General features: G+C 41.7%; 2 protein-coding genes across 2 annotated transcripts; one reads left to right on the top strand and one right to left on the bottom strand.

Annotated features, from left to right (window-relative positions):
- Positions 1 to 73,526: 73,526 nt before the first annotated feature.
- On the top strand, positions 73,527 to 97,475 carry adcyap1r1b (adenylate cyclase activating polypeptide 1b (pituitary) receptor type I). The gene is made up of 14 exons (XM_041934580.1): positions 73,527 to 73,778; positions 85,180 to 85,308; positions 91,048 to 91,150; positions 92,645 to 92,758; positions 92,959 to 93,062; positions 93,150 to 93,247; positions 93,720 to 93,852; positions 93,997 to 94,150; positions 94,239 to 94,299; positions 94,387 to 94,456; positions 94,547 to 94,638; positions 96,119 to 96,248; positions 96,874 to 96,915; positions 97,230 to 97,475. Exons 2-14 carry the CDS (start codon positions 85,252 to 85,254, stop codon positions 97,416 to 97,418), a joined length of 1,347 nt encoding a protein of 448 aa, XP_041790514.1. The 5' UTR covers positions 73,527 to 73,778; positions 85,180 to 85,251; the 3' UTR covers positions 97,419 to 97,475.
- Positions 97,476 to 107,862: 10,387 nt separating this feature from the next.
- On the bottom strand, positions 107,863 to 142,105 carry ghrhrb (growth hormone releasing hormone receptor b). Its single transcript, XM_041935288.1, has 13 exons — positions 142,004 to 142,105; positions 135,905 to 136,013; positions 122,375 to 122,482; positions 116,671 to 116,771; positions 115,666 to 115,763; positions 115,187 to 115,319; positions 112,557 to 112,710; positions 112,393 to 112,453; positions 110,598 to 110,667; positions 109,384 to 109,475; positions 109,170 to 109,299; positions 108,947 to 108,988; positions 107,863 to 108,057 (listed from the first exon to the last, which is right to left on the bottom strand). The coding sequence occupies exons 1-13, from the start codon at positions 142,103 to 142,105 to the stop codon at positions 107,863 to 107,865; spliced, it is 1,395 nt and encodes a 464-aa protein (XP_041791222.1).
- Positions 142,106 to 144,179: the final 2,074 nt, after the last annotated feature.

Here is a 144,179-nt window from a genome sequence, read left to right as displayed (position 1 = left end):
CAGTATTCCTTGGGCAAATATACACATCGGTGACCGTATTCCAAAGCTTGCAGGTATATTAACATTAACAACAAGAAGTACAATGATTACTCACAAAACAATGACAATAGATCAAGTCTGTACACAAAAAAGAAATCATAAAAATAAATGATACAAATCATAAAATGATGAGAGAAAATAAAACTACAAAAGAAAAACAAAACAGAAAGTTTTGACACCTCTCTCAAGTGAGCAAAGAAAAGCTTCCAACAACTGTATCAGGAAAAGTTAGAAAGCTGCTTTGGGAAGATGAGCACAAGAGAGACCTTCTTCCAAGGCCTGCAGGTGTCTTGACAATCACAGGATCAAAAATAATGATGATTCAAAAAAACAAAATTGACAGCAAACAGTAAAAAAGAAATTGTTGGTGGATTAAATTGCAGTATACCTTGGGATTGTGAAACACAAAATGCACAGATGCTGGGATCTCATTTGGATTGGGGGTGATTGAGGAGGGTGATTGAGGACCTCCATCCTGTCCGGGGTGTCAACCTGCAGCATTCCTTGGGAAAATATTACATGAGTACACACTGTTCAATATGATGGGTCTGTTGTGTGGATGCAGTTACAGCAGTCTTCTGGAGCTTTTCTTCAACCCAGGTGCTTTACACACCGTAAAGGGTCATCACTGTGGAGAGGTTACTAGCACATACGATGCACAGTGGCTGGAATCTTAATCAGATTGTAGGTGATATGGCAGGTCCATTCTTTCGGGGTGTCACATTGCAGAATTCCATTGGAAAATCTAATGTACGATGCACAGTGACTGGGATCTCATTCAGACTGGGATGATTGGGGAGGTCAAATTGCAGTATTCCTTGGGCAAATATACACATCGGTGACCGTATTCCAAAGCTTGCAGGTATATTAACATTAACAACAAGAAGTACAATGATTACTCACAAAACAATGACAATAGATCAAGTCTGTACACAAAAAAGAAATCATAAAAATAAATGATACAAATCATAAAATGATGAGAGAAAATAAAACTACAAAAGAAAAACAAAACTGAAAGTTTTGACACCTCTCTCAAGTGAGCAAAGAAAAGCTTCCAACAACTGTATCAGGAAAAGTTAGAAAGCTGCTTTGGGAAGATGAGCACAAGAGAGACCTTCTTCCAAGGCCTGCAGGTGTCTTGACAATCACAGGATCAAAAATAATGATGATTCAAAAAACAAAATTGACAGCAAACAGTAAAAAAGAAATTGTTGGTGGATTAAATTGCAGTATACCTTGGGATTGTGAAACACAAAATGCACAGATGCTGGGATCTCATTTGGATTGGGGGTGATTGTGGATCTCCATCCTGTCTGGGGTGTCAACCTGCAGCATTCCTTGGGAAAATATTACATGAGTACACGCTGTTCAATATGATTGGTCTGTTGTGTGGATGCAGTTACAGCAGTCTTCTGGAGCTTTTCTTCAACCCAGGTGCTTTACACACCGTAATGGGTCATCACTGTGGAGAGGTTACTAGCACATACGATGCACAGTGACTGGAATCTAAACAGATTGCTGGTGATTTGGCTGGTCCATTCTGTCGGGGTGTCACATTGCAGAATTCCATTGGAAAATTTAATGTACGATGCACAGTGGCTGGGATCTCATTCAGATTGCCGGTGACTGGGGAAGTCCACCCTGCCCGGGGTGACAAATTGCAGAAGTCCTTGGGGAAAGCATACACAATCGTGACCATATTCCAAAGCTTGCGGCCGGGTATATTAACATTAAAAATAAAAAAAACAAAATAATCATTCACAAAACAATGACAGTAGAACAAGTCTGTACATAATAAAGAAAACATAAAAAAGAAATTATACAAATCAAAAAAGGATGAGAGAAAATAAAATTACAAAAGCAAAAGCAAAACAAAACAGAATATTTTGACACCTCTCTCAAGTGAGCAAAGAAAAGCTTCCAACAACTGTATCTGGAAAAGTTAGAAAGCTGCTTTGGGAAGATGAGCACAAGAGAGACCTTCTTCCAAGGCCTGCAGGTGTCTTGACAATCACAGGATCAAAAATAATGATGATTCAAAAAACAAAATTGACAGCAAACAGTAAAAAAGAAATTGTTGGTGGATTAAATTGCAGTATACCTTGGGATTGTGAAACACAAAATGCACAGATGCTGGGATCTCATTTGGATTGGGGGTGATTGAGGAGGGTGATTGAGGACCTCCATCCTGTCCGGGGTGTCAACCTGCAGCATTCCTTGGGAAAATATTACATGAGTACACGCTGTTCAATATGATGGGTCTGTTGTGTGGATGCAGTTACAGCAGTCTTCTGGAGCTTTTCTTCAACCCAGGTGCTTTACACACCGTAATGGGTCATCACTGTGGAGAGGTTACTAGCACATACGATGCACAGTGACTGGAATCTAAACAGATTGCTGGTGATTTGGCTGGTCCATTCTGTCGGGGTGTCACATTGCAGAATTCCATTGGAAAATTTAATGTACGATGCACAGTGGCTGGGATCTCATTCAGATTGCCGGTGACTGGGGAAGTCCACCCTGCCCGGGGTGACAAATTGCAGAAGTCCTTGGGGAAAGCATACACAATCGTGACCATATTCCAAAGCTTGCGGCCGGGTATATTAACATTAAAAATAAAAAAAACAAAATAATCATTCACAAAACAATGACAGTAGAACAAGTCTGTACATAATAAAGAAAACATAAAAAAGAAATTATACAAATCAAAAAAGGATGAGAGAAAATAAAATTACAAAAGCAAAAGCAAAACAAAACAGAATATTTTGACACCTCTCTCAAGTGAGCAAAGAAAAGCTTCCAACAACTGTATCTGGAAAAGTTAGAAAGCTGCTTTGGGAAGATGAGCACAAGAGAGACCTTCTTCCAAGGCCTGCAGGTGTCTTGACAATCACAGGATCAAACATAATGATGATTCAAAAAAACAAAATTGACAGCAAACAGGAAAAAAGAAATTGTTGGTGGATTAAATTGCAGTATACCTTGGGATTGTGAAACACAAAATGCACAGATGCTGGGATCTCATTTGGATTGGGGGTGATTGAGGAGGGTGATTGAGGACCTCCATCCTGTCAGGGGTGTCAACCTGCAGCATTCCTTGGGAAAATATTACATGAGTACACACTGTTCAATATGATGGGTCTGTTGTGTGGATGCAGTTGCAGCAGTCTTCTGGAGCTTTTCTTCAACCCAGGTGCTTTACACACCGTAAAGGGTCATCACTGTGGAGAGGTTACTAGCACATACGATGCACAGTGGCTGGAATCTTAATCAGATTGTAGGTGATATGGCTGGTCCATTCTGTCGGGGTGTCACATTGCAGAATTCCATTGGAAAATCTAATGTACGATGCACAGTGACTGGGATCTCATTCAGACTGGGATGATTGGGGAGGTCAAATTGCAGTATTCCTTGGGCAAATATACACATCGGTGACCGTATTCCAAAGCTTGCAGGTATATTAACATTAACAACAAGAAGTACAATGATTACTCACAAAACAATGACAATAGATCAAGTCTGTACACAAAAAAGAAATCATAAAAATAAATGATACAAATCATAAAATGATGAGAGAAAATAAAACTACAAAAGAAAAACAAAACAGAAAGTTTTGACACCTCTCTCAAGTGAGCAAAGAAAAGCTTCCAACAACTGTATCTGGAAAAGTTAGAAAGCTGCTTTGGGAAGATGAGCACAAGAGAGACCTTCTTCCAAGGCCTGCAGGTGTCTTGACAATCACAGGATCAAAAATAATGATGATTCAAAAAAACAAAATTGACAGCAAACAGTAAAAAAGAAATTGTTGGTGGATTCAATTGCAGTATACCTTGGGATTGTGAAACACAAAATGCACAGATGCTGGGATCTCATTTGGATTGGGGGGTGATTGTGGATCTCCATCCTGTCTGGGGTGTCAACCTGCAGCATTCCTTGGGAAAATATTACATGAGTACACGCTGTTCAATATGATGGGTCTGTTGTGTGGATGCAGTTACAGCAGTCTTCTGGAGCTTTTCTTCAACCCAGGTGCTTTACACACCGTAAAGGGTCATCACTGTGGAGAGGTTACTAGCACATACGATGCACAGTGACTGGAATCTTAATCAGATTGTAGGTGATATGGCTGGTCCATTCTGTCGGGGTGTCACATTGCAGAATTCCATTGGAAAATCTAATGTACGATGCACAGTGACTGGGATCTCATTCAGACTGGGATGATTGGGGAGGTCAAATTGCAGTATTCCTTGGGCAAATATACACATCGGTGACCGTATTCCAAAGCTTGCAGGTATATTAACATTAACAACAAGAAGTACAATGATTACTCACAAAACAATGACAATAGATCAAGTCTGTACACAAAAAAGAAATCATAAAAATAAATGATACAAATCATAAAATGATGAGAGAAAATAAAACTACAAAAGAAAACAAAACAGAAAGTTTTGACACCTCTCTCAAGTGAGCAAAGAAAAGCTTCCAACAACTGTATCAGGAAAAGTTAGAAAGCTGCTTTGGGAAGATGAGCACAAGAGAGACCTTCTTCCAAGGCCTGCAGGTGTCTTGACAATCACAGGATCAAAAATAATGATGATTCAAAAAACAAAATTGACAGCAAACAGTAAAAAAGAAATTGTTGGTGGATTCAATTGCAGTATACCTTGGGATTGTGAAACACAAAATGCACAGATGCTGGGATCTCATTTGGATTGGGGGTGATTGAGGAGGGTGATTGAGGACCTCCATCCTGTCCGGGGTGTCAACCTGCAGCATTCCTTGGGAAAATATTAGATGAGTACACACTGTTCAATATGATGGGTCTGTTGTGTGGATGCAGTTACAGCAGTCTTCTGGAGCTTTTCTTCAACCCAGGTGCTTTACACACCGTAATGGGTCATCACTGTGGAGAGGTTACTAGCACATACGATGCACAGTGACTGGAATCTAAACAGATTGCTGGTGATTTGGCTGGTCCATTCTGTCGGGGTGTCACATTGCAGAATTCCATTGGAAAATTTAATGTACGATGCACAGTGGCTGGGATCTCATTCAGATTGCCGGTGACTGGGGAAGTCCACCCTGCCCGGGGTGACAAATTGCAGAAGTCCTTGGGGAAAGCATACACAATCGTGACCATATTCCAAAGCTTGCGGGTATATTAACATTAACAATAAAAAAACAAATAATCATTCACAAAACAATGACAGTAGAACAAGTCTGTACATAATAAAGAAAACATAAAAAGAAATTATACAAATCAAAAAAGGATGAGAGAAAATAAAATTACAAAAGCAAAAGCAAACAAAACAGAATATTTTGACACCTCTCTCAAGTGAGCAAAGAAAAGCTTCCAACAACTGTATCTGGAAAAGTTAGAAAGCTGCTTTGGGAAGATGAGCACAAGAGAGACCTTCTTCCAAGGCCTGCAGGTGTCTTGACAATAACAGGATCAAAAATAATGATGATTCAAAAAACAAAATTGACAGCAAACAGTAAAAAAGAAATTGTTGGTGGATTAAATTGCAGTATACCTTGGGATTGTGAAACACAAAATGCACAGATGCTGGGATCTCATTTGGATTGGGGGTGATTGTGGATCTCCATCCTGTCTGGGGTGTCAACCTGCAGCATTCCTTGGGAAAATATTACATGAGTACATGCTGTTCAATATGATGGGTCTGTTGTGTGGATGCAGTTACAGCAGTCTTCTGGAGCTTTTCTTCAACCCAGGTGCTTTACACACCGTAATGGGTCATCACTGTGGAGAGGTTACTAGCACATACAATGCACAGTGACTGGAATCTAAACAGATTGCTGGTGATTTGGCAGGTCCATTCTGTCAGGGTGTCACATTGCAGAAATCCATTGGAAAATTTAATGTACGATGCACAGTGACTGGGATCTCATTCAGATTGCTGGTGACTGGGGAAGTCCACCCTGCCCGGGGTGACAAATTGCAGAAGTCCTTGGGGAAAGCATACACAATCGTGACCATATTCCAAAGCTTGCGGCCGGGTATATTAACATTAAAATAAAAAAACAAAATAATCATTCACAAAACAATGACAGTAGAACAAGTCTGTACATAATAAAGAAAACATAAAAAGAAATTATACAAATCATAAAATGATGAGAGAAAATAAAACTACAAAAGCAAAAGCAAAACAAAACAGAAAGTTTTGACACCTCTCTCAAGTGAGCAAAGAAAAGCTTCCAACAACTGTATCTGGAAAAGTTAGAAAGCTGCTTTAGGAAGATGAGCACAAGAGAGACCTTCTTCCAAGGCCTGCAGGTGTCTTGACAATCACAGGATCAAAAATAATGATGATTCAAAAAACAAAATTGACAGCAAACAGTAAAAAGAAATTGTTGGTGGATTAAATTGCAGTATACCTTGGGATTGTGAAACACAAAATGCACAGATGCTGGGATCTCATTTGGATTGGGGGTGATTGTGGATCTCCATCCTGTCTGGGGTGTCAACCTGCAGCATTCCTTGGGAAAATATTACATGAGTACATGCTGTTCAATATGATTGGTCTGTTGTGTGGATGCAGTTGCAGCAGTCTTCTGGAGCTTTTCCTCAACCCAGGTGCTTTACACACCGTAAAGGGTCATCACTGTGGAGAGGTTACTAGCACATACGATGCACATTGACTGGATCTTAATCAGATTGCTGGTGATTTGGCTGGTCCATTCTGTCGGGGTGTCACATTGCAGAATTCCATTGGAAAATTTAATGTACGATGCACAGTGACTGGGATCTCATTCAGATTGCCGGTGACTGGGGAAGTCCACCCTGCCCGGGGTGACAAATTGCAGAAGTCCTTGGGAAAGCATACACAATCGTGACCATATTCCAACGCTTGCGGGTATATTAACATTAAAAATAAAAAAACACAATAATCATTCACAAAACAATGACAGTAGAACAAGTCTGTACATAATAAAGAAAACATAAAAAAGAAATTATACAAATCAAAAAAGGATGAGAGAAAATAAAATTACAAAGCAAAAACAAAAAAAAAGCAAAACAAAACAGAATATTTTGACACCTCTCTCAAGTGAGCAAAGAAAAGCTTCCAACAACTGTATCTGGAAAAGTTAGAAAGCTGCTTTGGGAAGATGAGCACAAAGAGAGACCTTCTTCCAAGGCCTGCAGGTGTCTTGACAATCACAGGATCAAAAATAATGATGATTCAAAAAACAAAGTTGACAGCAAACAGTAAAAAAGAAATTGTTGGTGGATTAAATTGCAGTATACCTTGGGATTGTGAAACACAAAATGCACAGATGCTGGGATCTCATTTGGATTGGGGGTGATTGAGGACCTCCATCCTGTCCGGGGTGTCAACCTGCAGCATTCCTTGGGAAAATATTAGATGAGTACACACTGTTCAATATGATGGGTCTGTTGTGTGGATGCAGTTGCAGCAGTCTTCTGGAGCTTTTCTCAACCCAGGTGCTTTACACACCGTAATGGGTCATCACTGTGGAGAGGTTACTAGCACATACGATGCACAGTGACTGGAATCTTAATCAGATTGCTGGTGATATGGCAGGTCCATTCTGTCGGGGTGTCACATTGCAGAATTCCATTGGAAAATCTAATGTACGATGCACAGTGACTGGGATCGCATTCAGACTGGGATGATTGGGGAGGTCAAATTGCAGTATTCCTTGGGAAAATATACACATCGGTGACCGTATTCCAAAGCTTGCGGGTATATTAACATTAACAATAAAAAAACCACAATAATCATTCACAAAACAATGACAATAGATCAAGTCTGTACACAAAAAAGAAATCATAAAATAAATGATACAAATCATAAAATGATGAGAGAAAATAAAACTACAAAAGAAAAACAAAACAGAAAGTTTTGACACCTCTCTCAAGTGAGCAAAGAAAAGCTTCCAACAACTATTTCTGGAAAAGTTAGAAAGCTGCTTTGGGAAGATGAGCACAAGAGAGACCTTCTTCCAAGGCCTGCAGGTGTCTTGACAATCACAGGATCAAAAATAATGATGATTCAAAAAACAAAATTGACAGCAAGCAGTAAAAAAGAAATTGTTGGTGGATTAAATTGCAGTATACCTTGGGATTGTGAAACACAAAATGCACAGATGCTGGGATCTCATTTGGATTGGGGGTGATTGTGGATCTCCATCCTGTCTGGGGTGTCAACCTGCAGCATTCCTTGGGAAAATATTACATGAGTACATGCTGTTCAATATGATTGGTCTGTTGTGTGGATGCAGTTGCAGCAGTCTTCTGGAGCTTTTTCTCAACCCAGGTGCTGTACACACCGTAGAGGTTCATCACTGTGGAGAGGTTACCAGCACATACGATGCACATTGACTGGGATCTTGATCAGATTGCTGGTGATTTGGCTGGTCCATTCTGTCGGGGTGTCACATTGCAGAATTCCTTTGGAAAATTTAATGTACGATGCACAGTGACTGGGATCTCATTCAGATTGCCGGTGATTGGGGAAGTCCACCCTGACCGGGGTGACAAATTGCAGAAGTCCTTGGGAAAGGCATACACAATCGTGACCATATTCCAACGCTTGCGGGTATATTAACATTAACAATAAAAAAAACACAATAATCATTCACAAAACAATGACAGTAGAACAAGTCTGTACATAATAAAGAAAACATAAAAAATAAATTATACAAATCAAAAAAGAATGAGAGAAAATAAAATTACAAAAGCAAAAACAAAAAGAAAAGCAAAACAAAACAGAATATTTTGACACCTCTCTCAAGTGAGCAAAGAAAAGCTTCCAACAACCGTATCTGGAAAAGTTAGAAAGCTGCTTTGGGAAAATGAGCACAAAAGAGAGACCTTCTTCCAAGGCCTGCAGGTGTCTTGACAATCACAGGATCAAAAATAACAATGATTCAAAAAACAAAGTTGACAGCAAACAGTAAAAAAGAAATTGTTGGTGGATTAAATTGCAGTATACCTTGGGATTGTGAAACACAAAATGCACAGATGCTGGGATCTCATTTGGATTGGGGGTGATTGAGGAGGGTGATTGAGGACCTCCATCCTGTCCGGGGTGTCAACCTGCAGCATTCCTTGGGAAAATATTACATGAGTACACACTGTTCAATATGATGGGTCTGTTGTGTGGATGCAGTTACAGCAGTCTTCTGGAGCTTTTCTTCAACCCAGGTGCTTTACACACCGTAATGGGTCATCACTGTGGAGAGGTTACTAGCACATACGATGCACAGTGACTGGAATCTAAACAGATTGCTGGTGATTTGGCAGGTCCATTCTGTCGGGGTGTCACATTGCAGAATTCCATTGGAAAATTTCATGTACGATGCACAGTGACTGGGATCTCATTCAGATTGCCGGTGACTGGGGAAGTCCACCCTGCCCGGGGTGACAAATTGCAGAAGTCCTTGGGGAAAGCATACACAATCGTGACCATATTCCAACGCTTGCGGCCGGGTATATTAACATTAAAAATAAAAAAAACAAAATAATCATTCACAAAACAATGACAGTAGAACAAGTCTGTACATAATAAAGAAAACATAAAAAAGAAATTATACAAATCAAAAAAGGATGAGAGAAAATAAAATTACAAAAGCAAAAGCAAAACAAAACAGAATATTTTGACACCTCTGTCAAGTGAGCAAAGAAAAGCTTCCAACAACTGTATCTGGAAAAGTTAGAAAGCTGCTTTGGGAAGATGAGCACAAGAGAGACCTTCTTCCAAGGCCTGCAGGTGTCTTGACAATCACAGGATCAAAAATAATGATGATTCAAAAAACAAAATTGACAGCAAACAGTAAAAAAGAAATTGTTTGTGGATTAAATTGCAGTATACCTTGGGATTGTGAAACACAAAATGCACAGATGCTGGGATCTCATTTGGATTGGGGGTGATTGTGGATCTCCATCCTGTCTGGGGTGTCAACCTGCAGCATTCCTTGGGAAAATATTACATGAGTACACGCTGTTCAATATGATTGGTCTGTTGTGTGGATGCAGTTACAGCAGTCTTCTGGAGCTTTTTCTCAACCCAGGTGCTGTACACACCGTAATGGGTCATCACTGTGGAGAGGTTACTAGCACATACGATGCACATTGACTGGGATCTTAATCAGATTGCTGGTGATTTGGCTGGTCCATTCTTTCGGGGTGTCACATTGCAGAATTCCTTTGGAAAATTTAATGTACGATGCACAGTGACTGGGATCTCATTCAGATTGCCGGTGATTGGGGAGGTCAAATTGCAGTATTCCTTGGGAAAATATACACATCGGTGACCGTATTCCAAAGCTTGCAGGTATATTAACATTAACAACAAGAAGTACAATGATTACTCACAAAACAATGACAATAGATCAAGTCTGTACACAAAAAAGAAATCATAAAAATAAATGATACAAATCATAAAATGATGAGAGAAAATAAAACTACAAAAGAAAAACAAAACAGAATATTTTGACACCTCTCTCAAGTGAGCAAAGAAAAGCTTCCAACAACTGTATCTGGAAATGTTCGAAAGCTGCTTTGGGAAGATGAGCACAAGAGAGACCTTCTTCCAAGGCCTGCAGGTGTCTTGACAATCACAGGATCAAAAATAATGATGATTCAAAAAACAAAATTGACAGCAAACAGTAAAAAAGAAATTGTTGGTGGATTAAATTGCAGTATACCTTGGGATTGTGAAACACAAAATGCACAGATGCTGGGATCTCATTTGGATTGGGGGTGATTGAGGAGGGTGATTGAGGACCTCCATCCTGTCCGGGGTGTCAACCTGCAGCATTCCTTGGGAAAATATTAGATGAGTACACACTGTTCAATATGATGGGTCTGTTGTGTGGATGCAGTTACAGCAGTCTTCTGGAGCTTTTCTTCAACCCAGGTGCTTTACACACCGTAAAGGGTCATCACTGTGGAGAGGTTACTAGCACATACGATGCACAGTGGCTGGAATCTTAATCAGATTGTAGGTGATTTGGCAGATCCATTCTGTCGGGGTGTCACATTGCAGAATTCCATTGGAAAATCTAATGTACAACGCACAGTGACTGGGATCGCATTCAGACTGGGACGATTGGGGAGGTCAAATTGCAGTATTCCTTGGGCAAATATACACATCGGTGACCGTATTCCAAAGCTTGCAGGTATATTAACATTAACAACAAGAAGTACAATGATTACTCACAAAACAATGACAATAGATCAAGTCTGTACACAAAAAAGAAATCATAAAAATAAATGATACAAATCATAAAATGATGAGAGAACATAAAACTACAAAAGAAAAACAAAACAGAAAGTTTTGACACCTCTCTCAAGTGAGCAAAGAAAAGCTTCCAACAACTGTATCTGGAAAAGTTAGAAAGCTGCTTTGGGAAGATAAGCACAAGAGAGACCTTCTTCCAAGGCCTGCAGGTGTCTTGACAATCAAAGGATCAAAAGTAATGATGATTTGAAAAACAACTTCGAGCGCAATCATGTGAAAAATAAATTGTAGGTGGATTGAATTGCAGTATACCCTGGGATCAAGAAAAACACGATGCACAGTGACTGGGATCTCAGTCAGATTGCGGATGATTGGGGAGGTCCATCCTGTCCGTGGTGTCAAATTGCTGCATTCCTTGGGAAAATATTACATGAGTACACGCTATTCAATATGATGGGTCTGTTGTGTGGATGCAGTTGCAGCAGTCTTCTGGAGCTTTTCTTCAACCCAGGTGCTTTACACACCGTAGAGGGTCATCACTGTGGAGAGGTTACTAGCACATACGATGCACAGTGGCTGGGATCTTAATCAGATTGTGGATGATTGGAGAAGTCCATCCTGTCCGGCGTGTCAAATTGCAGAAGTCCTTGGGAAAACATCCACAATCGTGACCTTATTCCAAAGTTTGCAGGTATGTGAACATTAACAATAAAAAAAACAATGATTGTTCACAAAACAATGACCACAAATCATACAAATCAAAAAAGGATGAGAGAAACAAAACTACAAAATCAACAACCAAAATAAAACAGACCAGAAAATTTTACAGTGTCACATTAAAAAAATCTGTCTCCAGTTTTGTCTCCACTAAGTAGTATTTTAGCTCGTTGATCGCTGATGCTGTGTTTTTCTTGCTGTTTTTTTCGTGTCTGTCCATTTCAATCTGGTCACTCTCTGTGTCCTCAAGTCGCTTGTTCCTTGATATCGTTTCTTCAGGCGGTCCAGCGTTGTTCTTTACTTTTATTGAGTGTTTAAGAGTGCCGTGTTCTAATATTCCATAAGAACCTGTTCACTATACATTATCCCTTACCTAAATGAGGCAAATAAAGCAAATTTATTCCGAGGATGCAGTCTTTTCAGCATAAAAATCCTTAAATTGGCCTCAGAAACATCTTTGAGATGTAACTTTAAGAAGATAAAAAGTTTATTCTCAACCAGCTGATCAGGTCCACTGTGTGTCTGCCAAGAGGTGAGTCCTACTCATAGAGTTCAACCTTCACACATGACGTCAAAGATCAAAGCAACCTGACACACACGCGTGCGCATGCGCGCACACGCGCGCACGCGCGCGCATACACACACAAAGACCTTTTTTGCACCATGTTTGCTGAAAGCTGGAGCTTCAGTGATGATTCCCAGTGTGTTGAATATCATTAAAGAGTTCACATTGCCAATCGTAGCTGTGCGTGAATTGATAGCAAGCAATAACACATGTGATTTAAAAATTGTTAGAATATACCTGAAATCTTACTCGCAGGTTCCTATGGAGAAATAAACCCCGACGCGATGACATAGTTTATTCATCCTGAAGACACGGCTTACTACTAAAGCATTCAATAATGTGACACAAAATAGTGATTAAAACATATTTTCCTGATCCAAAATGATCCTACTCTCGTCTGTCACCGCTCTCACTGAGCAGCGGCTCTGAAAGTAAACACGTACGTTGCCTAGCAACAGCCCCTCACTGTGCGCAGGCCGGCAGGCGGGATAACTTATTTATTTACAGTTAATTAGCGTAATAATGTCAAATGTTGGGAATGGACGGGATGATCCAGACCTGAGAGACACGTAGCTGGCGACAGAGTTTGGTTTACGGCTATTATTTTGTACTGATGGATAAAAGTCCCGAAGCAGCTGATTTCAGCGTTCAGCGTCATACATTAAAAAAATCTGTCTCCAGTTTTGTCTCCACTAAGCAGTATTTTAGCTTGTTGATCGCTGATGCTGTGTTTTTCTTGCTGTTTTTTTCGTGTCTGTCCGTTTCAATCTGGTCACTCTCTGTGTCCTCAAGTCGCTTGTGCCTTGATATCGTTTCTCCAGGCGGTCCAGCGTTGTTCTTTACTTTTATTGAGTGTTTAAGAGTGCCGTGTTCTTATTCTCCATAGGAACCTGCTCACTATACATTATCCCTTACCTAAATGAGGCAAATAAAGCAAATTTATTCCGAGGTTGCAGTCTTTTCAGCATAAAAATCCTTAAATTGGCCTCAGAAACATCTTTGAGATGTAACTTTAAGAGGACAAACAGTTTAGTCTCAACCAGCTGATCAGGTCCACTGTGTGTCTGCCAAGAGGTGAGTCCTACTCATAGAGTTCAACCTTCTAAACTGACGTCACACATGACGTCAAAGATCAGAGCAACCTGACACACCCGCGTGCGCATGCGCGCGCGCGCACACACACACACACGCACACACAGACACAAAAAGACCTTTTTTGCACCATGTTTGCTGAAAGCTGGAGCTTCAGTGATGATTCCCAGTGTGTTGAATATCATTAAAGAGTTCACACTGCCAATCGTAGCTGTGCGTGAATTGATAGCAAGCAATAACACATGTGATATAAAAACTGTTAGAATATACCTGAAATCTTACTAGCAGGTTCCTATGGAGAAATAAACCCCGACGGGATGACATAGTTTATTCATCCTGAAGACACGGCTTACTACTAAAGCATTCAATAATGTGACACAAAATAGTGATTAAAACATATTTTCCTGATCCAAAATGATCCTACTCTCGTCTGTCACCGCTCTCACTGCGCAGCGGCTCTGAAAGTAAACACGTACGTTGCCTAGCAACAGCCCCTTGCTGTGCGCAGGCCGGCAGGCGGGATAACTTATTTTATTTACAGTTAATTAGCGTAATCATGTCAAATGTTGGGAATGGACGGGATGATCCAGACCTGAGAGACACGTAGCTGGCGACAGAGTTTGGTTTCCCGCTATTATTTTGTACTGATGGATAAAAGTCCCGAAGCAGCTGATTTCAGCGTTCAGCGTCATACATTAAAAAATCTGTCTCCAGTTTTATTTATTTTAGCTCGTTGATCGCTGATGCTGTGTTTTTCTTGCTGTTTTTTTCGTGTCTGTCCGTTTCAATCTGGTCACTCTCTGTGTCCTCAAGTCGCTTGTGCCTTGATATCGTTTCTCCAGGCGGTCCAGCGTTGTTCTTTACTTTTATTGAGTGTTTAAGAGTGCCGTGTTCTAATTCTCCATAGGAACCTGCTCACTATGCATTATCCCTTACCTAAATGAGGCAAATAAAGCAAATGTATTCCGAGGTTGCAGTCTTTTCCTCTTTAGAAGTTTATTTTCGTCGTCACTATTGGTTTTTAATTTACTAAATTAAGACCAAAATGAGGTCATCACAACAATTCAAGAATCTGCTCTGAATGTTTTTTTCTGCACTGAACTGTTGCCAGCTGTTTGGTCCAGGTGCTTACATTTCCAGATGGTTTAACACCGTGTTCTTTAGATATTTTGGATCTACCTGACAGAGCTTAGATTTGACTTACACTTAACTTATATTTCACTATCTCCTCTTTTATCTAAATCAAATAAGCTCCATGTGACACTTTGCTTAAGGCTTGCTGTCTTTTTGTTTGTCGAGTTAAAAACGCCAGCTCCAGAAGCTCTTGTTTGGCTTCTTTTCCTTTATGAACCCCTGAAAAGAGAAACACAGCAGTATTTATTTCATTTCTAAACGTCTGAAGTCTTCTCAAATAAGCTGTTTGGATCCAAAAGATGAGCTAAGGCAGCGTACCTGCAGCTGGACGTTGTGCACTGTTCCTGTTGTAAATAAAGTTTGAAATGATGTTCATTCCAGCTCAGCTCAGTGTTTGTGAGGTCATACGTCTGTAGATATTGTCTGTTCTTGTCAGATTAGCTCTTTGTGGCAACCAACAAAGCACAGACAACGCTATACAACCACAATACACAATGAATATGTAGCACCGGTATCACACCACTAACTGCGCCACTGGACCAGTTCTAGGCTCTAAGGAGTGGGGAGCAAAAATAATTACACCAGAGACCGTTGCTTTTAGTAGAAAAGGCCGGCAATTTACTGAATGCAAACACACATATAAAACACAATACATAGAACCAAAAATACCCTGCAGGTTCCCAAAAATGAGGTAAGTGTAAATAAAAAAAATATATATATTTCACTCTTTGTTTTTGTTCTTTGGTTCACCTAGTTTATTTTAATAAAGCTAATCTAATTTAATTAGACCAGTCTCTTTTTCCTAGGTTGTACCTATTTTAGGATTCCTATTTTTCTTCCTGAGTTAACCCTTTTTTCTTTTACAGGTAAGAAAATACTTTCAAAACCCAAGAAAATCAAAGTGGACCACAGTTATTCAAATCACATTCAAAATGTGAACATATGAAAATAAAAAGTTTTGACACTTCAAATTTAAGTTCAAATCCTAATGTGAGTTCAAGTGTTCAGTTCAATGGAAAGTTTCAGTTCGATTCAGTCCAAAAAAATAGTTCAATCAGTTCTCAGTTCTGTTCAGTTCAGTTCAAATTAGTTCCTGACACTCCTGCCGCTCTGGCAGTGAGTTACCACACACAGAGGATTTCCTCAATGATGCGATGGAGGAGATGAGATCAAGGTCTGGGTCTGGCTCGCCATCTTGAATCCCGTCTGTGGATGTGCACGCCCGCACATGGCAGACCAATCCTTGCTCCGACCGAGCAAAAAACCTGACCTGTGTAACAGGCCATGAACACATTAAAGCTCTTTTTTAAATCTTCAATTCACACACATAAATTATTCACATTCTCCATAAACACAGAATATTAACGGGTAAACAGTTTATGACGGAGCATTACTTTGTAAACAGCGTTTTTAGCGTTAACTCTCCGCCAAAAAGGAAAAAAAAAGAAGTAAGAAAATGCATGAAAATAAAGACAAAACTCACCAAAACCGATGTGGCTTAGTTCTCACAAAAATCCCCGTCAGTTCCCGACCAGATAAGTTATGTTTTCGCGACTGTTTTATCGACTTTTTCTCTACTTTTTCTGTTAATTGATCACCTCTCGTTTCCTCTGCTCTCTCCCTCAGGTCTCTGCTGTAGCGTCACTGAGGTGCTGCGTCTATGTCGCTGGTCCCTTAAAGGGGAGCGACATTATTTTCTGTCTACAGACTTTTAATCCTAAACATTAAATGATTGCTGAATTAACATTTTTAATTAACTCTGATGATGAATTGACATTTTATGAATCACTTTAAACTTTTTTTAAACTTATTTATGCAGCTTTTATTTACTATTTATATGATATTTTAACATGGGTTACAAATACATGAACTGCAGGAAGACTGAGCATATACTGAAGTTCAGCAGGAGGCGTGCTGCTGGCCTACAGGTGAACACACACATTATCACTTACGTATATTATGGAAGTTTAAATATCATTTGTAAGTATCCAGTTTGTCGGTCAAAGACTAAACTGACTTACACAAACGCCTTCATTTGACAACACAGTGAAAACTCTTTCTGTCTACTAGCTTCAGTATTATTTGTAAATCCAAAAACAAACTGTACTCAGGAAAAACTACAATAAAACCATGTAATTTTACACGAACTATATGTACAACAGAACTAGAAACACCTGCACGTTGTGTAACTGTGCATTGAAATGTAAGGCAAAAGCCCTGAAATAAATATCCCTTATACAACCCGGTTTCCAAAAAAGTTGAGATGCTGTGTAAAACATGAATAGAAACAGAATGTGATGATTTGCAAAATACCAAAACTACACATTTAATTGAAAATAGCACAAAGACAACATATCAAATATTGAAACTCATAAATTGTATTGTTGTCTGAATATGATGTCCTCATTTAGAATTTGATGCCAGCACCACATTTTAAAAAAGTGGCGACAAAAGACTGGAAAAGTTGTGAAATGCTAAAAGAAAACAGCTGGTGGAACATCTCACAATTATGTTTTATTAATAATGCCCTTTTACATTTGTTACAATTGGTTTACAAGGACAGTGTTGTTAAATACAGTGTCTTTTTTATTCTGTACAGAAGTTAAGCTGATTTGCGTCGTCTTTTCTTTGGAAAAGGAATTTGATGGTAGACTTTTATCTGAGTCTTTTAGCTGCGGAATTGTTCATGTGCAGGTGGCATGATGAAAATGGTTGTTTTAAACATTGTAAAATGTTATAAAATCACAATTTCCTCTTGTGTTGTAGCAGTTTTCACTCCACAATGACTTAGGAAAACACAGATTTTGTATGATCAGTAAGTCACTTATGTTGCTTTTACTTTGTCTTTTTTATCATTAAAGGTATGGCTTTGATTTCTGAACAATGAACAAGTCATGACCACTTTTATCACTATTTCTCTTGACTTTGGCTGAATTGGATGACTTGAGTCTGATGTGGCCATGATTTTGTTATTGTATGGTTAAAAAGATGAATGATTACCGTCAGTCTCAAGCGTCTTTGCGAGAGACTAATGGTCGGTTTAAAGGCTTTGATCCAGGGTGTGCAGTGTGTGAAACTATTTGAGCAATGTGTCAAACAGCTATGACGATTAACTCACATTTTCAATTTTGTCCCATTTTTATATGTGGATTTCTCTCCCATCACCTGTTCTCATCACAACTGAAGGCAATCTCTTCTCCAAATGTCGGTGGATCAGGGCCTCCTGTGACATGTCTTCTTTTGTTTCTTGGGGGTGGGGGGTGGCAGAGGGGTGATAGGTGCTTGTATGAGAGAGTGAGTATTAGACCTGATGAGAAAAGGCAAAGTGTAAATATTTCACAATAATTGCTGGAGTATGAGTGATTAATACCTGACAAAAAATAAAGAATGAATGAAACTTACCCGTTGTGTTGTTCTGATTGTTGTAGCCATCGAAGCTGTAGGGCAGCCATGTCCAAACTATTCCATAAAGGGCCGTGTGGCTGCAGGTTTTCATGTCAACCAAGGAGGAGCGCACCAGGCTGGACTCATTTAATCAGCTGATCTCACTTTTCAGCTGATAACTAAGGGATCCCTTGATGTTGATTGGTTGGCCTGGTGTGCTCCTCCTTGGTTGGAACGAAAACCTGCAGCCACACGGCCCTTTATGGAATAGTTTGGACATGCCTGCTGTAGGGAGTAGCTGTATGACTTTATATATATATATTCCAATACTATTTTGCACAATGCATTCCTTCAATAGTGGCGTTTCCTTCTTTATACGCGGCCAATCTTGTTCCATCATTTCCATCTTTCCAGACGGCCAATCACGTCCCGTCATTTCGATCTTTCTAGACAGCCAATCGCATCTCCTCATGTCCATATTTTGCCAGATGGCCAGTCACCTCCTTTTATCAGAACAAGTGCTCTGGATTAGCTGGAGATTAATTAGCAATGATTTGGGACAGCCTGATTGAAAGGATTTGCAATAATTCAGCCTGGAAGTAACAAATGCATACTGAACTATGCAGCACTATGGTGAATTAGTTTTGAAAATAATGTCTTGAAGTCTATTTCTTTGTTCTTCCATCTGGACCTGACACTTATTGTGACCCATACAAAATTTCAGCCATTTGTGTTTGTGTCATTTTTATCTGACATATTATTTGTTTAATGTGAATAATTATACGCAGCTGTGTAGCAGGACTTGGTGAAGAAATGTAGAGCTAGCTACAGTAGGAGGCAGTGTAGGACGGCTGTTTTGCTCTTGACCGTTTAACTTAGAGCAGGCATGTCCAAACTATTCCATAAAGGGCCGTGTGGCTGCAGGTTTTCGTTCCAACCAAGGAGGAGCGCACCAGGCCAACCAATCAACATCAAGGGATCCCTTTGTTATCAGCTAAACACTGAGATCAGCTGATTAATTGATTCCAGCCTGGTGAGCTCCTCCTTGGTTGGAACGAAAACCTGCAGCCACACGGCCCTTTATGGAATAGTTTGGACATGCCTGACTTAGAGGGTTATTGTATTTTGCTTTTGTGTCCATTTGAATAGATATTGTAGTTGTTCAACCCAGACCAGGTTATTCATGGCCACTGCAGGTCAGACCTGTACATGTAGTCACATGCACCATCCTCACAGTGTGATCATCCTGTGACTCAGTGTTTGGTACAGTTTAAACCAGGCATGTCAAACTGATTCCACAAAGGGCCGTGTGGCTGCAGGTTTTCTTTCCAACCAAGGATGAGCACACCAGGCCAACCAATCAAAATCAAGGGATCACTTTGTTATCAGCTGAAGACTGAGATCAGCTGATTAATTGATTCCAGCCTGGTGTGCTCCTCCTTAGTTGGAACGAAAACCTGCAGCCACACGGCCCTTTATGGAATCAGTTTGACATGCCTGGTTTAAACTCTGGTCATGATCACATGATTTGCATTATTTTCTAAATATTTGTGTTAATTGTAAATGGAAGACTTCTCTCTTGAGTTACAGTGAAAGGTTTGAACAGAGCGTCTGACTTGGTGCACTGACATGCTGCACTGATCCACCATGGTTGTGATGATACTAGTTAGCTTCATGTCATCATGTGGCTCAGCCTGTAGCAGGACTGCAGTTACCTTCATGTTCAGTTACAGTTTCAGCAGTTAACAGCTGCTGGTATGAGTTGATGAGTCAGTAAACAGATTGCTGGTTGCTGTTCTAATTAGATTTCTCCCCTTCACCTTATTCTGGAAGCATTCCTTACTTATTTGAACCCTTTAGTGATATTTTGGGTTTTTTGTGACTGTGAGAGGTCAGGCTACCTACTTTTTTCACTACTCCATTATTTTCATCATTATACGCTAATATTCATCACATCTATATAACTGGTGCAATGTTATTATATTTTTATTTCTATTTTTTGTCTTTTCTACTTCTTCTTTTTATTCTTCTAACAAGTTCATTTCCCCGGCCTGGGATCAATAAAGTCTTTATCCTGTCTTATCTTATCTTATCCTATCTCAAAGGGTTTTTTGCCAGTATTTGTCTCCACACTGTTGGACGTGACTAATTACTGCATGTTGACAGTGACAGTACACATGAGATGATTTTCTCCTGAAAGAAAGCAATCACGTGACATGTGCTTTCCACCTGTCAATCAAAACTGAGTCATCTGATTGATCATTAACAAAAGTCAACTTAAAGTCAACATTTCCATGTGAACATCAGGACAAACTGCTGCGTTAGAAGGGGAATATGAAAGATGTTTAACATACAAATTCATAAGTAATCTTTGAAAATATCTCTGAATGGAGCTTTGCAGCAGACCACACCTGCAGTCCAGTAACATGACCTTTTACTTTTCTCAGAGTATCTTTCTGTCTTTTTCTGACTTCACATTCCCACTGGAGGCTGTTTTTGCTGTGTTGATGGACTTTGGCTAATTGAGAAGATCTCCACTGGTCCGGACATTTTAGGCTGTTGTCACCACCCTTGTTTTTATTTAGTGATCTTTAAACATAAAGACTTTTCTCACATAATGAATCATATGAAAATGTGATTTGAAGTCATATAAGAGTCCTTCCATGCCGCTGACAATCTTTTCCTGAATCAGGGGACATTTTACAAACAGCCTGCTGTGATGGAATTTTTTGTCACTTGACTACACCTGGTGGGGGCCTCAGTCATAGAGCTTAGTGTTGGCATGCAGCCCTCCCAGTTAATGTTAAAATGATATTAAGGTTAATAAAGAGTAGAAACAGAAAGTCTTGAACTCAGTGCTGGTTGTCGCAGTGAAGGTGCATTTGATAAATGCTGTTAGCTAGATAACTAATTAGCAGTGGGGAGAGTTGAAACTGTATAAGACTGGGGGTTCAAGAGGGGACACTGCAGCACCATCACAGGGCGGTTTGTTCTGGGACGGCTACGTGCTGTTTCGTCAAAGTTGAAGGCACCGCTGAGGTTAAATCTTTAGGAAAGATGTCTCTGGGGTAGGCTGAAAAAAGCTTCTTTCATTTAGCCAAGAAGTGGTGGAACCTGTTCTGTGATCTGGGGGAACGGGGAGGCTCTGGTTGGCGTATGACCCCGGAGGCCTAGGCGCTGAAGTGCAAGCTTGTCTACACAAGTGCGGGAATCTATAGGATTCCTGTCGCCGTTTCACACTGCCACCAACTAAAAAAAGGAAAAGCTGGGAGACTTCTATGCAGCGTGTGTCTTGGTGTCTATGTCTGTCTATGTGTAAAGTTGTAACATGGGCAACAAACAGTCCAAAGCAGAAACAGAGTAAATTGTAACTGGCAATAAGAGCAACTGAGAAAACGGCCGAAAGTGTGAGAGCCCGGTGGCTTCAGGCCAGGCCGTGGATGTTGTTGTTTAAGAAAGCAGGCCCCAGGCCAGCTGAGAGTTTTGTGTTGTGGAAAGGCATGAAGGCCTATATTGAGAATTTTGTGTTGTGTAAATGGGTTTTTGTGTATTTGTTTTGTGAAGCCTGAAGTGCGCCTATAGCTCAGGCGGTGTTCACGTATCTACGTATCTAATACTTGAACTCATGAGATATTAAGAGGTCAAGAGGAGGGAGCGAAGTTGCTCTCAGTCCTTTCAGGTGTCCCAAGTGAAATTTATGAGCCTCTGCTCATAGAGGAGAGAAAGGAGTGACAAAACAGAGAAGATGTTTGATGTGTACAAGCAATGCCCGGTCCAATGTGTCACAACCAACAAGAAATAAATTTCATATGTGACAAGGTCGGCTCTGTGAATAATTGTATGTTTTGTTTTTTTGTAGTGGCCTATTGTGTTGTGGTTTTATTGCATGTACTGTTTTATCTGACCAACCCTGAACGCCTCACAGGCAGGCTGTAATCAGCAGCATTAGCGCCAGGTGTGGGGACCGGCCTTCAGGCCCTCATCATGTCACTTCATTGTGTTTGAGTGTTGCGTGTTCACAAAAACATTTCCAATTAGATTTCTGCAAAGCAGCATATCACCATATAACGTATGAAAGGAGGAGGAGGGGAAGGGAGGAGAGGAGAGGAGAGGAGAGGAGAGGAGAGAAGAGGAGAGGAGGAGAGGAGAAGCCTAAATTAAGCCTAAAACTGTGCATGGAATTCATAGTTGGAGGGTTTGGTGGGAAAACTGTATTTGATTCCTTTAACCAAATTGTGTTGTGGCAAATAAATAATTCTTCCTTTGCAGAAGCAAATGCCAGATCCTCTTCATCTCAGTTTGCAGTTCAGCACCGGACAGCGCCGAGTCAGCGACTCTCTGCCTCCCTGAAGCACCAACAGCTCTATGAACGAACAAATACGGTTGCAGTGTACTGATTAATCCAATTAGCCCGTATCAACATACACATGATAAAGCTGTGCTAAATCTGTGCCTAAAACTGCCACTGGTTAAAACGAGGCTACGTGACAGAGTCGAGACACATCTCCGCCATCTATTCCTCCACAGGGCTGTCGGTCCACCCGTTTTGAGGGTGGACCGACCGAGGGTGCACAACTCAGCCACACAGTTTGTCTGCACGTACCAAAAAGCACCACAGCAACAGTATAATAATCTAGTTATGATAACTGGTGAATTTGGGGTGATGTGTTCCTGTAATAATCATCTTTACTTTGTGAGGTATATGGTCAGATGAACCAAATATCACACATATGTTAGATTAAGCATGATAAGAGGTAAACTGATGTTTAAACTGCAAGACACTCTCAGTCGTGGTGAGATGACACAGGACAGGCCAGCAAGAGGGAGTCCTAATGTGGAAATACTTAGGGGACTGTTCAGATGTGAATCCCTAACAGAGGTGGGCATATATGGGTGAGAGTGGAGGAATGCATTCCTCAGTAAGACAATGTACAGAACATGGCCTTATTTGTGAGTTAGGTAAGATATTGGTGGAGTAGGACAAACCATCATGCTATATATTGTATTGTCTTTATGATACAGGCAGAGTTTTCTGATCCGACCCTGAAACTCTCTCAGATGGCCGGCATCTGATCTGATACGGCTTGTTATTAAAGTTCTCTTCAACTCAAGCTTGTATCAGCGGAGTCTTTCCTACACCATCATCACACCACTGCTCAGCAGGACCTGGCTGATTACCTGCTGTCACATGATGCTGTCACATCATCATAAAGTTTAAAAAAACAAAACAAAAAACAAAGTTTGTTTTCTCGAGATAACGAGATAATATGTTATTATAACAATATAATGTCTCCTTATAATATAAGGAGGCATTATATCGTTATAATAACATATAAGGCTTATATCGAGAAAACGGCTTGTAAAAAAAAAAAACACGTCCGCTTAGGGCTTCCATAGATAAGGTCAACTACTGTAGTTGTGAATTGTTCAATACAAGCTCCAGGTGTCCGGTAAATACAACTTAAAGTAATACTCTTGAATTGTACTGAAGCAATTTCAGTTGTGAGGCTTTTCATTAAATCATTGACCACTGTGTAGTCAATTTGTTTACATTGAAAGTCTTTTTGTGCAAAAAAAAACCAAAAACAATGCCACCACCTCACTTGTTCTTCTGATTTGCACTAAAAAAAATGGAAGCCTTCCAACTGAAAAGAATTATCGTACCTATGGTCTGAGATCCAAGTCTCACTTATGGCAATTATATGAAAAGTGTGTTTTAATGATAACACATAATCTTTTATTTTTCCAAAATTAGTTTAGAGGCTCCTACTATTAAGATGTAGCACTGAGAAGCCCTCCAAATGAAGGCAATCTAATTGAGTTTCAGTATAATATTTAGCGTTTGATATGTGATCTTTGTAGACATTTAACTCAGGATCCACATTATTTTCAAAGCTAACGCACTTCCCCCCCGAGGCCCCTGAGTGTGGCCTGTTGTTTAACCACTTTACTGACTTCATCTGACATAAAGTTGAGAGATTTTTTAGTCTCCTCTAATTCTTCTGCAATCTTTTTTGTTGTGATTGACATCTTGCCCAAAATTTGAGTTTATCCAGTTTCTCAGCTGACTTCCTCCAGGGCCTTGAGACAGTCCTGCTTTTCCAGGCCTTGAAACTATGTCCACTTACTTGGCTGCAATTCCCAACAGCACCATGAGAAAACATTTTAATCCTGGTTGGATGGCTCTATATTTTGCTGATTTTTGATGGATGGAATAACTCTGAGAGTAACTTCGAGCCTAGAGAGGCAGCAGCAGCCATCATGTTCACCAGTAAAATCCCAGTCGAAGGAGCTGAGAGATAAAGTCAATTAAGTCAAGGCATTTGCTAAACAGATGCCCCAGCAAAGTCAGCCCCAGCAGCCCCCACAGGCTCCACCGCAGGCTCCTCCACCCATGCCATCTCACCATCCTGCCATGCCCTTTGGTCCCTATCCAGACCCTCCTCCCTATCCACCTCAACCATCTCATCCATCAGGGCTCCAGTACAGAAGCTACAGCTGAAGTGATACAAAGACCTCCCACATCACAAAGAGCAACCAAACCATTGTACATACCACTCATGGAGCAAAAGCATTTCTTGACTCCAATGCATTTACACTATCAGCACATAGGATCTAAGGCCTACAACAACTTCCTAACAAACCCCACATCCATTTTACTAGTGCAGATGCCAACATGGCCACACAGATGGACACTAGGCAAGACCATGACTGTGTAGCAGAGACCAACAGAGAAATACACCTACACTCCACACTACAAAACCAACCAACTGAAGATGCTCAAATGACTCTCTATTGTGACAGACATAGTGATCACTCACCGACTGGCGCACTAGTAACGTCATATCCTGTGGTAGAAGAAACACACGCTGGCCTAAAGACAAGTGTACATTAATGTAACAAAGATTATAGGATGTGACATCCCCTTCTCCCAGAGTCTGTACATTCTGGGGGACCCGTCCCTACTCGATGACCTCCCACCCCATGTCGCAGAGTGGGTTCAGGCAGCACTGATGCTGGGGCGCAAGCTTATTATTTCAGAATGGAAGGCATCTTCACCCTCCCGTCAGCCTCTGGCATACTCACTTAGCCCAATTAGCTGCTTTGGAGGGCCTATCATATAGACCAGGCATGTCAAACTGATTCCATAAAGGGCCGTGTCTTCAGGCCGGTCGCCCTGACGTCACACATGATGAAGACAATGGAACGGCTGCTGCTCCATCACCTGAGGCCACAGATCCACCACGCTCTTGACCCTCTGCAGTTTGCTTACCGGGAGGAGACGGGAGTGGAGGATGCCATCATCTTCCTGCTCCACTGATCTCTCTTTCACCTGGACAGAGGCAGTGGTGCTGTGAGGATTACATTTTTTGACTTCGCCAGTGCCTTTAACACCATCCAGCCACTGCTCCTCAGGGACAAACTGACAGAGATGGGAGTTGAAGAGAGCCGCCTGTACTTCCTCAGAAGGCTGGCATCCTTCAACATCTGCAAAAAGCTGCTACAGATCTTCTGCCAGTCTGTGGTAGGGAGTGCCCTCCTGTACGCAGTAGTGTGCTGGGGGAGCAGCTTAAAGAAGAAGGACGCAGCACATCTGGACAAACTAGTGAGGAAGGCAGGCTCCGTCGTTGGCACAGAGCTGGACAGTCTGACATCTGTGGCAGAGCGACAGATGTTTATCTCACTATTTTTTCTTATATTGTTATTTTATATTTTATATTGTATTTTTACCTCCTGGTTTATAAATAGTCTTTACATTGTACTTGAAAATTGTTCTTATTTTACATGCCCTTATGTTTCCACCCTTTAAGCTGCTGGAACTGTACATTTCTCTTTGGAGATTAATAAAGTATCTATCTATCTATCTATCTATCTATCTATCTATCTATCTATCTATCTATCTATCTATCTATCTATCTATCTATCTATCTATCTATCTGAAGGTGCTGTATGTTCAATGAGTGACCACAAGGTGTCAGTGTTTGCTTTTGCAGTCGATGAGCAGATGTGAGTGGAGGGGGCTGGTTGGGTTTGCGGGAGAGGAGAAGGAGGCAATATTCATTCAAGACTTTATATATGTCAGGAGCATAAAGAAAACCAGCATCCATTTTGCATGTTTGCATGTTGATCATGGAGTGATCCACCACAGGATGTCAAACAATGAGAGAAACTGCAGACGACTGAACCAGTTAAACTGATCTTGCAGGCTTCAGACTGCAGGGAACACATGAAGGGCTGAGTTCTGTAGATGTAGACACACACACACACACACACACACATATGCACACACACACACACACATAGGCACACATGTGATATAGCACACTGGGAGCTGGGTTTGTCTCCATCTGGGGGGACTCCTTCAGCCTTTAGCTGCCTGGATCAGGCCAGTGAGTGAGTAAGTGAGCTTTAGATCACAGGCCATTGGCTGGCTGCTCATTACTGAACAATGCATTAAATCCTCAGCTGTAAATAATGTGATAACTACTGTGCACGGCTCCATGTTTCCCACAGCAACTGGCAGCCATCTTTCCTCTTTTTTTGCTTCATTTCTCTCTTTATCACTCTCTCTCTCTATCCTTTCACAATGAGTGGAGTTCAATATTGCACATGCTATGTAATTATTCCACCCCAGTTGCTCTGGGGAAAGAGAGTGAGAAGGCTCATTCCTCAAAAGCAAAAGCCCCACACATCCGCTCCCGCCTCCACCCCCCCCAATCTCCATCCAGCCTCCGTCGCTCAGCTCAGGGTGCTCCACTGCAGGAGGCAGGAGGGAAACCACAGCATCATTTCCAAGGCTTGACAGAAACACGCAGAATCAGCAGCTTTACAGAGGAGGAAACCAAGGCAGGACATAAACACTCATATGGAGACTACCAACAACAACACGCTCATTGAGGAAGTGGTCTCCTGAAGCCGAGCAGGCTCTGAAAGACTGCTTTGAGACCACAGACTGGGAAGCACTGCAGGGGTCTCACAACGAGAACATGGAGGAGATGGTTGACTGCACCACAGACTATATTAACTTCTGTATGGACACTGTTGTTCCAGTAAAAACTGTACGCTGCTTTGCCAACAACAAGCCCTGGATTACCAGTGACATCAAAGGACTTCTGAACCAGAAGAAGAAAGCCTTCAAAGATGGTGATACACTGGAAATCAAGAGCTGTGGGGAGGGCAAACCAGCTCAACCACTTCTTCAATAGATTTGATCACGCCAACCCATTCACACCTCTGAGCACAGCAGCCCCCACCCTCCTACTCCCGCAAGCCATCACCAACACAGATGAGGACATCTCCCCTCCCCCTTCACACCACCCACGCCCCAGCAAAGCCGGAGGTCCAGATGGAGTGTCACCACGACTGCTGAAGGCCTGTGCGAGGGAGCTGGGACACCCCCTTCAGCGCATATTCAATCTGAGCCTGGGACAGGGGAGGGTTCCCCAGCTGTGGATGACATCCTGCATCATTCCAGTCCCTAAGAAACCACATCCTGACGTCACACGTGATGAAGACCATGGAACGGCTGCTGCTCCATCACCTGAGGCCACAGATCCACCACGCTCTTGACCCTCTGCAGTTTGCTTACCGGGAGAAGACGGGAGTGGAGGATGCCATCATCTTCCTGCTATACCGATCTCTCTCTCACCTGGACAGAGGCAGTGGTGCTGTGAGGATTGCATTCTTGGACTTCTCCAGTGCCTTTAACACCATCCAGCCACTGCTCCTCAGGGACAAACTGACAGAGATGGGAGTTGAAACACACCTGGTGGCATGGATTACAGACTACCTGACTGGCAGACCTTAGTATGTGAAACTGGGGGAGTGCAGGTCCAACACTGTGGCCAGCAGCACAGGAGCACTGCAGGGAACTGTGCTCTCTCCGGTCCTGTTCACCCTGTACAGAAGTCCGCAGACGACACAGCAATAGTGGGCTGTATCAGGAGTGGACAAGAGGATGAGTACAGGAAACTGATTCAGGACTTCATCACATGGTGTGACTCCAACCACCTGCTCCTCAACACCACCAAGACCAGGGAGATGGTGGTGGACTTTAGGAGGCCGTGCCCAGAACCGGTCATCATCAAAGGGGACTGCGTGGAGGTGGTTCACACCTACAAATATCTGGGAGTGCAGCTGGATGAGAAACTGGATTGGACTGCCAACACTGACGCTCTGTGCAGGAAAGGACAGAGCCGCCTGTACTTCCTCAGAAGGCTGGCGTCCTTCAACATCTGCAAAAAGCTGCTGCAGATTTATTACCAGTCTGTGGTAGCGAGTGCCCTCCTGTATGCAGTAGTGTGCTGGGGGAGCAGCCTGAAGAAGAAGGACGCAGCAAACTGGACAAACTAGTGAGGAAGGCAGGCTCCGTCGTTGGCACAGAGCTGGACAGTCTGACATCTGTGGCAGAGCGACGGTCACTGAACAAGCTCCCGTCCATAATAGACAATCCTGATCACCCACTGCACAGCACCATCTCCAGGCAGAGGAGCAGCTTCAGTGACAGACTGCTGTCATTGTCCTGCTCTACGGACAGACTGAAACGATCGTTCCTCCCCCCCGCTGCACGGCTCTTCAACACCTCTCGGGGAGGGCGACAAAAACATTGGTATTGGTATCTTGTATTTTGTATTGGATTTTTGCCTCTTACTTGAAGGTTGTGCCTTACTTGAAGGTTGATCTGTACTTGAAAGTTGTTCATCAGTTGTAAGTTGCACATTACTTGAAAGTAGTTCCTGTTCTTATTTTGCATGCCATTGTGTGTCCACCTTTTTGAGCTGCTGGAACTGCAAATTTGTCCTTGGAGATAAATAAAGTATCTATCTATCTATCTATCTATCTATCTATCTATCTATCTATCTATCTATCTATCTATCTATCTATCTATCTATCTATCTATCTATCTATCTATCTATCTATCTATCTATCTCATGTTCTCTGCTCCACACATGGAGCCCACTGATGCATGGGGGGAGGGACAGTTAACATGGGAGCTATGATGCTGGGGCATTGCACACTGAGGATGTCATGTAATAAACAGTTAAATAGGCACAGGACTCTTGACCCTCTTTTACAGTAGTTGTGTTTTGCTGGCATTCAGCTCAGTGTTTGATTGCAATTTTACAAGCACATTTGCACAGATACACCATCACATAATCATCCTATTTAGCAAATTAAAAGGACAAAACTATAAATACACATGAGACATGCTGTTTGTTAAAGCTGAAATCCTCTCAGAGTTACAAGTTATGTCACTGACATGGTGTGGAGCTCTGTTCCATGTTGGCTGCTCATATGCAGCCCCGTCTCCTCTCCTGAACTTCACAATACATTCAGAGAGAGACGTGACGCTACCTGGATGAAGTTTAATGGACATGACTTGAAAACACTGTTAGTCAATGTATTTGCTAAGTTTTAAAATGTTGATACTAGTCTCATCAGTAAAATATTCACTGCCTTCCTACAGTATTCCCCCTTGCAGTGCAAACTCATGACCAACAGGTTTATGGTTTCACTAAAAGCATTTGGTGGAGGTCAGGGACAGGTCACACATGACATGTTCACTTCAGTGACATTAAACAGTACCCATGGTGTTTCTCCATCTTAACCAAAGTCTTTTTGTAGTCTGACCGTAACCACATGTTGGATGTGAACCTCTGGTGTCACAGCTCTGCACCACGACCACCTCCAACAGTTGCACTTCCTTCAGTGGTGAAAATTGTGGCACTGAACACAATCCCTGCTTGTCCTCAAAATGTATTCAGTAAAGCAAATTAATATTTTACAGAGTATAAACATAGCTTCTATAAACTTTCAAAATAAAACTTGATTAGAACAATAATAAACATGTCGTTAATGTAAAACAGTTGCACTTTAGTTAGGTTGAGGCAACAAAACTACTTGGTTAGCTTTAGGAAAAGATCACGACTTGGCATAAATTAAGTCAGTTGCTTAGGTATATTCCTTACGTACATTAAGTAACGTACATTATATTACTTCACTTCAGTTTTGATTTCACACGGGACACAAAGCCCACTCTCCTGGGTAGAATTTCTGTTTTTGATCCATTACAGCGCCCCACCTTCCTCCAAATGTGGACTCTTCTTTTTTCTTTTTTTGTGGGCTGTTTATGAAGCCTAGCGGACGACCCTGCACGATGGAAAATTAAAGCTAAAGGTGAATCGAGTGGCTTAACAAGTGACGGCAAGCAGTCCAGACTGAGCATTCGTATGCAGCATGTTGGGAGTGAGAACAGGACAGTGCATTAATTACAAAGCCAGGGGGTCGTTAGCTTAGCTTAGCACAAAGACTGCCTGGCTCACACACTATCATACCTGTATGACGTTTGTTCAATCCGTACACACACTGAAATATAAATATGACATTTGTGTGGATTTCCCCTCATTTCTATTTGAAAATGAAAATAAAGTCTGCTCAAATCAAATCTGTTGCACAGGATGTGATTTTGTAGCATGAAATCCACAACAGTCAGAAGGCCAAAAGACCCTCACGTGACATACAAGATGTGGGCCATAAAACAGACGTTGCCTTATGTCTTATGAGATGTGTGGACTGCAAAACTGAATGATAAAGGATACAAGAAAAAAACAGAACAGAAAAGACTTACTTTAAAATGCCAGAACTATAAACAGTGACTCAGTGTAAACCACCTGCCTTCATACCTCATAACAACAGCATTGCTTTCTAATGCTAAAGTGTTTTCATAAAATCAAAAGCGAGACACAGACAGAGAAGGAGAGGAGGCTGAATGTATTTTAAAGCTTTTGTTTCTTCAATTTCCATCTTTAAAAAAACCTGAATGTCTCTGATGGTGTTCCTCTCATTTCCTCTGTCTAACATGTGGTCTTCTGATGAATAGGTAACACTTGATAAAGTGAATTTTTTCATGGGATGTGTATTTTGGGCAGAGCGGTCTCAGACCTTAGGGTTTATGTCATTTCTGGACATTATGTTGAGAAATGTCCTAATTACCATAAAAACCCTCAAAGGAAATGTGTTGTAAAATTCTCTTGTTTGTGCCCATGTTGAGCCATCATTCGGATGCCACTTTTAATTTTTCCTTATGTGCTTTCTCTGGTTTCTCAAATGCAATTAGACCCTCATTTTAATCCAATCCTCACCACCGATTGTCTGTCTGTTTGGCCATCTGCCCGCGGACCTGCCTGCCTGGATCTCCACCGCACACATGATGGCAGTTAACACACATACGGTACAGCAGATCTGATGCACCTCACTGTAAACACAATATGCAAACAGGAGGCGACATACGAACGCGAGAATAAGACATCAGCAGGGACTGAACGTCAAATCTGATGTCAGAGAGGAGGCATGCTCCTCCTCTGAGGAGTTACAGCAGGAGCTCGCAAGCTGTCGTGATGCTCGCCATGGCGACCCGACAGGACAGGCTGCTCGTTTTCATCCTCCTCATCCCTCTACTCTCGTACTCCTCGTGTGTCTCTGTCTTTCCCTGTATCTGTTTATCTCTCTTTTACTCTTCACTCACTCCTTCAGAAGTATCGATGCTGACTGTGTTCAAGGTTTTTGTCTTGGGTTTAGTTTTGATGATCTACTGTTCTACATGAGGTGGCCAGAAATCACTGAAAGGCAGTAAAAGGTTAGTCCCAAAACCAAAGAAATCCAGAAATTTAAATCTATATATGTTATTATTACTTTTTAAAATGATATTTTATTTGCAAGTTGATACAGTATGTAAAGCCCAGTAGGAAGAGAGGAAAATAGACAGTGTAGGCAATGCATCGCATTAGCCTGGCAGGCGAACAGTCAGTAATGGGTGAAATAAAGCAAATAGAGAGCCTTTAGGTCTCAGGTCGGGTTTGTGTCACACATTCTGCAGCTCAGTCAGGTTCAGTCAGGTTGGGTCTTACGGCGTCTATATAAACGACATTCACTTCCACTAAATGTCGGAATGGGTATTTGGCCACACCTCCCCGTAACCAGCCGTAATACCCCTCTCCTTGAAGCTACCAGACTCCATTGACAAAAACAGCAATTTTACCAGGCACATCATCGGGTAACACAGTTCATTTGAGCTCACCAGGCCCAAGATAAAACTCACCATAAGCACTTTGATCAGTCTTTCCACTGTTCCAATGATTACAGACTCTACTTTGGTCAAAATAAATGCAATTCAAGTTAGATGTGAAAATATTCTGGCTTTACACGATGTTGTTCCCTGCTGTACATAAATAAATATAGATAAACATAAATGCTTTCGGTTTGGTAAGGAGCTATTTCTTCCTTCTGCTGAGTGACCTAAATACACGCAATGTGATTATTCGCTCGCTAGCTGTCCTGCTAATGTTAGCTGCCTAAAATATATAAAGTAAAGCATACTTTAGGATGCTAAAGTTTGATCTTTTAAGAGTGAATGTGAAAGCTGAATATCATATCAGTATAATATTCTCTCTCTTCGTCAGTCTTCTCAGAGAAGCTCGGATTAAAACACTCACACGGGGACAGTGACTTCATTCTCTACTCATGATGTCGTTACTGCACTCTGTCTTTACATAGCAAATAGCTGTTTGCTGCCAGTGTTTGGTTTGTCCATTGTGGGCGACTGTAGTCCCACAACTCTCTGGAAGAGGATCTGCTCCCTCTGTAAAGAGCTCATCCTAAGGTCACAAACAGATCCCCCTCAATCCTAGATGAGCTTGGTTTCTGTCTCAGAACTCTAATTGGGGAGGTTGGGAACAACTGCTCTAAAGTGCACTTACAGATGTAGTGATTAATTACATCTCACCTGAATACTTCATCCACCGCTGCTTAACAGGTGCCTGATGCAAGCAACATGGAGAATCAGTTTGAGAAGTGAATTAGCAACATCTGTACTCTGACTCAGCTCTTGCAGTGAGCTCAGAGCGGTGCTTCACGACTATTCTGGAGAAGCTGCAGCGCTGATTGACTCTCTGTCAATCTTTCTGTTGCATAATCTCTAATCTAATACTACAAGTATGAATAGGCCATTACCAGAAACAACACCAGGGATAGCTTGCTAAGGAAATGCATAAACAGCTGCTGCTATCAACGCAAGTCTCTCTGTGATCTGATCTGGCTCTTTGTGGATGCATGTGGAGCTGATTGGCCGGGTCAGGGGAAGGTCGGGCTGGACAGTCATCTTGTGTTGGGAGGACGCTCATGTCGAGCTGAGGGGTGCGCACGGCTCGCAACTGTGAGTGATGCTTGACACAAAGTGTTGCCGTGGATACATATTTTTCTGAGGGCTTGGCTCCGTCTCCTCTCGCTCCACAACATGTTAATGCTATGGAAGCCATGTAGGACTAAATTTAATGTGCATTTGGAGATAAATGTGTATTTGTATTCTCAATTTGCCATCAAAACGTATGAGTGGACAACAAATTGCACACACTGACGCACAAACACTCCTCTTTTCTCTTTCCCAGCCCTGTCTGCCCTAAATATCTTGGCTGTAGCTGCTGAGCACCAGCAGGTGGTAGAAGGTGTTGCTCGGTGGGGGTGAGAGGTGCCGGCTGTTGGGTAGCAGGGGGGTTGATGGGGCTTTGGCAGGTACAGCTGCCTCTGTGGGCTCCATGTGGATGAGTGACAGTGAAAAAGGAGCACCTTGGAGACTGGGGTCAGGGGTTAGACAGTTAGCATGTTGTTCACAAAGCCTGCAGGAACACATAATCTTATTACTGTCAGAGGAAGCTGGGAAATACATCTGCAGATGGCTGCAGGGCTGAGCACTGAAATTCTGTCAGAGGTCCAGGAACGGTTATTGTTTTCTAGATTCTACTGAGACTGAAACATTTTGCAAATGTTTCTTTTATATGTGTGGTTGGTTAAATACAATTTTATTCCACCACCTGCACCTTCTGTGTACTTAACTTTTAGGTCCACACATATACTTAACTAAATTATATACATTTTAATATATTGGCACATTTCATTTTCATTGTCATATTCTATTGTCCACTGGCATATTTTATTCTGTCGGTACATTTCACTGTGTATATTTTATTCTGCTTTTATATTTTATTCTGTTTGCACATTTCACTTCCATATGTTATTGTTTATTGTTTAGTATATTTTATTGCCTTCACAGCAAATTTAGGATCCGGGAATAAACTCTCTGTGAGTTAAAATCAACTCAATCTGAGTGTACATGTGAGACCATCGAATAAACTCTTGGGCTGTGTTAAAGTAACTCTTTTCTGAGAGTTGATCTATTAACTCCTATCAGGAGTTAAAACTGAACATGTACAGGAGTTAAAATATGACTCCCATTCAGAGTACAATTAACTCTTATATTTAGTTAAATTTATGTTAACTCTTTTTCAGTGTTAACAGTCAACTATTAATATGTGTTGTATTTTACACTAATGGAGTTAATATTTCAAGACACTAAAATGCTTTTTTTAGGTAAAATAAATATGAAATACACCAAATAAATTACTTTAATTCTTCTCTTTATTTAAAACATTGAGACATTAGGTTAGCAACACTTCGCTGCATGAATACATACTTGTGAACCAAGTTATACTTTGGTAAAATCATTTATCTAACAATAAGCTTTGTTAAATAACATTGTTCTTCAAGTAGAAAATAAGGTAAAACCTCAAATCAAAAGACACTGTTATAATGGCAGCTTAAAGGTTGCAAAACAGTGTTATAAAATGTAAGTCAAACAAAAAAAAAAAAGGTTATACAAAAGCATTTTTCATTGTTTCAACAAATAATCTCAACTAGATTTCTACGAATTCTTTGGAGAAAATACATCCAGTGCAAACTTTGTCAAAAACCTTTGACATATTGAACACATTTAACAAATGTGACTTACTTGTAATGCAGGATTACAGACATAATGTAAACAGTTCAACTCATCATTAAGCATTGACCACATTTTAATCTTAAATTTTTCCCTGGATACATTCCATGAATTAGTTTGAGGTGCCTGAACAACAGCAGAGCTGTACCAAAGGATGACGCACAGAGGAAACATCTCAGCATTTTAGCTAGCTGAACGCACTACTGCTTGTTCAACAACTTTGCTCTTAACTCTTTGACTCTTGGAGTTTCTTCTGTGGTGTCAATGTCAATGTTGTACAGTGTAGTCTGTAAAAATGTGTACAGGCTGGAGAGAGCATCATCATATTTCAGACTGAAAACAAAATGAGACTTGAACAGCTCATCAAATGCACCCAAAGATGTACTTGACTGACATGGAAGAAGCTTCCCATCCAAGACTATGTAGAAGCTGAAAACCTGTGCTCGTGAGGTTCCTGTGGCCAAAAGATATGGCTGGGGGTTTCGCTCTGCGGTAAGGTGATCCTCCAAGCTCTGGCACGCCTGAAACACAAAGAAGCATTGTCACATAAGCAGTTAACTACAAAAAAATGTTACAAAATACTGGAAAAGATCATGTGGCTTTTACAAACCTTCCGAAATAGCACTAAATGATCTGCAGCCTCTGCAACACTGATCTTTTTTGGCCGCTTACGTCCAGCTGGTTGAGGTGTAAGCAGATGCATCAAGACAAGAAGGGAGGCCATGTCGCTGTCCCACTCTGCAGACAAAAATCAACATATTTTACCTAAGAATATCTTTCTCTACATTTTTACCCTGTACACAACATAGTAGCCTCTCCTAATTGCTTGTTATTTAAAAGATAAACAGGAGGCAGTAATAATCAGATATACTCCCATTTGCTTAAAAAGTTATGGCAACTTATGATATCGCAAACAAATCCTTAACAATATAATACCTGGCTCCTCATCAGCAGTGTCAGACTCTTCATTTAGGGCAGAGTTGAGGTGTTTTTTCAGAAGAGGTGTCTCTCTCAGGCTCCTGGCCTCTCGGATGATCTTGTCTTTAAAGCAGGTGGTCCACTTTTCCAGGAACCTGGATGAAGTCTCTGATCCAAACATCAGCAAGAAATCCTGCAAAATCTAATGTAAAGTGGAAGGAACTACCATTACAATCATATCAATTGAATAAAATTTATTTTAAGAAATATTATTCAAATGTTTCCTACCAGTCCTTTAGTGTCCAAGAAACGAGGGAACATTTGGAGAATGTCTGCTGACTGCTGTGGATCATGGATCATCTGTTGGCGATAGAGGAATGTTTCTCTCATCTTCTGCAAGACTAAGTCATGGTCGGTTGTGTGGTGAAGAAGAGACATTGCTTCCATGCAGCCATCTCCTGATTGCTGGTCATTGGTGGGGCCAACTGTCCTTGAAGATGTGGGACCTCCTTTACGCACCACTTTGTTGTGGGAAGTTGATGCAGTTTTAGACTGATGTTGAACTGTCTTCACCCTCCACTCAAGAAAACCTTTGTTGCTCTGGATGTCATAGAAATGTTCCTGGAAATAATAATATCTGTGGTTAGAGTTCTGACACTTTAAAGTTTCAAAGGAAAGCAAATAGTAAAATTCTGAAAAAGATCAGTATTTCACACTGTATTTACAATGCAAACTCACATATCCCTTTTTTGAGTATGGATCCTTCAAAGATGGGAAGAGTGACACAATCCCAAGAGCATGAAACTCCTTGGTTGTTTTGGCTACTGCTCTCCTAAAATATATAAAAACTGTTTGTGAAAAGATTCTTTCCTTCACTGAAAAAAAAGAAAATTTAGGTACTAGCATCAAGCTTCTTACCCTTCCTTTTCATGCATGTGAGCCACAATGATGTTCACCATTAATCGCCGAGTTGAATCTTTCAAACTCCCTGTGTCTTCATACTCCTTGATCACGGTCATCCCTGCTGGCTTTGAGGTCAGAATCTGCTCCACCACCTAATTGGAATAGATTTTTAAAAAGATCATAGCAGCCAAAAGTACTGATTATTTAAGGAAACATCAATCTGTCACAAAAAAATATCAATTAGGATTAGGCTTTCAATATCTGTAGTCCCTGAGTTTAATCTGCATCCTAAATTACGCTAACCAACTAGCAAACTGTCAAGAATGTAAATTATTACACTTACACTTCTTGCACGGGTGCTGTCCATATCAGGTTGAGCAAGTTGATATCCGGCATCACTTGTTTCACTTCTTGGGCTGCTTAAGCTCGAGATGGACAGTGTATCTGTTAGACTTGAGGAGGAGGATCCTTCACCTGGCTGCAGAAGTGCGAAATCTGAGGATAAAAAAAAACATCAGTGTATAAGGCATAACCCTGACCACCAAAATCAACATTACTACTTGCTATCAACAGAGAATAGTTACTTAGTATTTTCATTCTGAACACAATAACATTCCCTACCACATGGTGTGAGTGTTATATACTCAGCCAGGTCTGCACTGTCAGCGTTGTCCTTGGAAAGGTCTGGTGGTTGGAGGTCTGAAAAGCAGACATTTGGTTGTACTTTTTTTTAAAATATTAAATTATTTTGATTAAAAAAAAATTAAACACTGACACATTTCTTTCAAAGGGAACATTTTTCTCAAGAATATCATCACTTAATAATAATAAAACAAACTGACACCACTTTACCACCATCGGTGTAGATGACAAAACAGACATCTTTAACTGTCGCAAGCTCCGGAAAGACATCCTCATCCACCTCTATTCCCTGGTCATCTGTGATTTTCAGCATTGTATCTTCTGGTATCAGAAATTTCTGATGAACTGAAGCATGACAAGCAATACTCCATTAACACATTATCATTACAGCCCCATGAATTACTTAATTCAAAATTAATGTAACTTACCCAAACCGATAAAATCGGAGAAGCTGATTTCATCCAGTTTAACATATTTCCTTGTACCTTTGTATTTCACCTTCATCAGCATCTTGAGCACTTAAGGGAAAAAGGAGTTTTAATATAAACATGAATAGCAAAGAATGGATTGTAACTGTAACAATCTGTCTGTGTTGGGGCTGTTACAGTATATAATGCATTATTTTTAACCATTTTTAAAGTAAAGGAGGCCCAGTGTGGTGTAGGCAAAAATTATATTTTGAGAAAAAATTGGGTGGGCTATCTTTTCCCATTTAAAACCATTTGCCAGTAGAAAAAAGTTACTGGCAGACTGAAAAACAGCAACAGTTTGTGTAAAAAATATGCTTATGCTCAGCATAGCCAATTTACAGAGCTTGCAATCTAATGTCTGCACACAACAGCACTCTAAACAATGAACTGTTATCACTGGTGTTCTCTATTAGCTTAGTCTGCATTTAATCACATTATTTAGCACTACTAGCCGACCGTGTTTCCACCATTTGATTCACAATTATAGTAGTCACGGTCGCGTTGCTTGTCAAAGTTTTTCGTGGTAAATGTGAAGCATTACTGTTACCTGTCAGTGTTCCTCTCGTGAAGGCCCCGGTGTCCTGTCATGCAGCCTTAAGCCGCGGCGTGTCCAGTCCGATGTTGTTACAGAAGCTAGTCTAAAAACGACACGCGCAGTAAATACACAGTAAAACATAGAAACAACCTAACGCGAAGCTAGCAAAACTACTTTTTAACGACACCAGACGTAATGAGAAGAGCCAGTGTTCATTTAATACATGAAATATGAGCGCGACTGGAAGAAGCTAGCTTACCCAGTTGTCTCACTGATAGCAACGTTCAAACATGTTCTGCAAGAGTTGGAAAATTGACGTTCTTACTTACAAGTCAGTTAGTCCTGGCCAGTATTCAGTTTTATATTACATAAACCGAAACATATCAACATTAACAACGGTTTAAGAAGTAAAACTGGTCACGTACCTGTCTCTGTATAAGTAGGAGCGAGAGAAACGTTGTAAATGAACTCTCAGGTGGAGGTGATTGACTGCCCTGAACACCCAGTGAATGTACTACTTTTTTCCACACTGCTTAAGAGTAACAGTTAACACGAGCTGGAGTCTCAATGTGTGAATAAACTCCAAAAATTTTACTCCTTCACTGCTTTTTGTCCAACTCCTGATTTTTTCACTCTAGAAATTTGCTGTGTTAGTATATTTTCATTCTGGTATATTTTTAATTGCTTTACGAATATTTTTATTGCATGTTGGTTTATTTAATTTTATTGTAGTTATCTTAATTTTATTCTTTCTAATCTTCTTATCTTTCTTACTATCTGTTCCTAACATGGGGGTTGCAATGAAAATTTCATTGACATGCTCAATGACAATAAAGACTCTTGAATCTTGAATCTTGAATCTTATTCTGAACAGGCCCCCCAAACCTCGTATTGTATTGTGATCAGTTAGGGAGTATTGTTTGCGCCTTCTCTAAACCCCCCATGCATGAATTTGTGATTGATTTCATTGTTGCGTTTCAGTTTGGCCTGTGATCGGGTAGTTGCTTCACTGCTACCAAACAAAGAGGAAACAAAGAGAATTCAGCTCTGTCTTCCAGCTGCACTCATTCAAGGCTGCATTGTTATACAGCAGCGTTATGATGACTGAGTGCGGGACTCTGGGAGCCAGCATACGATTCAGGGCCGCACAGGAAAACCCATGAAGTTGTCAAAAATGTCTCTTCTTGAGCACTGAATTTATCTTTTTGTAATTAAGCTGATCCATTTTTTGAAATCTCCTTCTCTCTGCAAACATACAGGGCTTTTCCTGTGGTGACTTTCCATCTCTCTTCCACTTTAAACTGCTGAGCTGTCCAGCGAAGTAAAACACTAGCACTGATGAGAGAATTTAAATCCTGCCATGAGCTGCAACCAGTAGCTTTCTCATCAACAGTCCTAACCTGACAGACACTTGTAGTGGATTATTATACAGCTAATTTGCAACAGCAATTAATAATTTTCCAAAACAGCCAGTCCAACAGTCTTGTCTTTTTCACGCAGGGATTGCGTTGGTATGTGGAAGTGTGAAAGCAGGTTTTTAACTCCTCTCTCAGTCTGTGCTTTTTCATTCTTCAGACAGTTACTCCTACTTACCACAGTAGCTTGCCAGCAGCCGTTTTATTATTTTTGGCCATTTGGAAAAGTTCTAAAGATTTATGCCTTCATACTTAGTCGGACTTGTGGTCAACAAGTTCATTGAGTGCGCTGAACCCGTTATTGGATGTATCTTCAAACTGTCCGCTCTCAAATGTCTTCAGTTATTGTTCTTACAGTATTTGTTCCTGTCAATGAAAGTATGTAAAGGTTTTTAATGGCTCTTTTTAGTCAACTCAAGGAACTTAGTTAAAATCACAGAAAGACCAACCCTGTCTCTAGACTAGAATGTCAACAGTTAATGGTGATTGTGTAGAACCTCGGATTACGTCCAGTGCCACTGTTTTAAAATTCTATGATATCTGTGCATGGCAGCTACTGTATGGTTAAGGTAAAGAAGGGTCATAGTTATGATGAATCAATGATGGTGAAAGTGAACTGGAAGTTTGAGCATATTTAGCTTCTCCCACCATGAAAGTAACCTCAGGCAATATTTACCTTCCAGTAGTTCTGCTCCGCTTGCAACCCAGATTTACATGCTGGTGCCTTGTATTTGTTTTATTTAGTAGTTTAATAGTCATTTGTTCAATTTTGTGAGAGCAGCATTAGGTTTAAGGAATTATGGTGACTTTTGCACAAGTTTTCCTCCTCATGCTGCTTGTTTTGGAATCCTTTACAACAGGCCAAACAATTCGAGCATGTGTGGTGACTCGGCTGCCTATCTCCTACACCAGAGAGACACTGCTGTCACTCCGCTCTGCTGGATTTTTAATCCCATCATGGACCTGTCTGAAGCTGTGAAAGTGCAGCCTGAAGGATGCAGGCGTTACCAGAGAACAGACCTCAGCTCTCCTCCATAATGTTGTGCAATGCAAGGTCACTCAGAGTAAAAATGGAGGAACCAACGGCAGGGGATGTTTTGAGCATCATGAATCAAGTGTCATGGCATCACAGATGCTTGACTCCACAAGGACATTCCCACCGCCCTGGCTGGAGTTGAGGGTTTCTCTCTCATGTGGACTGACTTAAATTATGATGAAATGTTCGAAAACATACATTGTTTTCTTGCTTAAAGTGGATATAAATCCATCCTTAGATCCTTTCCAATATGCTTATAGACAGAGGACGGTCACTGATGATGCTTTTAACAGCACCACCCATCTGATTCTTAAGGTTTTGGAAGACACCAAAACGTGCACGTCTGCCATTCTCTTTCCCGTCAGATTGTATCCAGCATGCACAGGTCAACGCCCTCTCTGACCTCAAATCAGTCAGTACAGATGCCTCCCAGTGTTTGCCACATTGTACCCTGATAACTTCATATTTAGACTCTCTGACACACTGCTATTCCCAGTTCTTTGCACAGAAACAACAACGCATCATCCTTACTCTGAGATAATGAATGAGATGCTCACCTCATTTATCAGGTATGTTCTTCTTGGTGTCCTTATTGATAACATGTTTACCTGGCAAGCCCACCTTCTGACAAGAATGAGTGTGCATGGGGTTGCTGTTCTAGCAGGCAGTCCTCGAATGGGACACAGGGGTGGTATTGTAACCTCTCATGTTAAAATCGAGGCTACACCTTGTTCAGAGCTCCATGAAGGCAATTTTTTTTAACCCAAAATATCAAACCGACCATCTAACCCTAACTCTGACCAAGCAACAAACACTGGCCAATCAGAGGGACACAGGGTGACTTTTGGGGTCCACTGGAACAACTGTCAGTGCCCCTCACAGTATGAGTGTGCGCCCTCTGGCAGCAGATAGAGCATCCAAGTTGCTGCTCAATTGTTTGAAAAACTCATTTGCACTTGAATGGATGGACGGTCAGTATGAGTACTTTTATGTGGTTGACTGTGTCTTTTATGTCCTGATTGATATTTGACACTATCTAATGGTCAAGTGTGATTTTATTTGATGAGCAGCATAGAAATGTAACTCTCTTCTTCTTCTTAGTCTGAATCGGAAAAATTATTTTCAAAAAAGCAGAGAGCATGTTTTTTTTGAAAATGGGCATCGATGGCTGTCTCTGGGTTTTCAGCCTCAAATGTTCGCTCGTACGTGGTAAATTCTCAGCTTTTCCTCAACATAAGTAGCCTCTGTTTGTCTCTCAGCTTTGTTCCTCCTCCTCCTCCTCCCTGTTGGCCTGGTGCGGCTTCTCTCCTTAGTGAAATGGTGTCTCTTTCACATAATGTCTCCCTGGGGATGTTTTAGGCTTCATACATTTCCACCTCATTTACTTTGCCAGCCCGGGGACTGCAGACTGGCTATGGCTGCTCACTGTGTGTGTGTGTGTGTGTGTGTGCGGTGGGGGGGTGAGTCGGTGGTTGTTGTTCTTGAAAAATGAATTACCTTGGGGCAAAAGAGAGTCTTAGATGTTGTGTCTAACTGTGTTTTAGTGAAATTGTGTGGTATTAGGCTCTGGCAACATCGCTGGAAGGTGATCATTGCAGACATACAACACAGAAGCATGCACTTTACTGTAGAAACATACAGACAGGTGTGAATCTGGGGTGGCAGCAATACCACACTGTTTTAAAGTACAGTAGAAGATCCCAAATATACTCACAGAAAACTACAAAAGTATTGGCACCATTCCAGAATGATATACAATATGTTTTTTGATGATTATTAATGCTTTAATACATTTATCACTTAAATGCTGTAAAGGTGGAGCAGATTTTAGGCTGTATATTCTGCTGGGAAGCTTGTAAATTTCCCTCAGGGATCAATAAAGTCCTACCTTAACCTATAATAATACATCATAATTATTTTGTTGATTATATTTTGTATCACTTATCTTAGTCCGCAAAGTAACTAAAGGTATCAAATAAATGTGTTGGAGTAAAAAGTACAATAAGACCCTCAAACTTGTACTCAGGTCGCATACTTGAGTAAATGTAGTTACTTAGTTACTTTCCACCACTGGATTCTGGCTCTGGCTTGACCTAACCCTAACCCATAGTCTGAAACTGTGCCTCACTCTCTCTCATCTTCTGCACGGTGACTTCACAGTGGCTGACTTATCAAGCCATCATTCCTCTCAGGCCACCACCCGCTGGGAGGACATACGGCCGTTATTTCCCCACAGTATTTGTTTAATTGTTTGTCCGCTCTGAGGGCACTGAACCGAGGCGATTCTCTCACACTGCACAGTACTTTATCAGCCTGCAGCCAAAGGACGCTGACAAAAGTCCAAAAAGGACAGAAGATTGTATTATTACTGTTTTTTTCCCCACAACCTTACTCATAAGAAACCGTTTCACATGAACATTTCCACATTTTTTTCATTTCTTTTGGCTTCTGGCAGCATTTGTAGAGTGGAACTGACAAAAGATTAAAAAATGAATGTGAACTCCAGGAAATCAGTACTTTTATTTAACAATTGGAGTTGATTAGTCGATTTGATTGACTGAAAATTAATCTGCTCCTATTCCGGTAATAGCTTAATATGATAATTAAGATTTGCGGCAAAAAGAAAGAAAAAAGGTTCAGATTCTGATTTGAATATTTTCCTGTTGTTTCTTGTCTTGTTTTCTTAGTCTTTAATGATTTGTGTATGAGTCCTCTGTGAGTAAATTGAGTATCTAGGTTTTGGGCTGTTGACAGACAAAATAATACATTAAGCTGTCACTGTGGGCTCTGAGAACTTGTTAACTTTTTTTGCCATTTGCTGACATCATATAGACCAAACAATAAACATAATGAAAGTAGTCGTTTGCACCTCTTGGTGTTATTCTATCCTCCCTCAGTATTTGACTAGAAAGAGAGTAACCCAGTGTTGACTGCAAATGAGGCCTGTCCTTTTTTAAACCAGCAACTCCATTTTCAGGTCAGTCTTTAATTGTTTTGAACAGACTCACTGGTGAGCAGCAGTTTACAGTTTATTTATACATGCTATCAAAAGCAGCCTCACACGTCATTAAGCTTTGTTTTGTCACTCTTCCTGCTGGTTGGCATTGATTGCCTCTATGAATAGCTACACGTTGCTGGATGACAGACACGGTGCAGAACACAACAACACAAATAACAGGATATGTGGTCGGCTCACAGACGCCAGTACTGTAATCATGTAACAGAGAAATGCTGTGATATTTTCCCTTAAGACTATATGTGTGACAGAGAGACACACAGCGAGAAAACGAGTGCACGATGCTGTGAAATTATTGTTATTCTAAATGAGGTGAGGTGGCTGAGAGGAAAATGTGGACCTTGTCGGTTGCCATAGTGATTAGTGAACTGATAGTGCTGCAGGGGACAGTTTGTTCAAGTGTGTGTTAGCGGAGTGTTTCACATGTGTGTCTTTGTATGGCAGGAAGTAATAGCCAGCAGGTTTTGAAATTGTAACTAATGTGGATATTTAGAGTGGTACAATATTTTACTTTGAAAATCATTAGAAATGATGTGCACTGCCCACTTTATAGATCATTTCAAGTTTTGCTATTTCAAGTTATTGGTTTTAAAGTGGCTATAATGGACATTTTATAATAATGACAAAATACTGTCTGAAAACAATGCAACAATATGAAAGCTGATGAATGAGTCTCTGGCTCTCCTCGGCATTATGGAGCTTCATATTGTGTTTTAGCTAATTGTTCAGCTGTCCAGCCACAGCTTTACTGTTTTGGTTCACTCTCACTTACTGTTTTCTGGTGCAGCAGGCAGCTGTTTTGTGAGAAAAAGTTTATTTTGAGGTCTTGATGTATTGATGAAATTATGTATTTATGTTTCTTGGTTTCAGTAGCGCCTGTGTCTAAGGCTGTATCTGATGTAGGACTACAAGTCTCTAAGAAGGACTACAATCCCCATGATATTCTTGTAGCCTCAGCCAAGTAAACACAGGTGTCTGGCATTATGCAATCAAGTGAAGGGATGGCCAGAATCCTTTATCTACAGCCACATTGACTCAGTGTGCATGCCTGAAGAAGGTCACAGACTGAAAGCTTGCAGAAATAAATTGATGATTGTACAGAGTTGTGAGTGTGCGGTTGTTTTTTTGTTTTTTCAAGTGAGAAAAAGTTCTAAAAGCCCATTGCACTGTACCTGCTCAGCAGCAAACAGCAGACAGACACAGAGACTAGCTGGTGGACACAGTGGAAAATCAAAAAACAGTAAAATAAAACAGAATCAGTTATTGTATGCTCAAAGTATTTTTGTGGAGTAGAGAGGATCGAGCTGGAGAATAATCTGATTCTGTAGAACGGGTGAAATATGGAATTTGGACTTTTTGGCTCTTTGTCAGGTTGGCAAGCTCATCAATATTCTGCGGGACGAGTGTGGGCCATGGGCCGCCACTTGATGTTATGGGCTGGGCCTTGACCTTGAGAAGCCTTGGTCTATGGTACAAACAGATAATGAATGACAATATAATAAAATACATTTGCAATATGTAAGTTCTAATTGTTGATAAATACTGTAAATTACATTACATTTTTACGATTGCTTCGGCACGATTTTGAAAACAGGGCTCATTCTGTCAGAAAAAACTACACACAATTCACACAGCCACACACACAAGTAGCAGAACACCTCAGATCTTTCGCAAAATGAAACGCTTCATTCAAAACTGTACAGTAATCTATAAAAACCCAGTGCTGTCACCAGATGGCACACACATGGTTCATATGATCTGATTCTGTTTGGACCAGTTACACACTGCTGTGCTCAATCTAAACAACTTTAAACATTTCTACTATTCTAATCATATAGTCTGGGTTTGATTGTTTCAGAGGTACTGTTAGAGTAAAGTACAAGAATATATTGACCAAACACAACACACAAGTCCAGTTCTGCACACTGATGAAATGTTTATTTCTCTCCACATTGTGGAATCAGTCAATTCATCCATGCATTTCCAAAGGCTGCATTTTGTACTGAAAATCAGAACAGAACAGATTCTAAATAGAGCAGAATATAGTGCACAATCACAGCAAAAACATCTGTGGTGACAAAATGAAAAGAAAGAAAAGAAAACCTGAGCATCAGCACTGCATCCACTTCACAGGCTTTGTCCTCTCTCACAAGACAGTGAGGGAAGAATCTTCCTGAATGGTGAATCCAGCCTTGCACGGACCAGAGTCTGCATCACGGTTGTCACAGGCCTCCTCCATGGCTTGAATGAGGGGGATACTGACATAGGGCTGGAGATCATATACCCTCGCTGCCATGCTGAAAAAAACTCCTCAGTGGGGTTCAGGAGGGAGAGTATGGTGGGAGGTAATGGAGTGAAAATTGTGGCTGCTGATGAAACCAGTTTTGGATTTTTGTTGAAGGCAGGTACACTCACCTCTTACCTTTTTATAGTGCTTATGCCTGGTTGGTCAGTTTACAATTAAGCGCCTAAGTGTCTGTACACCTGACAGCTGGGTTTGATCAACTGGTTCACAGGTGTGGTATTTGCCTTGAAATGGAAAGGAAGTGACATCATGTTAGATTTCAGTGTCTAATGTAGAGAAGGTGAGGCTGATGTGAGGCTGAGAGTGTGCTTATAGTTGTGCAGATCTCAGACTGAGTGTCAGGTTTCACTAACTGTGTGTCATTTTTAAATTTAGTGTTTAAGCAATTGTAAAAAAAAAAGGGTAAATCATATATGCTGAAATTAAAGTATTACCAGTTGAACCATGTTGCATGGTCCACAAATTCAGACATAGTACTTTAACAGTGATAAAACTGAATGAATTTGAGCAACTTGAACACAAGTTTTAAATTACCTGACAGTTTAAAAACAGAAACCGTAAAGTAAAATATAAATCACCTCTGTGATACTGTACCTTCTGAAATGATGTTACCTAAAGGGGATACTCCAAACCACATTCATTCAGACATATGATTATCAAATTTAAGTGCTTAAATGCCTTGGATTACAATGATAAATAGATTTTCATTAGTATGGTCTTATTTGTGTGTGTGTGTGTGTGTGTGTGTGTGTGGCTCAGATGTGATAGAGTTGTTCCCTCTGGTCAGATCTCACTGCTGAGCTGACTTGTGTGTTTTGCATATGGTGCCTCTGCTTCTCCTGCTGGCCTCTTTCTTTCAGCCTGACCCAGCTTTTCGCCTCTGCTCAGGGGGCTCCTGACAACAAAGCAGCACCATTATATTAATCAGCAAACCTCATCGGTCTGACCCTGATGCACAGTGTTAATTAGACCACTGGTGGTAACAATTTGGACCACAGTTTACTTTTGTGTGCATGGGTCATGTTATGTCAGATCTACAAAATGCCTTCATTGCCATAAAATTGAAAATAAATAAATAAATAAAAATAAGAATCACATTAGAATAAATGAGAACCAGCATGTCAGTCATCCATATTCATTCAAACACAACTTAACTGATGGTAAACCAGGGGTCAGCAGTCAGGTTCAGCCATGGTTGACATGGTTTGGCATTGCTCATTGTGGGTCGAGTCCATGCAAAACAGTAAATAAAAAAAAAATAAGGAATTTGCCTTGTTGTTGTGCATAACAGACCCAATATGCATAGCACAAGAAAAGACAAAAACACACTGCAAAAGTCAAGAATCATAAAAATAAAATGGAATTTTACCTTCACATTATGTAAATAGATCTGCTAAAAGGTGAAGAGATGAACAGTGTTTAAGACACGAGAATAGGCAAAATATTGACCCATTGGTAAGTTTGGGTCAACAGAGTAAGAGCAGCTCATGTTAATATGCATTTGACAGCTGCAATCAACCAATAAATGATTTACATATGCAAAGGCTTGGTTTGTGTTGCACCACTAGAGTGGAGATGTAATTAATAGGTTAACCACACATGATAAAAGGCGACTGTGGGGCCAGATAAGATGGCACAGGGTTATATTTACTGGGATTTACACTGGATTACATTCTTATTTACAGCCAATTAATGAAAAAAATATGTAAAAGTTTTAATGTAAGCTAAAGAGAAAACGTAGCTTTCGTCACTATCACAGATTCTTGCTTACCACTCTAATAAACTCTGTTGTAGAAATGATATTGTTCCACTCATTTGTCGCACCTCAGTTGCTTTACAGACAACTCCTCAGATCTGCCTCTGTGCCAGGAAAGGAGTTTAATCTGTTGTCTCAGAAACACAGAAACCTTGCGGTTAAATGCTTAAAAAAACAACAGAAAAACTGTGAAAATGATGAAAACAAAATGTAGAAAGACTGTGGCTGTTAAAAAAACTGAAGGAAAAATGAAACATTAACTGCAGGCTGAGGTGCTACACACCCACCCATTGAACAGACCTTTCTGCCTCACTAAAAAGGACAGAAGTGACACACTACCTCCTGCACTGACAGTGAACGTTGGTTAATCATAAGCTGTCCAACATGAATGGAACTGGGCAGGTCTACAAACATGTTTGAATAAAATGTAACATGGTGCCCATTTTTCAGATGAAAATCACCCAGGTTAAATCCCCAGCTCTTCTTGTCCACATGTCCAAGTATCCTTTGGCAAGACACTGAACTCCAAACTGCTCCTGATAGTCAGGCCAGTACCTGGTAGCTCACTATCAGTGTACCACGCCTACAAATCATTCACTCACAAAGACCATGCCAATAATTAATGGATTTATAATGGCTTAATGCGCCTTTCTTCATGACTTGATCCATAACTGAGGCATAGAAATCATTGTCATAATGGATGGAGGAGGGCGTGGATGATGAAGGATGAAGGTTAAGGTATGAAGGAAAGGAGGGATGAAGGGAAGGAGGGTTGAGGGTCATAGATTGAAGGATGTCGGGATAAAAGGATGAGAGGAGGAGGGATGAGTGTTGAGGGGTGAGGGGTGAAGGGATGAAGGGATGAGGGCCAAGGAATGAAAGGAAGGAGGGATGAAGGGATGATGAGTGAGGGGTGAAAGAGTGAGGGATGGATGGATGAAGGGAGAAATCCGGCTCATGGATGGATGGAGTGCGAGGGTGGACCAGTGTGATCTGTCGGCGTGGAGACGGGATGGAACCGGGGGAGTTGAGGCTCTGGGTGGGGGAGCCGCCCATTCAGATGTTCTTGAATTTTAAAGCCCTCAGTGGCTCCTGTATTCAAACGAGAGACAAAGGAGAGAGAAAAAGAAAAGGGGATTTGAGGGGGAGGGGTGTGAAGGCTGAGTCTAAGGTGAAAAATACTTTTGTTATGGTTATGCTAGTTTTTTGGATATGGGATGCGTTCGGGGTGTGATATTTGTTCCTGAACATAGTCCCTTCATCTGCTCTCATTCTATTCTGCCTCTCTTTGCTAAATTCATTACTGGGCCGCCGTCTACCCTCTTCTCCCTGCTCTTTTCATAGTAACACTGTCTTCTCCCTGAGTCTCACTGGCCAAATACACACGGCACAGAACAGATGAAGAGTCAATAAACAAACAACCACGCGTGGACAAAGGAGCTAGAAATGTTTCTGGCCCCTTACATTTGCAGATCAATGGAGGGCGTGGAGCGGAGCTCTGAGTGAAGCCCCCTGTTTGTTTGGCAGCTGCCTCTGACCCAGAATGAACAAAACAAGACCAGGGAGGAGTGGGTGAGGGACCACGGCACGATGGTATGTACAGTGGGTACAATGGGCAAATATGCCAGACCCCCCCCCCTCCTTTGGGGCTCGAAGGCAGACAACCGTGAAAAAAAAGACAAAAATAGTAAAATGCACAAAGAGTGAAATTCATGACATGCACATTATTGGATGGAAAAACAGCAGTGGAGACAAACTGTGCAAGAGAAAAGGAGCACAATGAAATCAGAGGTTCTTCAGTATAATACTACATAATGTACATAAATGTTATTTTCCTAATTTACATACATTTATGTCATCTAAAAAATCATTTCTAATTAAATGATCATGCTTTAATCAGTAACAGTATATCAAAACAAACAAAAAGTCACATATAAAACTGCATTAAGACAAAAAGCACCTATAGTTTACTTTATGATAACTATTGCCGGTATCATGTTATAAAAACTAGCAAAGAAATGGATCTATTTCCAGTGTCCACCTCAAACCTTTAAACTCAATAAATATTGTATCATGTCTTTACCCTGAGTAGTGTCTCCAGTCCTCCTCACAAGCTGTATACAGCCCCAATAAGAAGCCATACAAAGATGCTTGGAGGTAAATCAGATAAGGCTGCAAATGTTGCCAAAGAGGCGACATCCAGGGCAACACTCCTTGTTGCTAAACTAAACTCAGCCGACTCACATCTGGACAATAAGGGGACTCGATGGTTTAGGCATTTAAGTGAACTGTAAAAGTGGAAATTATGCCTGAGTCGTTGGCAGTCAAGCAGGTTGGGTGTGTGTTTCCAGGGAAATGCTGTGACACTGTGTTGGTAATCTGCTGCGCTATGCTGTGTATGTACAAAAGATGATCTCTTCCCTGTGTGCACGCTCGTGCAACATGTGCTAGCTTTGTGTTTGCACCATCAAACTCATTTACCCACCTGCTTTACTCAACATGCAAACAGGTGAGCGGTTGGAGAATCACGAGGCTCTGTCTCTGTCTCTTTGCTCACTGTCACTCCTGCCGTCCGCTCTGTTCTCTCACCTGTCTGTGTTTGTGTGCGCTTACCTTCACTCTGTGTGCACGCCTGTCACCACGACACATTATAACAATGTGACACAGGATAACTGAGATGGCACAGTCTTGACGTGTAAGAGCTCTTCTAATCATTTTGAAAAAGGGAAGCAGAGCCTTTCAACACGGACGACAGTCTCCTAAAGATGAGAATAAACCTTGATGCTTGGATTATAAATGCTGTGCCTGGTGGCGGCGTGGTTAACTGCGTGACTTGGTTCGATTCCAGCAGGGGACCGTTGCAGCAGGTCCCTCTTCTCTCTTCCTGCATATCTACTATCACTGTCAAATAAAGCAAATTGACAATAAGAGGAATTAGAGAAGACAAAATGGACAACAGTTCAGCTACGACTAGAGTCATGTCTCCAAGCGACTGCAAAAATCCTTTGAGAACACAAATTCTCGAGTCACTGTACCAAAACAGAAATACACATCCAACAAAACCAGTGTGTCCTGCAAGCTCTGTGCAGCTGAACATGATGATCTGGATTATAAGATTTGTCTCCGTTGTGACACAGCACTATTTTACTCGTTGTTTTCAGTTGGGGAAAAAAAATAACCTCAAGAGAAGTGACTGGAGAAAACAATTAGAATGCAACAAACACCTTTAGCTTTAGCTTGGACACACTCGTTCACATATGGACCAGCCAAGTCTGCCAAATCTTTGACTCAAAAGGGGGTTAGGGTTAGCTGCTAGGTTAAAGGCAGTGTTTACCGTGCCGGAAGGCTCTAGATCCTGGGACCAGAATCAGTTATGATAGTATGAAGACATGCAGATTTAGTGGTCAGTTAATCTTTAAACACCACTTCCTGAATGTGTCTGCCAGCAGCAGCTGGAATGGACAGGAATTATAACTGACCCAACAATCACAATGAATGTCCTCTCTGTTAAGATAAAAATTTGGGCATTAAATACTGAACTGATGAGTCGAAATTTTTGAGGCTGATCTGTTGACTTGCATGCACACTCAGGGAATCATCATAACTTGCCGTCTAAAGGATGATACTGGTATGATCCTCTGTCACTTCACCATGTTTATTTTTGAAGAGCACTCTGTGCTCCTATTGGTCAACATGAGGGTGCATGTTGTGGAATTTCGCAGACTGAGCAGATACAGCGTGGGTTGTCATCTTCTGAGCCACACTAGACGGGGTAAAATGATGGAAGCTTTTCAGGCCGCGTAATTATCGGGCTGATATCATGTAGTCTGGACCCGGCCTCAAACACCACTCTGCTGTCATCAAGCGGTGGAGTCGTTCCATTTTTCAGCAGCACCATGACTTACCTACATGACATCATCACATGACATCGTCGTCATGTGATTCTGTGTGCTGTATGTGATGTGTTTGTGCATCGAGGTTCAGCCTCCGCCTCTGTATGCTGTCATACAGGCTCTCAGTCTACCTCCGTCCCTCTCTAACTCCCCTCCCTCTGCTCTTTCTCCCCCTCTGTCTCTCATCCTTCCCCTCCCTGGTGAACAGCATGGTTTGCAAGCGAGCGTGTGATCTGAATTTCAACATCAGTGTCTGTCGACCGACCAGACTCCTGAGATGTTGCTGCCCAGAAATTCTTCTTTTCCCACCCCTCGACACCCATCCCGTTGATTTCCCCCCCTCCTCTTCGTCTCTAAGCTGGCTGTGCAATGACACGTCTGAGTCAGAATTACATTCGGTTAATCGTCTCAATAATTTGTACGAGCTATAGCTGCCTGATTTGGCGCTCATGCAAGATGCTGATTTTAGGAGTGGGGAAGCACCACGTATACGCTCATGTTGAAGAGAATCTATTGCATGTGTGTGGCACACGTGGTGCATATCAGGCTGATCAGTGAAATGTGACTGCAGACTGAGTCTTCCTGCTGCTGTCATGGGAACAAATGCTCTGAATTGCTGAGGGATTCTGGGCTTGTGAAACCTTGTGAAGTCTAGTAATTCATCTTGCTCTGCTCTTAAATAGGTTTAGTGGTCACGGTGAGGTATTCTAAAGAGAGGTGCTGCTCAGAGGTGTGCCACTTATGTGATTTCTGTTGGAAGTACAAATGATATTACTGCTGCTGGTATGAACAGGACACAGGTTTAAGATCACTTCAGTCCCTTCGGTGCAGATTACAGCAGATTACTGATTTACTGTAACAATGGGCAAAGATAACCTTTCAAGTGTGGAAATCATGGCAATAATTCATGTACCGTTCAAAGTATTCACAATCTTTTCTTTGATTGTTTGCAGGGTATCTCAAAAACTGATTCCAATGAAATCTGGAGGAGATTTCAGCTAATTTCTCACAAACTGAAGCAAATCCTACTTTAAGATGACAATTCATTTCCCGAAAACTGAACATTTAGAGAGCAGCAGAAACTTCAGTATGTAGAGATGGAGAACAGTGTGACATCCAAGAAAAGAAAGTGGAATAATGCTAATTCTTTGGTGGTCTATGTATTTTTTGATAAATAATGATCATTTCTAGCTGAATCGAGGTCTTTTTCCTTTGTTTTTTGACAGTTTGTTCATGCTGTGTGGTAATCATTGGTGTCAAATGGTCACAATAAAACTGTTTGCGAGTAATGAAGCCATTTACAAAATAAGCTTTCATAAAAGTATTTAAATGATCCTGTCTTTACCAACAAAGGACCTGATTTCCAAATCTTATCCTTCTTTTTCGTGGTTAGGTTCTCAGTTTGTCCATCAGTGAAATGAGCGAGGTTCATCACTTTGTGAACACATGACTGAGTAAGGGTGTTACTCTGTCTTCAGGAGACACAGTTTGTTTGCAGACAAACACACTGTGTTTTGAACGTCCACTTCCCAACTTTTTTTTGAATCAGTGTTGTAAATATGAATCTGGCTTCATCCAGAACTGATGAATTAAAAAAAAATAAAAGTATTGTCATTGAATGACTGATCTGTTTGGAGATAGAAGTCTTTTGGGTTAAGCAAAGCCAGTTCAAACATCCACAGAAACTGGCAGCTCCATCACTGAAGGAGCTCCGCTGTACGCTGTGTGAGAGCCTTTCATGGACTTCCTCACAAAGCAGACCATATAGTACTTCATTGATTAAAATCCTTGCTTGCTTTCCCTTCAGTATCCTCTCTTACTAACTTCATTTTTCTAATACCTTAAAAAGGAAATTATGACCATCATCACATTTAAGAAGACGAGTCAGTCTCTGTTTCCATACTTGTCTGTCGATAGATTTGTCCCTTTAATCATGAGTTATGTTGACATTTATGCGAATGACAGGCTGAGACTCTTGTTGAGGTTGTCTCTCTGGTGATGATTTCAGTTGAGATGTTTTATTGGGTAGTGTTGCAGGGAACACGCATTGCAGAGTATTGATGAGGTAAATACAGTACGTAGCTGTGAGCATACCAAATGTGAGAAAAAACCTCCTCCTCCGTTCTCATTGAGATGCATCTCAGCGGAGCTCCTGCTTCTGCTGCTGTTACAGCCGCCTCTGCAGCTTGAACGAGCCCCACGGAGGCAGTCACAGTAGAGCAGCAGTGGACGCGGCAGCAGACTACGCTGCAGCCCGAGGCTGGACAGACACATCATCATCTGGGAAGGGATCGTGGAGCATCAGTTACACATCGTCACTGGGGTGTGAAATGAAAGAGAGATGGCCCTACTGTGCGTAACAACTTCCCAACGCTGGCCCTTCTATTCAAGGGGGATGTATCTGAGTGTGTAAGTGGAGTGTGTTTAGTGACTGATGATGACATTTCATTTACAGGTAATTAAATGATCTTTCAAAGTCCTACTTTTGTCCAACCAAGAAACTGAAAGTATTTCATCCTTTAACGACTATGTCATGCTTTACTTTACTACATTTTTATTCTCTTTTTGATGTATTTAGAGCTGTAAATACAGCATTATCTCCGTTTCAGTTGTGTATCATCTAAATGTAATTTCAAGGGACATTATTAACTGGCCTGGTCATTTTTAGGGCAACGCCACTTTGGCCTTTGATAAATACAAATTTATTGATGCATCGTGGCCAATATGAGGGGCATATTATTTTTCAATGTAGTGAGTCCCCAGGACTCACAGGTGGTCACTGGACTTGTCAATTTGTTGTTTTAGACAAACTGTAGTGTTAAACTAGTGTTTGATGTTATATGGTTATAATCATGGTGATATTCATGGCATGTTGGAAATGTATATGAAGATTAAACAAATCTGTAAATACACTGCAGACACACAGCAGCTGACAGAAAGAGGTCATATTATCCAGAGAAATATCAGCGCTTTCTGGCTGAATAAATGCTCACGTTACTTATGAAAGGGAAGCGGAAAGAAGGGCAATGGGAATGCCGAGTCATTAATTACACCATCAAGCTCATCATGTTTGAGAAACTAGTTTAAAAATATGCACACAAAGGGCATGTGTGTGTGTGTGTGTGAGTGTTTGTGTGTGTGTGGACTCAGTCAGTTTAGGAAGTCAGTATATTACTTTGAATAAAGTTGTTGAAGTTGATATTTTTGAACGTGACACTTCCCGGTATTTCATTGCTCAAATTACGAATTCTATCCTCAAAACCAATACATTTACTTATGTGAGCAACGTGAAAGTAAGATAAGATAAGATAATAAGAAAAGATATACTTTTATTGTCCACGTGGGGAAATTTTTCCTGGACTCCATCCAGCTGCAGTTTACAGGTGTAAAAAGAGAGAACCGAACAAGAAAATACAGCAGCTACATACTTCACAGAAGTAAATATATATATATATATAAACAAAAGTATATTAAAATATATATAAATACACACACATGTATATATACATATACATACATACATATACACACCTATATACAAGAGAGACATAAACAGATTTTATTGCACAGATAGGAATTTATTGCACCATGTATCTTATTGCACTAAGAGGTACTGTTGGTTGTTTAGCAGTCTGATGGATGTTGACAGGAATGAGTTTTTGTCGGGGTTCAGTCTGGTTCTGGGGACCCTGAGTCTCCTGCTGGAAGGTAGGAGCTGGAACTCATGGTGTAAAATGTGAGTCCGGTCAGACACAATTTTCTGTGCCAGTCTGGTGACGGACTGCTCATAAAGCAACTGGAGGGGAGGACGATTCCTGACCCCTATAATCTTCATGGCGCACCAGACTGGCAATCTGTGACCTCGACTGCACAGTCAGGTTGCCGTACCAGGCCGCAATGCCATATCTGATGGTACTTTCCAGTGCAGCCCGGTGGAAGAGCAACATGATCCTCTGCTCCACTCCACAGACCCTTAGTCTGCGTAGAAAGTAGAGACGCTATGGAGTTTGGAGCAGAGGCTTCCAACATGTACCTTCCAGCTGTGGACCCCCAGATACCTGTATGAACCCACCTGACTGATGTGTTGGTTCTTAATGACGACTGGCCTGTGGTCCCCGATGGACTTTAGATCAAGTATCATCTCTTCTGTGTTTCCCACATTTAGCACAAGATGATTTTGGTCACACCACTGGACAAATTCCCAAACCCAGCTGCTTGTTAGCAGGTGGGTTAGCTGTTAATCTTCACAGAGAAGGACAAAATGCCTTTAATTCCTGCCCTGTAATAATACAGAAATGTAGCCAAATTTCAAATTCTTTGTTGTATTTACAGAAGGCAGAGAGACTAAACTTTTCAGTTCATTATTTGTTTCTATACATCTACTATAAACGCATCAATAATGAATAATTTGCAAACAAAAAGGGTTTTTTTCTCACTTCTTTCTTTTCTCTTGTTGAAGAATACGTCACTTCTGGAACCAAATCCTTTGATCCATGTAGGGAGTGTTATTTGCCACACTGATGGATCCAGACCTGCAAGATGCTTCATTTTCACAGTTTTGGGGGATCAGGTACGATGACTGTTGGAACTGTCTTCACTCCATGAATACAGATCAGGGTGATCATCGTATCACCTCCATCATCACTGTCTGTTGTCCCCCAGCTGTTTGTACGAGGGGTTTGATCATGCTGAGATCATGTGATCAGTCTCTTTGGACTGTGTCACACTGATCTTTCATAGAAGAAGTTGTTGTTGTGTTGTCTTCTGTTGTACTCTGTCTTTCACACAGCTGCGGGGGCAGCTTGTATCGTTGTCACTTCTATGATGTCGTTTTTGTTTTGATGATGATGAGGATGTGAGTTCCTCTCCTGTCTCCGGTTCAGAGGTGTGTTATTAAATGCCACTCTCTTTCCCACCTTATTCTGTTCCAGCAAATGCCTCGTCACTGCAGCATCTTCTTAATCTAATTTCCGCTTGTCCCTGTCTTCTCAGCTTTCTTTCACCCCTCTGCATCCTCACCGAAGTCAGTTTACGTTGGAGTTTCATGTCTGCACTCCATGTTCTGAGCCTCAGGGCTTTGATCTTTGCCTGTCACTGCCGACAGACAGCGTGGCCAATTTAATTAGTCAAACAATCCAATAGAAAAGTACACCAGCCGAGAGGTGCCTGGTTGAGAGGAGATAGCTCAGTTCCACAGAGGAATCTGTCAAACGTGAGCTGATTCAACCACCTGACGAGACGCGACGGCGGACTCCCTTCAAATAACAATGAAAATTAAACATTGTAATTCTGAATCATCCAATTATCTCATCGTTTTTAGTTCATGCTACACCTTCTCTCATCTGCAAATTATACCCTTTGTTTCAATGAACGCTCTCACACATTATCATCATTATAAATATCATTATCAGTGGTTTCACAGAGCATGTTCGTGATGTTTGGGAGGACTTCCTACACGCTGCAATTATCATTATCATTTTATTACATACTCTGGCTATGGTGCATGCAGTAGAGCTCATTTTGAGGACGTGGAACATAACAAGCCACGATCCTCTTCAGACCTGTTGTTTATTAAAATGCCAGAGAGTTAACATGCATCACCTGACATTTCCACCGGCCATTTAAATAGTCAGGGTCGTGCGGGGAGGAGGTGGTGTCGTCTTTCACGTGAAGTGGCTTCGATGACACCAGAAGTAAAGCTTGTGGATTTACAGCCTTGGTGCTCAGAGCTGAGAGTTCATCCCCCACCTGTGTTCGGAGAACGTCGACCATGTCATGTTTATGTTAGAGCCCGATTTCCATGCCGTCATTAAACAGTTTGCACAAAACTGTTGCATCAGCTTATCCCATCACATGTCTTGCACGTTTAATCTCTTGACATCGATCCATAACGATAATAAAAAACAAGTCTCTTCTAACTGAGTTACAGGGCAAAATAATTGAAAAAGCCTTAGGTTGAAAATAGACTGAGAGTATTCTGCACAGTCCATTATCCCAACGAGATTATAGCAAAGACAAAGTCAATATGAGACAGTACACGCAACAACCATGCAGTCTGAGATAGAGTGCATCCTCCATGTGCTGCATGTGCTGTCTTACGCCAATCCTGTTCATTGTTCACTTATGTCAAATGAGCAGGATGTATTGGCATACAGTGGCAGTAAAGCGACTTATGCTCCATTGTCCTTCCAAGTCATGTTAAGAGCTGCACAAAGGTCATGAAATGTATTGCTTTACTCGCTGTGACAATTCTACATGTGTATTACTTTTACAGATAACCTTCGAGAATCAATGACTGTGATTAATGAACAAATGGAGGTCCTCTCCTTCACTGCCTTTGTTGGTGAATTAGTATGTTTCTGCCACCAACTGTTGATCAGGATAGTAGAACTACTATGACTTTGTAAGGATTCATGTGTGTCAATACACATCCAAAATACAAGCAAAACAGGCCCCCACTCATAAAAACACATTGTTCCATCGTGCTACTAGTGGTATATGTGTGTGTGTGTGTGTGTGTGTGTGTGTGTGTGTGTATATGTGTATACATGTGTATATATGTGTATATATATGTGTGTGTATATATCTGTGTATATATATATATTTACATATATACAGAAAGAGTGCTTCCATCCCAATCAACCGATGCTGATTAAAACGTCGTAAAGAATACTCCATTATAAAACAAAAAATGTTTAAAAAAAAGAACGATACACACACACATGTATATCTATATACATTGTTGCTTGGATGGTTCATTTTTTGTTTTATAATAAAGTAATCTTTTACAATGTTTTAATCAGCATCGGTTGATTGGGATGGGAGCACTCTTTCCATGTTTTGATGGATGAATAAATTAAACCTTCAACTGTGATCATCTGCTGCTGGTCTACTGGAGGTTTCCAGCAACAGTAGAAAGAAGATTGGGGATGCAGCCTTTGTCCACTGCACCCCAAACCTCTGGAACACACTGAGATGTCAGGGAAGCAGCTCGCTGAATATTTTCAACAAAAAGCTGAAACCTTAACTCTTCACTTTAGCCTTAGTTACTGGTTCCTGAATCAGGTCTGAAACCTTTGGGCTTTTTTCCACGCTAATGCATTGCTGCACTTCTTTCAAAATGATGGATTTCACTTGATCTTATGCATCCTGTGTAATCTATTTTTACCTAGATTTTAATATTTTATTGAGTGCTTTTATGCATTGTCTTTATTTTTATTTTCATCCTTATTATCATTATCCAGCAGGTTTGATTATCAGTCTTATTTTATATTAATGTTTCATCTGTTTTTATGTCCATTCTGTCTTTTCTGTGCAAATCACTCACTTGGTGCATGTGATTTCCTTCTTGTAAACCACTTTGAGCTCCAATTCCTGCATGAAATGTGCTGTACAGATAGTATAGTTTATTATCATTATTAAAGCTTGATTGTATGGATTTGTGGTGCTCATACAGCACATACAGCCACTGTAAGTACGATGGGTCAATCAGTTACCACCTGCATTAAACCAAGCTGGAATATGGCAATCAGTACTCGAGTTAGTTTCTTTTCACAGCTTCTCCTTTCATCTCCTATAAGTAGTACGTGCCAGTGGAGACCCAGAACACTGCAATCAGGAAATTCTCAGATCCTTTTTTTTGCCAGTGCCACACTGCAGCAGAGTCCAGATCCTTGATGCTGATACTGAGGACTGAGGAGTACATTAATCTAACTGTGAAGACAGTAAAGACAGCTGTGCCTATATTGATGTGGAGGAAGTAGGGGACATCAATTGAATGGTAGTGAACTGAAAGGACCATTAATCTCTGAGGGGACCAAGGGCGTAGCTCACTTTAGCCTTTGGCCAGTGGTTCCCATGGCAACCATAACTGGAATAAATAGGGATTTCCTACAATACACTACACTACAAACACCCTGCCCCTGAACCTGAACACACACACAGAGCTGGACTGGGATTCAGGTGTGCCATTGGTATGCAGTGCGTTTGGTGAGGTGTGCTCACTTTAGCCCATTACAGTGGGAAATGAGACGCAGCCCTCACCCATCATTACTGTAATTGGCTAAATTGCAGCTACATGTATCTCCCCCCAGCTGCTGCCAATTTAGCAATGAGCATATCCAGTGCAGAATAATAATAAAAATAACAAAAATGTTGTAGTGAAAATATTAATAAATGACAGGTGAGTTTTCTCCTGGCAAAAGAAGGTAAACAGTTTTATTCTTAATTTTTTGTTCCTACTGAGCTGACAGTTTGTGCACTAACAACACTTGCAGCTTAACCCTGTAAGGCCCACCGTGGACATGTTTTTGCCCAGTTGCTTCTATACAGCTGACCATTTTTAATGAGTACCAGTAGTGTTCAGGCTGATGTTCTACACTACAGGCAATGTTTGTTTTCCATTTATTTAAGCACACTATGGCAAATGACATGGATAAGCAACCTGCTTGAAGTTATTCTTGCGTGGTTATACATCTACTCCACTACATTTCACCGACAAAGGTTGCACATGTACATTTATTTGAGAAATTGGCTCACTGGTTAACTAACAGATTCAGATTATGAATACAAAATGTTACCAACAAATTAAAATATGATGCAGTATCAGAGATTAAGCAGCTGGCAGCATATAAAGCCCCACCATTAATGGCTGCAACATTAAAGTGATACATACTGTAAATACATTTATGTATATCAGTAATTACAATCCAATAATGTAATATTTTTCTGAAATGAGCCTTTCTGCATAATGAGCACTTTTACTTTTGATACTTTAAGTATAGTTTGATGCCAATACTTTTGTACTTTTACTTTATTCTGAGTGCAGGACTTTTATTGCTAACAGTATTTCTATGTTGTGGTATTGCTATATTTTTACTAAAGTAAGTACTCTGAGTACTTCTTCCACCACTCACTGTAGTATTTTCTATCTGAGCACTGACATAAATGGAAATCATGCAGCTAAACCAGCAGTTCAGTGCTACACACATACACAAACACACACACACACACACACACACACACTCGTCCACTTCTCCTCCCACTTGTAGGGCCTCTTCTCACCCATTGTGAAAAGAGAAGAAGAATCTGTAGTGTTCTCACCCCTCCTCTGCCCCGGATTGATTTTATGTGGCGTTCCAAGAGGAGAGCAGGATAATGAGATCACAGCATGCATTTTTCATGGACAGGATGAAAGCGCCACAGACACGGTGCAGAATCTACATTTCAAATAAACTGCAGCCCACGTCCCTCCCAAAAGAACCTTTGCCTTGGTGAAAGATCTCATCCCTCAGTGTTCTGCTTCTAAAATAAAGACAATAACCTTTACCAATGGCAGGACACATGATGAAAGAAACAGTGTGAAGAAACCCAAAAGGAGATCGTTATTTTACAGGTCTTGCCACTAAAATTGCTCGATTTATTAATTGAATGACAGCAAGGAACACAGACATTGTTTAAAATAAAAGCTCTGCTATATATCACACTGACTGTAAGGATCTGATTAGATTCAGTGTAAACCATGCATGAACTGGGAAATAAGACCTCGATTCTCAGAAAAAATACACAAATTTAACTTTTCAACTTTTTTTCCTGATATACCTGCAGCAGAAAGTAGAAAAAGTTCTCAGATCTTTCACTGGAGTAAAATCCTACAGCGTGGAAATACACTGGTACAAGTAAAAAGCAAAAGCATTAAGATCAAAATATATTTAAAGTGCCACAAGTAAAAGTAGTCATTATGCATCATGATGGCCATTTTACAATAATTTATGTTATTGGATAATCATTGCCACGTTAATGTGTTCATTACTTTAATGTTGCAGCTAGTAAAGATGGAGCACATTTTAATTACTTCATATACTGATGGCTACCTAAATCTATGCTAATACATCATAATTTATTTGTTTATTACATGTTATTAATCTCAATCCGCAAAATAACTGAAGCTATCACATAAACCCAGTGCGTAAAGTATCAGAACAGAATCAGCAGGATATTTGTATTTTTTTCGTTGTTCAAACTCAGAGGGGTCTCACCTACGAGCTGCCATCTGCAGGCGGCCCAAAAATAGACTTGCGGCCGTTTCCTCTGGCTGTGCAAGAGGAGACAGCACAATAACAGTGATTACATTCTGATAAGCACAGTAATTTCATTGTGGTAGGCAGGGGCTGGTGTGTGTGTATGTGTGTGTGTGTGTGTGTGTGTGTGTGTGTGTGTGCGTGTGCGCGCGCCGTCCACCATGCAAATGTCATGATGTGAAGGCACGTTTCAGCACAGTGACACGTGCGGCTCGATAACATCCTCCATTGCTTTCCAAAGGTTTCCAGACTCTCTGCTGAAGATGGTTTTAGTCAACTGCACGTCTAACCACAAACTAACAGACGCATTTCAAGCATTTCAATAAACAATCCACAAGTCTGCAGGTCTCTACAAGTCCTGGCTTTACTAGTTTAACAGCATTTCTCGGTAGCGTGGTGTTAGTGTTGCTGTCAAGTGGCTTTTCTTTAGCTCAGCTCTTTTCTTGATCAAGCAGTGTGGTAACATCCATACAAGCTAGATTTCCCCGGGCATTTCAGAAGCTCAAGCGCATCAGAGCTTTGTGTGCTCTGAAATAAACTGTCAACAGCTAACCACTAGCTGGCAGTCAAAGTTACTTTCAAATATAATCTATTACATACCACTAGCTACTGTCAATGGAAAGAAATGCGTTTCTTTACAATATCACCTTCCGTATGGAGTAATGTGTTACTGATTACATCACTTTTCACCAAAAGAACCACATAAGTACGACTAGCGTTATATATTATAGTCATATTATGGCTTGTAGTAATAAGGCTATCTATCATTGCCTCAGTATAACAGTGTTAGCTTACCTTGTGACTGGTTTTGACAGATTTTACTGACAAGCTTTATCAGTTTTTCCTACTCCTGTGTCTCACATAATAGATTCCCTTTCATTTTAACCCCTGCAGCTGTCTGCATTGGCAACGTGCAGGCTTGCGCCTTTGTCTCAAGGCGAAACTGTGACCTGAAGCCTGTTTTTTTCGAGGTTGATGCGGTTGAGGTTGAAAGACACTGAATAAATATGCTTATCTACAGTTTTCGCAACCAGTTTTGATATTAACATGCTGTAACTTCTGAAAAGTTGAGGGTGGATACATTCCAGATCACTAAAAGTAATTGGTTTTGAAGAGCGGCGTGAGCTTTAGGATTCCTCTGAGGTTTATTTACCACGGCAGCTTGATGGGCCAGAATAATCTCTGTGGCTTCTCATTTGCTTTGGCTATTTCTGTGGGTCTATTTCTACAGAGGTCTGGACACTCAGCTGCCATATATCCTGATTGACTGACAACTGACGCATTTTCCACGCAATGCAACGCAACTGCATGCTGTCTCAAAAAACAAAAATGCTTTTAATAGGTCGGGGTTTGTGACAGGCATAAAATATGCTGTTTATTACCACCATCCTCTGAGAATGAGCAAATTATTGTGTCATGGGAAGAAAGAGCAAATACACACACACACACACACACACTCATGCACAGTGACACACACAGTGCAAGCAGAGACTGAGACATGCACTCTGCTGCACTGCACTCGCCATTTCTCACCCTGGCCCACGGAGCCTTCGGGAGATCGGCATTAGTGGAAATGGTGAATGTTTTATTTATCAAGTGAGAGTTATTCCTCACATTGTTTGGACTGCTAATTTTTAAGTCTGCACTCTGCTTGTCTCCGAAGATGTCTGTCAAAGCTCTTCTTGGCCTTTTTCCTCTCCGTCTATTGCTCTCTCTCTCCTGCAAAGAAGTAACTTTGTCTCTGAGGTCGCAGCAGTGTGGCGGGGGGAACGTTCATGCTGTGGATGCTCCAGTTGACTCTGGTTAGATGGTTAGTTCTGTCTGCCGGACGCCTGGGTCACACAAATGAGTAACTAGCTGTCACAACAAATTTGTGCGCCAACACACGCTAAGCTGTTATGTTTGAACTCAGTTTGTCTCCTGCTCGGCAGCCCGATGAGGCAATCTCACAAGACGTAATTGCTCACAAAGGCAAGGTCGAAAGAGGCACAAACTGCAGCATGCTGATAATGAAGTGACATGGTATGGTGTTACCATGTGACTGCTAATGAGAGGTGTTACTAGTGAGAAGCTTCAGTGCAGCAGCACCAGATGACTGATTCGTAATTATCGTGAAAAGGGAAAGCAGTTTTCCATGTGGGCACAGTAAAAACTAAGAGAATTTGTAGCCACGCTGTTTGCTCTGTGAGGATGCACTCTGAGCTAAATGCTAATGTCGGCATGCTAACATGCTCACAGTGACAATGCTAATGTTCAGTGGGTATGAAGTTTACCACGTTCACCAACTTATTTAGTGTGTTGGCACACTTGCCAACAATGCTAATTAGCACTAACTAGCACAGAGGAGGCTGATGGAACTGCCATTCATTTAGCAGGTATTTGGTCATAAACTAATGGAAAATTTGACCACATTATGGCGCTAGAGGAAAAATTAAGAAATCACCAAAATTCCAATGATTCATCCTGAGGGGAACATGAATGTCTGTACCAAATTTGTAACAATCCCGCGCTACATCTGAGACGCAAACCACACGTGACACATTGCTAGGCTATGACATGCATTAGATTTATACAGCTGCTTATCTTTGGTGACAGGAAGCAACAATGGCATTGTTAGCTGATCATGAATACAAAACTGTGTAGCTTTACCATATCTCTGCCTCCTGGGTTATCTGGTAAGATCTGCTGATTGTTTTCAGAGTGCAAGCTTAACACGAAGAAGCAGCATTTAATAACTACGCAACACGGAGCAGTAACAAAGATATGCAGAGAATAAACTTGTCCCAACTTTGACTGCCTTTAAATCCCAGTTAAAAACAGTTCTGCTCTCTGCTGCCTCTGACTAACCTTTGAGAACACACGTCACATGGGTTCAATAATTTCTGTTTCAATGGTTTATGCTGTGTTTCCTGTTTAACGTTTTTAATGCGCTATGCAAATCACTTTGGATTGTCTTTGCGTATGAAGCTTCTTATATAAATAAACTTGTCTTGCCTTGTGGAGAAAGAGACCATCATTTTGTAATTATTTACCCAAAGTAGTCATAAAAAGTTTACAATCTTTCATTTACCAGACAGAGACTGATGATCACTGTGAGAGGAAAGCTTTCACTGGAAATTTCTTCCGCTGATTTTCTCCCTTTTAGTAACAACAGACAAATTTTTATGTTGTGAGCGAGCTTTTTGTCACATTGTTTTATATTGACTTTAGTATCAACAATCTATTCCAGCATCTTCAGAAAAAGCACAAGCAGGCTTCACATGGCAAACTACATGGCCAAAAGTTTTTCAGGCAGAGATTTGCTCCCTTTCAAACAAAAGAGCATCAGCGAAGTCCAACACTTGTGTTGGGTAGTGAGGTCTGGTTCACAGTTGCTGTCCCAGAGGGGTTAGATGGGGTTGAGGTCAGTTCTTCTGCACCAAACTGTTGCCTCTAAAATACAATGTGCTTCAGAATTAAGATTTGGACTGGCTGCTGTGTCCACATACTTTTTGCCATAAAACGTTTGTCCACCGCTCCAACGAGTAGCTTCATTTCGAATGAGGTGCATCTATCTACCCTCTCCTGTAATCAAGACAGGTAAACCTAAATTTTAATTTGAGATGAGAGCTAAAATTAAGATTTTAAGATCCAGATATATTAGTTTCAACTGAATGTCAAGAGGCTCCAACAGTTGTACACCTTCATAACTGCCCATTAAAGATTACTCAGTGACCTCTGAGTTAGTTTGCTTGTGTTGTTTCCCCAGTGCCTCGACACACTCACTTATTATTGACATCCGACTCCTCAGCCAGCATATGTGTGCAGTCACCCTGCTCCTCTGTTTCCCTCTGGACTTCACTGTCACTGTGAGAACTTGTCTAAAACCTGCTACCCACCAGACTCCGGGGAAATACAACTGTGTGGCATGGGAGCCCTCAGAAAGTCAAGAACATAAATGTTGAAGTGTAAAGATATGGATGAGACACTCGGTGACAGTCAGGGAAATCTATTTCTTTCATGTCCTCAATTGAAGAACTGTCAGTGTCTGTATCCCTGTGTGCCTGTGGGACCGCTACGAGGCATTGCGTGTCTCCGACAAGTCCAGCCATGTAGCCAGGCCACTCGCTAGAGTCTCCATGGCAATGGCAGTGTGAGGGGGAAGAGCGGGGAGGTCTGTGAGGACCCATGTGGAGATCTCCATTGATCTGGACGAGACTGTAGCTGGAGAGGATGATTCACTCACTCGACAAAGAAAACAAGAACACGGAGGGGTGAGAGAGTAGAAAGACAGTTCAGAGCACAGAGCTTTTAAAAGACAGCCATGACTTGAGTTCACCCTTTAAATCACACATTTGTCAGCGACGGCCTGACTAAGGTGCAGCCTGACAGTCAGAGTGAAGGGCCATTTTGTTAACACCACTAATCACTCTGACATTGCTCTCTTGTCAGCCATCTTCTGTGCAGTGTGGATTTCAAGTCCTCTGACATGTTATTGGTTGACTCAGGGGATTTGGTGGCCAAGCAATAAGAAATATCGCACTAAAGTATTTTAAAACATAGAAAAAGAGATTCCTGTTACTCTAGGTAGGATTTCTTTATTCATATTGATAACATGAGGAACGAGAAGAGTGCACTCAGTAGAGTGCAGATGTCCACCAGGCCTGTCTGTGGGCATGTGGGTGGGGAACAGGTAGGGCAGGGCATACTGTGCCCAACATAGATCTGTCAACTCTCCCGGTTTTCTTACAATTTCATTATTTTCACATAAAAATTCTGTATTTTTAACCTTTCTAAACAAAATCACCCAAAAAGGCTGGTAACGTTGACAGGAAGCATAACCACCGGGCTGGCCATATTTAATGTGTTTGCTACATCCCCCTCTGGTAACACAGGGGGCAGTACGTAGAAAATTAGCTGGTAGTGACTCAAATGGCACCCACTCTTAAAACAAGAAAGAAGATGGATGAGCATGAGAGGGATGGAGTACCTACAACTGTTTGTGCAAGTATTTCCCCAAATGGGAGGAGACTCACTCGTACTCAATGAAAAGCACATCAGTCAGTCATACTTAAAAAAAAAACAACAAATCTGCAAGCACAGAAAAAACCAGTGACCGTATTTATATTATCTCTCCATTCATTTTCATCATCATGTCAATCACCATAACGGTGAGAGGCTCCTAAACATACCTGACAGTTGAGGTCAAACTGAAGGCGAGAGGCCAGGTCTCAGTTACTAGTTTACTGTTTGATTGTTTTAAGGAATCAGTTATTACTTATATGACTTTATATTTTCTTTTCGTCTCACACACATTTGGTAAACTAGCTGAATGCATGGATGTGATGCTTAATTGCCTGTGCTGTGGTGCTTAAACGCCTATGAATTGTACGCACATTAGACCTCAACTCAAATTTGGCTAGAGCTGAATTTTTTGGCGAGCAGCCGAGCGTCATCTAGTTCCATTACAATGTCCCTTTAAACTAAATCATAACCTTAACGAGCAGATGCTGAAACTGTCCTCTGATCTTGTCCTCATTGATATGAGTTCAGGTTCATTCAACTCTACAAGGCTCGTCTGTCAATCGAAAGCTACAGACAATGTTACAGCATCCACCTGTGGGCTTCATGCAAACATAACACAGCTCCGTGGAAAAGAACAGGCAGACAAACACACTGTTGAACGTTACATCACTTGAGGGATGTGTGAGGTAAATCTATGTAATTAAAACAGAGTCTATAGTAAACGTCTGAAGGATGAAAATGGTGTGGTGCCTGATTGAACTCGTACTTCTGCACTTCTGGAAGACGGAAGAAAAGAGGCGACAGAGTTAAAGCAGGTTATACAAGTAGGAGGTGTGTTATTATTTCCATTTGCGCTGTCAGAAAGTGGCAAAGGGAAGTGTGTATTTGATGTGCAGCACATATTTCTGCTACTTTGGCTCTTGGAGAAATGTCACAAAGTGCATTGTGCTTAACTTAACTCCTCCAATTTCCCCATACGTCTATTTGAGCAGTTTGAAGAAGTGTAGTGAAAAATCCATCAGCCGTCAGTATGTTAAGTGTGGGACAGAGAATAGCACGTTTCCTGTCCACCAGTCTGGTAGCTTTTATTGGATGTGACCTGAATTAGAGGACGTCATTCAGAGTTCTGTCCACTCTGAGGACGTCACATGAGACTTTAACACAGACTGTTGACTCATAGTTGAAGCAGTCAGGAAGAGGTACTTTTTTGCCATGTTTCTAGTGTTTTATTGTAAGCTTTTTAGCATAAGCATCTTATTTTAGAATGGGATTTAACTAGCTTCTGTAACTTCTGCAATCTCTCATTCAGTATTTCATCCATCGGTCACCTTTCGCTTTTTTCTAAGTTGGTTTCGTCCATATGAGTAAAATTCACTGAAGCTCTGATCTCTGCTGACTGAAACCTGTCACAACATGTGCTCCTCTCTGTCCATGATTAAGGTAACCGCGACCCCTTGACTCCCACACTCGTCAAGCCGTGACGGTCATTTGGGAACAATAAACAAACAAGAATGCTCTGGATGGTTTCCAAAGGGGGGGCATGACAGAAAACTGTTTGGGTACCACTGCTCTGTAATGATGCTCCCCGGAGATATTCAGTTAGGCAGCTAATATTCACATTATCACTAATAGGACTAGATTAAGAAAGGATTCAAGGTGTCTAATATGTCTTTTGCCAGTGGGACATACCTGAAGTACATATAAGACTGACATCAACAGCAGGACAACAGAGAAGAAGAAGGATTTCATACATTTTGATAGTGAGGGAAAACAGAGAATTTGATGAAAGAGGAAGACAGAGACACACAGAAGGGGTGAAGAAAGGGAATGAATCTCGTTGCTGAATGGCTGCCTGGCCTTTAAAGCCTCAGATCCTTTTCTTTCCGTGTGAAGCGAACATGTTGTAAATGTTCCTTCCCGGACCTTCATAAATCATGCTGTGTTATGAGAGGCCCCAGAACCTCTTTTTCATTCTCTCTCCCTCTGTCTCTCCATCCCTCCTCCTCCTCCAGCTTCTCCACAGCCTCGCTCTCAGGTAGAAATTCTGTTGCCATAGTGATTTCAATCGCTGTTATTGCTACAGCATGACGAGGAGGACCTGCTGGTGGAGAGGGAGGTAGATGCGTTATATTTACATTCCTGAACATGCACAGTGGAAGTCTATGCCAGCATTTATCTCCCTGACAGCTACCCCCCTCCCTCTGTCAGTTCACTGGTATATACATCACAGATCAGATATGAATAATATGGGATGCAAAGAACCAGAAATTACAATAGAATAGTGTTTATCATTAAGGTACGTGTTACTACTTTTCATTTTATCAATATGTTATTTTGTTTAGGCATACCTCTAATCGATTTAGACTGACCCTGCAATGGACTGTGGTGACCCATGCAGGGTGTCTCTACTTTCTGCCCAGTGCATTCTGGGAAAGACTGCACCCTCCTGCAACCCTAAAATGAAGTGGGTAAAGCTTGCAAGATAATTTTACAGTCAGGCTGAATCTGCAGGAGATCTGATGTCATTTGATGTTTGAGGGGGGACACAAACCCTAATCAATTGCCTGAATGATCAATGATCTGGCTGTTGGACACTTTGATAAATTTCTACATATGAACAAAAAGTCTTAGATGGATTTCCATGACATTTTAGACCACATTCATTCACAGTCCCCCAGAGGATGATCCACCAACTTTTCCTGCTGTGCCACAATGAGATTTGAGATTTTGGGGTTTTAGTGAAATGTTTGGAAAACTACAGGAGAATGTGATTAAACTTGGAGCAGATAGCCATGTGATTCAGGGGCTGAATCTTACTGACCATTATTTGACTTTGTCCAATACTTTGGTTTGTTGTCAGATATCTGCAAAACTCATGAGCTCAGTTGTGCTGAGTTGTAATTAGCAAGCGTTAGCATGCCAACATGCCAAACTAAAATGATGACCGTGGTTAACATTATGCCTACTAAAAATCAGCATGTTAGCATTGTCAACATGAGCATTAATGTAATGTGCAATATTAATAAAAACATGCAATGTCTTCCCAGCTAGAAGGAACTAAAACAGACGGAGTGAAGGAGAGTTCAGGTCTGTGAAAAGCACTTGTATGCATTTTTACTGTGGAAAATTGAATTATTTTGCAGCCTTTGGGTAGCCGTGTCATAAAATGATAAGCTACTAAGTACCTCCCTAATGATACATAGTGTGTAAATCTGCCAATTTGTCTTATGGCGAGGCTTCAAGGCGCAGAGACGGAGTTGATTTAGGTTTCTCTGTTAATCTAACAGTCACTCTGTTGATTTAGAGGGTCCGGTCTGCAGCTCACCAACACTGAATGTCAATCAATTCGTCATGCAAAGTGTTTCTTCTCCTTTGGGCTCTGCTGTAGAAATGCCTGTGCTCTATGGATCTGTGCAGAGGTACCAGGTCAATAACTTGCAGTTGAGACTTGTGATTGATCCAGATCTCAGCAGCTCAGTCTTGCTAATCTTCAGCATGTTTATGAATTGTAAATACATTGATTTCCTTATGCAAATCAGAGCTCCCCCTCTCAGCTCTTTATGTTTTGATGGATCGCGTCCAAGGTTTTCTCATTGTCAGTTCAATGTGCTTCATAAGTGTTTGTGTCCGACTGCTCTGAATGCAATTTCTGTTCCCTGAACTCTTTCTTTCCTTTCAGGCAGCTCACAACCCCCCTTCTTCACGCACATCCTCACCCACCAACCCCCCATTCCCACCCCAACATCCCCAATTACCCCCCAGCTTCCAGCAACACTCCACATCCCGTTGCATTGAAATGGGCCAGTTGCTATGGCAACCCCATACAGCAGCATATTATTCCCCTGTCAGAATTCAAAAGAGGATCAATTAGTGATGATGTCACTGCGTCAAGAGAACCACTCAGATCCTGATCACGATTCCTGCCAAGCGGCCAGCCGGGGCCTTCGTGTGTTAGTGTGTACATACGTGTATGTGCCATTTCTAAGACATATAGTGAGAACAAAGGAAAGTAAAAACAGCGGAGATTTGTTCTTCTCTCTGCAGCTCGGGGTGGAAGATGAAGGCAGACTTGAGGTGCCTGAGTCACCACTACACGCTGCGTAGGAGGGCTGGATGATAGAAGCATGGGGAATACAAGTAGAATGAAACATACTGACTTTCAGCATGACGGGTTAGACGAAAGCGAGAAATCAGATACATCTTAGATTTTTTGGTGCTGAGCATCATCATAGGAAAATTGGAAGGGCACAAAACAAGTTAAGCATCTCCAAAAGCCGAAGTAGCAGAAAAATGTGCTGCACATGAAATCCAGACCTCACTTTGCCGTTCCTCTGGCAGCACAAATGGATATAATAACACACCTCCTACTTGTATGACCCTGCCTTGACGCCATCACCTCTTTCTTTCCAACTTCTAGGAGAAGAACAAAGAGCTCTGAGAATACGCAGGTTTACCACGATTAAAACAGACGTTTTTACCGCAGAGAAGCTATATGACCTGTAATATGTACCATTTGTTAACCACTGCTTAACCCTACTTTGAGTTGATTAATTGTAAGTGTTTTTTCTAGTGGGATCTGGTAGATGTGTGTGTAAATGGACTGCATTTATAAAGCACTTTTCTAGTCTGTCAACCACTTGAAGTGCTGCACAACACAGGCCACATTCACTCATAAACACACCGATCAGGAGCAATTTGGGTTTCAGTATCTTGCCCAAAGACACTTTGGCATGCCGAGGTTCGAATCACCAACCTTCTGATCAGCTGACGACCGCTCTTCCCCACCGATTGACATTCCTGCTTGTTTTTCATTCTTCGGCAGATACGCAGAGCTTTACATCAATCACGGAGAGCAGGCGAGTAAGATAGAGGATATATTTTTAGAGTCACTCTTCTAACGGCCTCTTCTTCCTCCTCCTCCGTTCATGCACCGTAATGACTTTTATAATAATAAAAGCATACACAGCCATGTTTTGAAGACTGGGTGTCATTGCAGTGATGCAGCAGCTACTTGTCAATAGATTCTCCACAGAGGGGGTCATCTCCATTCTTGCAGCATTCCCTCATTTGGTGTTTTGATGATGGTGGTAGAGAGCGCTGTTTAAAGGGTGCAGGAAGACTTGAATGAATGAGGTTGCACAACGTGGCTGCAACCATGTCTAAAGGTGAAACTCGTGCCTGTTCAGAAATGATCAGAGGTGAAGGCAGGGTGAAGAGCGTGCCATCACCGCCTCCTCCGGCCTGCAGCCCACTGTCTCTCTGTGTCTTATATGGTGTTTATTGTTCCAACATGAGGAATCATATAATTAGGGTTAACTGTGTACATTTCTGGACCGTCTCTCCTCAAAGAAATTCATGCCATTGCCCTCAGTTTTACACATGAACCGTGATCAAACCCAGCCCACTTTCACACCTCTGCACACCTGACCAATCGCTGCTGTCGTCCATCTGTGCCGCTGATGTTTTGAAATGCAGGAAAACAAAAACAGGCTTCGACCACATTACTGTCAGCTGTTAGTGGATCTGTAGATGTTTGGGTCACGGCAGCAGTCACACTGTGAGAATTAGGTATTGATACTATATATCCTAATTTCGACAAACATGCTCACTGTGCGTTATGGCATCGACGTATAGGGTCTGAAACCCTTCCCCTCACATAATGATGTCTGAAGTCGAGGGGCTACAACTGACACAGACAGTAACACCCACTTCATGCAGCATTTGGCTAGCTGTGTGGTGGGGTGGAATAAAGAAGGGTTTGAACCTCTCTCAAGCTCTCTCTTTTAAAATCCTGACACAATACTTCTGTCTTTTTTCATATGCAGCAGGCTTTTAACCTGCGTATGTGGCCAATCGGACCAGCTTTATAAACTTTTGCCGTGGCCTGGTGAAGATATCCAGTCGCTTGAAGCAGACTGGAGCCTTTAAAACATCAGTCCATAATTTCACATAGGTGGTACCATGTGATTCGCATTATTTTCATACTGACCACTTTAATCAGTGATCCCTGCTGCTGTGGGATGGAGGCATTGTTATTCTGGAAGCCACTGGTCTGTATTTTATGTGATTCATTTTTCTAAAGCTTCATGTTAATTAGGTTGAATTTTTTCAGGTAATATTTAGGCTCCCTCCAGATTTGCCTGTGAGGACCTGTGACAGAATTGATTTAAGACGTTTTTCACAAGCGCACAAGGTCACGTGATCACCACACGTTCATACTTTGCTTCTGGGAGAATAAAATGATGATGGCCGCTGTCCGTGGTCCTGATCTCTGTTCGAATCCGGTGACCCGTTACAGTGACCTCGGGATCACACACACTGGTGTGAATCTGGTGTGACTGGATTATTTATTCAACGTAACCTGTTCATGTCTCACATCTATCATGCTAAATTGGATTTGTGCTTCCTCGCGCGCATGTGTGTGTGTTTTTGTGTTGAGGGAGGGGGGAGAGAGAGAGAGAGAGAGAGAGAGAGAGAGAGAGAGAGAGGGATGGAGGCAGAGAGACGGTTAGTTGAAATGCGCGGCGCATTCTTGTGTGGAGGGCGAAGCGAGCAGCCATCCGCAGGGCAGCAGAATCCTCAGTGTTAATTCAACCTTTATCGCGCGCGGCGAGGAATTAATTTGTCAAAAACAAACTTGTCGCATTATTGTCCCGGGAAGACAAAGTCCGCAACATTGTGGTCAAAGAGAAGTTGTGTTGCCCGGAGCCACAGGGGAGTCCTGCCCCTCCGCGGTCCCGCGGGGGTTGACTTGTCCCCTGCGGAGCGCGCAGCCTTTCATCAGCCCGGAGGATCCATTTGGAGAATGTCGATGCCATGGTAAGATCTGACGGAAACGGGTGAATTAGAGTGGCGTTGTGTCAAATGAATCATCACGTCTTTTGCACGAGCGTTGGCGTTGAAGGGTGTTCGGGAGGGGAGTGGGAAATGAGCACGCCGGGATCTTGCGGCATGTGTCGGCTGGGCTCAGTGAGGAGGCTCACTCCCCTCAGCGCCTCCTCACAGCCCGCGGTTTGCGCAATTCCTGCAAACGGACAACATCAAGCGCGAATATGAGATGGCAGGAAAGCACTGCATGGGGAAAAAAAAGCTCATCGATACCCACAATATGCTCTCCCACATACTTACTAGTCTATATTCGTCCATAAGCATGAGGAGACTCAGCCTTTTTAAAGTCTGTTTAGGCGGTTAGTGAATTATAATGAAGTGGACTTCATATCTGAATCTTAAAAATGATGTTATAATCAATGTTACATTGCTGTGATGGAGATATGAGTTTCTTTCTATGTCTATACGATTTCATACAGTCATGCATGCATTATAACAGCAGTGGATCCACATACATCAGGCCTGTAACATATTGTTTTTTGCTGGAATTCAATCAGCCAACAATAACGCTGATATTACTCTTTGTTTTTGCATCAAGGATGTAGTGTTTGGCCACTTGTATTCCTGAAGATCTGTGAAATCCAGCCCTTTGCGTAAAAGCTGTGACCTTGTAATGAATCTACTGTCACTGAATCACAATTGCCTACTTTTCTTCTCTCAGTGTGTGTTTGGGCGGTTTTGGAGGGTTAAAACAGCGATGAAAAGCCTTTCAGTCCTCTGTGTCTGATAGAGGTGGCTCGCTACTTCACATTTAGAAATGTTCATGTCTGGCCAGAAAAGGTGTGTGGAGGTGTGTGTGTGTCTATTCCTGCATGTCCCTCCGGTGTGTTTGCTGCAGACCGACTGATAAAAACAAGGCTCATGTTGAGCTATTTGTTTATATTTCTGAATGCTCAGCTGCAGCCTCATTCAGAGAGAGTGATGAATGAGTGGCACATCCGCCCTGAATCCTAATTCGAGGCCAAACAGCTGCGACAAGTCTGGTTTCGCAAAAACAACAGCAACGAGAACAGCTCCTGCGTTGACTTTTTGTGGGAGGATAAATACCCCTGCTGAACATCTGTGTGAGCTGTTTGAATATCAGAGCATGTTTATGCAGGGAAATTTACAGTTCACATCTGGTTCAACGCAATCACGCGAACCGCAGAATCCTGTTTAGATTTGCTTGACTTGTTGGAGAAAAAAGGAATCCACAGTTCGTCATGAAGATGCTGCTGCTCGGACACTGGGCGAAACATTTGCAGCGTAAGGACACAAGTATCGGGGAAGAGCTTTTCTGTCTCTCAGATCTCTGTGATGCTGACATTTAAATGGCCCAATTAGCCTTGTTGTGTTGGCTGGCCCGAGCAGCAGAGGAAGGAGAAAGTGAGGGAGGAGAGGACATTAGGCATCAGGCCCAGTCTCAGCACGGCAACCTTGTAGCACACCCAGTATCACGCATGAGCCGAGTGTCATTTAGTCACATCAAGGAGATCCTTCGATGGATGCTGATGCAAAAGGCTCCACGTTGTGCTTGATTTCACCCCTTACATCATTTCCTTTATGGGTCTTTAAATTTCTTGTTTTAGTTTATATGAAAGACTTCACTGATTGCATATTCTGTCTCGGCATATATGATGCTTACACCGAGAGGAAAACTCAGGACACCATGCTTTCATGGTTGAACCATGATAAGATGTGTTTCCACAGAATTCTGCCACATATTTAGCATTTTTGGAAATGTTGGAAATCTCTAGAATTTAAGATTAAAGTCTGTTTGGAAAAGATAAACCCAGAGGTTAATTCACCCCTGTTGTTTCCTCAGATTGTCACAGCGGACAAAAAGCACCTCATAGCAGAAATGTTAAAACGTCGCTGCAAAGAGGTCCAGCACGGCAAGAAACATGAGCAGTCAGACTATCAAAAAACCCAATTCTGGTCCAAACTATTTTCTTTTGAGAGTTAAAAGATTTTTCTCTTGCAGTAGTAGACATACTAATCTAAACAGCACACCCTCCTTTTTTGCTTAAGAAACAACTCGCTAGTTACTGTCTCATTGCACAGACATGCCCGTGGTTATGCATGGAATTTCAGTGTTTCCTTTAATATAAATTCGGAAATGGAGGTGAACTTTGTTTTTTCCATCGAAGCATCAACAGAGTCTCTCCTGCAGTTCATTTAATCTATGTGCTCAGTTCTGTCACAGCAGGAAAAGCCCAGTGTGACTCTATAACATTAATGATGGCTGCATTCCATTCATGTTTCCCAGCTCCATGGCACTGGTATCGTGAATGCTGGCATGGCTTACTGGGATACTTAAATGGAACACAGCAATGCTTAATGTTAATAAATACACCTGTGGTTTCCCTGCTTGTATAGGTAAAGATGTATGCAATGAAAAAGGTTATTATTAAAGAGCTCAGATTCAGTATTCCTCCCTCTAAGAAAACATTCTCATTCTCTCTTTCACTCGCACCTCACTGTGCCAGGATAGCACTACTGCCAATACTCACCATGTGCATTTGCAAGTTTGGTTTGCACCAATTTTAGACAAACAGCGCCCTATGACTGCTGTGTGTAACTTGCTGAGAGTAACACACTACAAAGTATCCATTACTGTAATTCCACTACTTTTGGAGGTAACTAGAAATGCAACTAAATAAAAATTCTAATTAAATAATGCAATTACAATTACTGAAAATTAAACAGGCACATTACTTGTTACTTAGGTATTACCTGAAAATAGGGTGTGGCAGTATGATGATATACACTGTGCAACGGTAGAAATGTGTTTATCAGCAGAGATTTGGCAATACTGTTTCCACCACGGGAGCTATCCCTGAAGCCGTATTTACACACTGTCATTCTCATGCTACACAGCAGTTCATACACCTAAATTAAATGGTAAGTAAGAGTGCATCTGACATTAGCAAATGTGCTACACGTGTGAAAGAAGGCTCTATACAATATCCAGACCTGATTCTGTGGACATCGTCTGGAGCTCATATGAGAAAGTGACTTGCGAGTCACTGTTATGTATTGGAGGCGAGCAGCGTGATTTAATAAAATAATGAATAATAATAAATAAATAATCAAATGTGATGAAGTTTGGTATGGCAGGGTTACTTCAAACCATGTCTTAACTGAATGTACATAACAGCTACAAAACTGTGATGTATACCGTTACCGTGACATAAAATACGATACGATAATACCTCGATACGTAGGACACGATACGATATTTATTGCAATGTTTTAAAAAAGGAAGAAAGAAAAATGACTTAAAAATGCTCTTTATAAATAATTTCTATTCTTATAAGCTATTCTCATAAGCTTTGTTTTTAACTTTAAGTGCTTCTGCTTTTCTTCTTTCATTAAATGAAATAACAGCAGCAGCCATGACCTACTTGATAGGTGATAGAATTGTCTTTGGCAGTGAATGATTGAACCATTTACAATTTCAAAACAAAAACAGTGCAGCAGTCAGCAGCAGTTCTTTTATAAGGTAATTCAAAGAGCTGTTGCATCAGGTGACCACATGATCAGTTTATGTACTGGCAGGTTTAACAGCCTCTGATTGGTAGTTGACCTGCGGTGCTGCTACATGCCTGACTCGACCAAGCAGGTGGCTGGAGCGACCTACGTTCAAACCGGCTGGAGAAGCGAGGTTTAAAGTGTGTGTAAAACGCTTCATGTGCAGGAACAGTCCGGCCTCTCTCGCCGCTAAATCCGTATTTTGTGCATCGTCCGTAACGACAGCAACACTGTGATGAGTGTTGTTATTCTTCATGTGGAGCTCCCGACTCAAAAACAGCAAAAACATCGATCATGGCTTTATTTGTAGCAGTGCTTGACTTGCACGCTAACGATGATGGGACTATGCAAACAAAAACAATACAATTTTCAACAAGGAGAGGTAGTAAATAACCATGTAACGTCACAGTCCCACTGCGGCATCGAGAAATATTTCTATCATGACATCACAAGATTCGGTAAATTGTTACAACCCTAATCGTGACAGAAGATTTTCACCCACCATGCTTTTCATCACAGTCATTGGAATGTTTTTAATTTAAAGTGAAGAAACTTGGGTTCATCAAATGTAATTATTTATTATCAAATCCTGAGACAGTAGAATGTAGCTTACGGGCACTGAAGCTAGTCATTTCTCAGTCCTCTGACCAGAGCAGTCAGAGGACTGAGACTGGGGCGTCTTTTGTCACTAAAAAGCTGACACAGAGATATAGAAATATTAGCCACCACATGCCTGCCTATATGTTGACGTGGATAACATCTTGACAAATGGTTGCCAGTTAAGATTTATGTAAAGTTTTGTTCATCGCAATATCAGGACAGGTGCATCTTTTCCAGACCAGAGTTACTTAACAGTCCATCCGGTCCTGTTCTGTAGTGCAACCCTGATTCCACAGCAGTGTAATGGAGCTGATTACACAAACGCAAATAAAACAGAATGCAAACAAACTTGTGTTTACTGACAACAGTTTCACAAAGTGTTCCTGAGCCCATGTAGTAACATCCTTTATCCAATCACGTGTCCACATAGTGGTGAACCTCTCTCCACTCTCGCCTGTGAACGACTGAGCCTTTTCAGGATGCTCCTTTCATACCCAATCATGATACTATCACCTGTTACCAATCAACCTGTTTACCTGTGGAATGATCCAAACAGGTGTTTTTGGAGCGTTCCACATCTTTCCCAGTCTTTTGTTGCTCCCGTCCTGACTCGTTTGAAACGTGTTGCTGCATCAAATTCAGAATAAGCAGATATTTACAAAAATCAATGAAGCTGATGAGGTGAAACATTAAATATATTGTCCTTTTACTGTTTTCAGTTGAGTTTATTTCAAATAATTAAAAATAAATATTAACAAATGATTACATTGTGTTTTAGTTATGGCTTACACAACTGTGTCCCAACTGTTTTTAATGAGCGTTGTAAGTGGTAAAATGGTTTTGTTCTGAACTCTGCAGACTTCGATTCATAATAAGCACCATATTGTTATTTACAACCCTGTTTCCCAGAAATTATCTTTAAATACTAATGTGTGGTATCAGTCACATCTTGATGCGACATGAACTGGCTGCCTGGATAATGCTCTCTAGGGATGGACACATGGCCCTCGAATAACATTATGATATTTCAGGGTATTCCTTGGTTAACGATATTCCTGATTGTGATAAAATACAGAGTTCAGCTCGGCAAAGATTTGGTCATGCTACGCTGAGCCCGTGTAGCTCGTCTGCTTGGTTTAGAAGTCGCAGGAGCTGCTGAGCTCTCCTCGCTGGATTTTTTGGCTCTCCTCGCACTCAGCCAGGTGCTTCTGCTTGAGGTGGTGATTTTTGTTGTATTTTCCTCTTTTGGTGTTACAGTCTTCTAACATTTCTCACGTATTGCTGTGGTTTGTTGTACATCTGATCTGTTGGAACCAAACCAGCTCCACACTACTGAAATCACCCCCCTTTTTTTAAACCAGCTGCTCCATGTGAAGCCAGTAGCAATGCTTGTTGTTGCAGTATGATGTCATTGCATCAACAAGTCAGCATATTGCAACCCCACGATATGAATGTTTTTCTGATCATATTGAAAATTCTTAGTATTAATAGTTGCTTAATTCCTGGCTTGTTCTGGAGGGAACCAGGCAGGATCTGGCTGTTTCACTCCTCCTGGTATGTGAGTCTCTGAGGATGCTGTGTGGTGTTTTTTTTAAACTATTCCTTTTTGTTTTTTGTTACTACGCAACCCCAACGCCCCCCCCCCTCCCCCAGTGAATTGTGGGAAAAACGGGACATAAAGGGAGCGAGAAACCAGGACAGTTTTCATCTCTCTTCCTCCGACTCTCTCTCTCTCTCTGTGATAAGTGCACCTCCCTCTCTCTCCCCAAAATAATGAAGACTAAGTCATGTCTGTGTATATTAATTCCTCCCCTAATTCCTTGGGCTAAATATAGAGCCTGGGACTTGAGTGACTGGCTGTGATATTCTCTGGGATTTAGACAGTCCAGTGCTGGATTAACACATTAGATGATGATTCTCGAAGCAGCACGGAGAAGAATTTCTTGTGTTTTCTGAAGAAAGAAGCAGTCAGTGTTCAGTGGATGAGAGCTAGAATAGAAGAAGAGTTAGGGTTGAGGGTCTGTCTGTGAGTGGAGGGGGATAAGCCGGTGCATGCTTTTACTCTCCAGGCCACAACAGCTGTCAAAGCCTCACCAGGAGCAATCCTGAGGGAAAAAACTGCTCCCAGTGTTCCCACCAAACGCAAACATGAAGACACACATCAAAGTGGCTCACTCTGTCCGTCTGTCCTCCCTCTTTCTCTGCTCTCTCCCGCCACACTCTTCTGTCTTCGTCCCCCTAATGATGTGTCTCATCACAGAGTTTTCAAAGCGCTGCTCTGGTCTGAGTGACAGCATTATAGGTGAGGGATCATTAAGAGAGGCTTGCTCCTCTTTTCCCACTCATCCCTGAGAGAAAAAAGTTCCTCTTCTCCCGAGAGGACTCGCTTCTCCTACCAAAAACACGCACACACTTTCTTAAGGAAGCCGCTGATTCTGCCTCTTTCAGCCTCTTTCAGCCTCTGCTTTTTTACTTTTTCATTTGCTGCTTCCTTTGTCTTCCCCCCCTTGGCTGCAAATTTCAGTATTTACTAGTGCTATAACAAACCAAAAGTAAAGACCAGTGTCTAAAATGCGTATATGTTTAGTTTGGAAAGTGTGTGTGCATGTGTGTTTCTTTAATTACTGTGTGTGTGCTCCGTAGACGGCGCATCAAACATTACACACACTCAGGCTGACGGTGTTGAACATGAAAGCCGCTGAGACTCATTAATCCACTGATTACAGCTCAGGGAGGAGAGTCCTGAGCAGCTGCTGGGCTGACACACACACACACACGCACACACACATGCTCTCACACACACTTCCTGAAGTTTTTCATTCAATTTCCATGTAACTATAAACACTTGATGTGTATCCATGTAGAGCCTCATGTGTACTATCATAGATGACTTCTGGTTTCAACCTGTACTGTTGATCTTATCTTAAGTCTTGGAGGGAGCGCCGTGTGTGGTGGGTTGTAACCACCACCCCTGTGGGTGGGACTGAGCGTATAGCCTCAATGAGAGTTGTGTCTGATTGCCTTTGTACCAAGAAAACCTCAAAATGTTGTACGTTTCAGGAAGACATTTTAAAGGGAGCGGATCACAGTTTTGGATCCATTGGGAGATCAGTTATACTGTTACAGACTTTTGCAGAACCTGAACAAGTGTTTGTATTTTTATAGTGATTTTTTTTGTTTTTAATCTGACAATTGAACTTGATTTCACTTTATGTTATTTCAAGATTTTTTAGGCTCTTCTCCTCAGGCCTGATTCACTGTAAAGCACAGCCTAAATAAAAATAATATAAGTCTAAAAATAGATTTCAACACATGGCTGCTCTACAAGACATGAATGTTTGCTAGTAAAGTTAGTCCTTTGTTGACATTGTGGGTCTCCTGAAGTTGTGCTCCTTACCAAAACCAACCGATACGCAGTAAACCTGAGACTTTTGGGCCCATGGGGCTCTGGGAGTCTGGGGCCTCGGGGCACTTGTCCAGTTGGTAATTAAGATTCAGTTTTGTTGGAAATTAAATCCAGGGGAAAACATGGAAACCAATCCTCAGCATGTCTGTGGCTCAGGAGGCAGAGCGGGTTGTCCACTAATCAGACGCTTGACCCCCGGCTCCTCCAGTCTGCATGTCAAAGCGGCCTTGGCCAAGATATTGCTCCTGATGCTGTGCCTTAGTGTGTGTGTGTGTGTGTGTGTGTGTGTGTGTGTGTGTGTGTGTGTGTGTGAAAGTGGCATGGGTTTTAAAGCACTATGAGTGATTGGTAGATTAGAAAAGTCTTATATAAATGCAGTCCATTTACCATTTAACCATCCATCCAACGCTGTATTTGATATAAATACCAAACTGAATTTGTATATTATTCCTTTAAATAACACACCAATCAGATGCATCTCCTGCATTACTCTTTATCAATGTCAGCCTATAAAGCAACAACAGTGGAAGCAGCAGTAAGCTGCATCTGGTGGAGTCGAGTGTGGGAGGTGTCGGCAGTTCCAGGCTGCCTTATTCAAGTGTGGTCACGCTATCTCTGTAAATAGACTCTCCATCTCCCATTCACTGAGACTGAAACCAGCATGGCTGACACACAGGGCACTGTGTCAAACATCAATCCTATTTTTTTTTCTGATATTAATGTAGAATATTGTAGAAATTATTTTTACACAAGGACTGAGTTTCCTGGTTCAGTGTGAATCCTGACTGAAGTCAGAATTCATCTTTCAACTCTGATCTATAAATCTGCAAGTTTGACTGACATCTGCTCCTTTTCCCTAACTTAAAATCCAATTGCAATTATTTGTCATTTCCAGTGTTACCCTACCTCGCTGAAAAGTCAGTTCTCAGTCTTACACTGGAGGCCTCAAGTTCCCACATCACACGTGTGTGAGTCGAATACTGGACCAGGATTGGCCTCCAAGCTATTTGTGATGTCGCAAATCATGCATGTAGGCCCGCCCCCTTGACATTGGATTTTCAATGAGCGGAGAAACTTTGCACTATGCACAGTGTGGTTCAAACATTCAGCTGAAGGAGTATTTCATGGTGCTGTGGAGGAGTGTTGGCCCACTCTTCTTTGCAGAATAGTTTTCATTTACCCACATAGAAAGGTTTTTTGAAAGGTTCTACTTAAATTATATTTAGATTACAGTGGCAGTAGTCAAGCATGTTTGTGTTTAGTCTGATTGAACCCAGATTGAATTCACTGTGGTTCATTAGGGGAATAAGTAACTAAGAGGGCAATTAATTTTTCAAACAGGCCCACTTAATGTTTGATAACTTTTTTCTTCAAGTGATGATGGTGATAGTTTAAAAACTGCATTTCGTGTTTACTCAGGTTGACTTTATCTTATATTCAATTTTGTTTGGAGATCGGAAACAGTATTGTGTGATAAATGTGCAAAAATAGAAGAAATCATGAAGAGGGCAAGTACTTTTCACAGCACAACGTAGTTTATCTTCCTCGTTGTTTTCCTTCTCCTCTCTTTCTCCAAACACTCTCAGAGTGAGATGACTCCCACTTTGGCAGGGTGAGATACCATCAGTGTTTTGGTGGTTTGTAACATGCTTGTGTTTTTTTTCCTCAGAAATGAATTAATGGCAGTTTGTGCTCAAGCACTCACCATGAAAGCTTTTCTGAGAGCAGCAGCAGCTATTATGGTGGCCTTGGCAAAGCTGCGGTCTCCCATTCATGTTCTGTCTTGTTTTGTTATTTTTCTGCTTTGTGTGTCTTCTTCGTTGACTTATTTTCGCAAAAAATGAATGAAGGTCCTCTTTGTGTGGGACTATGATGCATTAATATGCAGTATACAGGAATTAAATTAGATGAGCTTGGTTTGCATCAAGAAATGTTTCCACTTTTTTCTACCAAAATACAGAAATTTACGTGAGGCTCATTGTTTACTGCCTGTTAAAAACTGAAGTACGTTATGAAATCTCAAGGATTCTATTTACAGTAGAGCAGGAGAAGGAGCAGAAGGAGGTTCCAGGTCCACGTGGTTCAGTTCAGATCCAAACTCAGCAGCTCTCTCAGCTGTTGCTCCTGACAACAGGAGGAGGAGGGGCCTGTTGCTGGCAGGGTTTTGGTGGAGTAGGAATGCCAAGCTACCAAGCTCTCCCTGTGGGACGGGGCCCGAGCGCTCAGCCCTGCTACTTGGCTTTACTTGTGCGAACCCTCCAGGCCTGCAGAGTCAGGCTGCATCCATGAGCACACGCAGATACATGAACATGGGCTCATTGCAGACACACAACTTACCGTACAAGTCACATACGATTGAAGGGACAGGCCTTTGATAGGCTGGCAATGTCTTTGTAATAGCTGCCCACAGTTGTTGTGGGTGAAAATGAAGTAAAAGGCATTAACATTAAGGCATTCATATAAGCAGTTTAAAGTCAAAGCAGCACATGTCCTCCTCGAAGTCTTCAGCATGCCGGTCAAAGGGTGAGAAGACATAGCATGGCTGCAACTAACAACTACATTCATCATTTATTAATCTGCCAGTTGTTTTTGTGATCATGTGATCAATCGTTGGTTGACAAAATATCAGAAAATAGTGGTGAGAAAAAATCCTACATTTTTCTAATCACACTCTTAAAATAAGCCAGTTCGAAATGCAAAGATATTCAGTTTACTGTCACATTAGACAAAGAAGAGCAGGACATTTTCACATCTGACAAGCTGGGATGGAAGAATGTTTGATGTTTTTGTTGGAAAAAAAAAAGGACTCATTTGATTATCAGGGAGGTCATAATTTTCTGTCTTTCAAGTAAATAATAATAAATAATTAATCAACTAATTGTTTCAGCTACAGAGAAAAGCTAAACACTTTTCTCTGTAGCTGGGTCAAACGGCCGATTGACCCTCAGTGATTCGTTTTTGGTGTTGGTGTTCTTCCTGAACAAAGTGTGGCGCGGTAAAAGGAGCTGGTCACCTTAATGGCTTGTTGGAGGTTTGCTGGTTCACAAAAACTACTGTAGAGCCCGCCGCCTGCAACTCGTCATCCGTCCGTTCACTGTGCCTGCTTCTGCTCCTACTATTCCTGACCGAACGGTGCCAAATATGTCCACATCTATCGAGAACACTGTGAGTTCTAGTAACTCAGTGACACACAACACCTCTAATACATCTGAAAGTCATCAGATAACCGTGACATGAGGCTCATGTCTCTGAATAGAAGTGTTGGAGTGAGACTAAACCCCAAACTGCAAAGATTAGTGGAGAATTGAAAACAGACTTTTAAGAACAGAGCTTCCTCTCTCATCACCAGTGCATCCATGTGGCCATCAGTTTAGCACAAGAGCAGCGTATGAGGGGGGACAGAACGGTGTGGCTCTACGCTGTTGTCCCCTGCTGTGAGGACGCTGTAGACATGCATGTGTTCATGGCTTTGGAGCAGATCGTGGAGACACAAGCAACTCGGTCCAGTAGTTTTGACATGATGTCTTTTGACTGTAATGTCTGAACATTTTCACGACCTTACCATGAACGATTGCACGTAAATAAATAGGTTAAAGAGCAAAAGTGGTTCCATGTATCACATATTTACTTTGAGGCAGACCCAGATCCAAATGTTTGAGATCTTCGAAACATTTCAGTGCTTTCCAGTCGGGATCTGCTCTACACAGATGAATGCAGATACTTCTAGAGACTGAAAAATATGCTCTGTAGTATAAGAATATGTCCTGCTGAGATACATTCTGCCTTAATATCCCAAATTCCTGTGTGTTTCAGATCCCAAGGTAAGCTGGCGTCCTGTTGTGTCCATCTGTCCGGCTGGAAGAGCTCCTGACTCAGAAACACAAAATGTCTGCTGCTAACATCAGCCCGCTGATCCTCGCCCTCCTCCTCCTCTCACCCTCGGTAAGCTGATTTTTTTTTTTTTCGTTTTGTACCTTTTGAGGATAAAGTGTCTAATCTACCTTCAGTTTCTCTATGTATGAGTAAGCAGGCCTGTGTACCTGCAGCTAAAACGATCCACGTGCAAACAGGCTGAGCAACAGGTGGAGCTGAGCATGAATAAATTCAGCAAACAGGGGTTGAGCCCTGATTTTTATGCACTCGTACAGTCATTCACATAGTTAAAGTAACCATATGGAGTGTCTGCATCAATAATTCATTGATCCATGTGTGGCAGGAAAGATGGATAAAGATGCATTCTCATCATTTATTCATCGTTCATTCAACATTATTCCTGTCTGTTAAATCTATGTGGAAGGAGGAGGTCCTCATTACCAGACTCCTCCTCTCCTCTCCTCTCCTCTCCTCTCCTCTCCTCTCCTCTCCTCTCTCTTTGTCAGCAAAGTAAGAAAGTGGTCTTTTATGACTGTTGTTAAATGTGAGTGATCACCCCTGAGCCTAAATGTTGTCTGAGAAACTGTAAGATGAGGTTTAAAGATGGTGGATGATAACAAGAGGTATTAAAGAGGGAGGTTGGAAATAAACTTTAGTATTTGTACACAGTATACAGTATATTGGACTCCTCTTGTTGTTGGTGTTATGGTTGGTGTTAAGGAGAGTCCGGACCCAACAGCAGAGAGTTCGGAGAAGGTTATTTATTAAACCATAGGAATAACAAAAAAACACCTTGCGGGGAAAAACACTGCAGCTTAGAAAAAACAAATCAAAGAATTAGCCACAACGGGAAAAAGTAACAAATCAACACAAAATCACCTGACCAGACAAATAGCCTGGGGAAATGAAAAAGATAAGCACAGGAGGAATATCTCTGACTTTAACAAATAGCTCAAAACACGATCTGGGAAGCACGAGAATAACCGGAGTCACAGGAGGCAGGAGATCAAGTCGTCAGCAAGCACGCATGTGGTAACAAGAGGAATCATCCGGCACAGGAGTGTATCTGGAGGTGCCTTAAGTAGCCAGGCTGAATAGAGGAAGTCAAGCAGGTGCGTTTAGGGGGGCCTGCTGCCGAGGAGATCGCCCCGCCTCTCTGTGCTCTGCCTGTGACAGGTGGAGAGAGAGAGAGTGTGTGAGAGAGAGAGAGGCACAAGACATGAGCACAGGAAAACCAGACCATAACAGTCGGTATGTTAAGAGTGACAGAGACAGAAACAGAGCTGAACAGATGGACGGTGTGAGAATGAAAACGACTGACCCGCTGGCTGAGTTACGTGTTGATCTCTCTAGTGATGCTGACATTGCTGGAGAGTCCAGCTGGGTGTGTTTTCAGATGTTAAGTACAGATGTTCAGGCTGATCGCTGCCAAGTCTTAAAACACTAACGTACAGAAAAATCACATGAAAACACAGCGCAGGATGGTTCAGTTTTGGTTAGTTTTAGACAGAACATCAGGATTTTAATGGAGATGAAATTAACTGAAACTGCCATAACTGATTAAAACCTTGTGGATTTGTTTCTCCCGGTGTTCAAGTTTGTTGTTCAGCAAATGATAACAGCACAGGCCAGAGAATACGTCCAACCTTAATTTAAAAATAGGCATATTTGTTGATGTGTGAAGTGTGTCGCGTGTGTGGGTCTATTCCTGTCCTGTTCCTCTGATAATCACAATCATACAATATTAGATTATTTTGCTAAATACATTTTGGAGGAAACAGAACTGCTGCTTGGATTACCTTCACTGGAAATGTTTTTCCCTGGCCAGGAAGTGTCACGTTGTTATACCACACAAAGGTTGCATGGAGGTGCTGGTTGCGGATGACTGATGCACAAGGCTCTGGAGGGTGACACTGCAGACAAGGGGCTGCATTCTGGATCCTCTCTCTGGTTAGGTTTAGGCTAATTAAATACATTGGTTAAAGGTCAGTAAAAGGTGGTGGTCTGGTTGAATATGACACGTAAACACGTCTCATGGCACCTTTGACTTTGATGCAATGGAAAAAGCCTATTTAAAGTTTTTGGAGCACAGGGCCAAGCATGACCTTTGCTGGCATCAGGAGACACCTGGCTCACTGTAAAACAGCAGGCAGATCCCAGCTGGAGATCAGGATGGAGGAGCTGCTACAACACTGCAGATGGAAGTCAGTGAGTGGAGCTGTGTGAAAGACTAGATGGAGAGGGAGGAGGAGGAGGAGGAGGAGGCTCAGACTCCACACACCCACTCACCTGAAGGCTAACGCTCAGGAGCTGAATCTGGAGCTTGAGGTCTCCAAACTGAGGAGCAGTGAGCAGTGACCAGCAGCTGGTCAAAATGAAGGAACAGCTCTGTAGCAAGCTGGACACGAGCGCTATGGACGTGCAGATGAAGCTTTCCGAGAGCGTTACTGCAGAGTCTGAGGCTTGCTCTAAGCAGACCATCTGGAAGAAGTTTTTATCTCTGAGAGAAGTGAGAACCAGAAGGTGCTGAATCAAAGTTGGCATGCTTGAGGACGCCTGAAAATGCCCTGAAGACCACACAGTATTTGCAAATTGCTCAGTACGAAAAGCAGAAGACCACGGCTGCTGTGCAGAAGGCTGAGGATCAGCTTGACATTGATCGGCTGAGTGGGAGAAAAAGAGGAAATTCCCCCTGCAGGCAGCAGCAGATCATGCAGGAGAACTCTGGAAAATGGACAGAGACACCCAGCTGCTCAAAGATCTTGAGAATCCGGTGAAAGAGTTGCAGGGAAAAAAAGCCAAAAAGATTAGACAGGGAAATATGAACACACAGTTGTAACACAGTCAATATAGTGTGTCTAATATTAAAACTGTATAACCCAGGGGACAAGTGCTCATTGGTACTGGCACCCTATGAACCTACATGTTCATGGAGCATCATTTTGTTAAGTCTGCTCTCATAATATAATATGAAAAATTGTAATATATCAGTGAACACTAAGCATGATATACTGTGGCTGGATTAGTTTCAAATACCGATAGACACACACTCACAGTCAGTCATGTACATGTACTGTGAAGCTGATCATGCTGGGCCAACACAGTTTGACCTAATTAGATATAGTGAAGCGATTTAGGGCAGACAGATATGATATAATTAGTCACAGGAGGTTAACCGGCAGAGAAATAAACACAGAGGCACAGAAACCTTTCTTTAAACCTCCCAAGACCCAATCACCAATCATTTTAACAACCCTGTGGCCAAGAATTAAGTTCATATACACTTAATCTGAAGTAACCATCCGTGTTTGGCAGAGACTCTGATATGGAGCAGTGAAAAGTGAGGGTGTGGGGTCTGAGGGGTGGATGTGGTTGAAATCACAGCTCGAACTGCAAATGTTGCAGCTACATTCTAATCAGTGCACTGAACTTTGTAGGTGGTGTTAAATCTTAAAACACAGAAGCTGAAAATTGATCAGCAGGACACCAACCCAATTATATGATGTGAGGTTTTTAACAGTTAACCAGCCTCAGCACCTCTACAGATGTCTCCACTTATTCTACCTGATTTCTCCATTCTGTGTGGCCGTGTACTGCCTGTGCCCGATTGATTGACATCTCTGTCAGATTTGTTGCGCCTGGTGAGGCACGAGTTGGTGACCTGATGCGATGCTGCTTTCAGGAACCCGAGGGCTTGTGGTTAAGACATGGGAAATCGTGTACATGATATGCTTAGTGTTCAAGGACACTGCTGGTGTCTAGAAGCCATTGAGACAAACGAGCGAGCGGTAACAGAAAGCAGGAAATGCTAAGTCATTGCTAAGAAAATGCTAAGAAAAGCTCTATATGGCTAAAATTACAACATATTAACTTACCATTATACTGAAGGGACAGCTCCACACAACCTGAGCAAGATGAGCAGAGGTCTAATCAGGTGGACTGAGCGTGCGAGCCCTTTTAACTAAGTGCTTTTACTTTCCTAACCTTAAATGTACCTCAATCATGCTTTCGATGGTGTTGGTAAATGTTTGGCCATACTTGAAGTGAAAGTGTAATTTGCTACTGCAAATATTGTGTCATCAGTAGCATTTAATGACAGTTTGCTTCTAGCTATAATAACAACCACAAGTACTCTGTGGCATAGGGATTGTTGTGTGTGCTGGTGGTGCAAAGCACTGTAGTTTGCAGGTGAACAATGCTCACAGACTGATCCAGGGGAGTAAGTAGAAGTAAACAAGCTGCCATCACTGCAGTGGACTCAACAGAGGCAAATTTCAGCTGCAAATGAATAGACTGCAAAACCTCCAAGCTTCTGCTCCATGATACAGAAACAAAAACAATGAAGTTCGCTGGACACAAAGAAGAAAATTCAAAGTTTAGACTTATGCAATTAGTCCACATGATTCATGGTTTATCAGCACTAGTTTCTGGTTGTTTTTTTATTTTTTTGGCCAATTGGGAGCAGCAGAACAATGTGTAAACACTGACAAATTATCACCTTTTAAAGTTGTTACTGCTAAGTGTTGAGCGCAATTGTCTTCACACACATGCAGCAGATGTTCGTCCAATATTCCTCTCCTTTTAGCTCCGTTTAGGTCTCCACCAAATGCAGAGATGGATGCTGGACGAGTTGTGTGCAGTGAGCTTTATCTGAAGAACAGCTGTTGCTGCAGCTGAACAAAAACAGTAAAGTTGAGGGCTGGACAACCAAACTAATGAGCTGGAAGACTCTAAAGGCCTCAGAGTGGGGGACGGCAGAGACTGATAATTCTCCTCTTATGTTACACATGCAGTGGCCATTTAATTCACTGATATAAAAATACGGATGAGTGCAGCTTCAAAGCTAAAGTGTGATGCGAGTGGTTAATCTCATCCATCATGGAGGGAAAAAACAACATCTTTTCTGCCAAACCCAACCGTGTGACTACACAAAGTCTACAATGTCTTACAAATGGTTTAAGATGCAATAACGTCCACAGTCATCTAACAGTGGTCCAGCGAATGTCATCAAGTCAGCCTTCTGTGCTTTTACTGCCAGTGTATTCAATTCAAGTGGACCTCTGCAGAAATGGTGCTTTTGCTGGAGAGCACAGCACATAAATCACCCAACAGACTCGTGTGTCGAAACTTGTTTCGCACAATGCCCCAAAACCACTGCGTCTTTATTACCGTGGTGAATCTTCAGTGCATGAATCCCCAGCGAGTGCTGCTGACGCCAGCAAATAAAGCTCAACTGCTCCTCCGCTCCACCTCGTAAAGCTGTGACGCAGCGTCTCACGGACTGACGCCAACAAAGAGACACAAGATCGTCATGCACCTCCATCACCGCCCCCCCCACACAACTCCCTCAGTCCCGATGTCAGCCCAGCATTGTGCAGCTGTCAGAGGGGGACACGAAGGAGGCGTCTCTGGACGTGACCCCCATGTCTGCAGTCGTAACTCTTGGACTCGGTTGTGTGTACAAGTCGTCTCTGTGTCGGTTCTTGAAAAGTGCAGGTCTCATAGCCATCCCTGCCTTGTTTCCATCAGAGTAATGCCCTTCCTCCGGGTCAGCCAGCATGGGGAGAGCGCCAGCGGCTCTGAAATGGTTTGTTTAATTGGTCGAATGTTTAAACAGCTCCCAGAGCTAAGACCTTTCGCAAACTGCGGTGTGAACCGCGTGGTGAAGCTAATGAAGCAGCCTCTTCTGTTTTACCTTTGGGTCCTTCCTCCATGCTCTGATGTAATCTTCAGCCACTTGACTGCCTCTTCCTCTCTCTGTGGCGTGCGTGCGTGTGTGTCTCTGTGTGCGTTCATGTTGTTTTCCAGGTTTCGAGCCAGCAGGTCCCCTCGAACTGCGTGATCCAGAGGGAGCAGGAGAAATGCATGGAAATGATAGCCTCGGACGATCCTGGGAACGATCCAGAGTTCGGTAGGTTTTCCCAAGTGTGTGTTTGTGTAGCTTTTAATCCCTTCCCCTCATGTTCACCGCTATTTTGTTGATGTTGTTATAGTTTTCAACACAGGCTAATTAAAACGAAAAAAAAAAAAGAATAAATACAGAGTTTAATAACAAGAACATCTTCAGGGCTTCCATCCTAATGAGTGGGAGATAATTCTACAAACTGTACTTGACTCTGACCTGCTTGTCTGCAAAGAGAGATCATTAGAAAGACTTCACAGTATGCTCGTGTGTCTGTGCTTGATTTGTTTTGCCTGAAAAACAAAAAGCACGGCCAAGAGGGAGGGGCTGAAGCTTTAACTGGCAGCATTTCATGATGGTGGTCCTTAAAATTAAAGCTGATCAGCGAGGCAGCGAGTGACAGGCGTCTCTGCTTGCTGATTATATGATGGATGAAGGGAAGATCAGACTTAGAGAGGCCAATTTGTGCCACTTGCCCTTCTTAGTCTTGTTCAGAAGTCTCTTTAGGTTTAGTGTGGCCCTCAAATAACAGAGCTACAAGGAGTACAATAACTCCTCTACCGCTTAAGATGCCGCTTTCTGCTTGTGCACATCATCAGAAGACAACAAAAGTGACACAAAAAACATGTGTAAAAGCTTAAAACAGTAGGATACAGGGTGCCATATTCCTTCTTTCTCTTGTGTTGTTTAAAGGAAAACCACATATTAACTTTTGGATGGAGAGAAAGTATTGCTGCAGTGACCCCTACTGATTCAAAGTACTCACCACACAGCGCACAATACAGACACTTTTACATTTTACATGCATGTCTTAAACAGCTGAACAGTATATGACGTAACCGACTTTCAGTTTTACATGGGACATACAGAGCGGCCTCCTGGGTGAACGTCCAGTGTTTGCACATAGACTTTATTGCTCTCTTTTGACCTCACCTGACTATATGGTTGTTTCTCTGGTGAGGACGAGCTGCCTACGGCAATGCTTCCCAGCCTTTTTTGTTAAACGCCCCCTCAGGGTCCTGTCACATGAACTCAAGTGCTCTGTCATCATGATCCAAAAGTGTTCTTTGATTTTAAACCAAAGTTTACTGAACTATTTATGATAGAAAAAGTTGATGCTACAATAGATATCTCAGTCTGCATTCATACCACTTCAACCTGGAGCGGCAGAAGCTGGAAGTTTCAACCAATTATCCATCACTACTATTTAATTATTTCAGCTGTTTATCCACGACTATTAGCTAGTTCAATCATTCATACATTGCGTATAGTTGTCTATTTAAACAGGATATCCACTGCTTCGATCTACTTCAACCATTCATCCATTGCTGTCAGCTTCTCAACTTCTCTGCTCACTTGCTAACATTGTGTCAGATTAGGTGAGCTCCTCAATCTTTCCACATAGATTATTTTCAAAGAGCGGTTTTAGTACGTTTACCTGAGTGAAGGATCTGAATGTTAGTCCAGCCCTGCAAAGTGTTTGTCTACCTGCTGTGTCCCCAGGCTGTCCGTGGATGTGGGACAACCTGACGTGTTGGCGGTCTGCCAGGATCGGTGAGGTGGTCGAAGTCAACTGTCCTGAACTCTTCTCTCAGTTCATAGATGAAGAAGACTACGGTCAGTTTTCGAAGGACTTCTCGCAAAGAAACACAGTCAGCAGCTAATTATGTTGATTTTCTAGGACATTTTTAGGCTCCCTGTCCACTTGCCTTGTTGCAGTGTGGAGAGGACTGTGTGATTTACTGTGCCTAAAATGAAGAATCACTCATTCAGATGTATGATTAGGTGTGTGTGTGTAACATATCCTGTGTCCACAGAGGTGGGGAGGGTCAGTCGTAACTGCACTGAGTTCGGCTGGTCAGAGACCTTCCCTCATTACGTCGACGCCTGCCTGTATGAGGAGGGAAACAGCAGCCACTCGGTTAGTACATCACCGTGTCTGCAGCTGTGGCAGACGTTTCACTTCGTTGTGCGTTCAGTTTTTGTTGAGCTTGTGTTTCCGTTGCAGAACATGTACTATGTGTCAGTGAAGGCTCTGTACACTGTGGGCTACAGCACCTCGTTGGTCTCCCTCACCATGGCCATGGTCATCCTGTGCAGGTTCAGGTGAGACGTCCGGTGGTCGTGGATGGTACTGCAGCTGGGTGGGGTGGACAGGAGAACTTAGAGGGAAGAAGTGGTGGATGTGTTTTTCTTCCTTAAAGATGTCAAGTGTCTTTATTGCAGTGTAATATGGTTATAATTTAAGATTCTGATGATGAGGACACCCCTTTCAAGATGAATTAATAACTACTACAGTATTATTATCACTACTGCTTTTACTACAATTACAATTATCAGTCCTGTCACTGCTATAACGGTTTCTACTGCTATGACATGCTGCTGCTGTGTGACTGCCCTGCAATGTGTTAACATTAGGTATTAATTAAGCATGAATGCTGTCATGAGCATGAATAGCAATAAAAAGCAGTAGAGGTGTTTTTCAGTGGCAGTGCAGACACGTCAGGATGTTGTTCCTCTGTATGCGGTGCTGTTTTGAATTGATGCTCAGTATGCTCACATGCGTTTCTCTGCACAGGAAGCTGCACTGTACCAGGAACTTCATCCACATGAACCTGTTTGTGTCGTTCATCTTAAGAGCTATTTCGGTCTTCATCAAAGACGGCGTGCTGTACGCCAAAGAGGACAGCGAGCACTGCTTTATACACACTGTGAGTAACACAAGCATGCCCACAGTGTTCTCTCTGCTCATGTTCCCGGGCAGCGGATGGATTGTACAGATTGTACTAGTTTCATTTAGATTTCCTTGTTCTGCGTCTCCTCTCACATTTTCCCTCGTCGTCTTTTCCTTTAAGCTGGAGTGTCGAGCAGTGATGATATTCTTCCATTACTGTGTCCTTTCTAACTACTTCTGGCTCTTCATCGAGGGTCTATACCTCTTCACTTTACTGGTGGAGACCTTTTTTCCTGAAAAGAGATATTTCTACTGGTACATCATCATTGGTTGGGGTGAGACATCACATTTCACATGTGATCAAATGGTTAATCCCAACAGTGGGTGCATCGTTATTCATGTGTGTATGATGTTTTACGACAGGAACCCCCACGGTGTGTGTGACCATCTGGGCGGTGCTAAGGCTACACTTTGATGATATAGGGTAGGTTATGGACAACAGAGCTCAGCGTCATGCTGAAGCTCGTCTGACCAGCACTGAACGTGTTGTTTTATCATCCTGCCTGTTCAGGTGTTGGGACATGAATGACAGTGCTGCCATCTGGTGGGTGATCAAGGGGCCGGTGCTGGCTTCAATTATGGTACGTTATCACTCAGTTTGAGTAATGGCGCCATGAAAACAATCCTTTCCAAACCAACGATAGATTTCCTACAAAACATTTTCTCTACAGGTCAACTTTGTGCTCTTCATTGGCATCATCATCATCCTTGTGCAGAAGCTACAGTCCCCAGATATCGGAGGAAATGAATCCAGTATTTACCTGTAAGTCATTTTACACACTCTTTTCATTTTATATTTTCTGTCTGACATTAAAACAATTCATCAGCGGCAATTACACACATTATTTTAAGATGACTCTTGTCTGAGACCAGATCCTGTGAGACCTCTGTCCTGTTGCACATGCTACATACCAGTACTCACTGAATCTGTGTTTTGACTTGCTTTTAGTTCTCTGCTGCTTGTGTACATTCTTTAAAAGGCCTGCATTCAAACTATGTAAGATGTCATACCAGACATGTTTGGCATGTTATAGTCACAGGTGAGAGATCACTCTGACAAAGTAATCCATTACAAGTTGATGATTACTCTCTGAAACCTCCAGGCTGCCAGTTTCCTCACTCTCTCTTTGGATTGTATTATTTTGATTGGCATATTTTAGCACTGCAACATGAAGCGTTTGCTTGGGAACATCTGTATCATCCTCTGTTACATCCAACACGATACATCACCCACTGCAGGCTGTAGTATATCACATGACATCATTGCCTCTGTATTTCTGTCCCAGTACAGCACTGCTCTGATGACGTTTTCAGGTACTCTAACGACTCTGTTGAAGCTGCTGAATCTGGGAGGTGGGATAACATTTAGCATATGGCAATTTTAGAGGTGTAGATTCTGCTGACAGTGAAGTGTTATGAATCTCATGAGCAGGTGAGATTTATCCGGTGGAAATAAATGTTTTACAACAAGTTTGTTGAGTGAAGAGAACCGGTTTCGGAGGAGAATATGGGAATGTGCTTGCTTAAAGGCCAGTGAGTTTGAAATGTGCTGCAAAATAATTCTCTTGAGATTTTATTTGTAATGCTGTAATTTAAGTTTCATCAGGCCTGTAATGTAATTACTCCAAATAAAAATGGTAATTAGATTACAGTGACTGTGTACTGTGAGGTCAGAGAGTCATATCACAGAGTAGAAATTCTTTAATCAATGAGAACCAGGAACATTCCTTATACCCTAAAGGGAAATATATAGAATAATTAAGTGTGCAATGCAATGGTCTTGTTTTACAGTCAGTGAAATAGTGTTTCTATGGACCGATTTTACAGCTGAGGACAAGGGATGTAATGTTCTGTGGTAGCCCTGAAAATGTACACAAATATGACTGCAGCACAGAGAGAAGGATGGGACGAGTCATGATGCATACAGATTTCAATTATGTCCCGTGTCTTTTTCGAAACACTTATCTTTGACCTCAGAAGAATTGTGGGACAGCATTGTCTCCTTTCCTTTGGAAAGGATGGTCCAGTGTGACCTCATGCTAAATAAGGTACAAAAGGAAGCACTGAGGCACCTTTCCTTAGCATTTAGAGAAGGTGAACAGCTTTTTTTCATGGCTGCCACCTCTGGCTCATTTCACTCAGTTAGAAACATTCCTCAGCAAAAAAGACTATTCCACCGCAGCCACTGTAGTCCAGTCCTCACATCATAATGTGTGTGTGTCTGTGTGTGTGTGCTTTTGCAGGAGGTTGGCCCGCTCCACTCTGCTACTGATCCCTCTGTTTGGGATCCATTACACTGTGTTTGCCTTCTCCCCTGAGAATGTGAGCAAGAGAGAGCGCCTGGTGTTTGAACTGGGCCTCGGATCCTTCCAGGTGACTGCTCCTCCGTTGCGGATCAGATTTAGAGAAGGACAATCTATCAGCGTGCGGTGGAAAATGAACTTGAATATGAACAGTCACAATAAACTTGAGATTTAGACTCCAGTTGTACGTACTGTATGTCACAGAAAACGGCTGTGAGAGAAGACTTGAAAGTTGAAAGCAAAACAGCTTTCAAGTCAAATTAAAACCCTTTAAAAAGCCTTGAAAGGAAAATGTTCTAATGTCCCTTTAATGCTCAGCAGTCAGAGATTTGAAGGACTTACATCTGTGATTTGACTTGGAATCTGAGGCTTGACCTAAAAACGAAAAATAACACAAAAAAAGGCTCTGGAAATAGAAAGTGAAAAAGGCTTTTAACCATCAGCTTGTAGTTAAATACAATTTCAATATCAAGAACCTGGAGACTTGAACTCAAGTCAAACTTAAGTCACAAAAAGGACGATTGATTGATTGATTTTAGCTAATTTATCCAATATTGAAAGCAAAAGGCCAGTAAAATTCCAACACTGTAGATGAAGAAAGTTAGAGAAATGAAAATCATACACACATTGTCTTCTTTCTGTCTTCCTTTTTACAGTAGATAAGTCAATGTTTTTGATCCTCTGTGTCTCTTCAGGGCTTCGTGGTGGCGGTCCTCTACTGCTTCCTGAATGGAGAGGTAAACCTCCTCACACCATGACACCAGTTTTCTGAATGTGTAATTTAATGATATATACATGACAACAATACTATCAACAGCACATCCATAAGGAAAAGATGGGGTTTGAGATGTGGTCTAGTTTAGGCTCATGAGTCAGTTTATGTTTTCAGTCAAAAACACCTGGAATCTTTTTGGGGTTATTAAAAAAAAAAACAATTAAAAACTGTTTGTATAAAATGTGAGACAGACAGAGCTAGAGACTGAGGGACAGTGAGCTTGTCTCCTTCCAGCGAGGTCCATTAATAATGACCTTGTGAAGTATATCCCTCAAGGTGCAATCGGAGATCAAGAGGAAATGGCGCAGCTGGACGGTGAACAGGTACTTTGCTGTGGACCTGAAGCACCGGCATCCTTCGCTGGCGAGCAGTGGTGTGAACGGGGGCACGCAGCTGTCCATCCTCAGCAAGAGCAGCTCGCAGATCCGCATGTCCAGCCTGCAGGCCGAGACTCCGGCCACCTGAGCGGCGCTGGCGGGGACGCCACGTCCGGCAACGACGACGGATCCGGACCCGACGCCGCCAAACCCGCCTCGCCCACCCTCGTCCCCATGACCAGCCTCGCCAACCCGTTCCTCAACCCGTACCCCAACCCGTACCCAGAAGAAACCATGATGGAAACCCAACTCAACTCCAGCGACCCAGAACAGCCTCTAGTCTGACCCGCCGCACCCCAAAACACGAGCGAACCTGAGTGTCAGGTGCCAAATAATGAAACCCCTCATGTCCTGACCTCTGACCTGGTTCAGGTGTAGCTGAATCCTGCTGTTCCTGAGCAGCCTATCATCTTCAAAGGGCATGATTAGGATTCTAGTCCATATCTAGCGTCTTGTTGGGCTGTAACATGCACATGAAGCATGGTTATCTCTGTACATATTGTATTAGTGTTTCAAGTTGTCTGGTGCTGCGGTATTTGCTGCTGTGTGGCGCAGGGGGACCAGAGAGCACGACGGACAGCATGAGCCCTCTCACAGTGATCATTCCAGTCTGTCCGAGGAGGTTTTGATGGTGTGTCCTCAACATTCACCCTCAGAACATAGTTTAGACCACAGCTACACAGTGTACTCCTCTTTAAATACAGACATCACTGCTGCTGGGCCATTCAAATGGTTTCATTTAATACACACAAACTGGTTAATGTAAATACCTTAAAGGGGCAGTCCACCTGTCAGGCTGAGTCCTTATCAGCCTTTGTTTGTGGAGCCCCAAACTCCGGACTCAAAGTCATGACATCTTGGCCTCTGCTGCTTTGACTCACTCTGATGTACAGTAAATACCTTTAAAGTGTATTGTTCAGTATGTTGATAGCAATTTAAAAAGGTTAAATATCTCAACTTTTCACCATCAGATCAGTCTGACCTAAAGGTCCTCGCTGGCTAATTTAGAGTAGCGTCACACCTGGACTTACTAAACCCACCGAGTGCTGAAGAAGCACAGCCAACCACATCGTTTCTAAACCACTGCAGCGCTCTGTGTGAAAGCTCAGTATTATTTCCCACTGACACAATCCTTTATGTCCCGTGTAAACTGGGACTGATGTAAAACAATAAGATGGGCGTTGGAGATGGAGGAATGTTGAGAAGAGAGAAATTTCACCTGGATGTACCAGGTGAAAAAGCAGTGTTTACGAGAAGGACATGTTTTCTAATGTGAAATGCCAAAAACAGAAAAATCCACCCCAGGGTTGGATGATGACTCAGAGGGTCTTGTCTGAGTTTGACCCGCTATGACCACAAACACAAACCTATTTGAAATCCCAGCACTGGAAGCTCGAGGTGCGAGTGAAGACACCTTCGGAGATCAGTGCGACTGAAGTTTTAAACAGCCGTTAGTACAGAAAATGTCAATGAAAATGAACTCATGGCTGAAGCATCATGAGTTCACCTGCTTGCATGAAACTGCATTTACTGTCCGTGTTTTGGGGTTTTTTGAGAGAGACTTCTGTGTTTGATTGGATGTTGAATTTCTTAACAGTTTCTCTTTCTTCATGAACCTTCAGTGTCTATCCGGCTGTAATACTGCTTCTCGTGTCACTTTTTGAAGCTGAGGCTCTTCGGCAGCCTCCTGCAGAAGCGTCAGCATTGTACTGGTTGAAGTGAAGGAGCGGTTCATCGGAACCGGTACATCGCAGCACTTTGCTGTTTTTGGATGAAATTTCCTCATTTGTTCCTGAAAACGACCATTTGAAAAATCTGTTTTACTTTCGCTTGATGAGTTTGTTTTTTTCAGACGAATCCTTCGCGCCACCTCGCGGTGCGTCTGTCTCTCTGCAGTTATTGTCTCTAGTGGCATTTGAGAACAAGCACATCGAGATGGATGCCACTTTCGGAGAGGGACTTTTAACTCGGGGCAATTCTCTCATTCCAAAGACGAATTAATGGACTGCTCGTTGAGTTTTTGCACGGCCGTATCTGTTTGCAAAGGCTGCGTTAGCTTTGCAACTGATGTCACTGCAGATTTTTCCTTTGGTCTGACTCAACTATCCTCTGAATCCCCACGTTCGACTCTACTTTGTGTCTCCAAAAGTGCCTTTAAGCACAAAACAAGTATTTTGACTTCTGTTGATGATTAAAAAGGAAAAAGAGTTTTGTCTTTTGATTTCAAAACGAAACTGCAAAGTAAAGCAAAGGGTTGAACAAAGTGCTTTTTATGACGCTTAAGACTAAATCAGTGTTTTAAACCTGGAGGCCTTCAAATGACTTTAACTCGTCTTTGCTAAAGATGAGCAGAACATACGACAGATTAGTGTTTTGAATTAATCAGTGCTACAGTAGGTCAGTGCTCAGAACACTACATCACATGCACACAAGAATAAATGTTTTCTTACATGACAGATACATCCTTTATTTTTCTCTACAGCAGAAAAAAACAGAAAAATATGGGACTCTCATGCATCTGCACCGCAGGAGACTTTTCTTTATGATGCTCTTTAAAATATGAGACCATTTTTTAAACTAATTTTCAAGGGGCTGTATTCCAAATTCAGTATGACTGAATTTCCCCTTCATGAAGGGAAAGAATTTGGATCAATTGCAAATGTCTAAAAGTGTCTTTAAAGACAAACACTGGAATAATACCTAATATCAAATAACAACTAGAAAACTCTTCATTGATAGCTAGATATTAGTTAAGTCTTTCTGAAAACACATTATTTATGACTGATAATATTAATAATAATAATTAATTAATTAATTAATAACAATATTGAAGTATAACAGTAGTTTGAGTTTTTCCCTCAAGACACACATTAAACATGATTTTGGTGATTTGCAGGTAAAAAGAGGTCCACAGTAAAGACTACATTACCTCAGTGTCCTCAATGCTAGCTGCGCTCCTAAATCTTAGTTAAAACAGCTAAATCTATTTGAAAAAGTGAGTTTTTGACATCTAGATCACATATAACTCAGAATTTTACACTGACACTGAAATATAGTTATTAAATAATATTAAAATCTGAAACTTTCCACTTTTTTAGCCAAGTTTTGTTTTCACTAAATGTTCCTGCACCTCTTGACTTGCAAATTACCAAACTCGTAATTTCCGAGAGCCCAGGCCATGCAAAAGGCAAAGAGAGAACAGAAGGGCTGACCGGAAACTGTCCTGTCCTCAGCGCAGCCTGAGATAATAACAGTGCAGGTCCAACAGCAGCCATAGGGGGGCCCTGCTGCATCGTGTGATGTTTGGGGAAAGGGCTGGACAATCACCACCTCTGCTCTGGTTCAGTTGAATGTTCAGTTGAGTTCATTACAGACATTATGACAATCTCACCAGGTCATGAGCCTCATGTTGCTGATGTATTTATAAAAGATTTCCTTTAGTGTTAATATGGGAGTTGGAGCCTTATATTGCCAGTACTACGTTGATGTCAGACAAAGATGTTGCTATTATTGTAGGAATAAATATTCATTTGAACCTGTTGTTTTGAACTATGAAGTAGTTAGTTGAAGTGTTGAAGGTCTGTAGCCAACCTTTGTGACTAAATAAACTGCAGTTTTAATGTGCGAGACGGAAATAAGCTGCCAACATTGTACTTTGTAAATGGAGTTTTCTGTGGTTTAAAGTGAATAGCTGTCATTTAAAAAGTTGCGCTGTTGTTGTTCTCATTTGTTTTTTAAATGGTGATCGTGTTTGCTAAAAGTATAAAGCCTCCTGTAATGCCTCTGTACTCTCTAATAGGCTGATGCATGCGTGTTCAATCGTTTTGATCTCATTTGACCAGCAGATGTAATCATAAGGGAGGGAGCTTTCAGGCCATTAAGGGAATCTGGGCTTTGTCCTTGTTTTCGAACATACTGAGTAGATGAGGCAATTATTAAGCTAGAAGAGGGATATTGGGTTTCAACTGTGAACGATTTATCGAATTGTAGCTCTATAGTCCCATCAGGACACATCAAATACTTTTCCTTTGAATGTTAATCTTTGTAGACATGAGGAAAAGTAAAGTGCCATGCAACCTGCTCTTTTTGTTCTGTTCCTGCATTTTTACTACAAAGCATGACAAGAACATTGGTTTCAAATGTTTTTCCTTTTCACTTTTTAATGGTGATTATCTTTGATTATCTTTGCTTCATTGTACAAACTGCCTGTTTTAAACAGTGAGAGGTAAAAAAAAAAAAAAGAAATGGGGCTCAGCAGTTTGTGTACTGATAGCTGAATGTAACGGTAACTTTAAGCACTCGAGCCTGCTTCTGTCTGCTCCTCTTTCTTCATTTGGTCGCTTTCACTGCACAGTGCACCATCTTCTCTTGTTTCGGTGTGCACATTAGAAGGGTTTTTTGTACATTATGGAAGTATCAACAATAAATGTTTTTAACTTGTTGGCTCAATGTTGTTGTGTGTGGTAAATATTCAGACATCTTTTGGCTGAAAAGATAAGGCTGGTGATAGTTCTGGGTTTTTTTTATTGTCAACTAATTATATGTGTTAGTCTGTCTCTGTCACCCTATCTGTGCCTCTCAGCCCCATTTCTTAGTAGATCTCCGCAGATGGAAGCTGCACATGAGTTGGGGACTATTTTCAGTGGCGGATTAATCCACATTTGGTGCTCTAGTGAGTATTTAGAGCAGCAGGATGGTTAAATGCAAGATTTAGTTAAAATAAATTATACTGTGTGTGTGTTCATGGTAATGAATCAACATGCCACCCAGTACAACACTGCAGCTCAGATAGTCCCCTACAAATGCATTATTAATTCCTTTATTTGTCTTCAGTAGGAAACGGGTTTAGGAGCTGAGTGTCATAGACAGGGGAGTGGGATCAGAGAGTTTTGTGAAATGGACTAACACATTGGTTTTGGTCTTTTCATGGGATGTTGACAATAAGGAAAATATAGATGATTGCCAGCCTTATCCCATAATGTTTGCCTCCATCTCAAATAAGAAAACACCAAATGAGAAACTTGCATTCATGTAGTAAACCGGAACCTGCGAAAGAAACATCCACATCATTTTTTCAAGTAATACAAGAGAAATAACACTGTAAATGGATAGAATCTAAAAAGCACAGTTCACACACGACTTGAAAAATTCCTTTCAAAAACATCACATCAAAGCGGCACAATTTGAAAATTGGATGAAAGCTTTGTTTTTGCCATTTAAGCACAATTCTCATCATGTCTTGAATCTGACACAACACAGAAGCACATCTGTTATGCTGCACGGCAACGACTCAAGTACATGGTACAGGCTGACAATCTTAAATATATGATTTTGTAACACAGATTTTGAGTGCAAACCTACTGTAGGTTGAATCCACCTGAATTGCAGACAAAGAGTGAGTTAGAATTGAAGATAAAGGCACTGTAGTGGTCAATAGACAAAGTAATGCAGTATTTCCTTCCATTAATAACACTGAATATAGTATATCTAATGCACATATACATGTACAGTGTACTGAACCTGCTAACCGCCAACCAAGTCAAAACACAGGAAAAAATATAAATTCAAAGCACTGATACACAGAAACTGTGAGCCATCACCTTGAAAGCAGCTCAGCTAGTCTCCCAAAATTATTTCTCAGAGGAAACAGGCCCTGGATTAGCATTAGCATTAGCACAGCAATCAGCATTACTAACAATGCTAACAAGTAAGGGAATGTATAGTATCATTTTCTCCACATTTTCCAATATTACAGCATATAAGAATAAAACTAACTTACATGTATGATACAAAAAAAGATGTTGAGTATAAATACCAACATATCTGTTTCAAAGCAAAGTTGAATCTCTTTTCATCTGTTTTTTATGATCCCTTCATTTTTTTTTTTACAGTAACAAGGTCATTCAGTAAGGTCTATAAATCTGTTGGACAAACTGTCTTGTTTTCATAAAATACACATAAACTCTAGTTCGGGTCTATTTACATTAACACAAAGACATCAAAACAATAATCTGACAAATAAATAGCTTTTACAGTCTAGTGCTCCAGATATGCGCTTGTGCACTGTGCAGCATGTTGCATGCAGAGCCACGGACGGTAACATGGGCACGGTCCATCAAACAACCAAGGTTTAATCTTATTAGAATTCTGTCGCATGATTAAATTGTACCATTCAAGAGACTGGTAGCACTGAATCAGTGACAGCAAGAATAACATGGAGATAAAAAATAAAACAAAGATCTGCAAAATCGAGTTAAGTGCATAAGTACACCAAATTCCTGTTCTCCACCATCGATCGTTTAACCAATAGCAATTTTAAAAAACCCTCCAAACCCCCATCAGATGCCCTCTGTGAGGACTTTGCAGACCACTTCAGAAATAAAATCGATAATATCAGATCCAGTCTTTTACCCCAACAGAATTTATTTTTTAACACACCTGTACCATTACTTTTACCTGAGGAAACACTGGAGAGTTTTGCCCTGGTGGACGCAAGGACACTTGGTCGAGCTTTCTCCCAAGTAAACCCAACAACCTGCCTTTTAGACCCAATTCTCACATCACTTTTAAAAACATTTTATGGCTTCTTTGAGGAACAGATTTTAAATATTGTAAATTACTCTCTTCAGACGGGCGTCTTCCCCGCCGCCTTTAAAACATCAGTGGTGAAGCCCCTTCTGAAGAAGAGTAACCTAGACCCCAACATTTTTAATAACTACAGACCTGTGTCCAACTTACCATTTTTAAGTAAAATATTAGAAAAGCTGTTTTTTAATCAATTAAATGATTTTTTAAATAGTATCAATATTTTGGAGAAATACCAATCTGGTTTTAGGATGAACCACAGTACAGAGACGGCCCTTTTAAAGATTTTAAATGACATTAGGTATAACGCAGATTCACATAAACTCACAGTCTTGGTACTACTGGATCTAAGTGCTGCCTTTGATACAGTAGATCACCACATTTTATTAAACAGACTGAGAAACCTGGTCGGCCTCTCTGGTACTGTTTTTAGCTGGTTCAGCTCCTATCTCACAGATCGATATTTCCGGGTAAGTTTGGATACATGTTCCTCCAGAACACATAAAACAAGTTGTGGGGTGCCCCAAGGGTCAATTTTAGGTCCAATTCTTTTTAATCTATATATGCTTCCCCTTGGGGACGTCATCAGGAGACACGGCATCAGCTTCCACAGTTATGCAGATGACACACAGCTGTACATTGCCGTGTCTCCTGAAGACACAGGGCCAATTCATGCTCTTTTTAACTGTATTTTAGATATAAATTCATGGATGGCAGAGAATTTCCTACAGCTCAACCAGGACAAAACAGGGGTCTTAGTCATTGGTCCTGAAGGCAAGAGAGAGAAACCTTTACCAAAACTACAAGATTTTAAACCAACACAATGTGTAAAGAACCTGGGCGTCATTTTTGACTCTGAGCTGAATTTTATTCTACATATTAAAAATGTAACAAAAATAGGTTTTTATCATCTTAAGAATATAGCCAGAGTCCGCCCATTTCTCTCTCAAGCTAACACGGAGGTGCTGATGCATGCTTTTATCTCCTGTCGTTTAGACTACTGTAATGCCCTGCTCTCTGGCCTCCCCAAAAAGACCATTTCTAACCTGCAACTATTACAGAACTCAGCCGCACACGTGCTGACGAAGACCAGAGGGCGGGCTCACATTACACCGATTTTAAAATCGCTGCATTGGCTCCCCGTGTGTTTCAGGATCGATTTTAAGGTTCTTTTATTAGTTTTTAAATGTCTTAATGGTCTTGGGCCCACTTATTTATCTGACATGCTTTTATCATATCAACCCTCGCGGGTCCTGAGGTCCTCCGGCACTGGACTTTTAATTATTCCTAGAGTTAATACAAAAACCCACGGGGAGGCTGCATTCAGCCATTACAGCCCTCGACTATGGAATAGCCTGCCGGAGAGCATCAGGACTGCAGAGACTGTTGATGTTTTTAAAAGGAGGCTCAAGACTCACCTTTTTGGTTTGGCCTTTAACTGATCTCTTTTAAACTTTGAATTCTTCTATTATGCTATTTTTACTGCTTATATTTCTTATGACTTGTTCTTAGTTATGCACTTTATCAGTATTACATCTTAAAATCTTATTACTTTTATTTATTACTTACTATTTATTAGTTATTTATTTGTCTATTTTTGCTCTACATTTTTAACTTTCTTAAAGCTTTTAATTTTTGTGCATTATACCTGCTTTTATCTTTAATTTATTTGGTTATTTATCTATTTATTTATTTTTTCTTTAGTCTTTTAACTCCTAGCTTCAGTGTTTCCTCATGTGGGGGCCTCCACACTGGGGTGTATGCCCAGTCTGCCCACGGGGGCCGGTGCTTGGAGGCCGCCTGGGCCCGAGGGACTTGGGTGGCTCTGCATTAAGTGCGGAGTCTGCCCCTGTCCATCGGCGTCTGGGTGGTCTCTGTGGCGGCGCTCCCGGTGGCCGCAGGCTGTGGCGCTTCCCAGTGTGGATGGCTCCCATAGGTGTTTCCTCACATGGTTCCTCAGTGCCCTGCCATGTCTCAGCACTGTGTGTATGTGTGTGTATATGTGTGTGTGTGTTTTGTGAGTGTTTGTGTGAGCGCATGTGTGTATATCTGGAAGTGGGATATTGTCTGTCATATTATGCTTTTATTCTCTCTGTTGTTGTATTCTTTTATCTTGTGAAGCACTTTGTGTTGCATTTTAAATGGATGAAAAGTGCTATATAAATAAAGTTTGATTTGATTTGATTTGAAGTAGTGATCAGAGTATTGTGAGGAAATCATGTGAACAGCATGTCCTTTCAGGGACTGTAGTAGATAAATGTAATCAGCTGTAGACTCACTCGAGTGACTTAGTACCAATGGCTGGGAAAGACCAACGCTCCAATAAATAAGTGCAGCAGGTGACGTGGGGGTAAGGACAGATCAGTCTTATGCAAGTTAGACAGTCTTAAAAAAAAACCCCCAAAGAATGACTTATTTTAAGCCAAAAAAAGTTAACCACCCCAGTGCCGGGGTAACTCAGGACTAAAACCAATGTTTCCATAGTAACAAGCAGACACACCTGCTGAGCAGTGGCACCAAAAAAAAAAAAAAAAAACATACCACATAATCTGTTAATAATGCTGTGAAGCAATCCTTAAGAAGAGAAAATGTTTTCAGAGAGTAGCCTGTAAGAAATACGCAGCAGTGACGTGATCAGTCATTGTTATCTGGACACTGTCCTCAACCACACCACACTGTCTACGCTGCGCTGAGATTTCACTGCAGGATTTTTGTATTGTCTTTGCGAGTTTCCCCAGTACACTGTCCTCGTAACTGCTGTTGTGGGACTATGAGGGCTGAGCGGTTTGCCGCCATTGCTCGATCAGCCACGTTTTTTACTTTGAAAAAAGTCTCAATTTACCCAGAATTCCTGGCAAATTACTCGCACCTAGAATAGTCAAGAAGTAGAAAGCTTTGCCCACCAGACGGTGGTGGACATCTACCCAAAGTGTGACTATTAGTTAGATTGCAGCTATATTTAGAGAATGTGTCTATAAAAGAAATCCCAGAGGTTTGACTCATTCTAACAGCACCTCTGGCTTGTCCACGTGTTTCCTGCAAATATAATCAGCTATGTTTAATTTGTGGGTGGGAAGCCTGTGAGGGTTCTTCTTGCTGCACTAGCGACTCCTACTGGCCGGTCTGTGCATGAAACTGTGAAACTCCCATGATAGTGTGTTGGCTGAGAGGAGGACTGCACTGATCAGGGAGTCATTTTTTTCAATTTTCTGCTCTCCTTCAAGGCTGAAAATGGTGGCGGCTCTCCACTTCTGAACCTCACGGCTGCAAACATTTCCTGGCTGTCCTCTCCTGCTCCTACTCCTCTGGATCGCTGTCCATCTTTTTGCCACTTGAGACCACAAAAAAGGAAAATCTATTTTCCCCCGTGAATGGCTTAGCATGCGAAATCATGAGCAAAAACAACACAAACACAGCATGTTAGCACAAAACACAGCAGCTGAGACTTGAACCAGAAGCACTCAGGGGAGCTCTGACAGAAGAAACCAATCATAACTCTGAATTTTAATCAGATATCTCTAAAGAAATGAAAGGACAGTGTTTTGAATTGACATTCATTGTGTGCTAGTGATATGAGTGCTATTATAAAAGGGGAGAAAATCCTTGGTGGTGGTGAGTAAGCTCTGGAGGAGGGCCCCCAAAGCAAAATGTTGCCAATGATAAACTCAAAAAACAAAAGAAGACGAGACCTCTCTGCCTGCAAATACTAAAGCCTGTAAGTTGAAAAATAATTGATATCATGGGGAAAGTTTAATGTCAAAGACTTGTGGGATAGTGCAAATAAAAATAATTTAGACTTAAGTTAACACCTGTAAATTTGACAGCCTGTGTGGGATTCTGCAGATAATTCGTATAAACATTCAACAATGAGGCTCTGTGGTTTAGTCACTTGCTCGGGATGACGTCCAAATACCAAGCAGGTGAGGAGCAGCGCTGTCGGATGTCCCTCAGACCGTGGAGACGTTGCTGGCTGTGAGGGCGTGTGTTTCCGAGGCCGGCTGATCTTTGGGGCTGGATTTGTCCAGGACGGATATCTGAGTGACCGTGCTGCTTTCAGTGAACAACGTACGCCGTCGCTTACTGTAGCTCAGGTAGCTCTGAGTCTGCCACTTCCAAAACCTCTTCTTCAGTTCTGCCTGCACCTGAACGCACACATCAACATCCGCACATGAAGACACACAGAAAGAAAAGTAAACATTGCAATGCTCGTTTTGGTCTGTGCTGGGCTTTTCCCCTCCATGTCTACAAAGGCGCCATTCTAGTAAACTTGCAGATTTTAATTAAATACAGCTACTATCTGACGACTTTCTAAAACACACCATAGATTTTAACCTTGATTTCCCAGCTGTGAATTCATGGTTGATTTGGTAAGACATGCTAAACTACTTCTATAGTTCTTTAACTGTCAATAAATATGAACTAGAATTCAGCTATATTGCAAAGTAATAATGATTTAGGATGCTTAGAACGCTTCAAATATGGATGTTGCTGCAAAGAAGCTACAAACTGTAAACCGTGGAGGCTTCACACACATCCTGAACCTGACAGCACAGAAGATCTTTACAATCAGCTCAGTTTCAAGGTGGACGCCCAAGATTAGTGTAACCAACTCAGTGTCTGACCAAATGTGAAAAATGGTCACAATCTGCCTTGCACATTACTTGAAAGTAGTTCCTGCTCTTATTTTGCACTGACCTTTGACCTTCTGGATATAAAACATCATCACTCCATCATTTTACCCTTTGTGACATTTTTGTGAGGTCTTGTCATAATTAATGTGTGAATTCTTGAGTTATGGCCACAAAAGTGTTTTGTGTTGCCAAAGTTACCTTTGACCACCAAAATCTAATCAGTTCATCGTTTATGCCGAACTTGAAGAAATTCCCTCCAAGCATTCCTGAGACATCACATTAATGAGAATGGGCCAGAGGTCTGTACAGACTGACTGTCAGAAACATAAAGCTTCCAGCCACAGCTGTCACAGGCACAGAGGCATAATAATGAGCCAAATGTTGGACAGTATTTACTTACCTCACCATTCAGGAAACAGTAGAGCAGGGCCACAACGAAACCCTTCAGAGAAGACAAATAGCAACCAAAACTGTTAAATATCAAAAATATGTTGTGCATCCTGAGCAAACCTGTCTGTATGTAACTCTCACTACGTTTCCAAGAAAAATAGAATTTTTATGTTTAGCATGCCGTTGCGGTTTAATCTCCTTACTTTCTTTTGTATCCGTGTTGTGTGTTTTACCTGGAAGGACCCCAAACCGAGCTCAATGAAGATTCGGGCCTCTGCTCCGGTGTTTTCTGGCAGGAAGGCAAACACCATGTAGTGCATCCCAAACAGAGGGATGAGCAGCAGAGTGGATTTGGCCAGCCTCCTGCACACATTGCAGAAACAGACCCATGAACACATGTGCATGTCATTTGTGTGTGCAGCTGAGTGATATTCATTCTCCTCTCACTTGAAGTGACTGGTGTCGTTGCCACCGACACCGGGAGATCTCAGCTTCTGGACCAGAATGCGGATCACGTTGATGAAGATGATGAAGTTCACCTGCATGAAACCAAATGAAGAGCTGTCAAGCAAAATGTGAAAGAACCACCACAGCATTCACGCCACAGCTGCAGCCATTTTTATTTGCTGGCCTGCTGCTGTGTTATCACATCAAACCCGCAGCGACGAGGACTGTGGTACCAGGAAACCTGTCATTCTACACTGAAGAACAAAGAGGGGTAACAATGCCTGGATATAATAGCTATCCACAGAACTCAACGATAATGCTACTAATATTAGAACTAATAATAATATGTGTATATGTGTGGAAAAAAAAACTAAAATCAAATCTCTGAAAAAAATATTTTGGTTTCACTTTAGATTACAGCCTGTTTACACAGTGCGTACCAACAGATACATGTTGGTACAAGGAAACAGGATGTGACATTGGAGAATAAAGAGGTGACAAATGTAAAAAGAAAATACTAGTAGTAAAGTATTTTTTACTCAATTATTCTGGCATATTACAGTGCAGTGTGACCTACTGAGCAACAATCTGGCATTTGGGAGGACATTAAATCCACTGAGTCTGGCATCTGAGGCACTTTTTTGTATAGCTTTTGTCTGTGGTGTTGACATTAGGCTTCCAGCTTCCTAATTAGGTCACATTGTACCCCGACATATTGGAATACTTGGTACTTACATAGTACAAATTCTTTTTAATTTTCTCTAAAATGCCAGTTTGAAGGTGAGTTAGTCATACTGTACCCTGCAATAATAGGATATGTACCCATTCGTTTTAAAATACCCACAGCATAAATTATTTTCATGTTCCAAGAGAACTAACGTTTCCAAATTGTGGGAAAAAATAAAATGAAAAAAAGATATAAGCCTAAAGAAAAAGAATAAAACAGAGAGCTTGATTATACCTCTCACTCAAACAAAACAAAATCACGCCAGCAGGGAAACAAGGAAGTACACTGATTGGCTGTTGGTGTTAACTGCCAGAGACAACAAGCTTCCCAGCATCCAAGCAGGAAATGAATCAACTTTGCTTGACTTGTTATTGTTGCATATAATGTAAACACCAGGTAAGCGTCTGCAGTAACTGGTGCAGAGTCAAAAGACAAGCCTGACCTTCTAATTCCTCAGTAGCTCCAGCTGTAACTGCTCTGTACTCACCAGTAGTGACGCGGTTATTGGAGCTTTTATGATCCACCAGATGAAGGCCACATCTGTGTCATCCCAGCACCTGAGACACAGCAGACAGTAATGAGATAAACAAACCAGTCACAGAAGAACAATATTGCACATCTCATCATGAAACACACAACAACTCACAGTGTTCAGACGGACCGCTGTGTTAGAAATACTAGAGGCCAATCCTTCCAGGAAAGTCTAAATCCAAATCCAAGATGAACTTTTTTCTTATCATATGAACACAGATTTTTAGTTTGCTGTATCTTTTCAAGTATGACACTTCAATTTCATTTAGGGAAATCTAGTTATTTTCTTTCTTGCGGAGTATTAGATGAGAATATTGACACCACTCTCATGTCTATCTGTGACATTTAAGGCTACAGCCAGACGCTGGTTAGCTTAGCTTAGCACAAAGACTGTAAAACAGGGTTTAACAGGTTGCCTGGGTCTTCCCAACAGTACCAAAATCTGCCTACCAGCACCTCTAAAGCTCATTAACAAAGGATATATTATTTGTTTAGTCCAAAACACTACTTTTATCATCATAAAACACACTTAAAATGTCAAACTTCAAGAACAAAATAAAACTCCCAAAACCTTCTTGGTTCATTTGTCATTTTTCCAGTAATCATCACTAATTCTGGTTTGGTTGATATAAACTCTTAATTCACAGAGGGAGAAGGTGGAAGCAGAAGAAGCAACGTTGGGAAACTGCATGTGGAGCCGGAATATTTAATATTTTTTACATCTAAGTCAGGAGTAAATTTCTTAAGACATTATAACCAGAAGAGACTTATATATAACATTATATTAAATATGTCAAACTTCAACAGTAAATAAAGTGCTGTCAATGCATGCAGTGATCCCCCCTCACTCGTATTAAAATGTTCAAAATTTGATACACAGATTTTTTTTACAATGCGAATATAAATCTGAATTTAGAACATGTGTTGACAGTCCTAATAGAGGTGCTGGCAGTTGGATTATATTAGCTTTGAGTGAGGCTAACTGTTTCACCATGTTTCAAGTCTTTTGAAGATAAATGGCTGCTCACTGTAGCTTATTTTTTGTTTTTATGAGTCATGAGAGGGCTGTTGATTGACTTTCTCATTAACAAAGTTGATTAGTGTATTTGCCAAAACTATTTCTTTAATTTCTATAAAAGGGGACCTTTACTAAGAATGTTCCAAAATACCATCAGGGGCATTGATTTTTTTTCATTTAGCAATGTATTTGCTAATAAGGCTTTTCCATGGACTGGTGGTCAGTATGATGAAGGTGAGAAAGGTAGGCAACACCTTTTCCACACCACCACATTGTTGTAATGGAAAACCCAGTGGAGTTGTGCCAGCACGGTCCACTTGCTTGTGACTCTGCGCAGCACGGCTCGTCACAACTAAAACCCATAGCAGAAAAAATCCTACAAGACTGCAGATATAAATTAACCCAGTGGGAGTTCATCTGATTTGCATAAGCGTCCCTGAATAAAAGCTGATGCCAGGTTGTTTTAACCCATGTTGTGCATGTCTTCAATTTCACCTGCACAGAAACCTGTGTGGACATACACACACAGTACACAAGTGTTTGTAAAAAAGGGCTAAATCATGATGAGATCATCATGTCTCACCTACCAGGTATTGTGGTGGTTGGACACAGAGATTAATGGCAGTGGGTCTTATTGGGAAATTGGGACACAATGCCTATTGATTCCTATTGTTTCCTTATTGTTGTGTGTGTGACATGTGACATTTTCTCTGATTCTGCTGCAGCAGCTCACCCCCTGTTATCATAGAAGTTGCGAGTGAGGATCCATGCCGTTATGATTGTTGCTGGGAGACCTAGGAGGCACAAACAGAGTGACATGATCATTAGGAAGGAGCCAAAGCAGAGCTCTAACAAAGAAAGGGGAAAGAGAAGGATCACTATTAGCAGCGCGCTCACCCCAGCCGATGAGGATGTACCACCAGAAGTATTTCTTCTGGAAGACAAAGGTGAGAGCAAGCAGCGTCTGCAGGTACATTCCCTCCACCAGCAGCCAGAAGTAGTTGGCCAGGATACTGAACTGGAAGAAGGCCACCGCTGATTTACAGGATGTCTGAGGGACAAAAGCAACAAGGGCCACAAGCATCAGATTTGTGCAATCAGCAGGTGGCAGGGATGGAAGAAGTACCCACATCTTACCTGCTTATGTTATGTCTCGTCGTGTCTCTTGAGTTGTTTGTTTCACTAGCGTCAAGTTTTGTCTTGCACTTCCTGTTTTATTGTGAAACCCTAACTCTCCTCTCATTCCAGACCCCTGATTTCCCGGTGTGTTTTCCCACCTGTCTGATTGTCTGCCCCGCCCTGATTGTCTCCACCTGTTCCTTGTTACCTCATGTAAATATAGTCTGCGTCTCTCCTTGTCCTGGGCCAGATTGTCTTGTTGCAATTGTGTTTCATGTCAGTTCAGCGTCTATTCCTTGTACATCGAGTTACCTTGAGAGAGTTTTTGATTTCCTTGCCTTTTTGAGAACTAAAAATATCCTTAGCACTTTTTGTTTGTATTCTGAGATCCGTGCGCCTTTTGTTCATCATTTTTGTAAAGAACCTTTTTGTTATTAAAAGTAGCCTTGTGCAGTTTTACCCCGGTCTGTCTGAGTCATGCATTTGAGTCCTGATCTTCGTGCCTGAGCGCTCGTGTCAGCTTATTATCAATCTGAATCTGCAAAGTACGCTAAACGTTAGCAAATGAATGTAGTGTGGAGAAAGGTTTGGCCTCCAGACTGTAGCGGTGTAGTAGTGTTGAAATAAGTTTGCCTGCCTTCCACTACTTATGTACATGTTGTGTCTGAGCTAGCTGTGTGTGTTCAGAGTTGCGACACACACAGCTAGAATTGGGAGGTCCAGCTGGCTTTTTAATGTTTCTGGCAGATTCACTTATAAATGATAACCCTGTAACTGGGTGTTACATATGCACGATTGCTTTGCATGATATAATGCTAAAGGACTGAAGCTAAAGCTACACATCCCTACATGTTACAAGTTCCACGCAGAAGGCAGTGAAGCTACGGTAGAGCTAGTTAGCACTAGGTTTATAGTACTGGTTGGTAAAACTTGATTTAAAATGATGTGATTTGCACGAACTCCACCCTGTTTAGATGCTTACTTTTGAAAGAAAAGTCGCGCAAGGGTCTGATTTGTTCATGGTTCATATTTCCAAACAATAGGTTGGTGTTCCACTTCTAGGAGAGGCTTGAGGATTTGAACTAACCAGTGTTTTTTCACTCTGATGTTCTTCCTGTCCTCCTTAATATTCATTCCTTTTCTCTGATTTGGTCTCCACAGACTCATGAGAATATTAACTGTTTTCTCAGCAGCTAAATGTTCCATTTTCTCCAGCAAGGGTCTTTGGGTGTCAGCCATTCTGTGTTGGGCAGGAGCTGGACAGACGCTAGTAATTAGGCTAATGAGTAATTGATGAGTAATTAATGATTCTCCGAGTAATTTGGTTGCTACTGTACTTCCAGTCTCACGTTGTTGTGTTGGTTGTTGTGTTTCATCTGTTCAGATTTGGTTCAGATAGAGCACAGCAGCTTTCTCTCATCGTCACCTTGCCTCTCTCACGGCTCTCTTCACCCTCGTGAGTCACGGTGACGTGGCGACGATGGCCCCTCGTAGCCTCGTGGCCACGCAAGAGGGACGCTTACCTTCACTCCAGGTGGCCTCATCAGCAGAAAGACGCGAAGACAAGCGCTCGTCATTAATGCTCATACAGGCTCCGCTCAGTCACTCTCAGCATTTCAGTCCTACTCCTTCCTGCTCCTCTGAGTTTGTGAGCTTTATGCCCCCCCAACTCCAAACAACTAGCTGAACTAACTTACCAGTTGTCATAAAGTTACTAGACAGGTAGAAAGTATATAAGAACATTCACTTAGCGTTGCACTGCAACATTGAGGTACTTAAGTGTGTTATGTGTAAGTGTGTCAGGTGTGTTGTGCAAACTTGTGGGTCATTGATTCTCCAGCCACAAATGTATCAGGCTTTGTGCAGCTCCCTCTTGAACCACAAGAAGCTTTTTTCCACATACGTATGGCACTCCACACCTGGGGAGAAGGTCCCATTTGATGGAGAGGTCATGCATCTCCAGAAGATTTGTAGCTAGATTTCCTTTTACGACATATTGTTTCTTTCCCCTTCTGGTTTCTCTTTTCCTATCCTTTGTTCTTTCTTCCTTTGCATCCAATTTGAGTTAAGATCATAAAATATTGTTGTCATCTTATACTTAATTTTCTCATCTTTTTTATCCTTCCATATTCTTCTTCATTTGCTTTTTAAACTGCTTTGAAAGCATGACAGTCACCCACATCTTCTCGTCTTGACTCTCTCTATTTTTACTTTTGACACTTTGGGTGTATTTAATACATTCAAGTGACATGTTTACTGTTGGAAGATGGATTTTTGAATACAGGACTAGACTACTTGTACTGTGTTTTAGTGTCTTTCCATTAGAAGTGGCACCGCTGTTTTAATTCAGCGAAGGATAAATAAAGACCTACTAATGGAGCTGTAGTGGGGCTTCAAAGCCGACTCACGGTAGACATGAAGCAGTGGTCCAGGTTTTCATCAGAGAACAGAACGCCATCTTTGATGAAGACAGCACTCGCTCTCAGGATGAAGGAGACGAACAGGTTGATGTGGATGTAGTTCCTGGTGCAGTGAAACTTCCTGCAGTGCAGAGGAAAGCTTTCCTGAGTCATTTTATCTTTTACAAGGAGGGATCTCTGTGAAACACATGTGGACTGTGTTGAGTTTAGTTTCGCACTTTTTGTTGTTCAAATTAAGCAACAACATGTTATTTGAAACAATAAATCAAAATTGAAATCTGGAAACTGTAGGCTAACAGCAGACTCACATGTAAAAACTCAAGTTTTGCTGGCACATACATCCTCCCCACCTCTACCTCGACATTATGGCTCTATAATAACATCGCCTGATAATCACTACAGCAGCTAGAGGGCGCTGTCATTTGAACGTTAAAAAAAGGTTGTTTTAGGGCACTTGCTGATGTTACCTGAACACAGTGAAGACAAAAATCGCTGATATAAGAGAGATGAGGGAGGTAGCGTATCCAGCGGTGTACACCTGTTTGAAGTTGGAGAAGTATGTGGTCTGAAATGTAAAAAATGACAGAAAAGAATTAAAAAAATAAATCGATGTTAGCAGTTAATAATGAATCACTCACTCATACCCTTCACACTCATCCTTACAAGTGTTAATTAATGAGATGAGAACATGTACTTACAAAACACGGCAGTAAATTTGCATTTGTACGAAAAAATCTTAAACCCGTATAAACTGGTTCAACACTTTGGAGGTAAGGCCCATGTGGCACGTCTTAAGTGACTGACATGCGTTTTCTGCAAACTTTGCTGCAGGATTAATGCAGCTGACTCGATTTGAATGGAGTTTTGTAATTAAGCAGATGTAACATTGAAGAAAGCTGATCACATCCTGCCAGTTCTTCTTGTGGAGAGTCTGCAGAACGAACAGCGAGTATCAGTCGAGTCTGACGATGTGTTGGACCTTTTCGTGAACTTTGGGGAGATGACGTGGCCGCAGTACAGCGGCTGTCTACACTGGCAGTGTAACGCTCTATTCTTCACTTGCACTTTACTGTTTGAGAGGTGATCTGCCCTTGTTCAATTAAGTTCAAAGTGTTTCTCTTGAGCAGCGCATCTCTGTACGAACAGGCACTTGAAATCATCCATCTCAACCTCCTTCCACATACTTTCTACACCCGGATGACAGCAAGACACTTGTTTCTCTTTTGTTACTTAGAGCTCAGAGTCAATATGTGTTCAACAGCAAGCAGTCACTGTTCATGAAACATGTATATAAATGGCATTTTTAGCATTTTAAAAAATGACCAAACAGTCAAATGACCAATGATCAAATGGTTGATGTTGATGCGTCAGAGAACGCGAGAAGTGTCAATCATCTATTTTACAGCCTGCTTGAAGATCTGTCATTTAGCCTAACCCAAAACTACACAGAAGTAATCATGTAAAACATTTACCTCTGGTGCTGTCTCTTCATACTCTGCGAACGTGCAGGCCTCCTCATAGGAGGGGTAGGGCTCGGACCATCCACCCTCAGTGCAGTTCCTGTAGATATAACCTGAAAAACGCATGAGCCTCTCAGTGGCGATGGCAGAAGACATGCCAACAGTAAGGCGCCGGGGGAAGCTGAGAAATCTATAAGAGGACTTGAGCAGGGAAACACAACTAGGGAGAATACGCAGAGACCAAATCTGAACCCAAATCAGTCAGAAGTGAGAGATGTGGCATTTATCAGTCACTCGAGGGAAGCAGTGGAAGAGCTAATAAACAGCTCACACACACAGGACTAAAACAAGTGTTTGCATTTGTGGGAATATTTAGAGACTGAAGACATTTCTCTATTCCCTGGGTGAGTATTTATATAACCAAGACATGCAAATGAAAAAAAAGCATAAAAATCTTCATTTGATATAGTTTCAATGCTCCCAGTAACAAAACATCATTTAATAGCTAGCAGAGTTGATTCCCCAAAAATCTAAATTGCTCTCCCTGATACACGCAATCACACACACGCTACTGCAAGGTCAATTTATTATAGGCCTCAAACATAACTACCAGTACCACGGATAATCACGCCCACAAACATCAATACCGACTAGCCATCCCCATGCTTCAACCTCCCTCTGATGCTCTGCTGAACTGAACTGAACTGCTGAACTCAGCTGAACTGTCCCATTCATATGCATGTAACACATGTGTATGTACAAAATACAATCAATATAACAATATTTGATAGAGTGGCCTATGTATGCTCTGTGAGTTTATGCACACACAGCCTGAGTCCAACCCAAGCCCGATCTCTCTCTCTCTCTCTCTCTCTCTCTCTCTCTCTCTCTCTCTCTCTCTGAGACATTCAATAATCCCATATGGGTGTAATGTTTAGGTATCCACATACCTCTGGCCATGTAGCATCAAACACTCAGCAAATAAACCAAAACTGTGTGCATGGCCAGATACTACTGGGGTACATGGGAGAGTACATTATTCATACATTGTTATTATTACTATATCATTTGCTTTTATAATAAGAACTTTGGGTTGCATTTTATGCAAGAATTGTGCTATATAAATAAAGTTAATTATTATCATTATTACTATTATCATTAATGAAATTTGGGTGAACCGAACTCTTAAGATCAAACCATAAACTCAAACATACATGCTGCAGAGACACAGTTAATGTCTAATCAACAAGGAGCAGAACAAGCACACTGTTTATTCTATAGAATCACATGCAAATAGCCCACAGTGGCCGATTAATGTTCAGTTTGTTGCCATTGGTTCACTCATCAGACTAAAGCATGTATACTGTATGCAGCTTTCCTGGTAAATTAGTTTTATTGGGCACTGATGAATAATAAGAATAAAACCACTCTTCACTCTACACCACCTCGTCTCTCTCTGCAGACAAAGCCATAAACATCTGCACACATGAGCACAGACATTCTCAGAAGTGAAATAAGGCCACTGCTCTTCATCAGGATTCAATGGGCCGGACCAAAACTCCATCTGCCGGTTAATGACATGCGTGGCTGGAGACACACCTCCTATGAAGAGGACACTTCACTAAAGCTTGTGCACACATGCACACTACACAACAAAAAGATTATTACTGCTACAGTGTTGCCATTCACCAGACAGAGGTGAGTTGTTGTTATTTCTGCTGCAACAAGCTACTGATCACTGTAGATTAAACAAGGTCGTCTTGTGCTGAGCAGTGTTTAAATTAAGCTTCACGTAGCAGAAGGTAACTGCATGAAAAATAGAATAAAATGAAGCTTAGCGAAAGTTCACTCAGGAAGACGATCTCGTTGTTCATGCCCTCTAAGTCACACTGTAGTTTCCTGCCACCTCTAAGCTCCACAAACTCAGTCTTGTCCTCGTCCAATCACAAGCCGACACGCTCACCTTTAGCCAATCATCTGTAAGCTGTCAAATTTTAAAAATGCTCTCACTCTCTGCTGTCATTCAGCTGCAAGTGGACACCGTGATGTTCGTGTCCCCTTCACCACCTCAACTGGGGAGACCATCTCCAATCAAACCCTCCCACCAGAAGTTTCCTTCTCATGAAGTCCTTCTGATCTCCAGCTCCATTCCCCTTACGACCGATTCCCATGGTGCTCTATTTCCTGCTGGGGTCTAAACCCTTAAATCTATGTCTTATGTGCACATCAAATAAATAAATAAATACAAATGAATACATTTGCATGTACCTATATCCAAAAGCATGGCAAAAATATTACATTTTAATTGTGAGCTTTTTACTTTGCTCACTTTCCTCAAAGGTAACACTGACAGTTGTGTCAGGTGAAGGCTGTAGATGATGAATTTAAATGAAGCAAATCTGCAGCCGTGTTCTCCCACCATGGCCTGAAGTTAGAATGACGGAGCTCACTCTTCAAGCTCCACGATGGTCATGACACACACAAGGTCGTCAGCTTTTCAGCGTGAGTCTGTGTTTGTAAGAGGGAGGATGAAAAGTTTACAGTGAAACAACAGATTTCGTGGTGTGAATATGCCTGACCAGCTCCCCAGCACAGCCGAGGAGAGTGTGGGGGTTTGAGTCGTGGGTGGTTTTGCCGGTATCCAGCTGCATTAGCCTCAGTGTAACATGCTGTGTAGAGCCTGCAGGCCTGCAGCGTCGGTGGGTGAATGGTTGGATGTGAATAGAGGTTGAAGGCCGAGGCTCTGGGGAGGTCACTAGTGCTCACACCGCCATGCTTAACAAGCAGCGCCAATTCCTTCCTCATGCTCTTGGCTCGTACAGTGAACTCTTTGATTTTCCAATTCATTATTTTCTCTGCATGCAGCCTCCCGTTTGGATAGGCCGGATCTATCCACACAGCTACAGCGTTTGACTTAACCGGGTGTCTGTGGAGGAGGAAATCGAGCGGGGTCCGGGAACCCACTAACACTAAGTTATGAGGTCATCAACAGCAGCCTCCGCCTCCCGATCCCTTGACACAAACTATGTGCTTAACTTCCACTCAGGAGCTCCTGTTTTTTTTTTCTTCTTCTCTACTTTGTGCCTTTATTTTCACTGCTGTTGGAAATCAGTCAAGTGCATCATTTCTACAGCCAGCATCCCACATACTGCACATCCTCCCTGCTGCTGCTGGCTCTTCAGTGAAAAGTAATTCAGCTGACTTCGCTGACTGACATACTGGAAGAGTCTGGATTTCACCAGCAGTGTTTCTACACAGGGACAATAAATAAAGACCCTTGCACCTGACCGGCTTCAACACTCAACCCCGGCTCCTAGAAATGAGCTTTATATTGTAATAAATTGCTTTCCAAATTATGTTGTGGTGACAAACATAATTGCTGACTGGATTATGTTGAGGCAATGTTGTTTTGATTGAATGAAGCTTTACATTTATGTACCACTGAAGTCACGTGGGGTTGGTTTGGATGGATAGTGTGTCAAGCATGACGACTGTGACATCGGAGAGCGGGGTTTACATCCAGACTCCGCTCTGTAGTTTGGTCCGTTTAAGCAACAAAAGCACTTTGGTTAAGGTTAGCCAGAGTTTGTGGTTTCAGTTAATGTTGATTGACATGTGTCATATTGTGGACCTTCCTGTATTAAACCAAACCACAGTGTTTCCCTAACCATAACCAAGAGCTGTAAACTCCTAAACATAACCATAAGAAGTTCAATAATCCTGTGGTCACCACACGTAGACATTGTTTTGCAAGATCAGATATTTTGGTGAAACACAAATATATTTTTATGTGAAAAGACAACTTATTCCAGTCTGCATTAAGTTTCCTTCAAAACTATTGGCTGTTTCAGATTGTATATAAAAGTTATTTCAAGGAGTCACTATATCAGCCAATATTCTTTTTAGAAAAATGTGAATGCATAGCATAATCAAACATATAGATAAGGATCCCTTAAGTTTATCTGTAACAAGTATCTAGTGATTGTCAGTTGGCACCACCTGTAGCTCTGCAGCACATGCTGCGTACAAAGGCTTTTTCCATTGGTTAATAAATAATTGTCACTAAGTTGTACTGAACTTTCAAAATTAAAAATAAACTTGTCAATGCACTCTAGTGGACAGGCTATGCAATTGCATCACTGTTTTAGATGACCTCACACATATATAAACTGTAGTTTCTTGTTATGTATCAGTTGTAGCATATCTGTGTCCAACTTCATTCAGCTTACGGGCCAGGCAGATGAATCAGTCAGCATTTATTACAGACACCACAAAATGTGTTTGCTGATTATCCAGTGAGGAGAGGATGCTGCACCTCATACAGTCACAAAAGATAAGTAAGTTATTTATGCCCTATTATGAAAGAATTTGTATTTTTTGCAAGTTCCTACAGTTTCAGAGCACCAACATAACTACAAATCTCGCCTTGACCACATCATGGACTCCTGTACATGTGCATTTGTCGACAAGCTGAAATATTTGTAACCTGCCGAGACGGCGTCAGGAGCCAAAGAATTGTGCCATGTCGACTTACAGGGTTGAAAAATATTGTGCAGGTTTACAAAAGGTTTGGACAAATCTGCATAGTTTTATTTATTGTAACATCAAAGATGAACATGAAAATAACACAAAGTATAACTGAAACATTTTTATTTTGCTGAAATACTGCTAGGGTCTCCAGCCCAAATACATTGTTAAGCGTTGGAAAGCAGAGTATGTGTGCAGCTGAATAAAATGTTCAGGACAGTATTAACAGTTTGCAGCCTTGCATTAGTTTGCTCAATTAGAACATATAATTCATGCAGTGCTAACGGTGTATGAGGCTTGGATTATCTTATGGTCTCTTCTGCACGGAGAATACCGAGCAAGCTGATGACCCACAGTTGGTGGGTGTGTGACATGGTGCCATAAAGCATTTGCAGTGAGATCACAGCCGCTCAACCCAAGTTACATAGCACACCAACAGGCATTTGGGTGGCGCAGTGCGAGTGAAAGAGACGCCATTCTCCCTAAGACAGTGAACCATCAAACTGATTTTGAAGCTGTTATTCTAAGGTAAATATAGTTGCATAATGTTGCTTTAAGAGCAACAGCCATGCTTGCGGATCTGTGGGGCTGTAATCTGCACAGCAGTTTAGCATTGAGCGAAATGCTAACGTTGGCAAGATGACCAGATGAATAAAGTTGTTACTGCCTCTTCTTCCACTCCTCTACATTTCCACTGGGTCTGTTTATGACAGCACACAGATTTTTCTGTCATCGTTGGCCTCCCAAAAGTCCAGACACACATTTTTGTAGCATCTCAGCTGCATCTATGTCCGTCTGCCAGCCATTTGATGATACATGAGAGATTTTAAGCATATTTTATTTTCTTTAGAGCAGCCAGCTGGATGAGACAAGGCTCTGGAGAAGGTGGAGCCAAGGAAACAGTCAGGAGAATAGAGTCCACGTGATCCGTGTAGAAAAGCCATAAACCACTCTGCGAAAGCATAACACTGGTCCTGGCGCTAAATATAACCTGGCCACTGTGCTTAGCTGTAAACTGAAAGATGGATGAACTGAGTAAAAGTTAATTATGCTTAAATGTTTTTTTGACGTGTGAAAAATCAGCTGAAATACACAGTTTTCTCCTCGCAAAGCCTGTTCGACAAGCAAGAGTGCACAAAAGATGTATCAGATATATGAAGACGCAGCTTGTCAAAGGTGAGTGATTTACCTTGGATGTTGCCAAACAGCTGGGAAACATTGGCACACGAGACGCTGACCACCTGTCCCACCTCAGCACGGTACCAGCAACGAATGTCATCCCATGCTGTTGGGCAACCTGAGGCGAGAAGACAGCATTCAGCACGCACTCACTGACTGATGAGCTCATAGTGCAGTGCAGTACAATAGAAAAGATGGTCAGGTACATTTTGCCTCTGCAGAACATACACTGTAACTCATCATTATGAATCATCATGCAGCGGTTCATCATCAGTGTATGTATATTTGTTTTCAGTAGAGGGAGGGTAATGTAATTCTTTTGTTGAATCAGGGGTGTAAGTTACAGAACTGAGTGAATTCCTGTTGGAACCAAAACAAATCTGCATTTTTAAGCCATTTCTGTCAACTATCGAGTTCTAAAACCTTATTTTCTGAGTGAAAAATAAATCCTGCTGCAGGAATGCTATTTTAAATTTTCTCTTGAGTGGAAACCCGCTTGTTTTAAATTTCCTACATACATGTGTCACTACTGGCAGGAGGCAGTACAGTACCAGAATCAAGAAAAAACAAACTTGAAATTCCTCAAAACTTGTTGGTTTCCATTAGGTATTGTGCTGATTATATGCGTGTTTTAGCATAATAATTTCTTTCCTCGTCATGTCTCATCGTGTCTGCTGATGTGTCTCTTCACAGTGTCAAGTCTTGTCGTAAACTTCCTGTCTTATTGTGAAAACCTAACTCTCCTCTCATTTCAGGCCCTTGACTTCCTGGTGTCCTTCCCGCCTGTCTGATTGTCTGCCCCACCCTGATTGTCTCCACCTGTTCATTGTTACCTCGTGTATATATAGTCAGACATAGTCTCCCTTTGTCCTGTGCCAGATCGTCTTGTACGTCTCATGCCTTGTTGTGAACCTTGTCTTGCTAGCCTGAGCTACTTACCCTTGCCAAATTGCCTTCTGCCATTTTTTCCTTTTTGTATTTTTGTTCTCTCTCAGCCTAAGCGCCTTTAGTTTGTATTTTTTGTGTAACCTTAGCGTCTTGAGTTTGCCTGTTGAAGAAAACCCTTGCGGGCCGTTGCACTTCTGATCTAATCCTGATGGATGGACTGGTCAACCTTTCTTTTCCTCTCTCTTTATGCAGTGCGCTTAATGTGCCTTGTTTAACTTTGAACACTTCTGAATGCTACAGCACTTGCTAATGTTAACCACTGATTCAAAAATCTAATTAAGAATCATTTCGTCTCTATAGAAACTCAGACTTGTGCTGTATTTTTTTTTTTTTTTTTTTTTTTTTTTGGAAGGGTTTCCCCCAGTCTGGGAAAATGAAGGGGTGTTTGATTTGGTGACGTCTTCAGCCCTCCTCTCCGCCCACGCTTTGTCTCCACCGCTCCCCTCACATGGCTGACAAGCTCTGCCTGCAGCCTCCTTCGCTGCGAGTGAGGAGGCGTGGAGAGGGGGAAGAGAGAGCGTTAATGAGGAGCCCGTCTCTCTCTGCCACCACAACGCCTCATACATCAAAGCTGCTCGGCCCAGTGTCAATTAAAACAGCAGTGCATGAGACATGCCACCACTCATTCATAATAAAACACAGCTTTTGGCTGTTGCCGAAGGTTCCCCTGCCAAAGCTGTGATGAGGCAAACATCTCGCTGGATAAATGTGACTTTGAACTCTCCTTTTTAGAACACTTTTGCCCCGCATCTTAGTTATTGGTTGTACACTAAAACCGAGCTGCTGATGACATTTTCATCTGCTGCATTGATTGAAAATTGAACATTATTAGGCCCTTTTGCAAATGGCCTAATGGCTCTCCAGGTAATGTGTGTGTACACAGACTGTAGCAGCATAAAGGACGCTGTGCTTTCCTTTGAGAGGCTGTCTAGAGTCAACAGTAAAGCATAGCTTGTGAAAAGCTGACAGGAGAATAGAGCGGATGAATAGACTGGTGCTTCTCATTAGGTGTTAATGGTTAGATATTTTTGTACTGGGAAAACTTCCTGGAATCATCCTGAGCACAAAGCCTTGTTCTTTTTCCACGTTTTCAACAAATCTCCAGGTCCTCAGTTACATCGTTTGGATCAGTGGTCTGTGTGAGTAGACATTGTGATTGTGCTGCTGGTGTTGTACTACCAGCTGAATGGGAAGAACAGGAAAGCACTCACACATAACTACAAGAAGGCTACCCACACTGCTAGCCTTGTTGTCACAACATATTTTTTATACTTTATTTACATGGAACTGCCAGCAGTCCTGTTTCATCTCTGTAGTTCTTTTCTCTGTCTCTGAGATACTGGAGCTGTCAGAAGTCCCCACATTTCCTACATATAATCAATACTTGGAGGATAACAAATGTCTCCGGATAAGCGGAAGACAATGGATGGATGGATGGATAACAAATGTTTCTTTTTTTTTCCTTCTTGCACATATTTGTTCATATTAACAGTCTGTACAATTTGATGTGAAAGTGGAATGATGCCCAATAGTTCCCCAAAATCCAAACGTGTATGCTCACAACAGTGCATGGATTGGAACAAACAGGTACTGTTTAAGATTTAGTCACATTTGGATCAGGTGAACCCAAATGCAGGAGACAGAAAGGATCAAATGCAGAACGCAGAAGGCAAGGCAGCCAAGCAGGGAGGCTCCAGATCACAGCCAGGGCAGGGTGGGAGGCTGCAGGGCGCTGGACAGAGGGACCTCCACAGTGCTGGGCAGCAGGGACTCCATGGCTTTGGTCAAGCAGGCTGGTGAGGATGAGGAGCTGGGCAGCGGTGAGGATGAGGAGCTGGGCAGCTGAAAGGCACCATTATGAGGCAGCAACCTGGTTAGTTCTGAGTTAGCTGACTGGTCAACTGGTTGAAGGCAAGGAGCATGGAGTCTGTTTGCAGAGCAGGGTCTAGCAGAAAAGAGACGCTGTTGGGAAGGTCGCTTTCTTTTGGGGGCTGTTTTGAGAGCTAGCCAGGTCCTCCAGAAGGGAGACCACTGGGAATCATTGGAGGTGGAATCAGGCCGGTGGCTAGCTGACAAACCCAACAACTGTACATCTCCCCCTGCCACCTAACCCTGATAACCCAATGCTAGCTGTCAGGGATGCGGGCTGGGAGCCAGCAGGATGGAGTGAAGGTTGGTCGCCAGCAGGCTGGTTTCTAGCACGCCAAGGTATACGCTGGAAACTAGGAGAGAGGAGGGCTGTTGGCCAGGGGAGGCTGGTGAAGAGGACAGGACAGAAACAGGATAGCTGCTGGAGGCCAACAGGCTTAGAGGCTGGATGACTACTGGGGAACACTAAGAATTGTAGGCTCACACTCTGTTGACTCCCAGCGAACTGGATCACATGCAGGGCTCTTAACTGATAATAATATTTCTTGCAGTACAGTATCCACTTGTATGATTGTCGAATGTCCCAAACCGTCTTTTTTAACAATTTCAATAGGACAGACACACAGCTGCTTAGAAGATGATTTAACTCTCATGGCTGTGATGGGTATACAAGACAGCATTAGTACAAGACACAAATCATTGTGTGTGTTTAACGCAACACAGCTGCCATCAAATTTGGTTTATAGGCAGGTAAACCAGGTCAAACCTATGTCCTGTGTGAGTGGTGGCAGCATGGAGTTATACAAGGATTTACCCCGCTGACATTTATGTCATCTGCAATAAACATCAGGAACAAGTCAAAAGGCAAGCTTTGTCATTTCCGAGGGGCAGACGTGACGTGGGAATGAGAATTGGATTCACCAAACGTCGGACTAAACACGCGCCCTGTATTTGCTCTTCACCTGTGTGGCCATATCTCAGTATTTCTATTTATTCCTCCTCTGGCTACAACGCTCCTCTCACACTTCACTTTCGAGTGCTTTCCTGGTTCAATAAAGCCTTCGTCTTATGTTTGTACATTGCTGCTGCTGTAACATTGTTACAGATAATAGAGGAGAAAGGGCTCCACTGAGATCTATGCCACAATATCCACCCTTTAATAAACAATGTTACATGACAAGGGAGAAGCAGAGGTGGACAGAGAAACAGAGAAGACGAGGAGGAAGAGCTTGAGCAGAAATCCAGGTCCTTGTGTAGTTTAACTGACAGATTATGGAAACATAAAGTTCGTTTTATGTTCTGTTTTGACTGAGCGCACGTGTCTGCTCCCTGGATCTCTCATCTAATCTCCCTCCTGCTCCACAAACCCAACAACTGTACATCTCCCACTGCCACCTAGCACTGATAACCCAAGCAAAACTGAATGTTTAGATCTCGATCCCACATTTTGCTGAATAATAATTGAGCAGCTGGTTTGATGCAGCTGAGAGACAGAGTGCAGCAGATAAGATTACGCTGTTTTCCTCTGAAACGAGAAGTAGCATATGCACACAAGTGGTCTCCACATCCCATAACATGGCGGCCACTGGCTGCTGTGTCTTGGGTCCACCTGACCATGTGCATTCGCTGCAGACTTTCAGAGACAGTGACAGTATCTGAGATCATGCTTGATGCACAGACAGGTCTGTCCAGAGAACTGCAGAACAGAAACTTTTCCTTGCAGATGAAACAGGGTGGTGGCCACTTTAAACTCCTGGACAGAAGAGTCAGTTGATGCTGTCTGCCCTGCAGGCCAGCAAGGGACAATTTACTGTCAGATGTGCCGCCATAACTGCCACCAGTCGAGGTGTATACAAAATATCGTGTAGCTAGGAGCTTCTGAAAGGTTAAATGCCCTGAAAATGTTGTTCATTGGTCTCACATCAACATATAACTTTCTGCTTAAGTCAGACTTTTCTGTTTTTGTCCTCAGATGGAAAAAAGTGACGACTCATGCATTGGTGCACCAATCACAGTTTGCCAACGTTTTAATCAGAATCTGATGACAGTTGTTGGGTTGTTTTTTTATGTTGCCAGGTCCCTGTCAATCAAGTGTGGGGGTAATAGACATTAATGTTTTTCATACCTAGGAACAAGAACAACAAACAAGAATTTCTGTGAATGAGATATTTAGCGTGATTTAGTGTGTACCTCCTCTTCAGCTACCTTTGCTTTGTGTCGCTCAGCAGCAGCACCGACACACTGAAGGCCGTGTGTGTGTGTGTGTGTGATTCTTTAGATTTGAAATCAAGTGATATACACAGCCAATCTTAACGCTACAATTTTGCAGACTGCAAGAAGACTCAGTGATTATTCTGGAATTAAGACAAAAGATCGACTAAATGTATTGTTTACAACCTCGAAAAGAACGAGAACTGTCTTTCTCTCCCCATGCTTCCTGTCTGTATTGCTATTGTCACCATCATATAAGAAATAATCTTGACATTTCCAGTTTTCTAGAGTCCTAGGTGAGTAAGCCCTAAGTCCAACCAACAGTACAAAACCCAAAGATATTATATAAAACAGGTCAAAACAGCAAATCTGCACAACACAGAAGCTGGAACCTTCAAAACTGTTGTATTTTTGCTTGATAAATTACTTAAGTGACTAATTATTCCCCCGTTATTAAAATGATTGTTGGTTAATTTAATGGTGATGTGTTCATAGACCAATCATTTCTGCAATAACATATACTTTGTTACTTTCCACTCTGGCATTTGGTCTGCGTAATTAGTCCTGAAATCGTCAACTGCGAGCAGTCACAACGAGACGGAGAGAGCGTCCCAGTCGTGGTGTTTAATGATCTGTGGAAATGCCAACAGTGGAGCGTGAACGCCATGTGGAAACAGACACACACACACACACATGCTCACACAGAAATGCATGAGGCTCACTATGACTCTAATTACAAGGTTCCTTTGAAAATGGACACAACTTTTAACCCCCGCCCCCCCCACCTCTGTTCATTTCTGTACTACTTCCTCATCTCCTCCCTGTCACTGACTGCCCGTGTTGCTGCTCTGCTGGTGTTTCCTGTGGGACTGGAGGTGTGAAGGTTATTAACCCGAAGACGACAAAGACATCTGCCCTCCCTCCCTCCACTGCACAGTTAAATCAAGAAAGACAAAAGGGCACAAAGTGGAAGTGAGAGAGTGTGTACCTGTTTTGAAGTTGTATTCTGTGCTGCTTTTTACCAATTCCAGTCAAATATAACCACTCTGTAAATCCAGTCTTTATCCATTAGTAGCCTCTACCTCTTGTGCAGTCTTTTGTAACATCGCCTTTACGAAGCCTCATAATTTCCCAATCACTCTTTCATGAGCCGTATCGCAGGTTGCCACCGCTCTTCATCCCACCCATCTGTGCCTCAATCATTCAGTCACATCTGATCGATTCCTCTGCTCTTGATGAATTAGGATGAATTTGTCCCAATGGATCTGCAGGTGCATGTTCCTGTTTGACCTCACACTGTAACAGATAACTTTGTCTTTTCATGACGCAAAATGTGGTTATCAAAAGCAGAGGTAAGTTATCCTTATGGCTAAAAGCTAAATTTGGTTGGAATTTTTCATGTTTCGAGAACAGATGGAATGAATTGGACCACTTATCTCAAATTCTGTTGGGAGATTCAAATAGTTTTGTGTTGCTTTTTCTTCCAGTTGGAGAAACAAACTGAGCCAGGTTGTTTCAGAAAAATACTAATTCAATATGTCTATAATTTCATTATTGCAGGGCTTTTTATATATTCATGCTGTTGAATTGATCATTTTTGTGCACTGACTGGAGCGGGGGCCCCTCATGTCATCTTCAGTTTTTCAACTAACAGTCTTACTTTGTGCTGCTGCCAATCTTGGCCAGGACTGCCTTGAACGAGAGATTTTTAATCTGAATGGGAAGTATCGAGGTTTAAAAAAGGTAAAAGATACTCTTTTTTCTGTTTTACCTGTAGAAGGTCACTGAAAAAGACACAAAATGACCACAAAAAGGCACATAGCAGCTAAAAATGGCGGCAGAATGGCTGCAGAGACATACAAAGAGGTGCAAAGGATGTATGACTGGTGGAGAAGAACCTTTAAATGTGAGTTTTTCCACACATTTTCACTGATTTTACAAACAAACTCCCTTCTTTACAACCTCAGTCCTGCAGTTTCTAAACCTGCCTGTGTGCACAAATGACTAATCTTCTTGGCTAATTCATTGCACAAATTAACAGAATTAACAGAGCATGTGAACCACCATAACTGACATTTTAAAACATCCCACAAACATTAATATATGTGTTAATATCTGTCCAAAATCAAAAACAACTGTACCAAACTTCCTTTGGATTAGATTTTTCATGGCCTGACAATTTTCACTGCTTATTGTGCTACACAGCCATGTGTAACTGACAACAGCTCAACCTGGCCTGATTGGCTAAAGCACCAAGCATCATTTAATGTTACAATCTAAGTGCATAACATGAAGGAATTCATTCAGTATTTGGTTACGTCAGTAGAAAGATACAGCGGCTAGACACTTGTAAATTCTCTTACTTCATGCACAAGTAATTAAGGCACAAATTAAGCAATTCAAGTGAACTCATTATTGTAATTTGTGTGCACAGAGGTAAGAAATGTATGAGCTTCAGTTTGTTTTTTGTTTTTTTGCTGTTTTTTTGCTGTTTCCTTCGAGAGACGAGTTTATCGTGCAGTTTAAGCAGATGCAGACTAGTGAAGATGGCCTGACTGTGCTGGCTATGTTAGCCACTGCTAAAACTCTGCTCCTACCCTTCCAAGGAAAGCAATGACTCAAGGAGCGATGACACACTTTACTCTCACTCAACTTCCATTTCCTTGTGTGCTTTTGCTTATTTAAACAGCAATTCGCCCTTGCATGAAAATACCTCAATATCAACTGCAGTTCCCTGTGAATTTGATAAGATAAGCCAACTGAACAAACTAGCAAACTCAGCGTTGCCTGAAAATGACGTCAGAGGTGCCGGATATGTCGGTCGAACCCTGCCGGAGCTGAAGGACTGCTTGCTCTGTTGTAAGTTTTGTAAATTCTCTAAAACCACCTGATAAGATCTAAAATGCATTAAGTCATCATGGTCAAAACAAGCCTCTTATTTACATTTTGGAGAGCTCGGGCCTCTCTCACAGTGGTCCTGCTGACCTCCGCCCTCAGGTGGAAACAATAACATGAATCATGGCTGCAGTCCATTCAGGTGTCCCCCTGCAGAGCCATGTCTAAATGGAACAGAGCCATAATCAGTGTTGTTAGCTACACCTAACAGGTGTCTAGGACAAGTCAAAACATAGACCTATTTTTATCCAAAAACACTGATGTTAAGGCGAAGCTGTAATAAACCCAAATCAAAGTAACTACACGCACAGATAAATACAGGAGTGACATGTACAACACCCCATGTCTGAAATGTAATTAAGTCAACATTAAATCTCCTAAAAATGGAGGAAGACCTACAGTTTAAAATGACCGATTACAATACTTCCTTCCCACCTCTACTAGATCCTGCTCTCACCTGCACTGCCCACAACACTTTGGTTAGCGACGCACTGAGGATCTGACCCACGCGACCCTGACACTTCTCCTCAGGACAGCTGTGGCAAAACAAGCCTGAATATTCATGGCTGTTAGCTCATTAAAGGTGGCCTCACAATCAGTGAGGTGCGTGCCATCATTTCCTTTGTCCAGTTTATCCCTCCAGACGCTGCTTCCCGGGCAGTTCCTGCTCTCATGTTGTCTGTGTTTTTTCTCTGAATGCTTGATATTATCTTTCATTGCTTTTTTCTTTAACTGTTTTATTTTCTTTTGATTTTACTTTTACTCTATTCATTCACTCATGCTTCAATCTACAATTGTACCTACCTACCTACCTAGCACATCTAACTCTTTTGAATGTCCATGCACTAATTGTTTCGGTGTGCATTAGTTTTCCATTGTTTTACTGTTTATCTTTGCAGTGTTTTAGTCGCAGCATGAACCATGGATAGAGTGGTGTTCTTGGGTGGGTAACTAAGGACTGATGTGAACAACTTCCAAATCTCTGCTAACCAAACAAGCTGGGTTGTCAGTCAGGCTTCCTTTCAAGAGTTGGGCTTGAAACAGACTTGATAATGTTCTTCTTAAAGCAAAATAGTCATTACACTTATATACATATATTTACACCTACAACGTAGGAAGAGAAGCTTGTCCCAGACTCACTATCCAAAACCGAACCAGACCCATCTATTGTTTGACCCGGACCCCATCAGCAGCATTTCACAGCTGATTACTATGAACATGTTATTATTTTACAAGTTATCAAAACAAAACTTACCTACTGTAACGTCAGTAGCCTTCTCCCCTGTGCTCGTGACTCGTTTCAAATCAGCTTTGCAGTTTTGTTGGATCTAGCATAATAAAGATAGTTTTGCCTGTTTGCCCTTTAGAACTATAATAACAATTACTTGTGCGTTGCCATGGTTGCTAACCTTTGCATTAATTTGCTATCATCTGTGCTCTCCAAGACGAGACTGTTGTGACTCTTATGGTTTCTCACCTTATTTTCCAGCCCATAATTTAATGTTTCAACATTTCAAGTTACAGAACACACACACACACACACGCAGCGTTATAATCAACACTGTCTATGCATTGGCTGGTCTTCTCGGGAACCCGGGACCTGCAGTAATAGAACGAGAACCCAGCTGACCACATAAAGCGTGGATCCAAACCCCAACGGATCCCAGGTCAAGTCTCGGGTCCTCAGGTCTTGGGTCCTGAGTTGGGATCAACCTGTGAAGACCTCTGCCCCAAGGCGCTCTGTGTCTCATGAGTTCAGGGAGAGCACTGAAGTTGGCCTTGCGCTGGCTGATTCATTCATGCTTCGCTATCAGTGGCTCATTCTTCAGCTGTTTGGCTACTAGCTGATAATCAGCATCCAATTCTAATCACGCAGGTGTACAGCATGGGCGTTTTAACCTGACACTTCTCGTTATCACCCTGTTTACACACTCAGGCCAAGACCGTTAGCTGCTGCCGCTCGCTCCTCTGGCCCACCCTCCTCCTTCTGAGCTGCGTTAATGGCGTTGCTTATTTAACAAAGATTTACTGTTTGTGTATGTGTTTGTTAAGGGGTCCAGCATAATACTTTTGCAGAGCCTATTCTGGCAAAATCTATACAAATAAAGCTTGATTGAATGAGTCAACGCTTGCGAGTGTGTGGTTGGCGGGCTGGTTAAGCCACTGGCGAGACCAGACCGGATCAGCTGGGACTGTTTCTCCCTCTTGACAGTCTGGTTTTGTAACAGCTGACTGGAGAAGCGAAGATGTGCCTCAACTTCAGTTAGCGTTCAGTCCGTGCTTGACGCACCTCATACCTGCCACTGCAAACGCTAACCGCCACATCCTTGCCTTGGATGATCACAGGAAAGGCCAACAAGCGATGCAATTAATTCTGAGCGGCGCCAGCTGTGTCGTGCACAGGCAGTCCCACTGGCGAGCCGATGATTGTCTCTCCGACTGTGTAGCTTTCATCAAGCATTTCAGAGTGGAGCTTACCTGTCTGGAATGACCCTGTCACATAACTCAAAACACATGAAAACAAAGAGAAGGCATATTTCGAGAGTAATCGACACGCTTCCAGACAGCATCTCAGATGGAAAATGAAGCTCCTCCTGAAGGACAAGCTGTTCCAGTGCCTGACTTTTTTCTCCTGAGGGAGTGAAGGGAGAATAATGGATGAATCTCCTCTCATTCAGTTGGCTCACCTTCTACCTGAGCTGCGGAGATGAAACAGGGCCAGGTTGGCCATTCGGCTCCTTTAATCCAGACATCTCCTCGCCTGATTAGTTTCCCTGATTGTTTTGGCAGCCCTGCCGAGTGAAGGACAGTAATTTGGTAACAGGAAGCAAATGTGCTTGCTACGCTCTTGATTAAACAGTCGCAATCATCAGCTACAAGAAGGCATCCAGCACCCGGCTCTGTGCGATGGAGTGAGCTTCACATGCAGGTGTGAGTTAAAGGCGTGTGGTTTAATCATACAGTGTAGTCTGATCCATACTCTATAACACATTCATAATCTATACACATTCTAAACTCTCAGAAGTGTTGTCACTTGGCTGAAAGGAAAAAATACTGAGACCTGAAGCGTACATACGTGCCTCAGGTCTATTTAGTTGACAATAGTGAATAAATATATTAATCTACGTAGTGCAACATACAGAGCAGCACACTCTAGTTTTTAATCCCATAGACTCTCAGCATCCGTTGGCCCATTTGATTACAGACGGTAATAGACATCATCTGCTCTCATCATTCTTTGGTTATAGACAGCAGCCTCTCATCTTCTCTCCTCTCTCGAACTTCATCAGTGCCTGTACGATTATGATGGGGAACACTGTTTAGTGTGGGACCATAATAATTACGGCCTACTAGCTCAGTCTTAGAGAAAGCTGCCCCCCCGACACACACACACACACACACGCACACACACAGTTATAACACAGCAGTGCATAACAGACGACACTTTGTGCATCACTACTGATGCCACATATTATGGTCTCTCAGTACTGAGGTCTGAATATTTCAAATGCTGCCTTTCGTTGGCATTTGAAGCTGCTGTATTTTAGCACAGAGCCAGTGAAAAACACTGTCTAGGACAGAAAGTAGGGGTGTCCTCTTTCATTAGATCATTTTTTTTATTGAATTTTGAGAGTTGTCTCTCATGTGTTGGATGAGATCAAAATGGTCTGATTCTCTGAGAAGTTCGACTGCTGGTGATTGTAACCCAGTGGTTATCCTTTATTGAGAAACCTCTATACAGAATTCAGTTCTCTGGAGGGAAGAAACACAGGGGCTCACTGGTGTTGTCCTCAACTCCTGACATTTACTGTCGAAGCTCCAACGCCTTTCACTCCCTTTAACACCGTCTGAAGTAGGTGAAGAGGAGGACAAGTGGCCCTTCAGCCTATAATGATTCTAAGTGAAATGACCAACCTGTGCCGTAAACTCCATAATTTCTTATTAAAAAGTCACATGAAAAAAAGCAACAAACAAAACTAACATTGTCTGTTTCAACACTTTCTGACATTTTCTGAGAATTAAAAAAAAAGGCTCAGTAATTTCCACAGCTGGCCACTGCAGTTTGTGATACCTTACACAAACAGGACGAAGTAGAGCATTTGTTGGGAACTAGTTTTCAGCGTTTCATTATAATATTGAAGAATCAAGTTGCTAAGTGTTTTTAATAGTTTGTGGGCAAGATGGAGACTGACAGAAGAATCGTAAGAGCATTCTGACAGATATGGATGTTTGATTTCTTTTGGTGCTTTCAGGTCTTTCTTTGTACATATTACACAAGCTCTGTCTTTGTGCTTAAACACAACGTTCTCTTCTCCTTCCTTTATGTAACACACAAGTACAGTTACAATCTAGTTGCGCTGATGCAGAAAGGCACTAGCTACCAGTGCCTTAAAAAGTGAGCTAAGGGTTCCTGACCAAGCGTCTGTATGTGATGAGCTGGGAGTGAGAACGGGTTGGTCAGTCAATGAGATGGATGAGGAGCATCACGGCACACATCAGCCTTAATGTAACCTCTGAATGCCAGCAAAGAATGATGTAGATTCAAGTTTGAATTGATTTTTATGCAATCCTTAAAAAGTCTTCAAAAATGTCCTAAAATATTACAAAGTACACTTACTGTACAATTTGATCAATTCATTTAGCTCAGTCAAGTCAAAGCACATCTAATGTATAAAATAAAGAGACAATACACCAAAAAATGACTTACTCTGCAAAAAAACACTTTGTATTAAGGTAAATATTCTAGATTTATATAGAGATTTTCATGTATTTGTGCTATTATAGTTACTGAAAATGAACCTTAATCACTGACTTCTACACGAGTTTCTACACAGCTGCAGAAGCTCTTGTTGCTTCATCCAGCAACTTTAGGGAGCATGACTTCACATAAAAAGACCAGATCCACATGCAAATTCATTTAGAGAGCATAGATCATAAAACCACAGAGGAAAGCAACCTGCCGACATTGTAACAGCTGCATTTCAAACACAATGCAGAAGAAACAGCAGGAGTACAGACGAGACTGTGCTGACATCACACAGCAGTGTCTGCTCTGTGAGCTTTTATTATTATTAATATCATTATTATCATTAGTAGTAGTCGTAGAGGAGTTGTGGTTGTTGTGTTGTTGTATAGCAAACTATACCTGTGTCTCTCAAATGCAATTAAGTATGTATAATTGCACACTTAATTGCATTTCATTTTCACATGTTTTAAAAAGGGATCGATGTTTCTCTAACCACTTCAGCACCACACCGTTAAGCTGTAGCCTACATCTCCTCCTGCACTGTTGCACAGCAGAGTGAGTGCTGTGTGCATGCTGCTGCAGAGGCTCCTTCATTTCATCCTGCAACTTTTGGAAGAAACCAATACCACAGGGAAAGGGGGTGCATGACTTCTTGAAGCATGATATGTGACATAATTATGAGAGTATGTTCTCATGGTTATATGGTGGCCATAACTACAAAATGTATTTCTAAAATATAATACATAAAATAATATGAAAAAAGAAAGAAAAATCTAGATATCAAAATCTGGTTGAATGTACATGATGGTCTGCACGGCCTCCTCGCCACATGGACTTCATCAATGGTGTTAAATACTAACACACACAGACCTGTCCTGGTGGAGCGGTTGTTCTCCTCCCGTTTGAGGATCTGGTTGCATTCCTCCTGAGCCTTCATGTGCTGGACCACCAGGGCACAGTCTGGGTGCATGGCCTCTGTCTAAGAACAGACAGAACACCAGAGGAGAGTTACACATGAAGACACTCCGCGAGACGATGCACGGTTTAGGGGACAGCCACATGAGCAGTGTTTATACTGATGATACCAGAGGTGGGCAGGAATCACTGAGGAATAATGTGTGAGCCAAACAATGGAAAGGATGACACCACATTATTAATTCAACACAGACACATTTCTATAACAGCACATGATTTAGGATGATATGAATGTTATTAAATCAAAAACAACAGTTATTCCTTTGAAATAGAATTAACGGTACAAAGCACAACAAAGGTGTTATGGCACCAGTAAGAGCAATATAAACTCATAAACTTCCTTTAAAAAAAATGTCATTGTATAACAAAGAGCTACTTAGAGCTGAAATTTATAAATTCATCCCTGTTTGAACTGTGTGCTACTGTTCATCACATTACCATGCCAATAATGTTTCCTCACAGCCATCTCAAAGCATTTTTTGTAGGTTCACACATTAAATCAACACACTAATGCAAAAGAAAATCGAATAGACTTTGGTAGCTGGCCTACAATTCATCTTTTGCAAGCGTGGCCGATTTGCACATTCAGCTGCTGTAAAAGCATCTGATTCAGCAAAGAAGCCAGAAGGACAAACGTAGACGTTGGTTTATATACGCCTTCACAGTGTGGGAACAACCAAAGGAAGAGCAGGCATTCACACATGATGCAGAACACAGAAAGGTGCACATTTCAGCTTTAAACTCATCCCTGAAAGTTTTTCACCAAGGCCACCAGAGTTTGTCCACAGGCACAAACATAAGGCCACTAAAAAGCAGAAAGTGTGTGTTTCTGTCAGCCATGTCCTTTATGACCTTGTGACTGCATTAAAAATTCCGTCAAACTCCTTTTATTATCAATATTACTTCATTGCTATTGATAAAAAGTATGCAGTTTTTGATATAGATCAATCTTTATGATTTTACCGTTGCTCTGTGTGCTCTGTAACGTTCATGTGACTTTAATCTAACCTTCGGTGAATACTTATCGTTGCCCCACGTCTCATCCCACTTGAAAACCCAGAAGATGTTGGTGGTTCTCCACCATTGATGAACCTCTGCAGGGTAATCATCACCCAACAGCTGAAACGTGGGAGTGCGACTTCTTCTTAAAGTCCTGACACCTACTGTCAAGCTCCTCTGCCTGCACTTCCTGTCACGTCTTCTGAGAAATGGGAAGAGGTGGACAGAAACCTGCAGACCCAGACAGGCCTATAATAGTCTTAGACGATGCATCAGTTCAAATACACTATGCCATATATATACATATATATTCCAGCAGCAGCATCTCCACCCTGCAGCTCAATTAATTCTGTGCAATCATGCAACAAAATTGATCTACTCTGCTGTAAGGAGTGAGAAGTAATCCCTATAATGGATTTGAGGGTGTGTAATTGATTTCGGTCGGTGTGTTGGGTTGGAAATGTGTGAACCATCACAGGTAGAGCACCTGCCTGTCGGACAGATGGAGACACTGCAGGTGAGCGTGACATTTCACCTCATCCCGTCACAGCGCTGCAGCGCCCAGGACTAACACGAGGGGAGACACTCACTGCTATTGGACAGAAACGAAAAGTGGTTTTACATGTTCTATAGGAAAAGCAATTGCTGCCTGGATTATTTGTTTTTGCAGATTTTTAAAATCTATTTTTACATTTTGGTTTTGATTAAATATTATGATCCACTGTGGACTTTGGAGGTTAAAATAATACAAGATTACACTAAACAGTAATAACAAGAGGCACATAAGCAGAAGTTGAAAGTAGTGAGAATTTTGTGTAGCAGAATTTTGTTTTATCTTGTGTCCAAAATTTAGTCTGCACCCTTCTGGAGGTTACAACTCTATTGCCTTATACAGTAAATCCAGGCTTGCTGATAAATAGCCCCATCAGTTGCTTACATAACACAAGCTAATATCCTTGGATGATTCTGTAAGAGCGACATGAACAATGACAAAGGCTCTCTTGTCAAGTAACCCCCCCCCCATTCCAACAATTCTAATTTAAATCCCCTCAATTTCTATTTAAAGGATAATCTGGTAAACCCACAGTGCCCCCTAAACACATGACATGAGGAGAATTTACTGTAAAAAGGCAAAATATTTACACAATTCATTTTGACTGGGTGGCCCATCACCTCCTACATCATGGATAGTTTATACCTGCAGTAGCAACAAGCGAGTCTGTGTAGCTGGAAAACTCGATCTGGCAGCGCAGCCTCACTGTGACACAAGACATCACAGTCTTATCTGCCCCGCAGGTTTATGGAACAGACCTCCTTTATGCAAGTAAGATAGCAGCACAACACGATGTCTGATGGAGCAACACAATGTGGTTCAGAGCCTGGCAGATGCTTTCTCAACTTCATAGGCACGGAATAACAGAATCAGTGTGTGTGTGTGTGTGTGTGTGTGTGTGTGTGTGTGTGTGTGTGAGTGCCATTTATGCATGCACTTTAATTCTTGGAAGCCTCTATCCAAATGGCAACAGTTTGCGTGGCTGTAATTGTCATTTAAATTCAATCACTGTCTTAACTGGGTCATTATCAGAGGGCGCCGGTCGCCTGCAGCCAACCTTTACCTCGCTGCAACCATTTACATTCAAAAATTTCACAGAGATACAAAGGACAGGTAATCACCAGGTCTCTCATGTATTCAGAGAGCGAGAGTGTTTGTATGTGTGTGTGGGGTGTGTCTATTATCGGCCCTTTAATGTTTTCAATCTCCAGGTCAAAGCAATTCACAATTCACAGCTCGTCTGATACTTCGGTTTATGACATAATATACAAACTACCTGCCTTCAATTTGGGAAAAGATTCAGCCACTAGGAAAGCTAAACAAAGCGGAGCACATCTCTTCCACGCTGACCCCTTTGCACTGGTCACCTGTGGCCTTTCGAGTTGGTTTTAAGGTTTTACGGCTTGCCTCAGGCTGGAGACAGAGGGGAGTGTGTCTTTAAACGTCAGGACTCAAAAACTCTGCAAGTGCCTTCTGTTGAAAATCAGAGGAGAAACCTGAGTGTCCTTTTTTTCAACTCTACAAGCAGCAGAATATCCTCATGAGTGTATATTTGAGGTACTTGTGCTTTCCTTGAGTCCTTTTAAGTTATGCTGCTGTATACTTGTACTCCACATATAACAGTGACAATATCGTCATTGTTTTTATTACACTATGTTTATCTGTAATTATCATTAAATTAAATTCAATTATTGAAAACATTTATTAAAAATGATGCTTACCAATGCAGAAGTAATATTAATGCATTAATATAACTAATGTATAAAAGGCGTACTTTTACTTTTGATACTTTAAGTAAGGTTTTCTAATGTCATTCATTTACTTTTACTTAAAGGTGCCGCAGCTCTATAACAAATGTCTCAAATGTATTTCCTTCCTTGCAAAGCAGATTTTACTTAAAAGTTCGAAAGCTTCATTGTTTAGATCTGTGTTTACTGGCAAGCACTCTTGGTTTCTGCCTTTGTTGGTGCACGGCTGTGTTTCTTGGTGCGTTGGAGCGCGTATGGCATCACTCGTGCATCGCTCATGCCTGTGCACTTGAGAAACAAACATCTCCACAGCATGGTCAGTATTTTTATATGCGTATTTTAGCGTTTTTCAGTTAATTGTTCTGGTTTTACGGCCCTCAACATTACTGTTTGGGTTCATCTAACCACTCTCATTAACCGTCATCAGTCGCAACAGGCAACTGATTTCATAAAACCCACCGTACACTACCTGCTGAAGCGCCAAATTACACACATACAAAGCAGGCTACTAGCTGCTGAGCATAGTGGCATATTGTTGCCAGAGACCAAACCAGAGCTAAGAGGGGAGTGAATATTGGACATTTATCTGCTGTAAACAAAGTTTTAGCTGAATGCTAATGTTACCCTGTGTCTGCTGGAAGTGCAAATAGGAACCTGTTTGCTAATACATTTGCTGCAACAACTTTGCAGCAAATGACAACAAATATTGTCTCAGTGTTGTGTTTACAGCTTGTACTGTTGCCTACAAATGTCCCTGAAAGTCCATTAATGCCATTTTAAGTAAGGTCTCAAATGCAGAACTTCCACTTGCAATAGAGCAGTTATACAGTGTCGTACTGCTGCTTTCACTTAAGTAAAAGAGCCCAACATTTCTCCAGAAGTCTTTTATACAATCAATTGGATTATTTCATATTGTGTATTTTTTCTTCCAATAAACATTCACTTATACCACTGCCTTGGTTAACATAAGGGAATGACTTTATGAGGGAATTTGTACCCCTGTTTTTGACAATTGTAAAAAAAAAAAACATGCTCACAGTACATTAACAAAGGGATAAAATAAAGAAAATAAAGACTGGTTGTGTGCACACTAAATCAGTCCTGCCATGGCCCTATACATGCAATTAGAGTGATCCTGCATGTCAATAAGTGGCCCTAAGTCCATCCTGCAGGTATCAATATCAGTGATGCATAATGAAAACACATAAAACGAGCACCTTCAGTCCTGATTACAATCAGAAGTGCAGCAGAGTCTCTGGAGGAAGCAGCTAATAAAGGAAGGGACAACACACGATCATTAACTGCCCTCGCAACACACAACCAAGTCCTCCATCATGATTTGGTCTCTGATAAAGCCTCAGGTGAGCACACAGCTGATGCAGAAGAAATGCCTTCAGGATGGCATTAAACACAAGCTCGAATAAGGATAAAACCGAATAAAATAGGAATATTCTCCAGTCTGAACTGTCTGCATTATTTGAATTTCAAACAGGCATATGTGCATATGCTGAAAAAAGAGAAAATATTAATGCTTTCTCTTTGCTGCTGTCTGTCTGGAGCCAAAGGCAGCAGAGTCCAGTGAGTGTCCAGTGTTAATGGAGCCACACAAGACACCACTGGTTCTTTTTTTTTCTATTCATTGCATATTCATTTGAGGTATATGTGTGTTTTCATCACAGGCTCCTGCAGAAGTTTATCTCATGTTTATGTTTCATTCATCAAAGGTCAGGAATTTTCTTATCAGGACACCGAAAGTCAAGCCAATACTGCAGAAGCCTGGGGTATTAAACCACCACATAGAATAGCCAATAACACAGCTAAAAGACATGATCACACCACACATGAGAAATTAGTCGTTAATCCATCAGGTAATTATAATCAGCTGAGACTGGTCAGACAGCAGGAGAGCAGCAGGTGGAGACCTGCAGAAAACAGCTTCTCATCTGGGCTTTTTGTGTTGGTGAGATCATTTCCACCACTAATGTAAACTGCATGAATGTGCAATGAGTTATGCAACATTCAAATAACTTTATTTTTCCACCAGAATTTGTGTGGAATGCATCAGCAACGGACCAACACAGTAAAATATAGCAATCTAAGTGATAAAAATAGTACATAAATGGTTTAAAAACTGCTTGGTATTAAATCTATAAGTCATAAAATCGAAATGGATCTTTCCCCCCTTTCATTCCACCATGACCCCTCATGGGAGGTATATGGACAGAATTAAACATGTTAAAAATATACAGCCTAAATGGGCAGTGACACTTGTGCAGTCTTGGCTAAATACAATACAAAGAAAATGTAATGTAAGCCAGGAAATATACTGCAAACAAGCCCCCTCCAATATTCAATATTAAATGAGGAGAGATTGGTTGTCTGTGATGTTGGAGTTCTCAGTCATCTTTATAATTCACCAGCGCACGAATGAGTCATTTTGTATCTTTGAACTAATCTGTTTCTGGCTGTCAAAGCCAGGATTAATAAAATGTGATGATACCCGTCACCTGGATCTCCCATCAGTTTTATAACTGGCACATGATGGCCCCCACAGCAACATGTAGACTGAGGTCTTTCCACAAAGTAAGTGAAGTAAAATCAGATGCTACGACCTACATCTGAGCACACGCACCAAGTGTTCCTAAGCCTCGTCCTGCAGACCCACTAGGTGAACCTGAGTGTCAGCGGACTCACCGTCCCCCACACCGCCAGCTGCAGGAGCAGACCCCAGTGAAGCAATGTGGCCGTCCGCGTCAAACACGAGCCTCCGCAGATGAACACGCTGTGCGATGACATTTTTAAGGTTGGCGCACTTTGAAAACTAAAAAGTCAAACTATGTCCAATGATGCGACCAGTCTTCCCGAATAAGAAATGACTTTTCTGTTAAATTTCCAGACTTGGGAACAGGTCCGCTGTCTCTACGGTGTCCGGTGCAGGACGAGGTCCGCGTGAAGCGCGGGGGACTGAGCGACTGAGCGACTGAGCCGGACGCGGTGCGCTCCTCCCTGAAAAGGCAGAGGCGCACGGGCGCAGCAGCGGCGCGGAGCCGCGCGGACGCGTGAGAGAGGATCCAGAGGAGACGTGTGCCTGCGCACACAGTCTGCTGCAATCACAGCCACAGAGGCGCGTTTGGCTGAGTGACCTGACACTAACCTCTGAACTGGGTCTACTCACTGTACTTTAACCTGTGCATCACAGACAGGTCTCTGTATGAGATCTATCTAAATGTTTGCATCCTATATATCTGCCATTCGTCAAAGGCTTGAATAGACGTATTATTACGAAGTATTATTATTAGATGAGGTTGAAACGTCCAGAAAAATAACATGACTGTTATCATACAAATGAAAAGTTGAATTTATAAGCAGTGGAACACCATCCTGTTCAGTCAAATACACTTGGTGGGTTTTTAAAGCTGCAGTGTTAGTTTGGTCTTTTGTGCACTGTCAGTGAGTCCTTTCAGTCGTTTCACAGGCTGCATAATTCACAAAGAAGACAATATTTACTGCATGTTGTATAACTGCAAGATAAAATCATGGCTGCTTTGATAATGCCTGCAGTGTGTGTGTGTGTGTGTTGTGTGTTGTGTCCTGTGGTACAGAATGCATGCCCTTGCCATTTTGTTTCATTAGCCTACTCAGGACACTTCTTTTGGTGGGTGTTTGTGGGTTGTAGCGGGGATGTGTTGGAGGCACCTGCACCTCGCAGAGGTCGACTGATGACAGACGACGCCTGTGGCTTTTCCACCGGACCACCAACATCTTCCTGCAGTATGAAGTGTGAGTCTCATCTGGGAACAAACGTGCAATAGTGAAGACAGACCATATAGGGATTAAGATTTGCTCTTGGGACAACAAGTCTTCATACCTAAATGACAAAACAGATTAGTCATTGACTTTGGAAACAGCTCATATAATGATTCAATGGGCCTTTTCTGATCACCACCTTGATGGTTGAGGATTCTCTAAGTTTTAATCAATTAGAATTACTTGCTTGACAAGGATCATCTCCACAGTTCAACAAAGCTAAAGACACATATTCCCAAAGATGTGCTTGAAGTCATTCATGCATTCAACATTTTCTTCATAATAAACTCTGAACAGTTCACTCTCTAGTGATCAGATTGAGCTTAAATTGACTTTTTGGAATTGTCATTATTTTCTGCCATTATTAACATTCATACAGTGAAGCTTTGCATGGAGTGATCTTGAGTAGTAAACTACACTGTAGACACTGGACACATATAAAAGCACTACAGTTCCCATCTACCCTTGCATGACAGATAGCAAGTGTCTAAACCTGAAAACCTCTGCTGGTTGAAATTCTTCAAACCAGGAGGACTTGTTTCATCAAAGTCTCAGTGAATGTGATGTGTGAACTGATTTGACAAGAGTGACCTGACATTAAACCACCCAAACACTACAGAATGAGATGCTGGATGTGGAACAGACTGGGAGGGGAGACAGCAAGGTTGATAGGGAGCAGACTATTAGCATTCACTGTACAGCTGTGTCTCTGGCAGGAGACTCTGTTACTGGTAGCAATGGGAATAGCTTTAACAGGTGAGGCTGGATGACTTTACATTTGAAGACATTTGTTTATGGGTGTAGAGAACATTTTGGCCCCCGATCTACATGGGTGCATACCATCAGGACAGTAGAAGGCATCCGGATCAAGCTGGAATATCGTCAATGCAAGCAGTAACAACAGCAGTAATCACAGTCACAGCTGCACATAGATGCCATGATCCATAACTGTTCAAAACATATTCATCTTCTCTGTATTTACATTAAAGAGCAGAAGTGGGCCTGGTTTTTCCTGGAAGTTACATTAAATTGGGTTAATGTTGTGTTTTCTAATCTAATATTC

The sequence above is a fragment of the Chelmon rostratus genome, chromosome 4 (assembly GCF_017976325.1).
Source record: "Chelmon rostratus isolate fCheRos1 chromosome 4, fCheRos1.pri, whole genome shotgun sequence".
Lineage (NCBI taxonomy): Eukaryota > Metazoa > Chordata > Actinopteri > Chaetodontiformes > Chaetodontidae > Chelmon > Chelmon rostratus.
Note: the sequence above shows the minus strand (reverse complement) of the source record. Positions and strands in the feature narration are given on the sequence as shown.

What these genes read in the sequence shown, in the direction of transcription:
- adcyap1r1b (XM_041934580.1), top strand. Translation starts at nt 85,252, where the DNA reads ATGTCTGCTGCTAACATCAGCCCGCTGATCCTCGCCCTCCTCCTCCTC. An exon ending in CATAGATGAAGAAGACTACG is followed by an intron (nt 92,759 to 92,958) that starts GTCAGTTTTCGA and finishes CTGTGTCCACAG; the next exon opens with AGGTGGGGAGGGTCAGTCGT. An exon ending in CTACACTTTGATGATATAGG is followed by an intron (nt 94,300 to 94,386) that starts GTAGGTTATGGA and finishes CTGCCTGTTCAG; the next exon opens with GTGTTGGGACATGAATGACA.
- ghrhrb (XM_041935288.1), bottom strand. Translation starts at nt 142,105, where the DNA reads ATGTCATCGCACAGCGTGTTCATCTGCGGAGGCTCGTGTTTGACGCGG. An exon ending in ACCACTGCTTCATGTCTACC is followed by an intron (nt 112,711 to 115,186) that starts GTGAGTCGGCTT and finishes TTTGTCCCTCAG; the next exon opens with ACATCCTGTAAATCAGCGGT. An exon ending in CAATAACCGCGTCACTACTG is followed by an intron (nt 109,476 to 110,597) that starts GTGAGTACAGAG and finishes GGTTTCATGCAG; the next exon opens with GTGAACTTCATCATCTTCAT.